General features: G+C 37.5%; 5 protein-coding genes across 5 annotated transcripts; 1 reads left to right on the top strand and 4 right to left on the bottom strand.

The window, feature by feature from the left end:
* Positions 1-14836: 14836 nt before the first annotated feature.
* On the top strand, positions 14837-20346 carry MRPS22 (mitochondrial ribosomal protein S22). The gene is made up of 8 exons (XM_032193233.1): positions 14837-14966; positions 15129-15283; positions 15927-16091; positions 17282-17425; positions 17910-17993; positions 18542-18687; positions 19844-19952; positions 20177-20346. The coding sequence occupies exons 1-8, from the start codon at positions 14837-14839 to the stop codon at positions 20267-20269; spliced, it is 1026 nt and encodes a 341-aa protein (XP_032049124.1). The 3' UTR covers positions 20270-20346.
* Positions 19145-34905, bottom strand: COPB2 (COPI coat complex subunit beta 2). The gene is made up of 22 exons (XM_032192952.1): positions 34865-34905; positions 34052-34189; positions 33317-33403; positions 31232-31358; positions 30131-30279; positions 29111-29257; positions 27927-28026; positions 27646-27788; positions 27223-27422; positions 26549-26659; positions 26187-26275; positions 25943-26049; positions 25515-25658; positions 24752-24882; positions 24247-24454; positions 23905-24015; positions 22898-23112; positions 22559-22651; positions 22299-22479; positions 22097-22165; positions 21328-21420; positions 19145-20890 (listed from the first exon to the last, which is right to left on the bottom strand). The coding sequence occupies exons 1-22, from the start codon at positions 34865-34867 to the stop codon at positions 20795-20797; spliced, it is 2742 nt and encodes a 913-aa protein (XP_032048843.1). The 5' UTR covers positions 34868-34905; the 3' UTR covers positions 19145-20794.
* An 18403-nt stretch (positions 34906-53308) lies between these two features.
* On the bottom strand, positions 53309-63166 carry RBP2 (retinol binding protein 2). The gene is made up of 4 exons (XM_032193575.1): positions 63094-63166; positions 59216-59394; positions 55055-55156; positions 53309-53362 (listed from the first exon to the last, which is right to left on the bottom strand). The coding sequence occupies exons 1-4, from the start codon at positions 63164-63166 to the stop codon at positions 53309-53311; spliced, it is 408 nt and encodes a 135-aa protein (XP_032049466.1).
* Positions 63167-81168: 18002 nt separating this feature from the next.
* Positions 81169-98556, bottom strand: RBP1 (retinol binding protein 1). Its single transcript, XM_032193556.1, has 4 exons — positions 98475-98556; positions 97687-97865; positions 84480-84581; positions 81169-81222 (listed from the first exon to the last, which is right to left on the bottom strand). Exons 1-4 carry the CDS (start codon positions 98545-98547, stop codon positions 81169-81171), a joined length of 408 nt encoding a protein of 135 aa, XP_032049447.1. The 5' UTR covers positions 98548-98556.
* A 2792-nt stretch (positions 98557-101348) lies between these two features.
* On the bottom strand, positions 101349-118514 carry NMNAT3 (nicotinamide nucleotide adenylyltransferase 3). The gene is made up of 4 exons (XM_032193566.1): positions 118400-118514; positions 108908-109091; positions 104615-104724; positions 101349-101758 (listed from the first exon to the last, which is right to left on the bottom strand). The coding sequence occupies exons 1-4, from the start codon at positions 118512-118514 to the stop codon at positions 101349-101351; spliced, it is 819 nt and encodes a 272-aa protein (XP_032049457.1).
* Between the last annotated feature and the right edge of the window lie 25665 nt (positions 118515-144179).

Here is a 144179-nt window from a genome sequence, read left to right as displayed (position 1 = left end):
CTGGCCCAAATGACAAGTACAGGGATTGGAGAACAGGGATAACTGCTGGGCTCTCTGGTATATTGTCTCTGGACTGTGTGGTATCTACAGACTCCTTAACAGATTTCATATGGGCTCCAAGGACACACTAACAAAAATGTTCTGGACATAATTTTTCTCTTTTAATGCATAGTAACTCTAAAAAGGTCAACAGTAAACAGATTTCAGACCCGAGGCATAAAACCAACAACTTTCTGATGTTTCCAGCATAAGTTCTATTGCTGATGGACACAGCATTGATCATAGAATCATAGAATCATAGAATATCCTGAGCTGGAAGGGCCCACTGGATCATGTAATAGTCTCTTCCACTAAAATGTCTGACTGCCATTTATTTTTCCAATTATTTTTTTTTCCTCTGGTGCTGTATACTCATCTTTATGAATATTCCCAGATAGTTGGTTTTTGTTTTGTTTTGTTTTGTTTTGCAGAATGTGGGATGCAAGTCAGTCAAATCTCTAAAAAAAAATCTCATAAGTAAAAGATTATGAAATATTTCTTCTGTATGTTATGCGTTTTATGTTTTTATTTTCTGTTTTCAAGAATTCAAATCCATCTATCTTTACACAAATATTATTCACATATATTTGTGTATTCTAGAACTAGCACTGTTACTTCTCCATTTTACTTTACTTCATTGTCTATGACACGCAATTTTATCCTACCTGTGGTTGGTCTTATTGGCCTACAATAAGTGGAATTTGTCCAATTTTATACCTGCTGGGCTTAGGGATTCAGGTTGATGTGGTGTACCACAGCGTCTCTCCTCAAGAGAGAACATTTCCTGCCCACATTTCACTGTCTTCCAGTTTGCACATATAAAATGAGAAAGACTTTTCACATCTTCATTTAAGAGAACAACAACAACAACAAAGTCTTTACTATAGTTTCAATAACAACACAAAAATTCTAAATCAAACATTCTTTCCAGTGCCGTCCTTTGTTAGCTTAAATCATTCTCTCTAAGGCGTCTTGGGAAGGCTTCTATACATTGTGAAGAAAAGGAACAATAGAAGAATCTGTCTTAATTATACTAGTAGTCAAATTTAGGACACATCTTTTTCAAATATATTTTTGTAAAACATACAGCACAGTGGGCCTCTACTTCTGACACAGATTTCTGTGAATATGGCACAAAAATGAAAAAACAGAGAGGATGAAGGTGCCACTGTGGTTATGACTGGGGTATTCAAAGCATGGACACAAACCTAAACTCATTCACAAGGGATTAGAAAGCCAGATTGTTTACTATATAAGTAAAAAATGCGAGAAGTTTTTAATAAATATTTTTCCATGCTGTTAGTGGATTTTGACAACAATATCATTATGTTAAAATATCATAAGAATAGTTTATTATCTCACAACATCCCTTGAAAAACCAAACTCTGTTGACTTCCACAGAGTTGTATCAGAAAATTGACATCAGAATATTGTCCATCTGCTGTCCATCCTAGAAAACTGACACCTCAGAAATAAACTAAAATCAATGATCATGAATGTGAAAAAAACAACAACAAAAACAACCAAACATACTATTGCTCTATGTGCAAATCTGATTCCTGGAATCCTCAGGACAACTATTTAGCAGTGCCTGTTTCTTATCTGATGTGTTCAACTCACAGTCTTTGTCTTTCATATTGATTTGGGGTGGGTATGGTTGCAGACTGACCTTAATATAAAGAAATGAGGTTTGGGTATACGGGGGTAGATTCTGGCCAAATTCCAGTTATGGTATTTACACTTTGCCTTTTTGGATTCTCTTCTCTTAACTGCAGTTGAACATAGGATTCTCTGACAAGGTTATGTGCAAAAGAAAAATTCCTGGGAGTCTACATAATAAACAGAGGAGACTTTATATATGTTTGTAAGGCATTCTGAAATACTACTAGGCAAAATAAAATGATTACACTTACCCTAAAAGGATCAAGAGATTCTGATCATGTCAACCTCGTATGTGTTAACAGTAATGCAAAATGAACGTGATAAACATGCTGATCTCATTGATATGATTTGCTTATTGGTGCTTTATTACTCTAAGCACTAAAACGAAGCCAGACCTGAGTAGGGTACTGTCAGTTTGACTTTGTTCCAATAAGAACTGGCATATATTAAGCATATGCGTGGGTGGATGAACAATGCTTAAACATCTTTCCTGTTTGACCTGATCTTAACAACATTTTTCTTTTCTTTAGTATTCACCTTTACCCGTTCCGAAAAACTTTATCCAGAGATGAACCATGATGAAATTCCTTACAATCAAAATTGAGTTACAGCAAAATATTGTGCACAGGGATGCGGCTGCCAATCACGTTGTCTCAGAGCCAGGTCAGTAACCAAAAGCCACACTCAACCAAAAGTGCTGACCCTAAAGGTTGCTGCTGAAGGTACTCAGTTTGAACTGTGACTACTCCATGTGAAACATGACATGGTCAGATTACCTGGAACTGTGTGAAGTATGGAATAAAAGAAATATTTCTTCTCTCTTTTTTTTTTTTTTTTTTCAATCCCTGAATGCTTTTAAGCTTCCGTGGCAATTACTAAAAGTCCTCTTTCTTATTAGCCTTTACCTTGTATATAAAAGGTGGTATGCATTGCCCTTAACATATTGCTGTCATTTACATTTATTCACTGAGTTGCACCATTTCTCTGATAAAAAAAAAAAAAAAAAAGAGAGAGAGACAGAGAGCTGAGGAAAGGTACTAGAATATATCATAACAAGTAGGCTAAGCACCGCTTTGATTCTCTAGTGACACAAGTCCAGATGCTCAGATGTGATGGTTGTTTCAGCAGCCCTACTTTTGCTACAAACGCTGACTAAATGGCCCAGGAAAGCTCACTTTTCTCAGCCACGGGGCTTTCTGACCTTCTATGGCAAAGAGAAGGCACAGCAGGCAAATGATGCCTGAGCTGAAACCCAGATATAAGACGCAAATAAAAACTGTTGAAAAGCTGCATTAATGAGTTGCCTTTCCCCCTTGCATTTCACAACGCATTGTTGTTGTGGGAAAAGTGGTGAGCTAAAGACAATCCAAACCAATTTATTTGACTTGATCAATATTTGGATAATATGCTTTCCCACTATTGGTGTCTAAATTGCAGTGTAGTCACTATCTTGCTTTATTAAATATGACTTTTCCCAAATATTTTAACTAGATAAAACTTTAAAAATATTTTTACCTTTTTCTTTATATTTATTATCATGAAACAGGCCTTCAGCCACATTAAATAACCGTATATCATAAGCTTCAAAAGAAGTTTGTCTTCTATCACTAGCTTCTTGCACTAACTATTTTTGCTATGTAATTATGAAACTTAAAAAAAAATAATCTTATCTGTTTCTTCTAGGAAGAGAGAAGGCTTAAGTATTCCTTTCTAATTATTACCTTTTGGCTTTCTCAGAATACTTATTTACTGTCAAGATTTGTTTACATTCACTAATACATTGGTTTGGTTAATTCTTCATTTATTTTAATGTTATACTCCAAGGATATATTACTAAAAACTTACTGTAAGACCTTCAACTGTGGCCACCCACAACCTGAATTTTTCCCCCTACCTAATCCTAACTTATGCCATAACAGAGCATATAACATTATTATTATTATTATTTAGTTTACAAAATACTTTTTTTTTTTCCAGCAAAATATGCACATCCCATAGTATAAGTTACTTCAAAAAGAATGTGTAGCATTTCACAGTATGAAATATAATAATATATTTCACTCAATCCCTACACATATACATAGAGCTATTGTTGAAAACTTTTGTTAAAATTTTGTAAAGGAAGTCCATCTGCCACAGCTCAGGATGTCCTGTTTCTGTGAAGGGCTTTGGATATTGCTTGGCCATTTTATCATTGAAAATATAGGTAGAAGACTGGAAAGCATTTAATCTTGGTACTTATTCCAAAACAATCTGATTTGGAAAGGGTGTTTTGAAGGTTTTTTCCCCAACAGCTGAGACTTCTGAGATATGGACACCTCCTCAGACACAGCACTTTTAGTTTAGGATCCTCTTTCCTGTTGCTGTCAATGAGAAACAATTAGTTCTGAAGGAAAGGATACATTCTGGTCATTGACGTAATCTGAAAATACATCTGCTGTTCCCAAGCAATATCTGAGTCCCTGGTTGTCTCAGTCCAAACCCTAATCCTGCCTAGCCAGGTTCTAGGGGTTCCTGTCAGTGTCATTCCAGCAGAGTGGATGGGCTGGAGTTCTGCCCCTGGCCTAGCCAGCTGCAGAAAGCAGTGGTGCTTCTGAGTGACCTGGTTGGTCAGAGCAGGTATCAGCTTCTGACCCAGCAAGGGATATGCATGCTGCTCTCCCCTCTCAGAGGGAAGAAACAGGGGTCCTTGGCTTCTAAAGTATAGAGACATCATTTGGGGTTAGCATCATCTTAAAATCTATATTTTCTTACTTTAAGAGATCGGTTGCTTTGTAAGAGGATGGAGGCAGCTCTCTGGCTCAATTGGACTTTAATTTTATTTTAAATTATTGAAAGGCAAACAATGAGTTCAAACTCTTTCATGATTGATTGGTAATATTTGTCTTAGCGCTGCTTTCCAAAATGTTCAGTTTAAATTTTACAGTTGATAAGCCTTCAAAGTGTAAAAAGTCCCATATCCCATTTCCACTGAGCAAAGGCTTTCCTTGTTTTTTGTTCCTTATTTGTAAATGAAGGATTATAGCCTCCAGAGGTAACAGTTCACACTTACACACAGTGCTTAAAATACTCAAAGAAATTATTCTCCATGGAGACAGGTGTTGACCCAACTGAACAACAAAACTAAATGCCCCAAGGGTATGCCATTCTACTAGGAAAAAAAAAAAAGGGGGGGGGGGGGGGGGGGGTGGGGGGGGGGGGGGGGGGGGGGGAGGAGGAGGGAGAGAGAGAAAGAGACATTGGGTGGAAAAAGGCATGCCCATGAGAAATCAAAAATGTCAAAATAAAGAACCAGTGGGGAACATGGAGAAGTGAATAGTGAAAAAGAAACCGTGAGTGGAGAAGGGTCATTAATATAATTCTGAAACACCTTATTCTTCCCATGCAGAATATCTTACTCTTCCCTCCTCAGTTAGACATGTTTCCAAAATGGAAAGGCTGTTGGTGTTTGTCATAAGACAGCATTGGATGCTCTAGTGGGATGGAAAAGGCAATAGGCAGGAACTGGAAAAAAGAAGCCTGGTCTGTTACACCTCTCCTTTTCAGTATGGAAAGCAGCATTGCTGATAGCAAGAGAAAGAATTAACGATGCATTCATCCAACTCTATGATCCAACAGAAACTACAAGCCACAGGCAGTTCTTCAATCAGATTCACTGAAAGAGGATATGGAACAGGCCCTAAGTTCCCTTACCCCAAGGGCCCAAGCAGATACACAACCTTCTTGCCCTACCAATAAAACACCAGTGGAGAGAGGGAATTGAACATTCTCTGCTGTTTTAGACATAATTTCCACCTATAATACTACTGAAGAATCCTCACCATTAAAAATCTCCCTCTTGTCTGTAGAGCAATAATAACCTGTGTGCCAAATCATACAGAGGCACATTAAAGTTCTGTCATCATCTCATTTATCTAAAGGTTATTTCTGCCTCCATCCCTGTAAGGTGAGATAATTAATTTTACAGGTATAGGACAGAATGATGCCAGATAGAGAGGAAGCATTTAAAAAAATAGGGCTGTTTGGAGAAAAATTAAAAGGGCACTGTGAGGTTAATAAAAGATTTTGCTAGAAATTATAATAATGCTTTGTCAAAAGTCTGCCTAACATGGCAGCGACTCATGAAACACTTGAATAATTTTTATGTTTATGTATTTTGTTAGTCCTAACTAAAATGACAGTAAGAGTAAACATAATGCTTATTTTTTCCTATCCATCCAATCAATCTGTATTTTAAAGCAAAAGGAATTAAGAAACACAAAATGGGAAAGTGACTGATTTAGAGTCACCAAGATATCTGTGGCAGTTAATAACAGTACACAGCTCCTAGCTAGGAATTGCTTTTATCTCGTTAAGAAATGACCCATGCAGACTGTGGAAGAGAGAAACCCAAAGCAGAGGGAGAAGTAGGATATGATACAGAAAATAACACACTACGGGCAACTTAACTACATCGCCACAACACACTCAATATTTTTTTCTTACAGACCCTAGCAGGATCAGGCTCTGAGTAATATGTTACTTTTGTAAGATAAGCTTTTTTAAAACTATTTATTTTGGAGTAACCCAAAACCAATTTAATACTGAAAAAGTAACAACTGTTACCCTGGTTGTCTACAAGATATTTCTTCAACTAAAAATAAAGATATAAGGTTGTTGTTGTTACCTAACACCTTCTGCTGTTACTTAAAAGGAAAAAAGTGCAATCTCATCAATGCCATGAGACGAGTTAAAGGTTATTAGAGGAGATAGAGAAGGGCAGCATGCTAACTACCCTTTCTTCTTTCCTGTTCTATAGTAAGGAGCCTGCTGATGATATCATGGACTGAAAATTCCTCCTTTTGATTTAAGTAATCAATTGGAGAACTTTACAGTAGTTTAAAAAAATGAGCAAATGTACTCACCAATCTAACATTAAGAAATGTTCCCCATAGTGCAGGAAAAAGAAGGCATGCAATGGTTTCAGAGTGCAAAAATCGAGAATTTGCACTTTTTAATTGTTTTCATAATAAAAGGACAAAATATTACAAATATTTTTGAAAGATGGAGATTCTTTCATGAGAGAGACTTTTGCTACTGTCATTGCTGTGTTTGACGCAAGGCCGCACAGTGCCATCTAGTGTTCCGTGGCCACACAGGGAATAACATGTTGAGGACTTCGACAGAATATTCCAAATTATTTCACAATAATAAACTCTGTTTAGTTTTTATTTTGAGAAATAAGGTACTACATGATAAAACAATAACATCTAATATTTCACAATGAAGATACTAATCTTTTTTTTTTTTCTTTTTTTTTTTTTCTTTTTTTCTGGGTATCAATGGGGAAATTATTAGGAGAAAGCAAAAGAATGTTTGACTGTAAAGTAAGCATCATTTTTTCTGTCATAATTGGGAGATATAATAATATTTAAAGCATGCATCAGATTTCACAGAACCACACATTGTTGTACCAGCATTTAGAAATTAGATCATAAAAAGAGACATGAGATGAGAGGGAGAAGTGAATAATTAATTAAAAAGATGCCTTCCTCTAATGGCAAATATTCCACCCTTAGCATTCAAAAATGCAAAGTAACTGCAAAGTTAATTTTGGACAGAATTTCCAAAACTATATTATACTGATCCCATACTGCTCTGTTACTCACAGGATCAGAACTAATTTTCTGTAGCCTCAGCACTCATATTGTCCTTTTTGGTTCTGGATCTAAACAAAACCATCCAAGCAATATCCTGCTTGATTTGTAAGCATCGATCAAGAATTCCACTGCTTACTTACAAATGAAATGGTACTGGGGTTGGAAGTAATTCTGCTGCATTGGAACAGACAGGAAAACAAAGTGATCTCAGTGCTGCAGCATTCTGTTATAAAATACCATGTGGACTGGCTGCATCTCACTAATACCTTCTAAGGTTTAGGAAAGATTCATACTGTTGCAGAGACACAATTGGAACAGATTCTGGTTTGCTTTATAATGCAGCATATAAGCTACCTTTCAGAGTCGGATCCTAAGTTTGTATGTGGTCCGAACTACTGTACTTTTATTCAAAATTCAGCAGAAAAAAACGTCAAGTCTGCTTTAGTGGCTGTCATGAAGAATAAAATGTTTCCAGCAAGGAAAACAACCCAAGTGAGGGCTTGAACAGAAGGTGTAGAATGGTCTCAGATCAGTTTTTGCCAGTTGTAAAACTGTATCTTGAGGCTATAGTTACCTGAAACACTGTGACACAATCTGGAGGCTTGCTGCTAATGAAATGAGAAGATCCCGCTTCTATTCTTTTCTCCTCAGAGGCTCTGGCATTCATTAGACCCCTCTGTGACTTCATTCAGCTCAATAACCTGAAAGAAAATTATTCATTGTTTCTACTTGTGTAATAAGCTAAAAGAGTTTATGAAAAAGCTATGAGTTGTGCTGGGGTGGTTGCAAAGAATAGAATCAGAATCAGGCAGCCCAGAATTGGCTAAATAGAAGGGAAGCCCAGGACATTCCCCTTTTGTTGTGCTGCTGGGGAAAAAAAGCACAAACCTAATTAGACACAAATATTTGAGCACTTTCAGTACTCTTAGTTTTTGATCTCAGTGCTTGCTTTAAGGTTGTTCTTTGTCCCTTCCCCAGTGAGGAAAAAAAATCCGTACTTTGTTTTGTACACTCATCCCTTTGACAAACAGGGGCTTGCTGCATACAGTGCGTGGGGCAGTTAGGTTGGTGTTTCGTATGTTTCTGCCACTAATATTTCTCCTAGCATGCTGGTTTTTGTTTGTTTGTTTTTGGTTTGTTTTTGTTTTTTCCTTTTTTTTTTTTTTTTTTTTTCCTTGAAACATTTTATAACGACACTACCAGATCTGTCCAGATTATTTAGATATGTAATATACACCTTCATGAAGATCTAAGCTATCTATTCCACTCCAAATGTACAAACATGGACATATGTTAATGATCATATCATGTACCGTAGAACGGCATGGATAAGCATACAAGGATTATGAATACATGGGAGAAGGAGCCATGGTAACTAATCAGTAAATGAACGGATTAGCCAAAAAAAGTGTACAAGTTTCTGCCCACATAAATACTTTCTGACCCCACTCCCTCCCCCCCCCCCCCCCCAAAAAAAAAAAAAAAAAAAAGTAATTTATTTACCAAACAGTTTTAAAACAGTCTGTAAAGAAAAGATATTTTTCCCCAGATTAAGCAGCTATAGCACCCACTGAATCCTTTTTCTCCGTGCTGCTCTAGAAATCAGCTAGTGACATCTGGTACCCTACTCTGAGTGTTTGTCCAAAAATGGATGTTAAGTCTTCCCTTTAATGTTAGTGGGCAACTTAATAAATGTCAAGAGGTTCACTTGGAAATAAATGGTGAAAACAGTCCAATAACTATTGGACTGTAATAATATTATGCCTATTTTTATTTTTTAGGAGTTTATTTATTTGCTTGGTTAGAAAGAAAGGATCAATAATAAACATAACTGGAAACTGGTCTTGTGAGATACATTCTTCACTAAGCAGCTAAATAACCATTTAATCCTGTGCCTAAAGACAACCTTCATATCAAACAGGTGGATGGAGTTGTTTGGCTGCCAAGTCGAAATACTTTTGCTTAAAAAAATGAGAAAATGATAGATTTTAACTGGCTAATGGAGAAATAGCTGAGATTTAAACTGATGCTAGGTTCTTTTAGATTTGCTGAAGATTTATTTTTTTTTATTTTTTATTTTTTTTATTCTGAGATAAAAATATCATTTACTTTCTGAGCCTTTTCTTTCATTTATTTGATCATGAAGAGAAGATACTGTAGATTTATGTGTTGTTTGTACTGGAGAGCACAGCTGTTTTAGCTTTTCTGTCAGACCCTCAGGATCCTGTCTCTATAATGACTTTCTTAACTTCACAGACTGCACGGTGGTTTTGCCTAAGCAAAGTTAATTTGTATTAAATTCTGAATCCAAAGGAAAGGAGGAAAAGAAAAAAGAAAAAAGAAAAAAAAAAAAAAAAAACCAGCAAAAGAACTCTCCAACAACACCTTTAAAAGACAGGGTGTTTTATGTTAAATAGTGTAATAGCCCGTTAATCTGCTGTGGTTAAAAGAAGCTGCTCCCATCATGGAGGCTATTTAAACATATAATAGTGAACCAAAGGCATATTTTGCTCCTAGAAACAACAAGAAGAAAATAAATTGAAAGTTGAATATTAATAAATAGTGAAGTACGGATGCTCATTTCCATGAACGATTAATTTTGGGAAATAGGAAGGAGAAAACAAGGTGACAAAACAAATCCTAAAAAAAATCCAGATGAACTCAAAGCAATATAAGATGAAAACAGGAAGATTTACGGCCAATATGAAGACCAATAAAGAGATTTAAAGAACAATAATTGCATACACCAGAAGAAGGCAACTTGTGAAAGAACTCCAGAGACAGATTGAGTGTCAGAGGTAAAAAGAACACAAAAAGGGAATGGCATGGAGTCAAGAGTATTTTTTTGGCATCAGTAAGCAGTAAGAAGGCCTGTTTTGAGAAAGCTGTTCTTTTAACTGGATTAAAATAAAAAAAGACAGAGAACAAATCAGTCTTGGGAAAAATCAATCTATTTAACAGTAACATGTCATCGGCAGAAAAAGGTATTCACCTACTTCTGAAAGAATTGAAGAATGAAGTGGTTGTGTCTGCTAATAAACTTTGCTGTTACTAGGAAAGGATGGAAGAAAAAAACACACTGCAGTTATTGTTGAAGAGGTACTAGAACAGCTTATAACCAGGAGAATACATAACAATTTGTGCTGGACACCAGCTTTAGTTCATGATGCCCTGCTTGGATTCAAATGAACAGAACTTTAAATAGAAATGGAATGAGAAAGAGGTTAAATATTGATTAAGAAGGTAGATAACAACAATTACTCAAATTCTTACTTTGAATAGTACTGAATATTTACTATTTCCCCCTCCCCCTGACAATATTTATTTTTAAAGATAAGTATTACAAGAGCAAAAAGAAAGAATAAGATTTATTGAAAAATATGGACTTAATTCTGAGCTCACTGAAGTCAGGGAAGGACTTCCAATGGTTTTAATGGGCTTTGGCTCAAGCCCTTATAGTGTAGCAAAGAAAACAATATAAACTGAAGTGGGATTTATATCCCTACTATAAATAATGTATGTAATCTCAATTACTGGAGGCGGAATTTGTGTATATCTAATTTATCATTATTAAAGTGAGATTATGGCAGCTTTATGTGAGACAGGCAAATCTGGGTCATTACTGAAAACAGTTCGTTTACATTATCCACTATAATTACTCGGGCACTGTCATTTTTGATGTTTAAAAACTCAATCTCGCCCCCTTGTGGCCCAGAAAAATATAGTGCATAAGGAGTAGTATAAATATATTTGCCTGAAACTAAACGAATTTAAAAATAAAGAGGATGTATAACCAAAGCTACTTTTTAGTTTTGTATTTTTTTCCTTCAAGTTGGAAGAGGCTGCCCAGGGAAGTGGTGGAGTCACCATCCCTGGAAGTCTTCAAAAGACGTTTAGATGTAGAGCTTAGGGATATGGTTTAGTGGGGACTGCTAGCGTTAGGTCAGAGGTTGGACTCGATGATCTTGAGGTCTCTTCCAACCTAGAAATTCTGTGATTCTGTGATTCTGTGAAATTTAAAATATAAATGGCAAATAAAGCACGGGATACTTGCTCTTCCACATATATACACTATCATAATTTTTTAAATTAACAGTACCGAAGAAAAAATCTTGGTAGACTTTTGCAGTCATAAAGTTTCCCCCACTGCCTCTCACTAAGAAGCCAGAAGTCAGCTGTTCATGTAGGATGATAATGGCTTCAGGTGAGCTCAGCTTCTGCGGGCATCTCAGTTGTTCCTTGTAAAGCTGTGCTCTGCCCAGCAGAACTACCACAGCCCTGCCCTTGGAGGTAGATTTGGCCCTGTGGCCCAGGACTGAGTTCTACAGCCACCGTCTTCTGTCCCTGCTGCCAAGTATCAAAATGAAATTTGAAAATAAAATGGTTTCACATATCTGTATGATATCTGTATGGTCTTTAAGATGAAAAATGACCACTTTGATGTATTAGCAAAGGCTCGTGCATCATCACCTTTATTGTCACCACCAAAATAATAGCATTGGATTCGGGTGGAAGTTGCAGGGGCAGCTACCAAGGGCTCTGGATGGCAACGCAAATCCATGGCTACAGAGCTTGAAAGACAATTCCAGAGAAAATAATACTTGGTACCTTAAAGAAAAGACACTGGCAAATAAGACGCTTACAGGTAGTATGCCTGAAAATAGACAACTGCAAACAACATTTTGAAATATTACACACAACAACCCCAACCACTTATAGGAAAAAAAAATAAAAATAAAATAAATAAAAAAAAGCGCCACTCCACCTAGGGATAGAAAACCAAAACCAACCATGTGTAATGTTATTCCTTTAATGATTTACCTAACAGTATAATAAGGTTTGTGTCATTTCTCTTGCTTCAGCACCCCCTGCTTTCTCTATTAAAAAAATATTTTCTCTTCAGTTTAATCCACGCAGATTTAGTGAAACCAGCTTCCAGCCCTGTCCATTGTGTCACTCAGAAAAATGTTCCAAAGGATTGCCAGATTCTTTCTTATTAGGAACAAGAGAGCCAACCATTAATTTTAAAAAGGTCATGTCATCAACTGTGGACATGCAGACAGGCTGACTGGGCTCAGGCTGTCTCTTCTTACTGCAACTGGGTGCACAGTTACCAAACCTTGCATTTTGTATTTTTCGTTGTATTTTTTTCCAAGAAAATTCTTTCTTCCTATCAATGTCCTACCACAATTTTGCTATATTTATTATTCGGAAAAGCTAGAAAACAGTCCCTTATTTTATTTATTAAATAGGCAAAGCAATGATGCAAGCTCCTAGGCTCCCCATTGCCTTCTTTTTCCCTGAGATCTTAACCAAACTGGTTCACTCTCATTTGCCATCTGATCCTTTTGCTCTCCTGAAACTACCAACAAAAAGGAAATTAATGCCAACTGTGGAGGTGATTTTGTATTGACACTTTTCCAATAGAATCCAGACTCAGACCACCAATGTGTTTCACAGGGGACATCCACCCGTCATCAGATGGTTGTAATTTTCTGACAGCAACTGTCCTGGGATGTATTCGAAATAGTAACTAAAGCTAAGAGATATCATTGTATCTTTATATCATTATACATTTTTACAACACTTATTCTTCAATCTGGTGTTGTATTTTTAAGTATACCAATATAAAAATATTAAAGTTGTTACTTCAGTAAAGCAATAAACTGTAAATAAAATATAACCAGTCTATCTAACATAAATTTATATTATTTGAGAAATTATATAAACCTGCTATACTTCTATCTACAGTACAGTTAGTTAATATTTCCTTTCATCCCCGCAGCCAAAAGGCTAATCCTCACAGCAGCTGTTACTACTCCAGTACAGAATGAATGTGAATTTAACCTCTCTTGGATATAGCCTAATAAATTCTCTTGTTTTTCTAAGCACTTCTGTGAATTAAAATGGACGTTGGCTTGCCATCCAAATTCATGAACAGGTCTGAAGTGGCTTTTAGGCAAGTCGCCAAATAACTTCCCAATTCCCTTATAGGGTATAGCTCTCACTCCAGAGATCTTCCAAGCAAGAACTGAAAAACAACATCTTCTCCATTACCTCAAAATTATTTTTAATTTTCTTGGCATTATTTAAATAAATTAAGCACAAAATTACATTAAAATAATGTTAGGGGTTCGTTTGCACTCTCAATGATTTCAACGTAATTATACCAATACAAATATGAGAAGAATATGCCCTCCTGCAGCCTTTCTGACAATGCAAAGGCCAGGATATTGAAAGATAAAACTTGAGTACAAAATTCAACTCAGCACATGTGTTTGTGTATTGAATAAGGCTAAGTAAAATAAGAATACTTCCCAATACAGTGAAGATCTATTATTATAAACAAATAAATATTTCAGCTGACGTTTAACCTCATTCTGACTAAAATCAACATATGCTTTAAAGTCTGCTTTTTCCCCAAAGACTTCAGTCTCCAGGATTTCAATTTCCATTTTCAAATGAAATAGAATTTAGATGTTGATTTGACACAGCAATGGGCAACCTACTAAGCTTTAAAACAAATGGAAATCTCCAGAATTTAAGCATATTACTCGTGTTTCCATATCTTCCCTCCTGGAGATGAAATACTTCCTATTTTGACAGGGAGTCACCAGACACTTGGCATCAACGTGTGGCTTTGAACATTTTAAAATCTGAAGCATTCAGGGCCTCTCAAGAGACGCTTGCCTTCTAGTGGTAGGTTTTCTTTCTGTTTCACACGCCCCTAACTGCTGTCCATAAGACTGAAGTACACAACAGAAGATAGAGATCAGCCAGCAAAAATAAACTCCAAGTAACACCTATTGCAACATGCTCCGTTACAGCATGTCAGCCATTGCGTTAATGAAATAATATGCTGGTTTCAATCGTGTGGCCCCTTCTTCACAGCCATTAGATCTTATCTGCTGTATCTATTGGATACAAAGCTTTATTTTGGTCTGATGCTTGAATATGGTTATTTATTTTCCCTTCTTTACCAGAACGGCAAAGCGAAGCCCGGACAGCGCCACCTCAGCGAGTGCTGGCGGACAGTAACGGGTTGCCCGCGGCGTCCCCGGGGCTACTACGGGTCTGAGGGAAAATCTGCCACCAGCCTGTCCTTCCCGGCACCCCGAAAGTGCCAAATCCGCAGAGACAGCCTCGGGGGGGTTATTTTGTGTCAGCCACCCGCAGGCCGCCCTGGCGCTGAGGCGGGTCGGGGCAGACCGCTGCTGACGGGACCGGAGCGCAGCCTCCTGCCAGAAGCGGGCTCCCGCCTCCGCCTCAGCGGCGTGCTCACGACACGAGCGCACCGGGAGCGCCTTTTGCTTTCTCCCCGGGCAGCTGGGCCAGGTGGGGACCGCACCTTTTTGTCACTGAGGCGGTAAATGGGGAAGGGGGGAGGTGGGGACAGCGTCTTTTTGCCACCCGGGCACAGCGGGCGGACTCCATTTCCCGGCGTGCCCCGGCGGTGACGCGGAGCGCCCAGAGGCGGGGCGAGGGGCGGGCACAAGATGGCGGCGCTGGGCGCGTGGGGCCGGGCGGCGCGGCGCGGGCGGCTGTGGGGCGCGGCGCGGGCGCTGTGGGGCTGGCGGCGGCCGCAGCCTCAGCGGGCGCTCGGCCAGGATGCGGGGACCGCGGGCGGTACGTGAGGGGAGCCCCGCTCCGCCTCTGGGGGCTGCCGAGGAGGAGGGAACGGGGCTGTGGGAGGCGGCGCGGAGGGTCCCTTCGCCACCCCCCCCCCCGTTGTCCCCGCGGCGCTGCCCCCTGCACCCGGCTAATGGCGTGTGTACAATCCTCCGGCAGAGAAAAAGGACGGCAAGCCTTCCTTCACGGACGAGGCGGTGCAGGACTTGCTCTACAGAATGACGGGGCTGGACTTGCAGAAGGTGTTCAGGCCGGTGAAGCAGGAGCTGAAGCCGCCCAAGTACAAGCTGCTGACGGAAAAGCAGCTGCAGGAGGTGGGGAAGGCGCCATTGACCCTGTTTTCCTTGGGCAATGGCACCAGATATATACATACACACACATATATACATATATATACACGTATATATACATATATATATATATATATATATATATATATGTATTTGAGTGACAGTATCTCTTTATCATCACTTCTTACATCACCTAAGTGCATTTATGTGAGGTTTAAATTGCAGTCATGGGAACACCCAGCTGCCCTTTGCTCCTGGGGCCTCACTCAAGTCAGGTTTACAGTAACCACAGCTACTGTATAAACACTTCACCGTTGTTTATACTTTGGTGGAAATTTACCGTGGAAAATGCCTGAAATGTGACTTGAAAAAATGACTTGGTGTCTGCAGTGGTATACGTGCATTTGAATTTTAGAACTTCTTCCAGCAGCGTGCCTAAGTGATGGTAATGGCACATCGGTTTGAGGTGATCCCTCTACACAGGGATTGAATCTGTGTCTTGCTTTTTCCATAACAGCAGGAAAACAAAACAAAACAAAACAAAAAAAAAACTTTAAATTTCTCTCTGAATGAAAACATTTGACCCAAAATTGTGTGTTACCTTTCCAATATAGTGATTTTCTTTTTTAAACTGTAAAATTAGTTAAACTACTTTTTTGTTTTATAGGCCACAAAAAAAGCTATCAAGGAAGCTAAAGAAAAGCTGACAATGCCCCCTGTTTTGGATGAACGAGAGCCAATTGATGATGTGTTAGCAGAAGACAAAATCCTCGAAGGAGTTGAAACTACAAAATATATATTTACAGATTTAACTTATTCGATTCCACATCGTGTAAGTAAAAATCCATTAACTTATTTTAAGAGCTTTTTCTTAATTTCAGAATTAGCTTTAGGTTTTATTAAAACATCTATAATGGTCTGCAAAAAGGACGAGGAGTTGTAAACTTGGTCTTTCATACAATGCAATACAAAGACACATATTCCAAAATGTGTACTTCTAACCAATGACAAATTACATTCCAGTACTCACAAACAGGTGTTCTGTTTGTTTGGTTGTTTTTGGAGGGGGGTGAAAAGCAGCTACTTACGATTTGCTGGGAGTGATGAGTGTATCCAAACTTCTTAGAAGCTTTCTGTGGACTTGAATTACTTAAGGTGTAAGCACATAGACCAAAAGACAGGGCTACTTCCAGATTGACAGGATCTGGTGGAAAACAAGAGAAAAGGTAAATGAATTCATGTGAAAGCTGTGAAGAAACAGTTGTAAAGTAGAACTGTGGAGTATGGCGATAAGGACAATTAGATTTCCTTTTATTTGGTTTGTATAATGAAACACCTACCTTCTCATAAGTAAGAAAAATCTGGATAGGTACTCAACAAATAGTTATGATTCTAGGAAGTCAGCCTATAAATTCTTGGAAATGAATTGCCAAGTGTCCTATCTATTATTCCATCTGAGAGCTCTCTCAAGAAACCTGCTGTTAATTCCTCTGCCTTAATGTATTGAAAACTTCATCCCAACAGACTCTTACTTGTTTGCAGTTCTAAATCAAATATAGTTGTGGATGGATCTGAGTATACTGTTTTATTTGGTGCATTATTTTTGTTTTGAAGTTGCCCTTACGTGATTCTGGCCTCTATTTCTGAAATGAAGTTGAAAAAGTACAAAAGCACTTGCATTATCAATTTAGTACAAGTTATTAAATATGTAAAATCAGGCCAGAAACAAAACTAACTCCTTTTTCTGACTATTAGTTATGTTGTCTGTTAAACTTTGCAGAGCTGTAGCTTTTAGTGTATATGCATACACAGTTGCTGTCATACAGTAAAGGTATAGATGTATAAGGTACAGAGGGGAAAAATGATAAATTTAACACATGCTAACAATCAAAAAGATGCTGTTATTACTGGTGTCATCTTGGTATTAAAGCACTTTGTCCAACAAGAATCTCACTTAAAATGGTTCTGATTATGCTGAGGACACTTTGGGAGAAATAACGTTCCTTTTTATCTTTCTTCAAGGAACGTTTCATTGTAGTTAGGGAACCAAATGGTGTATTACGCAAAGCAACCTGGGAAGAAAGAGACCGAATGATACAGATATTCTTCCCAAAAGAAGGGCGCAGAGTTATTCCCCCAGCGGTATTCAAGGATGAACACCTTGTGGTAAGGTCATCCTGGTTTTGAAAACTGAATCATTTTTATGTATTTGATTGTGCTGTGATAGTGATGCTGTGCTGTTTGAACAGAGTAGTAGCTCTGAATAAGTCAGTTGGTTTGTATGTTTCAAGGTGCTTGAATTATTGATGCTTGAACTAATCAGTGTAACTTGCTTAAAATACTTAAAATGGAATTCCAGGTCGCAACAAGATACATCAAGGGTAGTTGTAAATATTGTCATACTGGAAATCCACATTGTTGTGCATCGATGGAACTGAAATATGAAAATGTGAACTGGTGTTCCACAAAAAAAAATTAAGGAAAAATTTTATTCATGTCATCAAGGCAGTTACTGCACTTTCTGCTTTTTGTCATATGACTAAGGGGATGCTTGCTGTGTTTGTTGTCTGGAAATATTTTTTTTGCCATTTTAATTTTAGATGGAATGGTGTGATACAGAATCTATTCTGAACTTGAACTGTTGTTTTAGACTGTGTTTCAGCAAGACCGTCACGAGGATATCCTTAACATGTGCATTGCTCAGTTTGAGCCAGATTCAGCTGACTATATTAGAGTAAGTTCATATTTAATTTTTCTAATAAAATAACATTAGCAAAGGACTTACGTTGATTTTGTAAGCATGTTATCTGGGGATCAAAGTTGTTAAGGTGTGTGTTTTTTTTGTCCTCATAGGGATTACCCATTATCTTTGCGATGAGCTGTTCTTAACTCTCCCAGAATAGGGACCTGCTTAAATCATAATTAGAAGACCACAGTCTCTTTCCCTAAAGAATGGATTTGAGGGCAACTTGAGGGCAGTTGAATGAAGGTTCAGAGGTTATGTTCCTCCTCCTCTCCCCAGATTGCCAGTACATAGCTAATACTTAGCTTTCTGTCAACAAGTATCTATACAGGAGTACTAAGAACTGGGTTATCCCAGTGTTACTCCAAATTATTACATGCGTAAAGCTTTAAAGTAATGTGGTTGAGCATGTGGCTTACTACCACAGTTTAGAGAGGCCTGAAAATGAATTAAAAAGAAATACTCCTAAGAGGTATAAGGGAGAAACTGTCATTAAGCTCTGTGTATGGTATTGACACTGGAACCTTTTCTGTATATAGGTTCATCATCGGACATATGATGACATTGAGAAACATGCCAAATATGATCTGCTCCGTTCAACAAGGCACTTTGGAGGCATGGTTTGGTACCTAGTCAACAGAAAGAAAACAGATGGCTTACTAATAGATATGATCCACAAAGACTTGTAAGTGGTGTTTGTTAGTTATTAATTCTGCTTATCTAAACAAATAGAAAACACTAAGGTCCAGTGTTTGAAAAGAAAAACAGTATTTCTTCAAGATGTGTAAAAGTTGTATTTGCATGAAGTTCTAGGCTAGCTGTGATTTTATCTATATAGATTCTGAAACACCAACTATGGTATAAGCAAAGCTGTCAGTTTCTGCAGAAATCAGCCTTTTACAGTTGCCGTTTTTTTTCTTTTATTTCTGCTGTACACTTCCACTTCTGGCACTACCAGTCTTAAAATCTTATAACCACATGCTACTGCTATCACTTTTGGCTTTTAAGACTGACATAATTTGGATTTTGGAGCAATTTCTAAGTAGCTTTTCTTCTTGACTGCAACTGCTGGGTGAGACAAGAGTAGCCAGTAAACACACATTCATTTTAAATGGATGGTTTTCCGTAACAGCTGATAAGCTTAGTAAAACAAGTTTTATTTAGCAGTTCAAAAGGGCTCTAGGGCCAGGAGAAACTTCTAAAAGTATAACTCAAAATTGAGAAAGATCATAGCATTCATTTCCTACTGCTGAAGTTAGAAACTTCTAATGGTTAGATATTACTTTAAAACCTCAGGATATGAAGAAATAGAGGGAAGTTTCAGTTGAAATCGTAAAGAGAAAATTAAAATATCTGGACTTAAGCTACCAAACCTTGGAGCATCTTTATCTGCCATAATTTTTATATGAGCCATAACTTTTTAGGTTTATGCAAGTAAATCCCCTTTTCCAGTTTTAAATTAATCACAGGCTAGGTGTGACGAGATATCTAATACTGCAGTAATGCCAGTTACTGCACTGTTAAAAGACTTCTCTTTGGCAGAGTTGTTCTGCTAAACACCTGATACAAGTTTGTTCTGTTTTACATAAACAGCTTTATTACCACTGAACAGTGCATCAGGATGAATTAGTTTATGTACCTTACCTAGCACAGGTTAGTGTTCATGTGCTTCAGGTCTCCTCACGAACAGGTTGCTGTTACATTAAGTTATGGGGTACCTATTTAGCTCTGTATTCTAATGACTGTATGCTAGGTGAGTGTATGAACACCTGTGGGTGTGCAAACAAACTAAATGTATTTAAATGAAGTAATTGCTACAAACAAGCCTTTATTTGTTTTAGGCTAGATGATGCTACAAGTTTAATCACGCTATATCATATGCTTCATCCGGAATGTCAGTCAGCAAAAGAAGCTGAAGAAAGGAAGCTTCAGGGAGTTGATCTGATCAAGGTATGCTTTTCTACTTCAAACCTATTTAAGTACAGAAAAGGCTTTTAAACACCAGCAGCTTTGTGAGGTTATTTTTTCCCCCTTATTTAACTAGAACTATCCTGCTTTTAAAAAAAAGTGCACCATGATTTCAGTTAGAGCTGGTGGATGGAGTATGGGAATGATGAAGTCTGTGTGCATATATGCTCTTAACTGTACCTTAATCTGTTCTGTCCTGTTTCTAGGTCTTTGCGAAAACTGAATCACAAAAAGAAGGCTATATACAGTTGGCCCTCCAGGCTTATGAGGAAGCAATGGCTACTTCTACAGCTTCATGAAATAAAACATAGTTCATCACTTGAAACTGTTTACAAACCTCTGTACAGGACTCCACAATAAATACCTTAGAAAACTGTGTTTCAGAGAACTCTGTACCAAAACATAATGGGAATCATTACACAAGCTTGCTAGTTTCAAACATACAGTAAGTGAACTCACAACAGTCATTCTCTCAAACTTGGAATTAAACTGTGTTGGATTCCTTTAGTGATGTATCTTGAAGCTAAAACATTGGCCATAATTCATTTTACTTTTCAAAATACTGGGAAGTGGGAATAGAGTATTTAAAAGGGTTTATTAAATTGGTTTGTAAATGAAAATGTTTTGAATATGCACTAGAACAGGCCTACATCTTGAATTTCACCACCCTGAAAACTGATTTTTTGTACAGTTGCTAGGTCTTCCCCTCTCACTACATGGTCCATCTTGTGTATAAAAATCAAGTTAACATGGAGGATGCAGTCCGTAGAACTTCATTCCTTTATCTGGAGTAAGTAGTTGATTTGGTCATTTAAGAAGTGTATTCACTCATCTAAGATCTCTTCATCCAAATTGATATCTGTGGTATCAATATCCTCCAGGTCCAAGTTATCCAGGTCATCTTCCAAGTCCAGAAGTGTCTAGGAAGAAAGTCCAGGTTACAGGGATACTTACATGGTTGGGGGTTAGGCAGCTAATAGTAGGAGCTGCATTCTGTATGTTTCTATATGAAGTATTAGAACGTTCTGCAAAACATTAAGCCTGAGGCAATGCAGCTGATGCATAAATACTAAAATAACCTGTAGAAAAAAGCTGCCTTCTTTGGTAAGAAAGCAGCTTTCAGTGCTGCTACTTGTTACCGTGCTCTAACCAACTGTGTTTTGCATCCACTTGTTTGCTTGTAAGCCCACAAAGCTGTAGGGATGGGTCTACAGTGCTGTGTAGTTTCTGCACACAACAGGAACGGATCCACACCCTCTACTAGACCTCAGGAGTCTGCTTCATATCAAACCAGAAAGTGACATTATTACTCTTTAGGCCACAACATTCCTTCCCTTACTAAAACATAATACAGTACCTTTTGATCTTTTGTTGGAAGTAGATCGGAATTCTGCAGTACTGTATTCATCACTTCTGGTTTAGGAGATGGAACTGGTTCTTCAGCCTTTTTCTAATGAAAATGAGATCCTTTAAGTTCTTCTGAATTTAAATTCTTTTGACAAAAGCAGGTAAATAAATAACAGCAGACCCATAAGTACACATATGCACCTCCTCTAAGACTTAGTTATCTTCTAAAGTTTCCCTCTGTAATCCTGGACTCACATCTTGAGGCTACCAAGTGCTCTAGTCTTCACTTCGCTGGAACCTATGACTTTTTTTTCACCTCCATTACTTCAAAGCAGTAGATGACTTCAAAGCAGTAGATGATAGAACTGATATAATAAAAACAGCCTCCAGTGTCAGTTAATTTCAAGAACTGAAGCACAACTGAAGAACACTGGTGGCTGTGGTTTCAGCTTCTAATGCAAGATGATTTTAACTTAACATATTACAAATTACATTCAGAAATAACAGTGCAAGTTACCACAAAGTTCTAACAGAAGATAAACCAAGGTAAGCATACACACAGAATTCATCCTGTAACTACTGATGGCTTTTCTTAATCTACTTTTGTAGTCAAGTCTGAGGGAAAAGAACATGAACTGGGCTGCAGTGCTTGCAGTCCAGTTACCAAGAGCAATAGCTTGCCCATTGTGGTGAAATACGCTCCAGGGTAGATATTACTGTACAACACAGTTGCCTCTTAGACTTCATCATTTAATACATCATTTAATAGTAACACTGACCTGAGATGCCATTATTCCAGAAGGCTCAAAACCTTTTGCTTCTTCAAGTAAGTTTCTTTCTTCATTGGGCTAAAAGAAAGAAGCAAAAAAAAAACTAATGACGCATTCATGAAATTCAAGTGGTTTAACTGATTTGATTAAAGTTGAATTTATCTGAGATCAAGTATTTGTTTCTTGAGAAGAACTCCCACTTCTTACTTACAGTGACAAGGGGGTATTCTGTGGCCGGCCGCAGGTCAGCAAGACTTTGTTTAACATACTCTTCAGCAACAAAAGCTTCTTTTAATCCAGGGAAAAGATTTTCATATTCTGTAGGATCAGCAAGGGACTCAGCAGCTTTTTGGTTAACTTTAGAGAGATTCTCCCGCCACAATTTAACAACCCTGGAAATGCAAGTCATATTTTTTGTACACAGCTAGTTTTGACAATACTATTCACACTATGCACATGATTTCATGTTACCTTGAAACCTGGCTTGGCAAATATGTCCGTGCAAGAAATGCAGCTTCTGGGAGACGCCCAGTTTTAATCAGGAGTTCCAAACATGAGTCAAGCCTGTAAGAGTTTAAAATGTGATTTTAATCAGTAAGCTTAGAAGACTGACTTCTGCATTACATTAGATTTATTAATGTCATGGAATAAAACAGCTAATGTGCTTTCATTTCAGATTTTAAAAATAGGCATCATAAAATAGAATCAGCCCTTATCAAAAGGTACGTGCCACTATTTTGCACGTATAGTGAGTCGGCTGTAGTGAGGCATTTGGAGAAAGCCCAATGAGAACTCTCGCTTGCTACTTACTTTCCCTGGAGGAAGTAGCTCATAAACGCAACATTATTCTTGCCATCTTTTTCTGCTCCTTCAGCCAGCTTATTCACCATGTTAGCGTTTCCTGAAGCTGTGGCCAGGAGCAGTAGTCCTCCGTAGTCTTGTGCATGGTGGAGACACTCCTGGGCTAGGCCAAACTGGCATTTACTAATGGCAAGTTCAGCAAGTTGCTTCCATTTCTGTTCTGACTAATGGCAGAAAGGAGGGAGGGAGGTAAAGAAAAATAAAAGCTCACATTTTTGAACAGCATTTGAAGATTAAAGCAATCAAATTTACCTGTTAAGGTACCGTACTCTATCATTACACTTGTCTTCCCTTTAAAATACAATGAATACTGCACCTTCACAGCATGACACTGTTACATGCAGATCATTACACAACCATAACTTCCTACCTTCTCCCTCCATGTTTGATGACAAACATTAAATGTCGAGATTAGTCTGGAAAATTAGACAGTAATATTCCCTTAATGAAAGTTCCCAAATTAACCATCAATATGTATGAAAAGCATTGTGTCTGTAACTAATTCTTTATCATTTACTCCATTATTTTGCAAAAGGAATATTGAGATCATTTATCTTAATAATAGCTATAGGACAAATCACTGCCTTCAGCCTTCCTAGTACATCAGAAATTATCCAAGTTTGCTAAGGCTGGAACGAAGGCCCAGAGGCTTCAGTCATGACATTCCTCCTCTCTCTGTTCAACACTAAAGATTAAGGCTTTGTTCTTCTTGGGCAAGCATCTGAAGGCTCCAGGAGGAGTTTCTGTATCTCTCTGAGCAAACAACATTCTTCAACATCCCACAGCTCAGATGCCTTTGAATTACAGGCAGAACTCCAGGGAGAAAGTTGGGGACATACATACATGTACACTGTTCAGAGAGCTGTACTGTGTCCTCACATTGCTTTTTCTTACAGGGCCTCTTTGATTCACTCATATTCAGAATTAGTATGAACCACAAAAAATTGTATGCTTACCTCTGCTTCTACAGCAAGCTGATAAGCAATTTTTAATTCTCCAAGCTGAAGAGCAAGTTCAAAGCGGTGCTCTGGATCCATAGATACGGCAAGAGCTTGTTGTTTGAAGCCCTAAAATAAAAGTCCACAAGTAAAACCATGACCTGTCTGGTCAAATAACATCGTAAATGTTTTAACAAAAGCCCTCTGAATCAAAAATTAATAACAGTGTTATCAAATAAATATGGATGATTAACAAGAGTTTACAGAAAAAAATGCATTTGTTTTTGATTAAGAAATTCAAACAGAAATGTGAATAAGCTGATTACATTTTTGATGACAAAAAAAATACAGTTCTCTTGCCTGTTTTTCAAGAAAATGTGCAACTCTGGTTCTCTGTTCTTTTGGAATTGTGGGAAGAACTTTGTCAGCCATACCAAAGTCTCTTCTCATCACAGCAGTTTGATATTCAAGCACTGAGACCAGCAAAGAGTAGCTAACAATGTTCAGCTCTTTATCACCCAAATAAAGTCGGTTGTCCTTAGGTATATACCCCAAAAGATACATCGTCCTGAAACAAAACAAGGAATATTCATCTTGGATAGGTCTACTACCAAGTACAACACAAAAAAAAACAATAGGTCTTACAGTAACAAGAACATGAACATGAAAAATTTAACTTTTACTGTATTTCCACACTTTCACATAATACTGTTTATTTTCTGCCTTAGAACATACATTATTAGCATGATGTGTAATAAAAAGTAACACTTCAGGTCAAGTGGGAGATAAGGTTCACCTTGACCTACTTCTTCTGGAAAAAAAAAAAGATGTAAAAGGTTGCTTACAACCTACTGCAGTAACTTACCTGTCTAAATGGGCAATAGTGACAATTTCTCCTCCAACATAGTAGTTGAGTCTGTTCACAGAACTGGTGTAAATAAAGCAGTCGCCTACCCACAAGCCTGTTTTCACTATCTCCTGAATCTCACCAAGAACCTGCAAAGTAAAATTGATTTAATTAGATATATAAAAAACTGCTTTTACGTAAGTAAAACCATTGTGTTTTCAAATTAAAGGTAATATTCTATGGTTCAACAAATAGTTGGGCAAATTGCAAAGAACTCTGGCTACAGATTGGAATAATTGTAGTAATAGATCTAGTTTTCTAAAAAAATGTTGTGAGATAAATCTCTACCTCAATATTTAACTAAAACACAAATCCAGGAAAGAAGCACCAAACAAAGTGTTAAGTAAGATACTCCAAGTCAATTTTCCTCATGAAATTTGTTTCTGACATTTCACAGATAGTGGTGGTTGTGTTTTGTGTTTCTTTTTTTTGAACTTAATCTTCGATCACATTTCAAAACATAAAAATTGCAGAAAGAGTTTAAACTACATGAACATAATACTCAAGTGCGTGTTTTAAAAATAACTTCTATAATTATGCAAGTAGCAAACAAATGACTGAAGATAAATCTAGGCATGTGTCAACACTGCGTTTCAGACAGTTACTTTCCTCAGGGATAACCCAAAGCATCCCAAATAAAATGATTTAACAGTGATCTTCAGGGAAGAGTTGCTTCAGCAATCTCTAATCTCAGTCACATTAAGCTTTTAAATGGAGGTACCTCAAAAGCATCTTCAATTCCATCTTCAGTGACTCCTTCGTGTGTTTCTTGGGCTGCTGCAACTTTTTCTGATAGATATTTCAGGATGAAGAATGACTCTTCCGTAGCAATGCAGACAAGTTCACCCGAGTCGGACCAGAAAATCTGTATTCAAATCAGAAATCAGAATCAATAATGGCACTATTTGAGAGATGCCCAAGTTAAGAAGGGAAAAAGTACAAACTGTAATTTGTACAAACCCTCATAGCAGCTTTAGAAACTGATAAGCCAACTTATATATAGGATTTTTTTTTTCCCCTTTAGATACAAGACAGAGATAAACTTAAGAATTTATGATTGACAGCTTAGCTTCATTAAAGAAAATCAGTTCAGTCAACACTCAGTAAACACGGACACGGAAATATCTTCATTTCCCTCTCATAACTTACGTGTTTGGGCTGAATTTCAATTCTGCGAACCAATTCTGTGTTCTCCCAGTCATAGAATGCCAAACCATTAACAGATCTGACCCCCAACAGGAAGCCACCATAGATACCTGAAATATATATAATTATATCTATTATATATAATAGATACAAGAAAAGAAAGGTGGAACAAATTTGCATTGTGAAAAAAAAAAAAAAGCAAAAAAAAAAAAGCATTAACATGTGTATTCTGAAAGGAAATACTCACCTTCTGCTCCAAAATCAGGTTTGAATGATTTCTTCTCTTTGAAATTCTTAAATATCTTTACAACACTGTTGCTCTCCCTGATTGCGTATCTAAACAGAGATTGCATTGTAAAAAAAAATTATTCTCCTGTCAAAGTAGCAAACTACTAAAATACGCTGCTACAAAAAAAAAAAAAGCACCTTGCATCTTATTTTCAAAAGTCAGTGGAGTACGATGAACAGAAAAACTTTAAGTAGTACAGATACAAAGAGTTCATTAATCAAACTGATTTTTGGTCTCCAGCTCGACTTACTGTTTGTACTGATTGAAACCTAGCAGCAAGAAATATAAGTTAATAAAAAGGAAAAATTTCAAACACTTACTCTGAAGAATCGTGTGCCCATACAAACTCCTGGGCAGAACCAAAACTCTTGTTTCTCAAAGCCATCGCTGTGTAAATGATGTATTCACCATCACCACACACTACTACAAACCTAGAGCAAGAGAAAGATGTAAGTTGTCAGAGATGTGTTTGGTTCAACAGATGAAGCACACAAATTATCTGAAAAGGTATTAAGTCTCTTAACTAATGAAGATATGTGATAATACAATCACTGCAAATGCAGATAGAATAAAAAAGCTTGGTATATTCCAAAAATATCACATCCGGATTTCGCTGCTTCATGTTGCTAGCTACTTCCCATCATTTCTTGTTTCTAGTCTCCACTTTGCTGCTGTTCTTACCTTGTATCCCTTTAACTGTTAACAAAAAGTGATTCAAAATAGTGATAGAACAACATAGTTTCCTACTAGTTGTTTTTTTCCCTTTTTAATATTCCTTCTGTCTACAATGTCCAACTTTGCTATTTAGCTGTGAGCTCTTACAAGTGAGGGCCATCTACTACTCTGATTTCCAATGCCTAGCTCTGAGACACCTGATCTTCATATGCTCTCAGCTATAATCAGGACACATGCAAAGTTTTCCAGTATAAAAGAAAAAAAGTAATAAAAGGAGAAGTCAGAAACGTTTAAGTATTTTTTTCCTGAAGTTAATTACCGTCCGTTAGGGTTGTGCTGAATTGTTTGAGGATAGATTTCACAGCTCCCCATATCCTTTACAGCCAGCGGCAATCTTTCTCCATCTTTAATTTCAGCATCTCCCATAGCTTTCAAGTTAGCCTGTTGCACTTCTGAATGTTTAGCCCAAATAATTTTTCCATTTGCATCCATGGACATGGCAGGTTCTTCACGACCAAGCTAGGAAGTGTAGCATAACAACTTAGCAGATGGAGAAAATAGATTTTTTTTTTTCTTATCAGTTCAACATATCTAGTGAAATACCCTGTCTCTGTCTAAAAATGCCAATTAAAACGCTATGCGCTTAATATTTTAACTTATTCTCAAAGAATCAGAAAACAAGTTTCTCTGCACAAAGGACACTGATGAATCATCATTACTCATCTCAAATAATTAATGGTACCTTAACAATAATGCTGCCTTCATCATAGCCCAAAGCCACGTTATTGGATCCTCTTAAACTGGCCACACACCACACTCTCTCCATACCATAGTTGAGTGTGCTTTCCAGCCGGTAGGTGCTTGAATGCCAAATACGTACAGTTCCTAGAGAAAAAAGAAATACATGTACTTTATCTCTTCTCTCAATCCAATGGCAGGAGACGTGTAGCAACACCACACAAAAAAAAAAGTTTCCCACAAGTTCTTCCCCTTTCCTTCATATACCAGAAAATACCCAATTACCGTCTTCCGAGCCTGTGATAATGATTGGCAATTCAGGATGGAAGCTGACACACGACACATTCTGAGCATGTCCTTCCAGTGTCTGTACGCATGTTTTATTCTGCAAAAAGTCACAAGGACAGGTACAGATAATAAACACACTGCTACACTTAAGCATTCATTCGTTAAAGAAAAACATTCAAAATCTCCCTGAAAACATTTTTTCTGGAGTTCTTCCAGTAACATTTCCAAGATGGTAAAGCACCAGCATTAGACATATTACAAAACTACAATCATGCTGAGTTAACATCTCTTCTCCACAAGAAAGTATTTATTTCTCTTGACATTGTTGTTTCTCTCTATTTTCTGATGGGTTCTTTATTTTCTGATGGGTTTCTTCTTTAAAAAAAAAAATAAAAAAAAATCCCTTTCTCTGAGCTCAGTAGCACAATAGATCAAAGCAAGAAAGAGCTGAGTTCACTTAATCAGAGCAAAATATATATCTGATGTATAGATGAAGAAAGATCTTGTATCTTTGTTAAGGGTGTTCACTCACAGTTGTGAAAGAAAAGTCTCCTCTACTTGAGGCAATGAGGAGTATACAGCTGTACAGGGTGGCAAAATTTTGAGCACGGTTAGCTAACAGTCATTACTACAATGTGTAGTTTAATTAACACTGGTAGCTTTAACTTCTGAGCTTCAATTTACTCTAGGACACTACACTTCAAAAACGTGAGATTCCTATCTCACTTGCCCTTCTGGCCATTTATGCATTTGTACACAGGAAGTACTTATGAGCTCTAGGTTCCAGCAATTGTCCCTGGATTCAATCTGTTTCTTTCCTGTAGAGCATTCAAGTGAGGCAATAATGCAATGACTGACTTGATGATCCCTGTGAACTGTCAATACAAGCACGGGTGCATACAAAAAGAGGGAGGGGTACAAAGCTAACACTGATTACAACACGATAATGTCAAAATGTATTTAAAATAATCTCTAAATTAATTTGAAGAATTCACAGCATATTTTCTAATTGGTTAACAAGATCTGGAAAAGGTACTGTGAAATATTGCCCCCAATTCTTTCTTTGCAAGGAAGGATGAGAAAGATGTGTTGATGTTTTCAAGTCCACTTCCCTATTTCTTCATTACTGATTTTGCTATGGCAAAGTCTGTACAAGAGTTCATGGAAAGCTCAACACATACCTGGTAGTCCCAAATCTTAACCAACCGGTCATCTGCACCTGAGATGAGATACGGCTTGTCTCCTCCACTGTAATAGTCGATGCAGTTCACCCCTTTCTCATGGCCTTCCAGAGTAAAATTGGGTGAAGAAGAACCAAGCTGCCACACCTTCCCAGGGAGACAAAAAATAAAACCAAACACAACCATAAGAATTTATTGATCTTTTCTCATCAAGGTTCTCTCATCAACCTTGCCAAACAGAATATGTATTCTAATGTTTGGAATTTAGAATTCCAAAGATACGGTTGATGCCTTTAGGTGAAGAAGATGAACAAGAACAACTGCTTATCAAACTACCAATCCCTAAACAAAATAAACAGAAAAATCATGCTGAGTTGCACACTTGGTCTCACACCTGAAAGCAATGAAATTGGTTTCTTTCAGCATTTTCTTATAGGACATACAACCAAATAAGACAATGTTCATGAGCAGAAAAAGCTGTTCATGAAAACAACTAGAAGACCAAGAAAAAGCAATTTAATTTTTATGCATACAATAGTTCCGTGTTTGCGCCCAATTTTGCATTTTTCCAGTTACACTAAATGACAAATCTCTTTCTAAATGAGGACTCAAAATGAATCAAATCAAGTTGTAGATACACTTATATTTTCCCGTGAGTATCACATCAATGTTTATAAACATCTCATCTCAGCATCTGAAGATGTATGAAATCAAAATTGGCATATTTACAGCCAATATACTGATAATTTATGTATATTTATTATTTATATATAATTTTTGTAGTGATAATAAAGTTTAGAGAACCGTATTTCAGTGATTAGAGGTGACAGGTAAACTTGCAAATATACTGAATGACTTAGTACATGCATAGTAACTCGATCAATGTTCAGGTCTTTGCACAAAAAAAAAAAAAAAATCTATTATTGCACCTGCTTTTAAGAATTCTAACCCCACTTTCCAATTGTATTATCAGTTTGTGTGATCTGCCTGATAATTAATGAGTGAAAAAAAATTCTTTACCTTGATTGTCCTATCCAAAGAGGCACTGGCAAACTGATTATTGTCTTTTGGGTTTATGACAATCTGCATGACGTAATGTGTGTGTCCTTCAAACACCTGAGAACAAGACCATTTTTTATCCCAGTCCCAGAGTTTAATAAGCATGTCATCTACAAAAAAAAAAAAAAGCTTCAGTTAGTTTAACATATTCTGAAGTTTGTTCATCCCTTCTCCTTGAAAGGAGGCACTGGTAATACTCAAGATAAAACTCAAGATAAATATTTTAAAATCTGTAAATACAAGGGAATATAGGTTCACCTAAAAGATTCTCTGGTTATAAAACTAAAAAAGGAGTCTGCCTAGCTCATCTATATATCCTGTTCCTTTTCAGATCACATTGAAGAATTGGACCTGTGCTGCCTTCTGCAGCATCTGCTGTGATGATCATTAAGGAAAAAGCAACAGAAATGACCAACCTGGCTTTCTGGTATCTTTACTTCAAGTGTAGGTATGTTAGTTTCAACAGCAAAAGGCAGAGAAATAACTACAGTGCTTCTGACACAAAACACTCTTTATATTCTAGTAGAGCTCTGACTGCATTAGCAAGATTTCCAGGAGTGAAAAGGACTAAGGACCACAAAATAGTACATGTTCTTGGCAGGATTTTCTGGAATACTACTGTTTTTCACTCTGAATTAAAAGAGATCGTCTCGAATAACAGAACTTTGACGTACGATGGGAAAACAGATAAAAGTTATCTGTTGCTTCAATTCAGATTGCCAACTGAAAATATACTCCAAGCTGTTATACAAATATTTTTATGGAACTTAAGTGTGGCACTCTCAAATAGCAGGTAATTAGCAGGTACACAAACTTTACATTGAGCAGTTATTCAGCAACAAGGTTATTAGGTCTCCTCAGACAAGACCATAAGCTGTAATATTTAGAGAAAAAACAACTTGAACATATCTGGCAAAGAAATAACTTATGTGTTGGCTACTTGTTCAAGGATTCCTATTTCATCAGAAACTGGAAAAAAAGTGCAATTCCTCATTAGGCATAGAACAGAAGCCCAAAAACAGATGATTAAAAAAATATCAAAATATACCAAAGAAGTCTTACCACTGCTTGTCAGTATGAAAGGCTGCGTGGGATGCACCGCAATACAACGAATGTAATCTGAGTGCGCTTCAAACATGTGAACTCTTTCCAAGGTGTTGTAATTAAACACTCTAATTTGCATGTCATCCTGTGAAAGAGATGAAAAGCAACAATTAAAACAGGGCTCTTTGTATCATACATCTCATATTCAATGCAAGGTAGCTAGATGAAACACTCCACTATTAAAGAGTCTCCAATAACAATAAGTTTAAGAAAAAGTTTCTATACCTATTTCACAAGACAAATTAAAATTCGGTACAGAAGTCTATACATTACCCAATCCTATTCCAAGGCACTTAAAATAAAAAAAACTTCAGTTAAGATTCCATTTTAAAAAGAACAATTTTAAATGGCCTTTGATTTAAAATTAAGCTAAGTGGAAAAACACTTTGAAAATCAATGCAAATATGAAAATTAAAAGCAAGGTTCCCCAACATCAGTTTTACAGTAACGTTAATTTTGTTGGGCCAGAAGGAAATAAATTGTAACACTAAAGCAAATGGGAAAGTGAGTTCAACTTGCTTCTCAACTGAATGGCAGGGGTCAAAAATAAATATAAAAAAGAAAACTTGAGTTTTCAGATTCAGTATTCCTAAAAGCAATACTCCCAAACCCTTTTATAAAAAAACAATTCTGAAAAAACTGTCTGACAAGGAATAAGGCATGTTGTAGAACTTTCACTCGTGACTATGACATATAAGGTCATGAGTAAACGAAACTTTGCCATTTTGATAAATTCTGTATTACTTGCTTTATCCAAAGTATTTTCTTTTCCACCCTTCTCTTTCTCACACAAACATGTTTAAGAAACAACACCTACAGAAAACCTACAGAACGGCAGAAAAGAACAGGAGCTCCTTTGAAACAAGGCACTCAGCACAATGCACGTGCAACACAAACAATATGCAAGGACCCATGCCATATTTTCGTATCCACTCTGATGAAGACTTGACCCTGCTGCTAAAAGCAGCTGTCCTGATTTTTCCTCATCATTTCTTTGCCACTGCACTGTAGCCTCCCTTGTGAAAGGTAAGGCTGATACAGCTCCACAGTGAATCAGATTGAGGAATTGATCCAGGTGAAATTAAACTGATAAAAATAGATTTTAAATTTCATCAGTTCCTAATCCAGTTCCCATGCACGTCTGAACTCTTGTGCTGGCAAATGTTTTTCTTCTGGGGAAACAGCCCTGACTTCCAATCACTTAAACTAAATATGTCGTGGCAGCTTGAGACAGTAAAATGACTATACTAGAAAGAAAAAAATACGTGACAAAAAAATTCAGGCATTAGATATCAGTTTAGATTAAAAAAAAAAAAAACACAAAAAAAACAACACAGAGAAATCTGACTTTTCAACAGATTACCCATACTTTCCACATACAACTTTTTAATGTCTAAGCTGAAAGCTGATTCATAGACAGATAGAAGAGCCCTTCAGCAAGAGGTTACTGCATTAACACACGTTTCATGTTTTGACACCTATCTCCTACTTTAATTTGCTGTAATAATAATATGGCAATAATTTGGACACCAGATTAAGAACCAATCAATGTTCACTCCATCAAGAGCAAAACGTTAGCAAGATTAAAATAAAACAATTCCTCTCAAAGCAGACTGACTGAATAAAACCAGAGTATTTTTCCACAGGTGAACAAAACTTAGAAAATTGTGCTTTGAATAAAGCCAGGAACAAGGGCAGAAAGCAACTTTTACATCATCTTACCTTTAAAAACCATTAGTTTCAGCTTAGCTAAAGCAGCACTACAAGTTTAGTTGAAATCAGGTGCTGACGCACTCCAGTTGACAGTAAAAGTTGAATCCAGACCTACCTTGCACTAGCCACAATACTAGGTTACTTTCCTTTCAAATGAAAAGTTTGAGGTTCTAAATTTACTTAAAGGAGAAAGTTTTAGGGGAACTGTAATAAAGCATTATTCTGCAAATTCGTATCAAATCATATTTGTAGTTGATATACAAAGGAATGGCATGAAAATGAATTTGAGAACCTAGTACTGCATATGGAAAGCAAAAGATGACAGCTTACAGCTCCTGTAACAACCCAGTTCTTCCTCGCCACAAATTTGGCAGCTCTCACTGGCAGGTCACATACTTCAAAAGTCTTCACAAGGGTCTAAAAACAACAATAATAATAAATAAATAAATAAATAAAAACAAAAAACACAAACAAACATGTTTATAGCACTGGAGAGAATATCAGTTTTGAACTCAGCTTTTCTTAACGCCGTCCAAAAAGTTGTCTTTCAAACACTCCACAGAATCTTACAACACTACGTGCACACTTTTTTTAAAGCAGGATGCCTGGTTCAAGAAAGAAGGTATTTGCCTGTTTGTTCACCTTTACGTCTTCCTTCCATTCTCCCCAGACACCTCCCGCTCCTCACACATAATTTTTAAAGCTGCTGCCCAATTTCAACCATACTTGACAGAGAAGCAAAGGTCTAATGCTTCAATCTTCAAAAATACAAATGTTAAGTACAAGAGAGAATCCTCTCACGTCTCAGAAGGAAAGGCATTAGTGTGCAAGAAACGCAGAAAGGATTCATACTTAAAAATGTGTAGGAAATGAAGTGTCATTACGGCTACTGCTCAATATATTATTTATCTATTATTTAAAGGACTTTTGTATGCAAGTCAGGGGAGAGTACAGTCACCCAGTAGCAGTACTTCAAGATTTCTCTTGTATATATGGAGTTGAAACAGAATTAATATATCTGTCAGTTACAAAAAAATCACAGTAAAGGAAAACCAAAGTCATCACCTGTGTTTCATGGTTCCAAACGCAGACACTGCCATTGTAAAGGCTAGCCAACATCCATGGCTCTGTGGGATGCAAGTCTACGCTTTTCACCCGGTCAGACCGGGCTGTTAGCTTTCGCTTGATATCAAGTCGGAGAGGCTAGAGATGAAAAAAATTGAGAATGGTAAATTCATCAACATACAATTGCCTAAGAAAACAATGGAGGAAGGAAGCCTGAAATTAAACCTTGAAATAAATGGAGTCAATTCTGCTCTTCAGACAAACAGAGAACTACTCTTTTCTATCCATCTGCTTTTTTTCGTGTGTGTAGGGATTTCTGGTAACAGCACACCTCTACCAATGGCAGCAGGCTTGTTTAATCTACTTCAGTGAAATTAATGACATTTATATGCTTATATTTATAAACAGCATCCCCAGCACAGGCAGAGGAGAAGATGCGGTGCCCATCTCCACACACACTTCTCTGGTGCCCCGATCTACTAAAGTACAGTGAATTTCCACCCAAAGCAAACAACAGAAAATGACTCCTTTTACACAGCAAAGAGGACAGCTGTCACCACAGGAAACATCTGCGCGTCACACATTCATTTCCACTCACAATTCCAACGCCAAGTCCTGAACCCTGAGCTCTAAGGGCAGGCCCTGGGCCGCCACGGACCCGCTGCTGCTGCTGCCGCCGCCTGCCTGACGGGGCAGCGGCCTGGGAGCCCCCCGCAGCCCCCCGGGCCCCTCTCGGCCGCTCCCCGACCCCCTCGCCCCCACCACGGCCTCCCCCCCCCCCCCCGCCGTGCCCTCCCTCGCCCCCCCCCGCACCATGGCCCCGCGCGGCGCCGCCGAGTCCCGGCCCCGTCCCCGGCCCCGGCCCCGTCCCCGTCCCGGCCGCCCCGAGCCCTCCGACGTGGAGCTTCCGGGCCCGGCGCTCTCGCGAGAGGTGAGCCTCGCCCTGCCCGAGTCTCGCGAGAGCAGGGCGGAGGAGCGCGGGGGGCATGCCGGGACGTGTAGTCCGGGACGCGTCGTGCTGGGCGGCGCGGGGCACGCTGGGAGCTGTAGGCGGCCGGGGGAGGCAGCGCGCGCTGTTACCTCAGGGCGGCGGTAACGGCCGTAACGGCTGTAACGGTTGTAACGATTGTAACGGGGGCTGCTGGCACGGCCGCGCAGGAGCTGGAACAGGTCCCTCACCGCCCTCAGCGACGCCCTGCGGAGCCTGTGCCAGTGTCCGACCACCCTCTGGGTGCAGAACCTGTCCCTAACCCCCAGCCTGACCCTCCCCTGTCCCAGCTCCATGCCGTTCCCTCGGGTCTTGTCGCTGTCCCCAGAGAGCAGAGCTCAGCGCCTGCCCCTCCGCTCCCCGTGAGGGAGCTGCAGGCCGCCCTGAGGCATCCCCTCAGTTATACCTGAGCTGGACAAAGCAAGTGTCCTCAGCTTCTTAAAAGTTTCACCATCTTTGTTGTACTCCTTTGGAAAACATCCTATCTAACATCTTTATATCCCCTTATTTGTGGAGCTCAAAACTGTGCATCCTACTCAAGGTGAGGCTGCACCAGTGCTGAATATGTTGGGACAAACACTTCTTTCAATCAGTTGTGCTGCGCTTAATGCACCCCGGGCTACAGCTGTTCCTTTTGGCCACCAGGACACCTTGTTGGCTCATACAGAGCTGTCTACTAGAGTTTAGTAGAAACACCATGGTGAACATGAAATTTCAGGAAGCATCAGAGCACAAGCAGTCACTGTTGAGAAAACCTCCTGGCATTGCTGTCAGAAAAAAAGTCCCATCTTTAATTAAAAATTGCAACCCCAAATTTAATTCTACAAAGGAGAGAAATAGCACAAAGGATATTTATACTTATTGGGATTTGGATAAAGAAAATACTTCTTTTGATACAAGTGTTCACCTGGCAATTAGGAGCCCCTATCACAGAATCACAGAATCACAGAATTTCTAGGTTGGAAGAGACCTCAAGATCATCGAGTCCAACCTCTGACCTAACGCTAACAGTCCCCACTAAACCATATCCCTAAGCTCTACATCTAAACGTCTTTTGAAGACCTCCAGGGATGGTGACTCCACCACTTCCCTGGGCAGCCTGTTCCAATGTCTAAAAACCCTTTCGGTAAAGAAGTTCTTCCTAACATCCAACCTAAAACTCCCCTGGCTCAACTTAAGCCCATTCCCCCTCGTCCTGTCACCAGGCACGTGGGAGAACAGGCCAACCCCCACCTCGCTACAGCCTCCCTTGAGGTACCCATAGAGAGCGATAAGGTCGCCCCTGAGCCTCCTCTTCTCCAGGCTGAACAAGCCCAGCTCCCTCAGCCGCTCCTCGTAGGACTTGTTCTCCAGGCCCCTCACCAGCTTCGTCGCCCTTCTCTGCACCCGCTCAAGCACCTACGTAACAAAACAGTAAGAAGGATTACGTTGCCCTGGAGTGTTTACAGTTTGAAGGACATAAACAAACAAAAGGATGACAGATTGCTTCAACTCTTGTTACTTTCACTCCAAGAGAGCAAAGACAGACAGATACTTAAAATTAGAAAAACACAAGCCTAATGAAAATAAGTGAAAAGGGAAATGCCTGAAGCAAGAAGAGGGGCACAATGTTGTCAACTATTATGGGTGAATTTAGACTTTCAGCCTTCATTTAAGGCTTTCTTTTCACTTTAGTTTTGTTATACTAATGATTGTGGAATAATCCTTAAAACCTATGAGTACAGAACTCCAGGATGTAGAATCTGGATAAGCTTGCTTAAATGTAATGATTTGAGTGAAATTTAAGGTATGTGAATCTAATTCATGATTTTTATACAGCTGAGGTGTTTGAAACAAGTTGGAACACTGAGAGAAGAAAGGTAGGGTAAAGATATCCCTATTAGAGAATGCAGGTAGAGGGGGATGAACAACACATTGTGTATTTTTCCCTGAAAAACTCAACGAGGTCCTGCCCAAATAGAGATACAGGTATTACAGGGGAATGAGAGGTGACAAGGAAAATATGTGAAAGATGAAGAGCTAGTTAGTCAGGAAAACAACAGCAGGGAAAGGAAGAAATCAGTTTGCTGTTAGCATCCCCTGGGAAGTTGTAATAACATAAAAAGCAAAGTGCAGAAACGAGACATGAGGTATAAGCCAAGGCTGACCTTGCAGTAGGAGAGAAGCAATGAAATAAAACCCAAACAAACAAATAATTTGGTATATTAAGAATAAGAAATATATTTCACAGCTGTTAGACACAAGGGTACCACTTCTGAATCAAGAAGAAAATGATCCACAAATTGCTGGAAATTAAATGGGTATACAGAGAAAATACTGTCATGGATGTGTTTTCCTTTCCTATTCTTCGCTATATATCCCGTACCAAGCACTGTTTCAGTTAGATACACTGCGGCTGGAACCAGAGGATATCTTTAGAAAGATGTTCAATGCAAAGACATTAAATAACCCCCAAATCTCTTCATTGCGTTCTTTGATGCAACCCAACAACTATTTTGATTGCCAATTTACTGAGAGGGATCCCCATTCTGAAGTTCCTTGTTGCCCCTTTCATAGCTCTGCCTGCTTGCCTATGCAATAATACTGCAGTTTACTTGGAACAACACATACGTGTGCTGGGCACTTGGCTGTTTCCTCGCAGGCCTGAAAAAAATAATCCAGCATTTTCTTTATCTTGGAGGAAGGACACAAACTGGGGTTTATCTGCCTGCCGTTATTTTTGTGGCTATTTGGCATCTTTAACACCACGGACAGGGAAGGGGAGGAGGAATGATATATGGCAGATGACGAAATTGTTGCAGACCAGCAGAGTGCAATAATAAGCCTTGCTTCCTTAAGAAACCAGAATAAAGCTGTACAGGAATATTTACAATGCAGTGTCTAGTGCCATTCTACAACTGTCTTCTTGTTAGAAGCACAAAGAGCATTTCTGTGAAGTGCGGATATGTGCGGGTAATGAAGTGTGTAATAAAGGAACCGGTAAGATGGCATTGCAGGACACATTCTGTATTTGCAAAGCTACTTGGAAATTTCTTCACAGTCTCAGCACAAAGCATTAATTTTTTTGTTCGTTTGTTTCTGTTTTTTGGTTTAGTTTGGTTTTGTTTTGTTTGTTTGGTTGTTTTTTTTTTTTTTTAATATTTAAAGGAAAGATATTTTCTATACTACTGCCAGCCAAGTGCTGGTAGTTGGAGCAATTGCATACTGACACATTAAATTCTGTAAAATTAAAAAAATAAAAATGTGCTGGGGTTCTGTAGCAGTGGAATTGTCCCCAATTTTATTATAGATGATTTAGTTAAAAACACTGCAGTTATAATGGAATTTCAGCAGGAGATACAGCTGTTGTAAGAAGGAAGCCACTATGGTATTGTCTTGGCCTACTGGTAATTACTTCCGTAGAGGGCTCTTGCTGCTCAGAATACCCAGTCTGTTCAAGCTCACTTTTCTGATATCTCGGTTTATATCCTTTGGGCTATAAAATTATTGGCAAGCGTTGAATTCCTATGGTAAAGAAAAAAAAGTTTTCTGGGAACAGGATAGACTATTTGAAGAAATAAAATTTTGCATTATTGATCTTCCAAAGAAAAAGATCAAAGTATTTTGGAATACTGATCACAAACACCTATCCTTTATCCTCAGTGTACCAAATGTTTTTTAACATCATGGAAGGGGAAGACTAACAATAAAACACCAGTCCACTTTCTTTTTCTCTCAGATAAAGGCTAGAGGTCTGGAAATAGAGCCGTATGGCTCATTTTATAGGCTTGGAAATTCGTATGCAGGTGAAAATTTAACAAGTGTTCATAGTGAGATCCAAATGTGGCTTACCGAATAGAGTGTGTGCTGCTACTTGTCACAGGTGGCGGCTCTGTCCAGAGGAGGTTTTGATACATGTATTTCTTTGCCTTGATTGTTCTGCCCCAGGATACCACCCCACCACTGTTAGATAAATTCTCCTCTGTTTCACCAGATTTCAACCACTGCTTATTTTTCTCCATGGGGTTGTTTAGCATCTCCCAGAATCACTGCCCTTCACTTTACAACTCAGTTTTCTAGCATGCCTGAACTTGACTAATTCTGTTATCTTGAGGTATTCTTGATGGAACGTTTAGTAATTCTCTAAGTATTCTGTGAGTTATTTTGTAACCTAAATCACTGTATTATTCTGACTAGATCTTTTCTTTTCCAATATATAGAGGCTTTTATATATTTAGAGCAACTCCATCGTATTTTAAAGTGTCTATTTCATATACAAAATAAATGTGAAATTCCGTTCATTGCCAGGAGTTAATAGTTGCAGTGCAGTGAGCTGAAGTAAAACTCATTGCAGCCTTAACCGAGAAGGTAGTAAAGACTGATGGAACACAGTGGGTTTAAAGAAAAGGTGTTATTAACATGTAGGTGGCAGAGCTGTGAGACAAAGTCCACTGTAAATCTGAATTAAAAGCTTCCTAGAAACTATACTGCTTCAGTTTGTTGCAGGTCAAGGCTACATCATTGTGGAATGAGTTTGTCTCTTTCAGTCTAACGTGTCTAGCCTGTGTCTCTTCTCACTCTTGGAAACACGCTACCAGCGTATGCAGTCCTGTCTCATGTACAGGCATCAGATTAGTACATTCACTAAGGTAATGAGGAATTAAAATACTGTAAAGAAATCAGAACTTTTAGCAGAACTGTCATGAGTGTAGTATTCATGTTAGAAAAAAATTATCCTTTCCAAAACCTGCTGCCTCTCAGTAGCAGCCTTATGGTGCATAAACTGGTAGTTTCAAAAAATAGTCATTTCAAATGCAACAGTGTATGTGGTGTATGCAAAGAAAATAGATATTGCAGTATGTAAAGAAGGGATTGGAAGTTTTGTATCTGAAGTCTCCTAAATTAATATCACCTGACACTTTCATTACAGGCCTGCCTTTTCAATTTACAATTCTGCCAAAGTTCAGCCATGTGGGTTTAGATTTTTTTTTTTTTTTTTGTATTGGATATCTTCATCTGAACAAGGCACCTATGCCAGGTGTATTTTCAGGTTCCAGTAGAAACATTCAGTCATTTTAAAAAAGGTATTAAGGGAGCTCAAAATGTCATCTTCCTTAAATCAGCAACAGGATAGTCATCAATATTTTTAGCAGCATCTGATATTTAGGCAGAATTTGAGCATGCTAGAGTTTAAACAGAAAATATAATATAAGGAATTAATAGTGATAGCAAAGCTGCTCACATGGTAATAATGTGGAGAGAGATGTCCATAAACAAGGAGCACTGACAGAAATATAGGTTGTAACTGAGACTAAATGGAACCCTGGTACATAATAGAAAGACACAAGTGCCTACCCTCTTGTGCTACAGCTTCTTTGAGTGCATTTGATTCATTAGATAAATGCTATCTCTACGTCATTTATATAATCACTTAACGGGAATGATCTTGATTGACCTGCTAGTGCTTCTGATTTATTAACACTTGCTTCTTCACATTTTACATTGTGGAGGCCATAGTCACAATTTTGGCATGAGTCCACTTCCATTAAAATCAGTGGCAAAAGAGCAGGCCTTGAAATCACAGAAGCAGACTGCAGCAGTATATATCCTCCCAGGTATTCCAAGTTTAGAGCATATAATTTTTTTTTTTTTAAATCAGATTCATAATGCCACTATAGCTGAATGTTGGTATTAATGTTCTTCTATTGAGTTTTGAGGCTTCAGATAAACATATTCCATTTTCTCTGCTGTTCTTTACATCTATTTGTCAAACTGTTTCAAAGATCTGATTCAATGAGCAGTTTAGCTTGCCCTGAATATTGTCTTGAGATAACATAATGTAAAACAATGACAAAATTTTCTCCTTGGAGGAGTATCAGTCCAATAGCTACTTAGAAATTTCAGCCTACTCCAGCTTACTTTAAAATTTCAGTGATATTCATGAATTCAGGACAAAAATACCAATTTGTCCTCACTTTTAATTGCTATTATCTAGTATTACCTTATGACTGGTGACCACAGAGATGGAATGTGCTCAGGAAATGTTTCAGCATAGGGTTTTCCATAAGGTTGCACACAATATTTATTGAATATTACCAGTCATCAGAATGATCTGTTGCACCAGCCCTCTGGAAAGTGGAAAATAATCACATTTGCTTTCTCTTAAGGCTAGACAAGATTGACACAGAGTTGTATCTTATGCATATATAAAGCGTGAATAAAAGCAAGTTTAAGAACAGCACTATGGACACTTTGGTAATCGACTACAGCTTTTGAATGAACCAAGTTGTTTGCTTTCTCCACACCAGGCAGTTTTGTGTTTTCCAGTCACAGAGATAAGGTCTCAGTCCCTGATGTAACATTTGGTTATGCAATGTACATGATGTTACAAAATCAAACTCTCAGACCACATTTTTATTTGGCTAAAATGAACCAGACAGTATTAATGTCTTAAATATCCTACTTTATTATATACTTCAAAGGGATGGTAGTGATGTCAAACCACTTTGAAGGAACTGTGGTGATACACATGTAAAACAGCAAGAAATCTTTCAGCTCTGTATTGTCTCAACAAGCAAAGGGACGGAAATTGAGGTTAAAGAATAGCTGCCATTCTCACTGCTGAGATGAATGTAAAAATGTAGTTATATACACAAGTCCAACACAAGATCTGTTTCTTTTGTTTTCCCATTTGTGGTAGAACATGCATTGTTAAAGTTCTCCATGGACAGAGATACAGCCATGTATATACTTCAATAGCAGCAGTCTGTGCTATGTACCCTCTTCATCCACTCTGAGTAGTGCAAGCTATCACAACCATCCATGTCCGGTGTTTTTAAGTCAGACTGTATCAGTTCATGCCTTTAGCTTTTGCTCTTTTTCAGTCCTTTGGCAATATATTACATAAAAGGAACCTGGTATGTGGGATTTCCAGGCTTCAGATCTTCTGAACAAATTCTGATCTGGACAAATTCACTTGCAAAGATGAGGTATACAATCTGTTGAGGAATGAGGCTCAATATAAAGTCAATATAAAGTCTTAGTTCAGGCTAAGAAAGTTTAGGCTTTTAATTCTTTCCTTATGTTACTTTTGTTTGCTCTAATGCTGAGCAAAAACCTGTGACTCTTATGCTTCCCATGGCCAGTCATGGCTTTGCCTCATCTGCTGTTGAAAGAGTTTTCATACCGATTGCTTTTGCCTCAGCTTTGCTCCACCGCTAGTAGAAATGTTTGACGGTAAGCTGAAAATTGAGCTAAAGGAGGAAACAAAGTATATTATTCATGTCAAAGGTGGGCAACACTGTGAGTGGCTCGAGGTGATAGGAAAGCCTGCATTTGATTTTCTGTAAATAACTTTTTTTGGTGTTTCTAAAAAAAAGTAGTAGTTCAATCTACCTTTAAAACCTGTCATCTCAAGCATTGTTCTGCAATTTGGTTAGCAGTCAAAGCCACTAGCCTTGCTATCAATGAGAAATCTAGGTTTAAACAGGCAGAAGGATTGGAAGGTGTATGAAAGATGACTGATTAGGCTTTAGGCTTAAGAAGGACCTTGAATGCCAGTTGGAAAGATTTGCTAAAAATTATTAAATGAGTTCAGCTGAGCTGTCTCACAGATTCTGTTCCTTTCCTGCTAACCAGAGTTGTTTTTTGTTTGTTTGTTTGTTTGTTTTTGTTTTTTTTTTAAGTCATCATGGTTTTATGCAACATCCTAAGGTGTATGTAGTCGGAGTAAGGCTAGATGCTTATTAACACCAGGAGTTAGATGGTAAATACATCTGAACGAACATTTTGAAGAATGGAGGTTCAATGCAGTACTTCCATTTTGAGTGTAATAAAACATTTCTTTATGTTCATGGTATGTTGAAAACATGTCCCTTTTTAACCTTTAGTATCAAGAAATTCACTGACATGGAGTAAGTGAAATGAATTGGATCTCAAATATCCGTATAGCAATCCAATCACAAACCCTCTTGTGTTGTTCTTGTTATAAATTATCTTGAATATGCTGTATGGTAAAGAACATGCGGTAATACAAAACCCTTGGTAAAAATGAGAGTTTAAAAATAATGTAGATAATTTTAATCATTAAATTGGTAAACTGCTTTTATAAGACTTGTCTTCTAGCAGGCAAAAGATAACCATACGATGTCTGCTTTAATTTTCTGAATGATTTTTCTTTCCATTAGTCTTATAAGCATTGCTAATGATTAAATACTTTCAAATTCTTGAGTTGCTGGTTTCCAGACAGTTTATTACCGTAAGGAATGAATCATCTTGCAGCATAATCTTACTATTTCTTTTACCCTGTGGCAGTGATGCTTCTCTGATTGTGTAGTGAGTAGACGTAGGTAACAAAACCCAGAAACATTTTAATAGAGAACTGTTCATTTTTTTTTGACGAATTAATTTTAGCTCCCTGAATTATCTTTCTGTGGGTTAGATGAATACCTGCCATGACGTAGCACATAGGGTCAAGCTGTGAGATTTCAGGAAGAAGGGCCTAGAAGGAGCATCACGTAAGACTGGCATAAGCTGTCGTGGAACTGCATGTTATCCTCTTGAAGACGCAACGGTTCCCTAAGACATGCAGTCAACTCCCCCGGCCTGCAAATAGTAAGAGGAGCTACCACCTAGGCATGGTTTTATACCCTTCACTTTGTGAAGAGGCTACTTGAATTCTCCTATCCAAAATGGATATGGAATATATTTATATGGCCACCCGAATTAAAACTGATGTTTTTTAGCAATATGTAACTAATATGTAGCTGGAACTTAGTCCCCTCAAGGTGCACTTGCAAAGTCCCCTGCACTTGTAAAGCTGTGATGTGTTTTAGTGTACACACACTGCCTTAATAGTTCACAGAATCACAGAATCACAGAATTTCTAGGTTGGAAGAGACCTCAAGATCATCGAGTCCAACCTCTGACCTAACGCTAACAGTCCCCACTAAACCATATCCCTAAGCTCTACATCTAAACGTCTTTTGAAGACCTCCAGGGATGGTGACTCCACCACTTCCCTGGGCAGCCTGTTCCAATGTCTAAAAACCCTTTCGGTAAAGAAGTTCTTCCTAACATCCAACCTAAAACTCCCCTGGCTCAACTTAAGCCCATTCCCCCTCGTCCTGTCACCAGGCACGTGGGAGAACAGGCCAACCCCCACCTCGCTACAGCCTCCCTTGAGGTACCCATAGAGAGCGATAAGGTCGCCCCTGAGCCTCCTCTTCTCCAGGCTGAACAAGCCCAGCTCCCTCAGCCGCTCCTCGTAGGACTTGTTCTCCAGGCCCCTCACCAGCTTCGTCGCCCTTCTCTGCACCCGCTCAAGCACCTCGATGTCCTTCTTGTAGCGAGGGGCCCAAAACTGAACACAGTACTCGAGGTGCGGCCTCACCAGAGCCGAGTACAGGGGGACGATCACCTCCCTAGCCCTGCTGGTCACACTGTTCCTGATACAAGCCAGGATGCCGTTGGCCTTCTTGGCCACCTGAGCACACTGCTGGCTCATATTCAGCCGACTATCCACCATCACTCCCAGGTCCTTCTCTGCCTGGCAGCTCTCCAACCATTCCTCTCCCAGCCTGTAGCTCTGCTTGGGGTTATTGCGCCCCAGGTGCAGGACCCGGCACTTGGCCTTGTTGAACTTCATGCAGTTGACCTCAGCCCATCAGTGCAGCCTATCCAGATCCTCCTGCAGAGCTTTCCTACCCTCAAGCAGATCGACACACGCACCTAACTTGGTGTCATCTGTGAACTTACTGAGGGTGCACTCGATGCCCTCGTCCAGATCATCGATGAAGACATTAAAGAGGACCGGCCCCAGCACCGAGCCCTGGGGGACGCCACTAGTGACTGGCCTCCAACTGGACTTGGCTCCATTCACCACGACTCTTTGGGCCCGGCTATCCAGCCAGTTTCTAACCCAACGAAGCGTGCGCCAGTCCAAGCCAAGAGCAGCCAGTTTCTTGAGGAGAATGCTGTGGGAGACGGCGTCAAAAGCCTTGCTGAAGTCAAGGTAGACCACATCCACAGCCTTTCCCTCATCCACCCAGCGCGTCACTTTGTCATAGAAGGAGATCAGGTTCTGTTCTTAAAAAAGAAAAAAAAAAGAAGAAAAAAAGAAAAAAAAGAAAAAAACCCGTTGATTTTATATGATTTTATTTAATATATTATGGAGACATAAAATTGCGATTAAGACCGTGATTGCTGTTTCGAGTTCGGGAAGGGGCCTGTAAGCTCAGCCAACAGCCCTGCTGCCCCCTTAGCTGCGTGCTCAGGAGCGATGAGCCACGAGGTGGCGCCTGCACCCTGCTCAGCGCGCACTTCTCTCCCGGTGCTGCCTGCTCCTGGGCTCCTGAACCTGCTTCCTTAGTAAATCCTGCTGGGGAAGAATGCTTAAGAAGATGGTCGCTTATTTTTAAATGATAGTCTTTAAGGCCTTTTACTGAATTACATAAAATTATTTGAATATAGTATTCACTGCTGCTTTTAAATTCAGTATCATGTTTATTTGTTTGTCATCAGATTTTCTTATTCCATTTTAGTGGAATTTTTAATTGCTTTAAATTTAAATAATTGCTAGTGTAAATAACTATTTGTAATAATAATAATAATAATTATTATTATTAATCAAAAAGAATGTTGTAAGTAAGTTTTAATTTAAATAATTGCTTGTGTTGGACAAAAAAAAAAAAAAAAAAAAAAAAAGGCTAAAAAATAATTGCCTGTATATATGTGCTTCATTTGGTTCCGTTTTTTTTTTTCTTTTCTCCCTTCCCAGGAGGGCAGGGAGGGAATAAACCATAGATCTGCAACACATTTTAATGCAGGTGTAACTGTATCCATTTTTTGTTGAGTTCTCATACTTTTGTAAAAAAAAAAAATCACTCATCCTGGTATTGACATATTTATACCTATAAATAATTCCTGTGTAGAGCAGCCTAGAGAGTGACTGAAACCTTGTTTGATCACAGATCAGTCACTGTGGCAAGGCAAGTGTTGTAGCTCCTGTTCCTCATTCATCAGTCTCTGCACTAATTACCTTCAGGTCCAAAGTCTGTGGTACACAAACAAGTTACTGTAGTAGGAAAAATTACCATGGGTCAGTTGATGACAGTAAACTGTGCGCATGCTTCTGCCTGGCAGTTTCTGCCTAAGGAAAATCACAACAGCCTCCCTTTGAATGAAAGACAGGGATTTTATTTATTTATTTATTTATTTATTTATTTGTATTTCAATGTAGACATTTGCAGAGAAGCAGTTACTGCCACGAAGCTGACCATCAGGAACTATTTACTTTATAATATATATGGTGTGTGTGAAAGGGCTACATTGGGCCATACTTAAAAAAACCAACAACAAACAAACAAACAAAAAACCAAAACCTTCCTCTACCAGATCTTGTATGATATGACACTGCTATTAAACCATTTTGCTAATAAAAGCCAGCCTCATTAGATGACTTTGTGTCTGCAAGAGATATCCACCTGTAGCAATTAAAAGATACAGACCTGTTCTAATCTGTGATAATTTGGAAATTTTAAATTATTTGAATATCAACTTTAACAAAAATATTATCTGATTTTTATATGTAAACCATTTCATGGTAACTGAAGAATATTTTTATGTTAAATGTAACAGAACTGAGAGATGGAGATGTGTGAGAAGCTTCTCAGAGATGGAACTTGGAAGACTTAACTCTGCAAATAGAAGCTAGGAGCTTGTAGCTGCCAGGGTTATTGTATCAGTGGTGTTTTTATTGATGCCTGGGTGTTGGCTGAGAGAATTCTCTTGTTTGGGAAAGTAGATTTGGTTTGGACAAGACAAAAACCAGACTTTACTAGCTTACGTCAGATTTGTATGTATACCTTTAGTGATAAAAGGAAATATTTGGCAATAAGCCCTTGTAGTGTAAGCCGGTCTTCTGAGAAACTTACATGCTGAACATGACAGTATGGAAAAAAGTCATTGTATGGCTCATTTAAAAACAATCCAAAACACAAAACCAACACTAATTAATTTCTCCTCTATTATTAAAACATGTTTTATAACTCCCCCTTATTACCTTTCTTAAAGCATTGTTATTTATTAAATTACCATATTTGATGTCCTTGGAAGATAGTAAATCTTTAAGTGCTTTGAACAGAACATGTAGGAACAACCAACTCCAAAGTTTGTAATGCTTTCTGCTTTGTAACCAGAAATGGACAGAGTTACACGAGGCCTTGACCATGAAAGATGCAGAGGACACAATACACAGTTTTCACCCCTCATAACTTAGTCCTAAGAGTGCAAAAAAAAATCACTGAATTAAAACATTTGTCTTCAGAGTGGATGTTTCAGATTCTTCTGTGGCTTCACAAACCATTGACTTAATAGCCCCTGAAGGACCATGGAGCCTGTTAGTAATAAGTATTTAAGAAAACTTACCTATAGCAAGCACTAGGGCAGGCATACTATACTTTGCTGCTTATTTCAAGATAAGAAAGATGGCAAAATGTAATCTTACATTCAGGAGAGCTACCTAAAACAAGGGTCTTTTGTTTGGTTGCTTTTGGTTTTGTTTTCATTCTCTGTATGATTAAAACTGCCAGATAAGATGAACTGGCATTGAATTAGGTACAGAAGTTCACAGATTGAGTCTTCTCCTACCTAAAGATGCTCTTTAGCATCTTTTTAATGTGGGAGGGGAAAAAAAAATGTGGTAAAAACACCAGGCTACATTTATGCCTTTGGTCAGTAGAGATGAATTGCTGTTGCTGCAGCTATCAGGAAAGGATAGAAGCAGTAATGGTTTTCATTACCAAAACCTGTTGTCAGGGGAAGAAGGGTGAGTTGCAATCTTCTAAGAATCTGAGACCAATTGATTGAAAAATTTCCATATTTTGTTCTTCAGTCCAAGTCAAATCCAGAAAACAACTAAGTAACTAAAACATGCAGCCCAAGTGTTCTAGCATTGGTCTAATATTTAAGAAAGTCTTTTGGTTTGTATGCTGATTAAAGTGAACAAGACTGCTCTGTGTGAATCTGTACAAATACATGGCTGCAGAATACCAGATTCTTCAGTAAGTTGTGGCACTGTTGTTACATCTAGTACAGCAATAGTGATTTATACTACAAAAGAATTTTAATCAGTGTCCACTTGTATTAACAAACAAATTTGCAGTGAGAAGTGGATTATTTTGACCTTTTTTTAATCCCAATTCCAAGGTGTCAAATGTGTTCTGCTTTCCAGTAGAAACATATTCCTTATGTGTTCTATGTCTCCTACTACATTAATTTCTTGCACTAGGACAGCTACAGAGTTCTGTCAGATACACATATGTGAAGCTATTATAATGTATTCATGCATAGTCTAGTTTATGGTTTGTCTATATTGAGATCTAGAGTAAGCTGAACAGTTGTTGTTGTTGTTGTTGTTTGTTTGTTTTTTATGGCTTTGGATCAAAAAGCAAACCTAATCTGTATCAATAGAATAAACAGATTTTTTCCTTATGGGAAAAACAAAACAAAAACAGTTTATGAAGCATGGCCAAGTCTGAACTCAAGGCCATCTGAATCTTCATTGCCTTGCCCTTACTTCATGCTGTGCAAGTAGAGCATTACAGAGGGCTAAACTACTATACTAAAATATGTCCTGCAATTCCTTCGAGTTAACTTGTTCCATTCAAAAAATTAAGCCAGTTATAAGACCACCTACTGATACTTATTACCTTCTTGTAATTCTGCAGTGCCTCTGTGGAATTTCATAGTGCAGGGATGTTTCAGTATAACACAAGCTAATCAAGGTGAGTTGGGGGGAAGATGATGTCACTGCAGCAGGTTGTAAGCCTGCTGCTGTAATCGGGTGTTGTATCTGCAGTTCCAAACTGGGACAGGGACTGGAGCTGTCCAGACATTCTTTGGGGACCACACTGGATCCTGTGGCCTGGTGGACAACAGTTAATTTATTCCTACCATTGTGATTTGGTTGCAGTTAACACTCATTTTTCATGGCTGCAGAATGATTATGCAGTTATGGCAGTGGAAACTTTGGTTCTGCTTCCCATTTCAAATGGCACAAGTTCTCTGAAACAGAAATAGTTCAATTATGATCATACAAAGCCCTTCTCTGGAAAACACTTATTTTCCTTTAGTGACTTTTGATGTGCTAACATTTTAACTAAGTGTTCATGTTTGCTGTGTATTCAGTTTATGCCATCAAGGAAAGCAATTTGCTGTAATGCTACTCAAGGCACCCATTAGTAGCAAACAGCAATCTGTGTTTTTAGAGAAGCAAGGCTGTTTTTTCAGAAAGGGAGTCATTCAATTCTGCCTTAATCCCCTACCCAGTAAAGCTTATCTTCCAGGTGTTATTCCTGACTAGTTTACTGATATTGGCTTCTCAAAAATGTTTAGCAAAGGAGAGTCAAATTCAGAGCAAGTTGCTGGTAATATATTTAGAAAAATTCAGCACAGTATATATCCACATAAATGTCAGATCTCAAACATTTTTTTTGGACAGAAAAAAATATAGCATAACAGAAAAAAAAAAAAAAAAAAAAAAAAAACAACCACACACAAAACATGCTAATATTTTCTGTTGTGTGCTTTGAGCATCTTAGTGTAAAGAGAAATGTTTGGCTTAAAAACCTTGCTCCTAAAATCTCCATGAAGTTTATTGCAGTCTTTCCCTATTCAATCTTTGAAGCAGATACCATTGACAGTGAATGGTAATGCACATTTTCCTGACACTGATACTTTGAACTCCAAATGCATTAAATCCTGCAGCTTCAGAGTCTCTATAGTCTTTATTATCAGTAGATGTGCATGACCTGATTTCAGGACCTGATCTGACTGAATGGAATGAATGACTCCACAGAAGTGCTCTGACTCAAGTAGAACTGCTGGTGAAATGACACTCCAATCTACAGTTTGATGCCCGTATAATTATGCATAATAATGAAATGTAGATAGGAAAAGCATACAGAAAATATAAAATTAGATTTTATATACAAGAGTATACACTTGGCTTAGTTGTCACACCAACTGAATTTTACAAAGACTACCTGCTTTTGTGATTAAAGCTCAATAGACTTTCTCTGATCAATCTAGAATATGTTGTAAGTGGAGTAAAAATATTTTTCAGTTTGTTGAAAAGTTGTATTTAGGTATTCAGTTGGGTTTTAGAACAACAGCGTTGGAAGGTGTCTTGGAAGAACACTGCTTCAGTCTGGTCACGCTGCAAATTTAAGCAATCTTTAGCTTTAGGATACCTCCAGAAAAAAACATACTTATTCTTCAGTTGTTACAGTTCTTTTTCCCTGCACGTGTGGAAAGAGATGAGCAAATTTTGAAAAACAAAAACAAAAAACAACTGATCAGATACACAAAATTATTTTTTCTAATCTTCACCATCTGCAATATGTATAATCAGCAAGCTGAAATTAAAATATCTGCAACCTCTGCCCTTCCAATCAATCAGGAATGAAACCTGAAAAGAATGTGCTCTAGTGGAAAAAAATCTTCAGAATAAATCTGAATATCTGAATGCTTCCATCCTTTCTATTAATTTTTCCCCACTAAAGCAAAATATGCATGCCTGGTTAAAAAGAACACAAACAAATGTAATTAAACTTTTTTTTTTTTTTTTTTTTTTTTTGTGTGTGTGTGTGTGTGTGTGAAATTCTATTTGTCTTTGTCAGATGTTAAAGTAATGCTGATTTAGAAACCTCAGACTTTTCAACAGATGGCAGTGGAATAGATATATTTCACATGCAGCAAATGAGCAGAGTGGGTAGTTTATTCATGGAAAACTTGAAAACCATTCTGTGCACATGCTACCTACGTGAACTTTCAGAACTTAACAGAAAGATAGCATCTTACAGAGTAACCACAGAGCATTACTGGTGGGAGCACTTACAACATTATCCTACAACAGTACTGTCTTCTTTTAACCAGTTGGCTTTGAGGGAGCAAAATTGGCTCGATGCAGAGAATTTTTAGAAATCTCATCATAAACATTTCCTACACACACCTGTTTCATTGTCATTTGAAGAGTCCAGTGACAAGCAATGGTATTGACTCTTTGTCAGTACAGTACTCACTAGGAAGTGCTTTTGTTATAATACAGGCTTTTCTGCTCTCTGGATCAGAAGGACCCTGGTAAATTCCCTTTCTGTTAGCTACATTTGAGTAATATTCACTATGAGGAGAAGAATCAATGCAAATGGTAATCCTTCAAAGCAGCTGAGACAGTACTGCATGCCAGAGGGCTGAAAAAATGTGAATGAGTATTCTGTGATTCACCAGCGAGGTCTGTTCTTTCACTGCAAGTATTTAATCTGCTGACAAGGAGATAAGGGACTTTGTACGGCTTAGAGACCAACCTAACATCACAAATAAGATGCAATTTAGTGTACCTTTGGAAGTAACTATAATGCAACATAATGAATATTTCCTCTGTTTACTGTTTCCTCTAGTTCTGCGTGTACATTTATAAAGAATGCTGCAAGGTCTTACATATCAGTATGTGCAGGAAGAAAATTTTGTTTTGGAGCATAAACAACCTTTAACATTTCCCCCCTCCCTGTTAAAAAGTCTAGAATTTTCTTTTTCTAAGTTTGCGAAAGAATAAGGTCAGATGTAGTTTTCTCCCTAATCAAAGTCTACTCAAATGCCCAGTTGCCTACTTCATTTCCTTCCCATCCATATCCACTAGACAGAACTTGTAAATGCCATAACGAATGAAGAATGCTCATTTTCCATCTTCAAACTAAACATTTCTATATTTATGACAATTCTTCCTAATACACGAGAACTTTTCCTTTGTTTTGTGATTTGCAACCCTACACTGAAACCCTACACTGTGTGGTCTTTCTCCCGGTGAGAACCAAATGTGAGTAATATCACTGATTACATCATGCATATGTTTTTTTTGGTGGTAATTACTTAGTTGTGGTAACATTTTGAATGCTTAACTAACTGTGGTCCTCCTAAGCCTAGTAACTAGTAGAGACTTAGAAGTAGGAATTAAGTCTATTTCTATCAGAAAGTCCAGGTTAGGGCTGAAAGAGAAAAAAAATAAAAAAATAAAAAAATTTGCTAACTCCAAGGTTGGTATCCAATTTATTTCAGGAGAAGCAAGGTCTAGTTCATAAAAATGTCTCTACATACGTATTTACACATATGTATATGGCCATGTACGTATTAGTGAGGTATTAATCAGCTCTGGACTTTGCAAATGATTGATACAGTTGGAAAAAACAGATGGGCTTGGGGCAGATGAATCCTTCTTCAGTTCTGTGTATCGTGCATACACATTTTATTGAATAATTTCAGTTTCCATCTACTGAAGTAGTTCTCACCAACCATGGTTAATTTAAACTTGCCTATAGCAAAGAGCATGAAGTCTTTTGAAAACAAACAAACGAACAAAAAAAATAAAACTGAAGAGAGTAGGATGGAAATGACTTTTCTTTTTAGTCTTTAAAAGCTAGCTACAAGGTGAAGACTGCAGTATGCTGGGTACTCCTCATGCAGTCTGCGTAAACTCTGCAGTTTTCCTCTGACAGCCATATGTACACCTTAGTATTAACTTCATGGAGTAACTCTTGAAAAGAGAGTGTGCTTCAAACAGCCGACTTCTTAACTGGGATTATTAGTAGGATGCCAGTTCTAACTGGAGGTCAGCACTGTGTCAATGATCTGTTAGGACCAGATCACGTTTCGTGTTGGCCATGAGACATTTATGACGTCTAGCAGCCATAGATCTGGGCGAAATTGATATGAATAACCGTTATGTGGAAGGCTGTGTGTCTTGTTCAGTGCATCATCCTGTTGCCTGAAACTGTGGACTTAGAGATCCAGGACTAAATTAAATAAAAACAGTCCAATGAATGCCCAATTTTACTCAATTATCCAAATATATTGTGATGTTACAGCACGGTGGAGAGATATACCGTCGTTGAGAACATTGTGACTGTTAATTTTCAGCCTTGTTGTCAAAGGATGTTCTTCTGGAAAGAATCACAGGGATTGTAGAAAAGCATTGTTTGAAAGACAATTTTATTTAACTCCAGACTGATAAACAAAGAAAAAAGAAAAAGAAAAACAAAAACAAAAAAGAAAAAAAATGTTTATAACCATTTGATGTTATTTCCGTAAAAAGTGCTTCTCTCCATAAATGTGCACAAAAATGCATTCAAACAGCAGTGTCAAAGAATTATTGCAAATCTGGTTTGTTTGCATGTTTTTTAAACAAAACTTAACAGCACAATAGTGTGATGAAGATCTTTGTTGTTTCCTGGTCAGTTTTATTTTTTCCTCTTAAATATCTGATGGCAAACCTGGTCTTCACATGTCAATTCCTGTAGTATTAAAACAATTGGTAAGAACATAGTGGTACAAGTTGCATACCCAGCAGCTCTCCCCAGAAATTACTACAACTGTGCCACTGCATTACAAAGATATGCTTATGAAGAAGAGAACACAAGGAAAGAACGGTGAATTATATGTGACCAATCAGCAGGCATGCACCACATGTTGCAGTAATCAGATTTTGACATGTAAATTGAGCTCTACAAAAAAGAACTTGAAAAATGCATAAAAATTGCTCTTTAACGCAAGGCTTTTTCATGTTCAATTATTAAAACAACATACTGTAATAGTTTATATTTCACGTTACTTCATAATTCATGAGAAGTACTGAAACAGGAAAATTTAAACTAAACAAACAGAAAAAATGAGGATGCTTCAAAAGGATGGGGACATTTGCTTCAGAGATATGCCCAGCTGTATTTCAGTGGCTAGATCAATACAGGATTTTTGCCCGGTACTGCAGCTGATCTCTTGAAGTGTGGCACACAGTGCACACACCTGCACATTGCAATGCACTCAGCTGGGTTAGCCTTCTGACTGTGCCAGACACGACTTGGAGGTGAACTGAAGCTGGCCTTTTATCCAGCCCTGACCTGCCATGGAGTTTCTGAAGACTCCTGTGAGAATCTGCTTGGTCTCTCTGCTTCCCCCAGTCTTCGGCTGAATGCTGGAGCCAGCATGTAGCATCTTTGTTAGGTCAGCTTTTGAATATGTGAATATGTATTGAAATAGGGTTGAAAAAGTGCTCTGGACAGTTGACTTTCAGTTAGGTGACAGATGGTTTTTATAATTCATTGCCTCGACCTTTCAAGCATACAGACTTCAGGCAATGTGTCTAGCCATACCAACTACCTGTAGCGTAAACTTGTAAAGGCGTAGATATCTAGATGCATATAATGAGACAGAAATTAATACATTCTTTTCCATAATCTTTCTGCATCCACCTACTGCACCATCCAACATTGTATTGCCCATTTCTTGATTGTTCTCCCAAGAAACTCTGGAATCATATTCATTACATACTCTGTTATTTTGAATTTTTTTCCATGCTCCAGTGAGTGCTCATTTCCTGCATGGCCCTTCTGGCCTCTCTGGGGCTCACTGTATTTGTCTTTGAGCCCCAGTTTACCATCTCTGATGTTTGAATGTTTTATCTTTTTATTGTACTAACACCTAACACAAGATAATTGCAATGTAGGTTGCTTGCAGGATCCTCTTGAGTATCCAGAGAGTGATTTCTGATCTGGATCACTGCATAGTTCCTGCATAGTACTTTCATTCTTTCAGGACAAAAGTAACATTTTTCTTGCAATCTTTTTCCTATAGTTTTTTTTTTCTTTTTCTTTTTCTTTTCCTTTTTTTTTTTTTTTTCCTTTCCTACCAGTGATTAAAAGAGAATGAGAAGACATTAGAGGTGCAATGTAACAAGAAGGGTTAATAGCCAGAGGGCAACGGACTGGAGCAAAAAAGGCACTGCGGGATTTTGTCTTAATTGGGAGCAGTTGGAAAGAAATTGAGCATTCCTGAGATGTAGCAGAGGGGGGATTTCCTTAGAGTTCAGAGATCAGAGCTGTCTAAATAAAGACCTTTCTAACTAGAATAAGTAACAAAACCTTTGAAATGGAAGAAATGTACTTTCTTGCAGTCTGTTATGCACTATGTGTCTGTATATCAGCCCTTACCAGATGCAACTGGTCTCCTTCAATCCAGTGCTTCCAGCCTCGGTTTTTCTTATCGCCTTTCTGAACACATACCAGTTTGTCACCGTCCCAGGTCACTAGTGTCTGCATGAATCAAGTAATTAGTACAGATATGTTAACAAGAAACTTACAAATACATGAAAAAAAGTTCATTCAATCAAAGAATGAGAAGAAACAATTACAGTTTCTTCCTACCATTCCTCATTTTCCTCGTAAGGAAATAGAAATCAACCAGTCATCCAAAACTCTGAATGCTTTCAAGATGACATCACTGTTTTGATGTCAAGCTTTTACAGTATTTTGTAGTGAATTTCCATGTATTTTTTCACGTACACTAAGGTAGAATTCATATCACCTAGTGAATTGCTGAGCCTTTTTTTTTTTTTTTTTTTTTTAATGAAAGTGATTTTTTTTTTCTTGCTGTTTAAAGTCACTAATAAAAAGATCATAAGGTTTCATGAGTGAAGATCTGCGGGCTCATACCAGATAGTGCTGTGCTAGCACTTCTAGCTCTGCATAAAATAACAAGAGGAAGTATATGTTAATATAGTCCTGTACAATACATTTATTTACTTTATATCATCTTTCCTGCACTTTCACAAGAGGGCTTTAAACAGAGATATCATGACCCAAAGAGAGAAAGAAGCTTTTACAGAGGAATTTCAGTTGAGTCACTGATGCATCGAAGGTGAAGGACAGGGGTCTGGATGTGAGCTCCAGGTGGAACAGTGACAGATGCAGGAGTGACTGTGTGACTTAACCTCCATTCTAACCGTGCATGTGGATGGCACAGCACCGCTCAGCTGGTGAACATACTCATAAGAGGTCAGAAAGACATAACAGTATTAGTGCTCAGAAATGACAAATAACTAAAACAGGAGATTGGTATATTTGGAGACTAGTCCACAAGAATCTGGAGAATGTGATTTGCCAAAGTATACAGATTCATGAGATAGCTGCAGCTTTGTGGGCAACATGAAGTTGAAGGATTTAAACCTACAGTGAATAAAGTTTGAACTACTTCTTGCTCTGCGTTATAGTAGTCATACTTGAATTTCTCCCTTCAAAGAGGTCAACGGTAGCTTCCTCAAATATACTATCCCATACAAAGGCTTATTTGACCTGAAGGATCTTGTTAATGCTAGTGCCATCTATCAGAACAAACCCCAACTATTGGGAAAATACTCACTGGAAGTTCTGGTATCCAAAAATTCTAGAAGCACTATGAGGTTAATTCATCTTTTGATTATTCCTTTTTGAGGGCGTCTTATTTCCTTTATGGGGGATTATTTTCCCAATGGGGGAGTCTTTCTCAAAAACATCTTTTGTAAGAAGAGAGGCTGAGAGATCTGAGGGTGTTCAGCCTTGAGAAGAGATGGCTCAGAGCAGAATCTCATTAATGTGTGTAAATACCTAATTGAAGAGAATGAAGATCAGGGAGCCAGACTATTCTCAGTAGTTCCCACTGACAGGACACAAATTAAAAGACATGAAATCCCATCTGAACACAAGAGATTGCTTTTTAACTATGCGGGTGGTCAAACATTGGCAGGGGTTGCACAGGGAATTTCTGGAGTCTCCATCTGTAGAGGCAGTCAGATCTTGACTGGCCCCAGCACTGAGCTATGTGCCCCGGCTGACCCTGCTGGAGTGGATGGGTTGGACTACGCGACCCCAGGAAGTCCCTTCCATCCTTAACCATTCAGTGGTTCTGTGTGATTCAGAGTCTGTCACTAATAAACAGGGTATTGGACACACTGATTCTTGTCCAGGAGAAAGAGGATCATATCTGCAATGAAAAGTTCTCTTTACAGGATGAATTCTCTACTTAGATATGCTACAGTAAATTCAGAGGAACTTCTTTTAAATTGCTCTAGATTTGAACCATTGTAAATTAGGGAGACATTTAACCATGTATCGTAGGCAAATCCTCATCAGACCAGTTGCAGTCAGTGGAAGTTCAGTTATTAAAAATCTCCAAGAGTATTGGGAGCCTAATTCATATTCTGGTTCAGTGCTGGATGATTTATTTCTCTTATGAGAGAGATTTCTATTAATAACAAGACAAAACTCATTCCATTTCAGTTAACTTCTTTCATATTCACGGTATTTTTAAGCTACATGGTCTTTAAATTATCTATGCCCTCTTTACATTTAAATGTTGTCTAGCAGTTTTATTACCTTTATCTAACTTCAGTGTGTTTGAGGCATTGTTTTGTTAATAAAATGACCAGAAAATTATTTTAGAGCAGTCCAGAGATTAATGGCATGATGTGTTTCCTCTTTCTTCCTCCTCTTGTTAGAAACAAATAATATAATTTATTCAGAAAAGAATATTAGGCAAAAGTGATTAAACCAGGTAGGGTAACAATTGTACAAGCTGTGCTTCCTTCCTTCCAAATAATTGGTAATGAAGAGGAAATCAGTAAGTCTGCAAGTGAACTGATTTTGCACAGACAGAGAGAAAATGGCTTTAATAGTGGCAAAGATTTAAGGATTTAAGGAGTGGTGTAACTGATGATTCCTTAGATCCTTAGCAATGCCTTCAATTGATCTAAAGAGATGTGGGGGCAAAGGTTTAAAGCACAAACCCCATCACAGGAGTATGTCCCACCCAGTGCTCACTGGAGAAAGTGATAGGAAAAAAATAGACATAGAGATATTTGATACTGGAAAATGGGTCTTATTATTTGATGGCTTGCAGTACTGTGACTGAGAAATAATTTGGAAGAAGTCATAGAAGTCATAGGAATTACACTGCACAAAACTGATTTAAGAATGAAAAGCGATCCACAGTGAATAAGCAATGCACTCTGTTAAATCTGTGCCACTCCAGTGAAGGATTGTGCGAGTTCAAACATGAATGCGTTCTTTATGCTGCCACTTTCCTGTGGCAATTGCCGAAGCAAGATGGGCCTTGTTGGCAGTGAGTGTTGATCTGAGCTATTGAGAGTTTGGCAACAAGGTCTGAAACTTTGTTTATTGGGAAGATAATAGTGGTAATGGTGCAGAAGGCAGCCTGGAGAAGAACAGGAGAGCTGATTGCTGAGTGGAAGATGTGGTAATTGTCAGCAGAGTTGATAGGGGTAAATTCAGTGAATGATGGCCAAGACAGGCAGGTGGTGCAAGGAGATTTTCAAAACCCTGAAGGGGACAGTAAATGGAAATTTGAGATCTATCACCCTTTCTACCTTCAAAAATCTTGCTTAAGTATTTTAGGTGTGAGAACAGAAATTAAACAGAAGCATGGAGCTGAATTCAGTAAGTGAATTTAACTGACAATCATATCTATTCTCCTTACTGACTTCCCTGACATGGACTGGTTTGAAAGCCTCACAAGATTTACTAGCTGATTCTGCTGTAGCAGATAAGGGATGTGCTAACACACAATATGGTCCTTGATCCAAACATTCCTTGTCCACACAGCTCACTGAGAGGTGTCTGAAGATATGCTCCCCCCCCACCCCCCCCTCCCCAGTTTCCCTCAGGAACTCTGAGCCGGGTTACTCCTCCAGTCCTTGAAAGATCAAAGTGTGCATTGCGAGGCCTTCTTGCCTGTCACTGCCTGCAGGCCTGCATTTGCACCTGTACCAAGGGTAACGTTGGCTCACGTTTTCTTCTTGTCACTTCTCCAAACTAACCTATATTTAATAGCTGAGTGCACCTGATTTTAAAAAATGGCCAACTGTTAAACTCTCCAACTGAGGCTGAGCAGGCTCAGACTACAAGTCCCATATGAACCTAGCCATTCCGAGCTGAACATCTATATTGACACAGAGAGTATCCTAAAACCAAAATGATAAATTTACAATTTCCTTAAGGAAGATACATAGGTAATAATAAACTGTTTTTGTTATTTTCTAAATTAAGGCATATCATAGAAAAGCTGAAAAAATTTCCCATCAGAAAAATATTTTATTAATTATTGTCCTCATGTATCTGAGTATGCATCCTAATTTGTATTTAATATAAATGCTTGTAGCAGGAAAGAAAACTGTCTCAAAATGCAAATTATTTGTGCTTTATAAAAATTCACTAATGTCTGTAAAGTTCTGGCAATTAATTTTATCATTTATTCAGCTGCTTTTTGGAACTGCTGGTGCGGATTGTGGTATAAAGATGAATCAGATACTACATTTATACCTTAACCACTCGGTTATCGAGTCCTTTGGTATGTTCTTCAAACTCCACTCCCACAGTGTAGTTCAGTTCGTAGTTTCTGAGAGTACTGAGTGTTTTTGTTTTAAAGTTGTCTCCATCTTGAATAATCTCCTTTGTTTGTTTCAGGTGTTTTGCAACCTTACGAGTTGCAAAATCAATATCTGTCAAAAAACAGAAAAGAGAGTATCACACAAAATTCCAACATCTGTTACTAAAAATAAAAAAGTCACCAGTCATCATTTACATTTACACGTCATAAAAATGGCACTTTATTTAATGATAAATTAATTTCTCAAACAACCTCTTTACCTGCAATATTTCACAGAGAAAAAGATTTTTTAAAAACAACAACTTGTGTTTGCAAGGCTTTCAACTTGAAAATCTTCCACCGATTGTGCATTTTCTTATTATGTGGGTAGCTGTGGGAATATAATGAGCAGAGCTACAACATACAACCAGCAGTTAATACATGCTGGCTTCTTAAATTATCCGAATCTCCAGATTTTTTGGAAGTGAAATAACAAGACCTACATTTCTTTTTTGGCCTCACTCATGCATGAAGCTGTGGGATGCCAGGAGTGCTATTATCATCCTGTGCCTGAGAGCTTTTCCCTCTTCCAAGTGTGCAGTATAAATCAAGTAGCTCTTAGGCATATGAAGATACTGATATGTGTCCTGCAGGGTTACAAATGTTGGCCACTCCCAAAATGAGGTCCTCAGAATAATATTCCTTTTCAGAAAATAAGCATGTTAAAATGGCTATATAATCTATGTGATTTTGGCAAGTTACTTTTAAGTGGAACCTATAATCTGTGGGAGTATACAAGAAGTTAATTAATTAATTAAAAAATTGCAGAAGTTTAATAATGAATGAAAGAGAAACGATCACATAACTGATATCTATTATAGTTAAACAGCTGAGTCAGAAATAAATTGTAGATAGATGTTAAAGGAATAATGATTCAAAGTAAAAAATTGAAAAAGTATCAAACTACAGCATTTGGCAATTTGTCTTTAATGTTCTGTCTGCATTTTATGCAGTGCTCATCTCCTTGACATCCTTATTTTGTTCATGATGAAGGCTAACATCATAATGTAAACAACTGCTTGCAACTGAATACATTGAAAGTTATCGAAAGGAGAGTATACAGCACTATCATGACAGTTTGCCCCAGACAATCCACCTATTGCCAGCTGCATTGCCAGCTGCAATAAATATTTCTGAACAGCTGGCAATGAATCTTAATAAGGTGCTATATGCAAATGAAATAATCTCACATGTTTCTGCAAGAGACTGAAAAATGGTTGTGGCTTTTTAGCCATCCTTTAGTAGTTTTGCATATGAATTAATCATTGTCAGCTCAGCAATGCCACATACTAATGGAGTCCTTTCTGTTTTGGTAGATTCATTATACTACTTGTGAAGTACTAATCGAGTTGAATGAGAGCATTGGCTTGAGAAGAATTTTTTAACATGGGGAATAATGTTCTTGTTCAGTATTTATGTTCAAGACTTCTTGGGTATATTTTATCTTCTATGTTGGATTAAAAGTATCTCTGGGTCTGATTTATAACCAGGTAGGATAAAATTTAGGTCTCTCCGAGGAAAAAAAACCGTCTAGACTTCTAAAGAAATGCTATTTCTGACTTATTAGTCTTGTAGCTCCTGGAGAAAAATTGGGAGGTTTTATTAAAGCATGGTTTTCATAACTGCATGTTGAACAATACAAGCGATAAAGATGATATATTGTTCTATTATAGTAGATTAAAATACTTTGTAACATGTTTACGACAAAACCAAAGTTTCTGGCTTAAAGGGCAAAACTATTCTTTAATTAAAGTATAGAAATACATATTTATTAATTATAAGGATGGATGAATTTTAAAAAAATGCCTCAGAGTGCTTTGAACCTGAGGATTTTAATACTTAAATATCAACCACATGCAAATTTGGGAGAAACAAAGCAGAATAATATCTTTTCACCCTTTCCAATTCATTACCTTTCACTGATCACAAGCTAATGAAGAATGTAGTCTGCAAATAACCTATAGTCATATGCATCTTCTTTATTTTTTATTTTTTAATTTATTTTTATTTTTTAATTTTCCCTCACTAATTTAGTGGCAGTTTGTCACTACTATAACGTATAACTCATATATGCATGTATGCACAGAAAATCATGACGTACTAGTGCAAACAACTCCTTCATCCCAACCAGTTGTTGATGTTCTTATTGGGAAAGTAGTTTGAAAATGTCAGAAAGTTCAGTGAGTATGTCTCCATTAAAGTGTGCCCAGGGTAGGCAATGAATCAAAGTATTTCCCAGGAAGAATAAATCTATATTGCATTCCTTATTCTAACACATTCTTTCTCCTTTATCTTAGGCTATTGAGTAGGTCAAGTGCTATTATTCTTGTGAACTGTTACTTCTTTTTTTAAACAGCCTTCTCAGTATCAGATGTCTGTACTCCAGACTCCATTGTAGGCTGAATCCATCCATTTTTCTTCCAATTTCCATTGGGAAATACAAGATCAGAAGGGGATAAAAAATACACATTTTATTTAATTTAATAATTTATTTTATTTTATGTAATAACAAAAAGGTGATAATTTATCCTCTGACTGAAATGATTCTAAGGATGCTGTTAAGATGCATATCTTTACAAGTAACTGTCAAATCCCAGCTATCTCATATGACATCAATTAGTGTGTATCTTTCTCCTGAGATTCCTGATATTATCTTAACTATTATTATTTGTATATATATTCACATATATATATATATAAAAATATACCTCTAAGGTGTTTGTGTATAGTACTTACAGACTCTCCTGAAGTCATCAGGCTTTTCTCTGTAAATGTAAAAGCTAAAAACTCAGAAAAGGGAAACCTGCCTTTCTTTCTTATATGAGCTGAAGCTTTGAGGAAATAATAAATACTTTCAGTAGTTGTTGGTAAGTCCTGAGAGTTTATTTTTATGAATTTGCATGTATTTCTTCTCTGTCCATCTAAACAGATAAATAAATTAAGACATGGACTCTTTGATGGGACTAAAACTAGTAAAAATTCAGCTAAAGCATCATTTTTTTCATCTCAGTCAAGCATTTTCTGGTGTTTATCCCTAAGTCAATCACTAGTGTAGACATTCAGGATTGTTGGATTTAGATAGCATTACCTGATTACCTGATGTATTAGACTGTTCTTCCTAACAAATGCATTATCTTAGCTTGTGGAAGATGTCTACACAGTATATTACTGATTTTGAACCACTGAATTGTTTTTATAATCTACATAAGTAGCTGTTTTTGTATCTGAGCAAACAAGTTCTCTAGTAACTTGAATCAAAAACTTTTGGACAAAGCTCAAGGAAGCCACAAATCTGATCTTGACTTTGGATGAAAAGTACAATGTACTTTGACTTGAAAAAACTTTTTTTTTATCATTATAACTCTTACAGTGGCATCAGGTACAGTAAAAAGTCAGAACAAGAGGAAGATCAAATGCTCAACAGAAGATATATATCAATGACCATTAGATAGAAAACAAAGAGACAACAGCTGGGAATGAGAAATGCATAGGCACAACTGGGCCCATGAGGGCTGTCCACTGTAAGCATGAAAATAAAATATCTAAATATAGAGTAAAATATTTGGCTACAAATTTTCTCATGTTTTATACTTAGATCACTGTAATTGCAAGTACATTTCAATTACTTCATTTTTAATGTGATTGACAGAAACCCCTATGCCACAAGGCACAATACAGAAATAAAATAATTTCCATTAATTTTTAGAAAGATTTTACGTATAACAAAAACATGTTATCTATATCTCTATATAGTTAATATTTTTTATTTTACCTAAAGCAACCATGTAGCCTTCAAAGTTTTCATTGGATTCCATTTCCCACGTCCCATTGTAATCTGCAGGCATGGTGGCAAGAGCTTAAAACCAACTTCAGATCAAAAGGTGAAGCTGGAAACAGGACCTGTTAGGAGAGCATTTTATAAACCTTCTCATATCTTTTTTTTTTTTTTAAGCTTTATGGTTTTCTAGATAATACAGTTTAAGGGTCAGAGTGATAACCCTAGAAAACTTCGCCTTCATTAACAAAGTTCAGTTGAACAGCTGGCAGACAAGGATCACTTCTGAAATATGTAGTAATACAGGATATGATTTTATAGTGACCTTTGTAAAGAACTAGTAGCTATTATGGTATACCTTTGAGATATATTGAACACAGTGGCAAGTTGTACAGTACAGTTAAAGTTCCCAAGGTGAATTCTTTTTTTTCAGTTCCTTTCTAGGTGTGACATTTCCCTGTGAAGAACCAACCTTACAGAACTGACAGACCCAGAACTCCCATTTAAAATTGATGGAAGTCTTGAAAGTGTAGCAAATGCAAGATAGGACAGAAAAAGAAATATTTCTCTTGAAAATATATTTGCATTCCTTTGATTTTCATATATTTATATAGTAAGAGCTGCGCTTACACCAACTTTGATTTAACAAAATCTTTGACCACTCTGCAGCAAGTTGTACAATGTACAATTTGTAGCAAATGTACAATAAATCAAAGTAAATCATAATTAATCTCAATATTACCCTATATTAATCTCAATATTACCCTATAAATTGCTTTTAATTACCCTGAAACATAGCAGTTTGTATTAGGAAGGTATTTTTCATCCAGCAGCACTACATTATTGTGGGGAAAAGCACAGATGTAAGTTGTGCAAATAAGCACATTCAGAATGTGTCTGAATAGAGACTTTGAATGTGCAGTAGAACTTTATAGGAGATTACAGTAAGCACTAAAAGCAACTTAATATGAGCTAAGGCTTTAAATTCTTTGGCTTTAATTAATCAAGGTAATTTATAGACAGATGTACAAATGGAACAACTGGAAGTGATCAGGAGTGCTCCTTGCTTTTTTCTCTCTTTCTTCTCTCTTTTTTATTTATTTTTTAACAGGGATATTATTAAAATTATTGCTAGAAAAATATAAAGAACTAGAACTCCAACCCAGAAATAAGGAAATTCAAAAGTTACTGATCTTGCAATGTCTTTTGCTTTTACTTTGTTAAAATTTAATTATCCACAGAAGGCACTTTAGGACTCCACAGAGGCTGAAAATTTGTACAGAGGTTAAAAATTAAAAACTACAAAAGTTAAGAGTTGCTGGGAGTTCAATGCTTAAAATACCTTTGAGTGATACTTAAAGAGCTCATTTAAGAGAATAAGAAGTATCTTGATCCCTACTTACAGAAGATATTAAGAGGGCTTTCAATAAGACACAGGGTTAGGAAACTGCAGTGATTGAAAGCCGAAGATCAATGAATTCCTGCATGAATGCGTGTAGGACAATATCTGCATTCGTAACCGTGTAGTTTGTCTACAGACCAGTTTGCCCATGGAAATTGGTAAACTAATCACTGTTTGAGATCAGTGCAGAAGGTTACTTTCTAAAACATGCCTCGTTTCAAGCACAAGTTACTGCGCTGAACACATATGTATTTACTTCCATTGTAAGAATTTTGAGATGAGACACTATGAATGATATGCAGACAGTCAAATTTGAAATACTCTGTTTTTAAACATTGTTCTACCATGATGTTATGTAATACTTATGCAATAGCCTTGACTTTACCTATCTCTGTGTACTTTCTTTCTTAGTCTACACATTACATCAATATGCATAAATACATTGTCATTATTTATGCATTTTATGTAGATAGTAAAAGATTCTTTAACAACAAGGAAGAGAAAATGTTATTGCTCCCAAGTCAGCCACTCACAAACACTCAAAATCAGTTGTATAAGCAACATCACTTCAGTTGCCTTGTGCACACGCATAATAATCTCTAAGTGCATTATCACACTGTTTTTCCAGCTGGAAGTTATTCCCTCCTTCAGTACACTAAAGGGATAATCAATTTATAAGCAGGTACTCAGTATATCTCTGAATGCCTGGTGGTGGATGTATAAGAAGGAACGAATCAAACTGAATGTGTACATTCACCTTCTAAAATCTGAGCATATGCTAGAAGCTCATGGTGACAGTTTTTATATGCTCATTGATTTTAGCTCTGAGGTAGTTTGCTTCCTCTATAACAGTCGTTTTGACAAGATGTGGAAGTGACTGAAACTGTATCATGTGATGTGATGATCAATAATTAACATATATTATGAACTACAAAAGAAATAGATGGTTCCATTACATATGCAAAGCTAGCCACATTCAGAGAACACAAATTATGAGATAAGATCATCCTGTATATATCAGGCCTTAATTAATTAATAGCATATACATATAATTGTACAGGTTTCTCAATTCTGCTTTGCTTGCGTCCATCCCATTTTCTTTCTAAATAACTTTTTTTTTTTTTTTTTTTTTTTTTTTTTTATGCATGCATTTTGTAAACTCCCTATTAGGACCTCTCTAAGCACAGGTTTATTCACCAGAATGGAAATAGCTCTTGTGAGCCCATCAGGTAAATAAGTGACTGGCTTACAGACACTAAATTTAACCAATCAAAGAAACATCTAAGTAGGGAATTAATAAAACATGAATTATTGACTTGACAGAGTTCTGTGATGCTTCATGAGCTTTTAAAGAGCATTGTGTTACGATCCGCAAAGAGAATTTTTAGTTTACGAATCAATATCTTGATAAAACCTCTACCACATATAAATGCCTGCCTAAATCATACAGAGCTAATAGTGCAGATGTTGTTAACACAGATTTATAAAAGCCCCATGTGGATAACTTTAAGTCTGCAGATCACTGATCCACAGTATTGACAGTGTTCTTTTGCGGCCGTGCCATGCCAGATATACTGGGCAGCCTCTCGTTGCATTTTAGCTTTAAAATTCTGACTTATTATCAACTTCAAATCTTAAGAATTATTCTCTGTGTTTATTGCTTATGCAGCACATACATAGAGAAAAACTCACAAATAGCAAAACAGCGTTTCATTCCTAAGTCATGAGTACACATTTATGGAAATGAAGAAAAGGTGTTCTCTTTTACTTGTCACGATAATCATGTTCTCAGCACCCATTCCTTGAAAGATCACCAGTAAACTCAGGTGGCATGCCATGTATAGCATGTACAGAATCTTGGGAATGGGAGGAATTAGGTGTATTTTTTCATGTTTTCCAGTATGTATGTGAAAAACAAAAGCTCTAGGCTCATAGTTTGTGTGTCAGATTTCAACCAGAGATAAGTTTTATGGCTGAGTAATAAGAACTTGGAAATAAAACAATGTAATGAAGAGACAGAAGACTGTACATTGTTAAAGCCCAAGTAACTTTGACAGTCTTTAGTTGTGTGTGAAGAAGATCTGGATAGGCTGCACCGATGGGCTGAGGTCAACTGCATGAAGTTCAACAAGGGGCGCAATAACCCCAAGCAGAGCTACAGGCTGGGAGAGGAATGGTTGGAGAGCTGCCAGGCAGAGAAGGACCTGGGAGTGATGGTGGATAGTCGGCTGAATATGAGCCAGCAGTGTGCTCAGGTGGCCAAGAAGGCCAACGGCATCCTGGCTTGTATCAGGAACAGCGTGACCAGCAGGGCTAGGGAGGTGATCGTCCCCCTGTACTCGGCTCTGGTGAGGCCGCACCTCGAGTACTGTGTTCAGTTTTGGGCCCCTCGCTACAAGAAGGACATCGAGGTGCTTGAGCGGGTGCAGAGAAGGGCGACGAAGCTGGTGAGGGGCCTGGAGAACAAGTCCTACGAGGAGCGGCTGAGGGAGCTGGGCTTGTTCAGCCTGGAGAAGAGGAGGCTCAGGGGCGACCTTATCGCTCTCTATAGGTACCTCAAGGGAGGCTGTAGCGAGGTGGGGGTTGGCCTGTTCTCCCACGTGCCTGGTGACAGGACGAGGGGGAATGGGCTTAAGTTGCGCCAGGGGAGTTTTAGGTTAGATGTTAGGAAGAACTTCTTTACTGAAAGGGTTGTGAGGCATTGGAACAGGCTGCCCAGGGAAGTGGTGGAGTCACCATCCCTGGAGGTCTTTAAAAGACGTTTAGATGTAGAGCTTAGGGATATGGTTTAGTGGGGACTGCTAGCGTTAGGTCAGAGGTTGGACTCAATGATCTTGAGGTCTCTTCCAACCTAGAAATTCTGTGATTCTGTGAAATGAAGATGGCTTTTCTTGTTTTTGTCCTACGAGTCAATATTGATTAGTGGCAGTCTGAGACAGAACATCTCATAAAAAAGCCTGAACTGACAGGATTGAGATGTGAGGCCCAAACCTTGTTTCTGTGGAATGAGTCAGCAGTCATGAAAGCCACTTCAAACACTTGCCTTCAGTTCCTTTGATGGTATCCAAGTCCTGCCTGGATGAAAAATCCTATAATGGTGTCTGAAAGTGTTCAGCCGTCTTGCTAGCTGAAAGAGCTTGTGGCGCACTGTCCTTGAGAAAGCTTATGCAGCAAGACACTTTTAAGAGAACTGTGGAAGGAACAGAGGCTATTGGTAAAACAGATTTTTTTTCTGTCAACTTCTGGGCATGTCATTTTGAAGAGACAGTAGTATGCTTTCCACTCTGTCCTTACCTCACTTTCATTTTCCTTTAAAACTATCTAATATGTATATGTATCACAGGAGAAAGAATGCCTTGTACTCCACTGATCAGGCCCTATGCTCCTCATGCTTGACAGCAGAGACTTTTGCCTATGGTTATTTGGTTGCTCTATAGCACATAGAAATATGGCAAGCTGCTAAAGTTGTTCTCAGCAATTGAATTCCCCTGAAAGATTCAGACAGAAGGAGCATGGTCATAGACACCTATTATTATTTTAAACTTGCTACCACATGTGGACTCATGTTTATTTTCATTTTTATGAAAATTAATTGCTTGAAATGTATTCAGTGATGGCTGCCACTGCAAAAACTGTCAGAGGTGCTATCTCACCAGGCTTGGGGCTCTCTTTAGGACAAACACGAGTGGTCACATTATGACAACTAAAAGTAACTTGGAGGGAGGCAATCCTCTTCCTGGCAGCATGCAAAATGCCTAGCAGGCCTTTGGGATTCAGCTGGATTAAGACAGGCATGAGCTATGGGGCAGAAAATTTGCTAAGAAATGGCAGGAGCAGTAGGAGAGAGAAGTACAGCAGAAGAGGACCAAATTAAAGGCATCATCTGCAAAATGAGCTCAGCAAACAGCAACTGGTTGCCCAGTTATTAATGGTTGCTGTCACCCAATATCAAAGGTCACTAAACTACCTTGGATAATCCTAGCTCACAAGCTTTCTTACCAGGTCTGATACAACCAGGTATAATCAAGCCTGCCTCACTTTCTCAGGCTTAATTAGAGTCTTGGCTTCTACTTCTAAGTTTGCTTGTCTGTTCAGGTCTGGACCCTACAGAGAAGAATAGGAAGTTTGGCCAGTTGCACATATGGTTGTTGACTAAACACTTATTATTTAATGAAAATTCTTAGCTGATCATGCCAAAACAGAAATCTGAAGCAACAAAAGGTTTGTTGACACCAAAAAAAAAGGTAGGAGGAGCAGCATTCACATCTCAATAGAGGAACATGTCTGACGTCTGTTGACAAAGCAATAATGACTGGTTGCAAATGCTCTGGTAGGGTGAGGACATACACATAGCTTGCAATTATGCCATTTTGGTACATTTCACCAGTGTCTAGCTTCATTTTAAACAAAGAAGCACAGAAATCTGTTTCTAATCAATCTTCTAGAAATAAAATAATAGGCTTTCTGACATTGGATATTTTTTCTGGTTTTGATCAATGACTGTCTGTCTTCATTCAGCCTCTTCTCTTCTACTTCATCTGATCTTGTTAGTTTAAAATATAGGTATTATGCTCTTTATTAATTAGAAGCCTTCCTTCTTTCTTACTAATGGCTTTGGCTCAGTATTAGAGATTTCATAAAGTACTCATGAACTTGTCACTAAGTTTTATTTTAAGAAGAAATCATCTTGTGGATGCTACGGGATTGAAAACTTACTTTAATAAAAGTGGTTTGTATTTTGAAAAAGTATATTTAAGCTACATAATAGCTAATTATAAAACTGACCTTGATTTTTAATATAAATGGAAAATACTGAATTTATTATTTACTTAATTCTGCTTAGGAGTTTTTCTGTGCTGTCTACCCATAGATTTCAGGGAAGCAGGTAAAAAATTTAACTTCTGTAAAATTGGAAAAACTTAGGTTTTGTCAAGGTCATGAAATAAGCCACTAGTTAGAGCAAGCTGTAGAGCACAATCCTTTATTTTATCCATTAAAGCATACTTCTTTCTGGGCTGACTGTAATGTTGATTGAAAACCTGAGCCCAGTTTAAGTGCTTTGTCATTGACATTAAGGCTGCTTAAATCTTCTCTCCTAAGATTTCTTCAGGATCTGAATTCCACGCATGAGCTATGCATTAATATCTGTAACTGTAATCTATAACTTAATTGTATTTATTCTGTGGCAAAGTTTTGTAATTGCAACTGCCACTTCTTATCATCATCAGACAAAGGTTGTATTACTCAGACATTGAACCGGAATACTGATTGATAGTTTTTGAATTAAATAAATCTATAGAAAGCAGTGTGTTTTATTTTTCTTTGGTGCTTCTATGACAAGCACAATTTAGCTAAGAAAATGTGCATCTCCTTTATCATGTTCAATTTAATGCAGGGTCTCATCCATTAAAATAACATTTTAAAGAATCCATTTTGCCAAAGAGAAATAGTTCTTTTGCCTCATCTGGAGAACACTTTAAAAATATACTTTCAAATACCTTAGACATCAAGTTCTCATGGATCTCATAACTGGTATAATTTGATGATGGAACGATTTGTAGTATGTAATCCCATTTTGCTTAACATTCTAGAATCTAGATGAACAGATAAAGCCATATCATCTGCTGTAATTAATGTACAATTTTGAATTCACTGTAGCCATTTAAAAAAAGATTAAAACCATTCTTGTCATAATCATCAGGACATAAAGGCACTGTCCCAGAAGGACTGTAAATTAGGCTCAGGTATATTGATAAAATACACAATAAAATTCTTTCATTTTGTTTTCTTTCACTGTGGTACTACCAGAATAGGGCATTTACAGAACTGTTACACTAGTTCTAAAAAAAAGTACTAGATAGCTGAGTGTACCTGTTTCCTAAATATTTTCTGAAAGATCGTTGCCATAAATCAGTTTTAAAACTTCAGCTAGAAAACAAATTCTTGCCCAGTAACCCCAAAGGCAAAATATCTTCCAGGGAACTCAGTGTTTTTATGCTGTGTTGTTGCATCTCTCTGAGAACTTTGGCATGATTTTCTTTTTCCTGCTGATTAAGGGATATTCTGTGTTGTAAAGCTCTTTTTTTTATTATTATTATTTTTTTTTCTTCACAATGCTGTGTAGTTACTCTTTTCTGCCTGCATCTCTAGCTCCACAGCAGCACTCTTGCTGTGGTGCCAAAGGCTCTGGCTTCATTCTAACATATCCTGCTCAAAAAATGAAACCAGTGTTTAATTCCCTGATGAATACTGGAATTTATTTGAAAATAATCTTATGTAGTAGCAGAGGTGTTTAGATGTCTGCCTGTCCTTATGACTTTCCATCTTTATGTTTGCAGATATTTGATAGAAATAGCATTTAAGATGGAAATTTATAGTCATATGTAAAAATAATGTAATTTGAAAAATCCAAATATTGTCTGATGTAGTTAAATGAATCCATATACCCCATGTTACTAAAATGCAACTTGACACTGCAAATGGGTATGTAAGCATGTGTATAAGCAACTTAAGATCATTGGCGGTAAGCCACAGAATATAACTCAGGATACATTGCTGAAGTTAGGATTTGTCCCAGACATCTGACATGACGGAGCTGTAATAGCAGTGATGCCATGTAGTTCCAGGAACTGGATGCATATACGTGTCCGTGCATGTGAAGCAGGGGTAAGGTTCATTTGTATCCACATAGCTGTTGACATTGCCCCTGGACGTCTACATTGAAACAGGGAATTAATAAATATAGAGCTTTCAGACTTTGAGTGAAAAGTACCAAATACATTTCATGTAGAATGTGATACAAATGAAAATAAACTTTCTTAAAATGTGCATTTTAGAAGAAATTTTATAGAAAGAAAAGAAAGGAAAGAAAGGAAAGGAAGGAAGGAAGGAAGGAAGGAAGGAAGGAAGGAAGGAAGGAAGGAAGGAAGGAAGGAAGGAAGGAAGGAAGGAAGGAAGGAAGGAAGGAAGGAAGGAGTCCTTATTGATGGACACAGCAGTTTATTTTTATCTGACATTCATTATATAATAAGTATAACAGCTTGCCTAGAATGTTGCCAAAAAGATAGATTTAGGAAGCTGAGTGAAAAAGACAGAATAACCATATCTCCTTCTTTAAAGCAGATGAAAACTTTAAAGAGGTTAAAGCTTTTTTAACCTCTTCCCTGTCTTTAAAGATTTGACCCACTTGCACCTTTCAGACTGTATTTGCAGTTATCATTATTAGTTGTTTCACTTCACTCTTGTTCTATACCTAATGGGAATTTCCAGGTTTGAGCGGAGAAGTGCCACTACGGGAACAAGAATAGCTTTTTTATGATCACAGATGCAGAATGTGTGACAGTGGAGTAAGTGAAGTGTCAAGTTTTGGCCGCTGTGATGGCAACACAGAAATAAAAGAACATGAGCTGAGAAGTATTTCCTCAGGACCGTTACTCTCCTTCTGAGGAGTCTCTTTTCACAGCTATGAGAGAACAAAGTCCTTCGTTAAAATTAAATGTGTTACTTGTAAAAATGTATATCTGGTTAGGTTTTTGTAACTTGCTAAGCGTACATAAAAGACTTTCTGGTAAGCTATGTATCTGTCAAAAGATGTTTATCATTGCTTTTGTTGCTAGCAAAAGACAACCCTGCCAAGGAAAAGAGTGTGTTGGTTGTCAGGGGATTTTGCTCCATCAGTTCCCAATCAAAGGGTGAACATTCTGGGAGACAGGGCTGCTGCATGAATTAACTCTGCTATCTTAACTCTGCTACTACATTGCAAATAATTTAGGGCGGCATTTAGAAAACCAAATACCTGCTATAACAATATTGAGCTTGAAAGGAGAGAAAAAAAATCCCCTTTCCTCCTTGTTACTAATTATATAACTTCATCTTCAGCCAGCAATGCTAAGGATTCAAATAGCACAGTGCTGTACCAGAGATGGTGGCAAAGTACAAAGTGGTTGGAAGGCCCTACTAATGGGCAATTGTAAATTGCTTTATGCCTACCATTCTGCTGGAATATGCTCGTTGCCTTTGAAGGCTGATTTGCTATCTCTGTTCAACAACATATCCTTCACTCATGTGAGTAAAGGTTATATTACTGCGTGGCACTCTGAGATATCTGCAGTTTCAAACATACCATTGTTACAACCTTTTATATGGTGTCAGTTAAACAAACACTCATTAAATGGAGTCTGTAATAGGATTCTTTGAAAGTTCAGGTTTAACAAAAGCTGTCCGAAACTGTTCTTCTTCCCCCCATTGATACATTTTTCATTACTGTCTGACCATGCAGGCTGCTAAGCAATCTACCTTTTGTCTAGCTAACACATCTACGTAACTTTTTTCTTTTGGTCAGTAGGTAGCGTTGTGTTTTGTATCAAGGTAGAGAGCTCAGTACCTTGCAGAATCCCATTCAAGTGCATTTGTGATGTAGACAGTACATTGAATTTAGGTATCTAATTGAAGCAAGTGAAAGTATTTGCATTAAACATGAACATGCAGATATCTACTTTTGACAACGTCAGTGCAATTACAGGTAGCTTTTATTTGTCCTTTCAAGGAAAAAAGAATGGTGAAAAAAAAAAAAAAAAAGTTATTATTTCAGCAAGTACTTTCACTGCAAAGAAATAAAATTATCAGAAATAAGGACTGAAGTGGCCCATGGCTACAGTGTTACATGGTTCAATCTTCTAAAAATAGGGAACACTTCTACCAGAAAGGAAAGGGATATGAAGGAACCTTGCTAAAGGCTGCTTCTAAGTAACAACTGTCTCATGTTATAATCCCTCCTTGTTAGGCACATAATTCAGTGTCTTGAGCTGTTGTGCTTTGGAGGAGAACTGTAGAGAACCTTTGGTCAGCTCTGTCATTGAAAGCTATTCTAAAGAATGATAAAATTTTATTTTGCTATTCATTATTTTGTTGTGGTAGGGCTTTTTTCTTAATTATGAAGTGGGGGACCTGTTTCAGTTCAGGACATATTTTTCATATGCCTCCATAAAGATTTAGGCATTCCTCCTTCAAATCTTTAATGTCTGGTGACAGAATGCCTAATTCCAACAACATTTTTATTAATTTATTTTTTAAGCTGAAAACCATTCACTTACTTTGGGGGAATATGTGTATGAAAAGGCAGTTAGCTGCTGTTCCTGAAGTTATGGAAACACGAGTGGGAAGTGCTGCATGACACTGGGCCAGATATTCAGATATTCAAAGCATTTTTGTGACTGAAAAGGGAACAAGGTTGTCCTAAAAAGGCCACAAGATTTTCAAACAAATAGGTATTTATTCCCTGTTAACTTCAACTAATACTTAAGCACTTGGTAGGGTTTTTGAGTGACCTTCAGCAGGTTAAGCACCTTTCTGTTTCTTTAGTCACCAAAATACAGTTGGAAATACAGTAAAAAATGTCTACCACCAAGCTGGGAGCTGGAAACAGAAATGGAATGTTATGTAATGAGAGGCTTCTGATGTCTATGAGGCAAACTTGCTGTGTGAGAAAAATACATGATAAAGGATCATACTTGTGTTGCAGAAAAACATTCTGTGAAATAATCTTGTATGTGTGCTTTTGGGAGACATTTCCCTTGCTTTGCTTTGCCCAAAAGTTGACAAGGATAACTTTTTATTTATTTATTTATTTATTTATTTATTTTAATGATGATTAAAGAACTGCATCCACACAGTTTGGAGACTATTTTCCTAGAGAACTCTGATGTTCTTCTTATTTTCTGTTTTGATTGCTCGGGAATGAGTCATCTGTTTTTGCATCATTTAGGACAGTGTGAAATCTAGTTTACAGATCTTGTTTGTCTAGCTCCTGTCAGCCCCCATGTCTGAGATTAGTTGAAGCTGCTCTTCGCAGAGTTGGCATGATGTGCTACTGCTGCAGTGTTGTAGAAGTGTGTTCTGTGCTTTCTGCTATTTCTTAGGTATAATAGCTCTAAAACTTATCAGTTAGTCTTGCAGAATTCTTTCAGAACAATCTGTCAGTAGCTCTTAGAAGCTGAGAAATTCTCTGTGTTTATATCTAAAATAATGAAACATATGTGTTGGAATAGAGGACTAGAAATGACTGGCTTTCCAGCTAGTGGTATTTTACACCACATCTGTCCCTTAAGGATTGTCCTGAGTAATTAAGTGTTCCTAATGAACCAGGTATCATCAATACAGTGGAGAGGACTGACTACATTGCAGTGAGTTACATAGTTGTGCCTGAATATGGCGTCTCCAGGAGCTGCTTGGTAGTGTGTTTGAATACTAGCTGTGTTGCTGTAACATATATATAAGGTGCTTTTCTTCCCTTTTCTTCTCCAAAAATAAACTTGGAAATGTCAGCATCAAGAATGGCAGTGTGTTTCTTGACAGGATGAGTGGAAGATCACAGTCACTTCACAGAAGTATTACTGAAATGTGTTAACTTCTGCCTGCCCTTAACATGCCCAGCTGGAGAGAAGCGTTGGAAGTTGTAATGGTTATGGATAGTAAGCATCAGCGTCTTGATAAGAAAAGATTGAATTGAATCATGGTGATTTAAAATTAGAGAAGGGAAGCAATGAACTGCTGTGAGTCTTGTTGCACTTGATTTAATGTTAAATTTCAGTAGCTCATCCCATATGCATTGGCTCTGAACCCTAACAAACCCTGCATAGCATTATAAGTATCTCCTTTTTGCTATAAGAGCACTGAATCGCAATTGAGAAAAATGGGGTGGGAACATCAGGAGAGAGGGACCTTTCATTTTAAATTCTAGTACAATCTTGCATTACCTCTTTCTCCTTTTCTTGTATTTTATCTCTGCACTTCTGTAGTGTTGCTTTGTGTAGCTGAATGGGGGGGAGGGGGAGAGGGGAGGGGAAGAAAGGAAGTGAAACTGTTGCACAAAAGCTGTTAAAGTGGTTCCACAATGTAGATAAAAGCATTTTTTAAGAACTGCACCTACTGCTGATAATCATGATGTACGTATTTCTCACAGGCACAACAAGTCCTAAATGTTAGCTACTCCATAATGATTGTGCCCCCATAGCTGACTGCTTGTGCTTCTGCTCCAATCTTGAACTCCCAATTAGTTGAACATTTAAATAAAGTATTTTAAATTTGAAATGCTCTTATCACTATATTGACCTTTTAATTGGCTCAGCATTAGAACAGTGCTGTACCAATTGGCACAATGAGATAAATGGTCTCCAGTTATGTAAATTACTGTTGAGTCAATAACCACAGGCTTTTTTCTTCCTTCTTTCCTTCCCTCCTTTAATAAGAATGTGGCTCTTGAAAGAGGGAATTTCATCCTGCCTCTGTGGTGTAGAAACTTAATCTTCTAGCAGTCCTGTTGAAAGGACTGGCAAAGAACTGAAAAGCTGTTCTGCTTAAGTGTTCTGTGTGGATGCTTCTTATTAACTGCTAATATTGAGAAGAGTGTGGGTATTGGTAATAAGCTACAGGGTACTGAAGGGACTCTACTGTTGTGTGCATTTTTGCCAGACAGGAGTAAATTACTAAAATAAACATTTGCTTTGAGGTTGAAAATTTTCTTAAAATACAAACAGCAGTAGCATATAGGTACTATACCAAGATAAAATGTTTTACTAATAGAGAATGAATAGCCATGAATCTTTTATGTGGTTACAGATGAGACTGTCCAAGAAACAATACAATACAATATGATACATGCTAGCAAAGTTTTATGTTGTACTGAAGAACTGTTATGCTTTACTGACCACTTAGCACATTTAGTATAGTGGAGTCAATCAAACGTTAGGCATTGATTAAAGTAGATGTATCTACTGCAGCACATCATTCATGCCACGCTAGTAGACAGTGACCCTCTATGACTCAGTCTCATAAGAGACTCTTTAGGAATCTCATGCACTTTCTTATTATAGGGTATTTGCTCTTCAGCCAGCTCATGCTTATTAAAAAAATCAAAATCTTATATAGATCACACTAAGCAATTCCTTCCTATCTTTCACAGTTGCATAAATGTAGACTGCAGCCCTAACTCACATTTCTGTTTGGTTTTCCAGAGCTGCGTACATGGATTAGGCTGTAAGAGGTGCTCTTACATGTGTTTCCATGGAGTGTTTCAATGTTTTGGATTGAAATGGGAGCACTGTGGTCTTCTGGTGCTTTAAGCAAAAGCCTCTAGGAATAAAGCATTCAAGTTGAAACACTGGAATCAGCCTAGTGACTCTGATCTTTTTAGAACACTTATTTTAGCAAGATGCTTGGGGTAAAGAAAATCTGAGTGGCATGGAGAAAATAGGGAATGACTGTGTGATGTCTCTTGCAGTACAAGAATTAGGAGGAACTACATGGTAATGGAAGGCAGCAGGTTCAAGCAAACAAAACAAGACGTTTCTTCAACAGCTGACAGGATGTGGTGTTTGTTAAATGTTTACATTGATCCCCAAAATGACTTGAGATTTTTAGGAAAGAAAAATATGGTGAAGACTATTAAATACAGATAGCATCTTCTGGCTTGAGTCACAGATCAATAAAACCTAGCAAAACATTGTGGTATAATCTTACTCATAGCATGTGAAAATCACAGAAGTTGGTGTTCTGCATACATGTCACTAAAGAACATATCTGAAGATGAAATGCTGTAGGACATTAAAGGTATTTCACTATTAATTAATTAACAATTTCATAATACTTAATATTAAAAATACCTCTTTATATAACGGAATCTGATTCATATTCTTTTGTGCATGCAAAATATTTTGGTATCCAGCAAGAAATCCTGGATTTCTAGAATAAACAAACAAGAAATTAATAGTCCTTTCTTAGATATACATGTATTTTGCATACATCAGATTAGATTTGCACTCACATCAAATATCTAGTCTTCAAGTGCTGAGATAAATATTGTATACACTTATTTGCACCCACTAAAATTAATATGTATGTTTTGAATTATTCATATAAAAATCAATTCCCAAATGAAAATGTCTTCTATACAGATTACACTATTTGAGGCTATGTAATCAACATGTTCAAAAACATTAGTGGTGCTAATTTTTCTTCTCTTTTTCCCACCCTTCTCTCTCCTACTGTTAAAAGACCATCCAGTTCTCTCTACAGATCATGCCACTACAAAAGGTTTCAGCTCTGTACCCTGAAATCAAATCCTCTGCATCTGCAGATCCTTTATGCTTTTTGAATCCTACTGAACCTTCTTTGATGTTCTACTTTGTGCAAGTCTTATTCCTTAATCATTACATGGTCTAAGCACACAACTTGAATTAATCCTTTTCCTGTTTTTCTTATGTAATAGCATGGGTAGATCAGATGGTGAATAATCCCACAAACCATGAAAAAAAGTATCTGAAGGTCCCACTAAAAATTTATTGCTAAATTAAGTTGAAAATCCGGTGAAGATGAGAGGAAGCATAGGACTCAAGTGTCCCTTCTGCGAGGAGCCTCCTAAATCATTACTCATCTGCCCAATCTGCTGTGGGACAGTGGACAATTTAATTCTTAAACCTGTAAGAATGCTTAGTGTAAAGTATGTTTAAAACTTTCTAATGTCATTGCAACCTTGGATTAGTACAACAAAGGTTAAAATAAAACTATAACTGAATTTCTGTGGAAGACCAAGAAAATGAATATGAAGTTTGATTCCTGAGCAAGCCTGGATATGAATTCACTGTGAAGGCACTTGGCTTTCAAAGTAGCTTTGATAGTAAGCTTTGAAAGTAGGCTGATATTTGTCAAGTAGTTGAATGTTATGCATTTATTAAGCACGTATTTTATGGAGGCAATTTTAAATCCCAGTGTATGATAACATGTTGTTAAGGGTTTAAGGAAACAGCATGGCTAATATTATAGTAGTATTTGGAGGGCATCATCGTGGAAGCAATGAACAGACAGGATTTCCTTTTCCAGACGAGCTGGTTGCTGCAGTAGAGATAAGAGGTTACAATTATAATGACAAGTAATTTAGATGATTTGAAGAGAATATATTCCAAGTTCAATATTTCTGAAGTTTCTATATTTGATGTATGTGAACTACAGAAGTACTTCCAAGCCTGCCTCTTCTCTGTAATTAGAGGCAGGTTACATTGCTTCTGGTTGAGAAGCAACGAGTTACTAACTACAGCACTAAATTTGCCCTCGTACCAAATGGCCCAAAGGGGAATAAAGCTGTCTGTTTGACTACAATAATAATAGTTTTTAACAATTGGATTTACTTAGCTAGATGTTAATTGATCCACTTACAACCTTCTGCAAAAAGAGTTTATGAATGTTACACAAGATTGCAAGGAGCTGGAGGCAAAAATTAGAAGACATCTGGTGAATTAAGGGTTATGAACTGCCAAGTGCTATTGGAGGAAAACCACATTTAAAAAAGGGTCTGAGTCAGTACTGAACATAAAAAAGAATTATGCAAAGTTTAATTGTGGATAGTGGTGTGAATCATCTTTTTATTGTGTAGTTTCAAATTTCACATGAGAGGGAAATAAAGGTGGCCTTAACGAATTCAGTTCTGTTATAAATGAAGAGTTAGAGTTGATTCCTTATTTTCCATTATTCGCTATCTTTTCTTGGGGTTGAAGAGTGCAGATACATCTGGAGGGTGTGCATGATTATGAAATCAATAATTTAGAAACTCGAAGGAAAGAAGTTTTGGTGTCCTTTCAAGCAAAACAAATGACTGATGCACTGAGATTTGGCAATCGGGATATCCTCAACCTTGTGTAAGGTGATAAATAACACTTTAAATAGACAGCTTTTTGCAAGTTGACTTAAACAGAGCTGTATTTTTAACCTGAGATATACAGGTTTCTCACCCTTCTCCCTCCCCTAGACCCTTTCCATGGTATTTAACCATAACCAGTTCTGACCTTTCCCACTCTAAGTACAAGAGAACTTAATCACAATTAACTGCTGGTCTGTGTATCATTCAGGATAGATATCCATTTAACTGTAGGAACAGCTAGACAGCTAACACATGAGTAGCCTTTCCTTACATCTGGTTGACTAGGGCCAAGTGCAGTTCCCAGTGCTATACATGTATATTGCCAAGAAATAAGCTACAAGGGAACCTAAAGGAGACAATTGCATTACATATGTCTGTAATTCTAGGTTGTGTGAACATCTGTTGCAATAGTTACACAAGAATTTACCTGGGAGGGAGTATTTTTCACCTGTTTTGTTACACATCACATGGGGTTGTGTAAACCTTCATAGATAATATTGTCTGTGTACTTCCTTATGTAAAAGATAGAACTTTACAAAATTAAATTAGATGTATATTACAGTACATCTTGTGCCACATTTACAGTATATAGTACAGTTGAAATACCATAGCTCAGAAAGTTTATCACCTCCACTGTACTAAATTCTTAGTTTAAAACAAATGGTTCTGGACCTCCGTTTCTTCATTTGTTAGATCAGACTGGTAACATTTCTGAACAAGTTTAATAATACTGCATATTTTAGAGCTGTCTCTGGTTAGTAGAGAATGTCATAACTTGTTCACATTTATGCGATGAATGTCTAAAATTTCTCTCAAGTCTTAGCACTGGGCTCCCAAAGCAGGCCAAAGCAATACTATGTCCAGGGGTTGCAGCACTTCGGAACATCTTGGACACTGCCATAGCAACTTCCCCACTGATCAAGTCTTTGAAAATGTCTAATAACAGTTGTTGTAGGACACACTTTTAACAGTGTGACTTCTGCTAAAGGTCTGATCCATCAGGCATCCTGCATCCTTGAGTCTTTTTAAACGTGATGTGAGGTGCTGGTGCTAGCTGTATATCCAGTGTATTGACAGTCTGAAAATACAACTTTGGTTTATAAATCACTATGAATGTTTATAGTGACTAAGTCAGTGGTAGAAACTGCTAGGCCAATGCTTTGCTATACATATATGCTGCATAAGAACATGAACACAATGATGTGTCCTAATAAAATTTGCAAATGATACCATAGAAAGCAATGCTAGTCATACCTTTTGTTTGGCACATGTACAATTATATAGTTTCTAACAGTGATCTTACTATTTGTTTCTTCAGAATGGAAAAGTAAATAAATAAATTAAAAAAAAAAAAGAAAAAAAAAAAAAAAGAATGGACAGACATTGGCTAAAGCATTTAGAAAGCAATTGCCCCTTGGCCATGGTTCTTTAAGTGCTATTTTTCTAGACTGCTGATCCATATCTTTACTTAATTTGGGAAATCAGACCTTCATTTTTGGTAGAATACTTTCAGTGAAGTATTGTTCCAATGGAGCTGATGCTAAAATTCTCACTGACCTCAGTGAAATCAGGGTTTCCCATAAGCCACATACTGCACTTTTTTCACTTTCCTACAACAATTCATTACCTGAAAACAAGACTACCTTAAGGTCCCTTGCTAAAGCTACGGAAGGGTGATTTCCATTATGAGTAAAGCATGTGCTCACAAGTATCTTGCTGTATACCAAACAGCCTCCATTTTGGTGTCGTCAAGAATTACAGTGCACACCCATTTAAAACTTTCAAAAACTTTAATGGGTTTTATTTTCAATTACTTCTTTAAAATAATTTGTTAAAAATATTTTATTCCAACTATACTGTTCTAATGTAAGCTTCATCTCTGTGTTTACTCTCTTGTCATTGACGGTCATTACTTGTGCTTGGAAATTTGGTGGCAAGTCTGTAAATTCTACTGTTCTTCATTTCTGTATCAGCCGTAGGCTCACTGTACCTTCTTAAAGACCTGCTTACACTTGACTCCACACACTCTTATTTCCTAGGAAGAGAAAATAATTAAAAAAAAAACAAACACAACAACTTTTACATAGGACATGCATTATAAATTCACATATATGTCCAGCTTGAGTATGCAATTTCTTATCAAACTGGATTGTATAGCTTGTACATATTTTAGCCTATTTTTTAATCATAAAAGAAACTAGCAGGTTTGGGTTTACTTTCTGGAGAAAGGTGGAATAAGAAGTTATTTTGGGATCCCAGAATTTAAAGGGCCATATGTGTTCCTGGTGCATTATTCACTATTTGTGTGTGCAACTGCTTAAGTCTTTGAAATGAGCGTTCTGTATTTTAGACACATGAACAAGTTATTTGGGGATGGATTTGAATAACGAATTCTGTATGTTGATGATTGGTAGTTCAAACCTACAAAACTAGAGAACAGCTGAAAGCACAGTCTAGCAACAGGGCAGTCAAAGCTAGGAAAGGACGTGTAATTGTATACGTAAGAGTTGAGCTAGGTCTATAAATCCCAGCATGGCAGTGAGTTTTGACTGACCTTGGCCATACTAGATGCCTAATGCTTTCCACTTGTCTTTTGTGTTCCACAATAGGTTTTTAAAAAATCTCTACTTGCTAATCATCAGGTCATAGTTACTTGCACATAAGCAGATACATTGATGTTTGTGTCTTGGGCATTGATTTGCGAGGCTTACTGTTGTCCACCTAGCCTTGCTGAAGATGCAGTTTAATTTTCTGTATTACTGAAACTGTTGAAGTTAGACCTGAGAGTTGCACACAGTCTTTGTGGGGATTTGTGGAGGTGTTGACTGGTTTTGCTAGAAAAAGAAAATGGGTGGGGCTCCCTAAGGGACATAAAGACAAAGATTATGTGTGACCTAGAAGTAGGGTAGCGCTTCATATTTCAAGATAAGACTTTTAATTAAGCTGTCAGAATATTTTGAGGAAATGGGGAGCAAAGTTAACTGGAAAGTTATGCCCATTTTCTTATGGGGGACTTTGATAAAATGACTTATTAAGAAGAACTTACACTGGATCAATAACCTTATTGGCATATGTTGCTAGCCTGCAGCAAGAGAAGGCGCTTCATGGTGAATTGATGAAACAAGCAGACTGATGCAGTGATTTTAGCTGGGACCTGTTTTGTTCACTTTATATATAGGTAACCCAGAAGAAAGAGTGTGCTGTAAGTGCTAAGAGATCTGCTGACAGTGATAAAAACCTACAGAGCAGAAGCAATCAATACAATAGAAAATGGCAATAAAACTCAAAAGGAAATTGAGAATGGTCAAATAAGTCACTCACATAAAACAGAATCTAAAGAGGAAAAAGAACTACACAAAGTACAGACCATAGAATGAAATGGTGAAAATAGGAGGCGATAAACTACTAAAGGATGTGGTACTGCTTTCTACAGAACCATGGAAGGAATTAAATTAACACTTGGCTCGTTGTGTAAAGTTCAATAGGATCATAAAACTATCGAAGTATCAATTTTTTAGAGGTAACTGTCCATTGTACCAAAGTACTCTCAAGAGTACAGGACCTAGTAATCTTAGCTGGTCAAAAATAAGATACTAAACGGGACTCTTACTGAATGTTTAATGGACAAAGTTACACTAATGAGAATTCAGAGGAATAAAGAGGACATTTTTGAAGTTCATGAAACATAAAAAGTGATAACATTGAAATATTGGGAACTAGTCTCTAAAATACTTGGGTACTTCCCTTGCATGAAGGAACTTTGTACTGACTTCTGTGTACAGACAGATCATGGTAAATTGTACAAGTGCCAATTAGTGCAGTGATGCCCATGTAAGCTGGCAGGTATGAGACAGAATTCTCCACAGCCTTCTGAAGCAGCAGCCTCAGATCTGTCAGGTAACCTCAGGGTACCTCAGGGCACTAGACAACAATGTGTGAGCAATGGAATCTCATTTTATGACTTCTAAAATAACCCCCCTGACAGGTTCAGGCATAGAAAGGAGTCTGGCCTGGAGGTCCACGGCCAGGCTGCATGGCTAAAGCATGAATCAGAGTAAGGATACAGAAATCTGGGCGAAAGAAATTGGTGTTGGGGGCAGCGAGTGGGAAGAGAGAATGAGTGCAGAGCTGTCAAGGGACAGGGACTAGGATTTGCCAAAACGGAAGCCAAAAAAAAAAATCTAAGAGCAACTAGTGCCATCGCTTCATGTGAGTTGAGTGCTGCAGGGAGTAAGTTGAGCTTCAAGGCCAGACAGCGTGGGGCTAATTACAACCCCTGTGCCAACAGAGAACCTGGAAGGGCAGCTGCCTGCGGTCACAGCCCCGACTGTTGTGAGTTTGGGAGGCAGTGTGCAACTACTGTAGCCTGTTTGTGTGCAGACAAGAGGGAATGCATATACACAGAAAATTTTGGAGTCTCCTTTTCAGAGGTTCACCTCTGCTTTCATTGAGATCATGACTGCAGCTGTAAAGTTACTTCCCTATTTACCTGCATTATATCAGATGGCAAGGTCTATCACATACATTCATTTTCCAAACTGTTTTCTGGGACTTCCAGTACTTCCTGAAACTTGTGTGTAGTAATAAGGGGCTTTGGGAACTTTCACAAAGATTCATTTATAACTCCATTACTGATTTGAAAAAGAGAACATTCATTTTAAATGCTGTGTGCTAATAGTACTGATCAGTGGAATGAAATTGAAGTTGGATTTTATTATCTCAGCAGGAAGAGTTCATTTTACCCACACTGATGAGAGAGCGAGGATACTATGAAGAGCTGTGTAAGAAAAGAATAGACGTCTTCTTTCAAATCCTGATAACTTAGAAAAGATAGAAATGGTGATCTGAGAGAACATGACATGTTAGAAAACTTAATTGCTGTTTTAGTTCTCTAGGCTATAATACAGTCTAGCCTGTAATTATTTTAGAAGAACAGTGGTATATTTCCCCCTTATGGCTTACTGTTGGATGTGTACTTTCACAAGTTCCCATACTGTGTATTTTATAAAATGTACAATAAATGTCTTCCTCGGTGTAAACATTTCAAACTGCTCTGTTCAGACAGACAGTTAACACAGAAAGAGTACTACACTGAAATGAGGCAATCTCTGTAAGGAACATAGAAGAATAATGGTGCCAAATGAAACGATTGCTTTAGAAAGAAGTCAAATGCAGCAACAACTTAATTATGTCAAAAAAAGACAAGATAATATAGCACACAGCTTGCTGCATTACATCTAGCCATTTGAATAAATAATAGGATGGTGTTTGAAACCTATTACACGATCTTACCAGGTGCATTTCATCTCCTTCAATCCACTGAGTCCAGCCACGATCTTCTTTTTCTCCTTTCTGTACGCAGAGAAGCTTATCTCCCTCCCAGGATACTGTGGTCTAACAAAACAGGCATGTTCAGTGCTGCTGTAGCATTTCCTGATATTATGATTAGTTTGCTTAAAGAAAACCTACTCTACGTTATAATAAAAGATTAATGAATTTCATAAGAATAATTGCAGAGCATTATAATAATTAAGATAATTATAAAAGATATGAGCTTAAATGGCAAGTTGTTGTGCAACTGCCTGTCAAAACTCAGAAGGGTGAGATAAACTGTTTAACTGTAAGAAAAAAAACAAAAAAAAACAACCATAAAAATCATTGTGTGAAAGTGCACTCCTTTCTCCTTGCTAACAAACACAACATCAAAAGGGATGTGCAGCTGTATTTGTAAGAGGAGCTAAAAACCTGAGATTCAGTTTCTTTCCACCATACAAAGGATTGTCCAGCTGCCCTACCCAAACATAATTCCCACATACTGGCAGCTAGGGATGCACGTGAAAGGCTTTTACTGCGTTTTTTTGTTTTTCTTTAATATATGCATATATGCATATGTATATATACATATATTTTTATATATGTATGTGTATATATATATATACACACATATATACATATGTTTCCCCCCCCCCCCATGTCTAAATTTGTCATCCATGATAGAGCAGAGTGATTTGGAAGTATCAGTAAATTGATAACTTTGCCATCATCCTGCTTTGCCTAACAGTAGCTGGAGAACTACTTGAGCCAGGTTTGGCAGAATAAGAGTAAGGTGTTGCAGGATTCATCACAGCACTTTTGTGAACACCTGTGCTGCCCTGAGTTATTGATTAATAAAAATACTGGAATGTATGAGGGTGCATCTTTCAGCTTGTTGCTGCGGTTAGTACTTACTAATGATTTGATTTCACCCCTCCTTAAATTAAAGAGAACAATATTTTGTAATTTTTTTTTTTTTTTTTTTTTTTTTTTTTTAAGAAGTGAAGACAAGAGCAGTGGCAATTTGTAATGCAGTTCTGGTGCTGCAAAAGCTTAGGATAGTTGAGCATCAATATTAGCACACTGCTTTTAAATCAGCTTGTGTGAAGTGAATCTGAGGACTAACTACAGAATTACTGTCTACCTTGTTAAAGTCTTCAAGCCAGTACCTGTATAAGTAGTCAAATATGGAGACAAGATATCCTGTTTGATTTTTAAGAGAAGTCAGTCTACATTTGTTATTCTGGGAATTACAAGTTCAGCATTCAAGAACTGCACAATGCTATTTATTAAATTTGTGTATGTCACAAACAATTAATTCTTAAATGATAACCACGAGAGCCACCATCTATAAATGAGTACAGCCAGCAGTCCCCACCCATGGGAAGCTTTAGACTAAACAAGCATGGAAAATGAACCACTAGAAAGAGTGCCAGCATAGATGATCATAAGCAAGGCATTATTAGTACTCCTATACAGTCTGTTTGCACCACACGGGGTTTCTTAAAGACAGACTTTTTTGTCCTTGCTAAAAATCTCTCATTTGTAGAATGCATTGCCAAGTTGTTCTGTCTCTCCTGTAAAATAATGTATTTAAACCTAGTAGTAGATAGCATTTTTTTTTTAAAATGTTTTCTTTTAATGTTTAAAATGCTCACGCAGGAAGGGACAACACATTGTGGCAAAGCTGTATTTAAGAGAGTTATTGTGATCGCCATAGTTTATATCCTTTTCCATATCTGTTTTGATTTTATGCATGCCCATTTGGAAAGTGGAGGGGAACAAATAACACTAGTTAACATCTTAGACTTTCTGATGATTCTCAGCATCACTACTATATCAGAAAGTGAAGATTATTTCTTCCAGTGATCAGACAAAAGGGATACCGTGGAATAAATCAGTTGTATGTGTAGCTTTGCTTAGTACCAGTACTTATTTCTATCCCTTGAGTACTAGCTCAGCATAGCTGAGTCATTAGATTACCTGTAAAGTTTTATTTCATAGGTTTATACGTGAATTCACAGGCAATATACAATGATAAAATAAGAACTTTATTAACACTACTAACATGCAAAGTTAGCTCTGGAAGTTACTAGTCCTGATAATACTTCACTAGCTTAGTACACTTGGGGGCAATAGAGAAACGTTTGTAGCAACACAAAAAAATGTTAACTTTTTCAGCCTCTAAGGGCTTTAAAAATTGTTTCATCTCAGGAAACAACAATTTTTTTCTCTTGCATTTTGTTTTTTCAATCAAGATTAGATATCGCTTTTGGTGACTTGGTGACAGTCATGAAAAGTAAAATATCACAGACTGTTAACCAAGCTGTTTTATCAGAATTCCCAGTTGTCATCCTTTGCCCTCCCTTTCAGGCATATAAATACTGAAGGGATGTGAGTAAACCATACAGTTTCTGATTTTTGTATGTGGCTCTTTTGCTATGAAGGTTATAAAGGACAGAAAGTAGTGCTAGAGAACACAACATTTTCTCTTTGTTAGCAAAAACAACCGTTTTACGACAGTAAGATTAATCAGTAGTATTTTTATCTTTTCTTTCTTTAGATCAAACTCTGAAGTCGGAAATAACAAAAGACCCAAATAATACAAAAGACAGAAGTTCCACTTTTACCTCAAATCAAAGAGAACAATACGCTCTTCAATTCCAAATATCTCTACAGAGACACACAGAGGATGGAATTGTTACAGCTGGTGTATGTGCGGCCAATAGCCCACTCTTTACAAACAGCCAAGATACAACAAAGCTTGCCTTACAGCATTTCCAAATATTTGAGTCAGAACATAATAACAACATTCTAAAAATACCATTGTAGGGCAACTTTTGGTAAATATTGGCCCTTTTATTGTACGTAAGAGCAATGATTTAGAGTTTACCATTTGGTGTATAAACTCTCCTTTCCTTGTGAATACAGAATATCAGTTCAGTGACTACTGACTGGGAGAAATACTGTAGCTTCAAAAAATGTAGGATATTTTCTGGGTTTATACCCAGATGAACCCAGATACTCCATACCTTAAGTGAGAAAATGAACTATTTATGTCTTCCTCACCATTTTCCACTTTCTCCAGGAAGACCCCTTACATTTTTGTGTTAACCTAATGACAGTATATGGGCAACAAAGAAAAAAAAAATATGTCTGGAAGAGAAAAAAAATGGTGGGGAGATACTGTAGGCAATCAAAATCTCCCAACAGGGAGTGCTTGAATTCCCTTAGATATAACATCTGCCTTGAAGAACTGTACTGTGCTGATATATTTTTTAAAAGCTTTATTCTTCCAGACTGATCTTTTCCCTTGCATTTCCAAAAGATGGACAGTGTGAAAGAGAGTGTTAGAAATGTATCATGTGTCATTAGTCTGTGCATCATTTCACTGAGCTACATGAACACTAGCACCATGCAGTAATTAAAGGAGAATATTGATCAAGGGTTTCTTACGCATGTTCTTGAGTCTCTTACTGCCTGATCAAACTTAAAACTTAAGACGAATACACACTAAGTGAAATAGATGTAATTCTGTAGACAACTTCACCAGAAAATGGTGATTAATGTGATTAGTGGACAGTGTGATAAAAAGTACTGAAGGAACACAAGGAAAGTTAACAGGAGATAAAGTTAGCCTTGCCTCAATTTAACTTGTCTCAAAAATTCTAACCAACAATACTGCACCTCTTTGGGATTATGTACTTGGTTACATACTCTTGAGGTATAATAATGGGGCTTATCTGGGAGGTGAGGATGACAAACCAAGGCAATTATCTGATGAGGCTCCACTGGATTAAAAATTGTAGTTAAGTCTCTATTGGAAGAGGCCAATATCATACCAGTGGTCCCAAAGACTGATGGTTTTTCTGCCTAAGCACAGCTAGGTAGAGACAGATTACTTTACAAAAAAAAGAATTATACTTAATTCACTAATTATATTATCATCTTTGAAGCCTGAGAATACAGTAAATATTTAAATTTTCTTTAGTTTTATGATATGATTTATATGGTTTTACACTATTTTTGTGCACTTAGGTATTTTTCTTTTATTACCTGGCCCCTCACATACTTCTGTTAGTGATTTATGAAGATTTCAGTTACAACACTGTAGTCCTTGAAATAAAAAGTAGAATAAATGAAAATTAAAGTACTCTCATTACTGTTTTCAATTATGAGACAGAGATTTATTAAATGAAATATTTAGAAAAAATAAAACAAATCTATCAAGTATGTATTTGCATTTTCTCTAGTTGCAGTAACAGTAGTGAAGTCTTGCAGAATTACAGTAGATATTACTTTCAGCTTCTAGTGGTAAATCATATTGACCCACAGACAGAGATATTGACTCTTGTAATTTACTGAAATACTCATAAAACAAACTAATTTATCAGAAAACTCTGCACTTCCCAGTTAGGTCTAATTGCAAGAACATCTGATGCTGGCGCTGCACAATGTTTCTCATTCCCATGTTAGCTGTTCCTAACGTACTTGTTGGTGTTGTGCACTATACAGCTGAAGATACCTAATGCATTTTACAGATGAATGAACTATAATATTTTTATAAGTAGTCCACGAGCATATTTTTGCTGATGCTATATAGATTTTTGACACACTGCATTTACAAATATGAATTGCAGCTACCACCCTTCACCAAAGATGTGTTATTGATTTTCTATCTTCAGGAGAAACACAGCTGTACAAGTTCTATTTTTCTTCTACTTCCCTTCACAGTGCTGTCTCTATATTATGGTGCAGCAAATGACCGCAGTGCCCTACAACTGCATGACACAGGTCATTTTCCTTCTCAATCCAGTAATTCTGTGTTTATGAGAATAACTAGTCATTTACAACTGCAATTATGATTTAAGAAAGATCAAACAATGAAAAGAAGTTGTTTAGGTCAGATGACACAGGAAAATCCAGTTCAAGCTGTGCCCTGTAGTATGCTTTTAGATAACACCAAAGGAAATACTCTAGTATTTTTGGTCAAACATAGCTATGTATCCAACTAGATATTTATTAGATGCTCAAGATAAAGTATTTACATCTCAACTAAGTATCGAAGTGATATAAAAACATCTGATAAGTAGTTTTCAGGGGGAATTTTTCATCAACTGAAGTGCTGATGGAATAAAATGTTGGTAACACAAACAAAAAAATATAATGGTGAAAGTGCATTCAGTAAGGTCATAGTCGCTACCTGTTACTTTCTGTGTCAGAGGCATGCTGCACACTGCTAACGGGAGGGCTACAAACATGTTCAGTTTGTCATCTCTCCAGCCTGTAAGTCCTTTTATCACATCAAGTCTGTATCTGCAGCTTGTTGACAGATTGTTAAACTATTGAGAAAAGAGCAGATTCAAGCAAAAAAATACTTGATACACTAATATTTTTCTATTTCTCTTCCAATTCCATAATTGAAATTAGGTAAATAAGTTTATTTCTAAAAAAAAGTCAGATCCAGGAATACTGGGAACATGCAGAAAATCAAATGAGGGAATGAAAAATATAGGTAATTTTTCAATGAAACCTAAGTTAAACAAGATTATCTACCCAGAAAAGTTTAGACATTCCAGAGCTGAAAAAGTAAACTTACCATTAAGACATTCAGTCTACTTTGTAAGTCTATTTAAAGAAGCCCCCCGTTTTCTTTTAATTACTTTTTCAAAGTAGACTTTCTAATTTATGTTTACTTCAGCTGTTCATTGTTTTTACAAACTTTTGAAGCAAGTCTCCGTAAATTAGGTACTTTCTTTGCTCCCTACATGTGCTATGGTAACAGCTCTGTTAATGCGTGAGCTACCACACTACAGACCTTGAATGAAAAATCCTGGAAGATACATGGAAATGTATCAGGCACTGAAAAAATGAGAATCAATTAGGAAATTGATTAGGAATCCATTAGGAAAAGGCCTCTTCATCTTTCCTAGTAGCCCAGTAATGTTTGATGGTTTTATTTCTTGTATTTTTTTGAACTGTCCTGATTCTTGATAGTGTTTGGGCTCTGAGATACCGTATCTGAGAACAAGGTAGCGCTATACCGGAAAAAAATAAATGGCTTCCTATGAGGTCACTATCATAGTTAAGAACACAAATGGAAATACTGCTAATTTTCACAACACATTATCAATTTACATGGTCAATTGGTTGTAAAGTATAAATCCTTTGAAAATATATATGATCTTAAAATTTGATTCAAAAATATAAACGGCCTACATCTCACTACTTCTCAACTTATTTTAATTATATTAAGAAGGTATCAAATTTTCTTGTTAACATAAAAACAGCTTAGGATGATACAGATAAACAGCTAAAAAAGCAGCATTGCCATCTGAAAAAAATCACATACAAACTACAGAAGCATTTCTTATTAGCCATGGAATTTATTCTATTGAAAGAAACTTACTGATTGCTTATTCTGTTCATAACCATTCCACGCACTCCAGGCTCTTTTCAAAATTTAACAGAACCTATTCTAGTAGTATTGAAAATAGAGATATGAAGTTACCATAGTTTTAAAAGATCTAACAGAAGTAAGGGTTCAACGTGGTGTTTCCCAAAGAACCAAGTCTCTAAACAGAAAATCTGTGGACTAATTATGTCTCTTCTACAGGAAAATATCTAGCAAACATTCACCAACAGAAAAATTAGTGGTAGGATTCCTGCACATCATCTCAAGATATTGTTGGACAAAGGCTATACATATTTCGCTATCCTTTAGCTGGGGAGGATGGTAAAGACTGTCCAGATCTTTCCTTCCCATAACAACTTCAGTTCAACCCTGAAGAAGCACCTATAAATCTAACCTCCTATTTAATCCTTCCTGCTTTAAGCCAAGCAGCAACAGATCTCCTGAAGTTAGCTAACAGGAAAAGGATGGTGGCACAATACAACACATTTCTCATTACTTTGAGGGGCTGGTGCATGACATATCATAACGGGTACCTGTAGCTATAGGACTCTGAAATATGCCTGTGCCATTCTGAACCTGCTCAGATCATTACTGAAAGACAAGCTGGTTATACTGCGGGCATTCCGTACCTGACTGATAAGCTTACTGAAGTTCACTGTAGTCAAAAAAATCGGACTCTTGCATAAGCAGTGTTTTGCTTCTGTGATTGTCACCATCTCCATTGCTAGCAAACAGAATTGTAATGACAACTTTTAGATCAAAGAGTAAGCTGCTGTAGCACAGGGTCTTAAAATGTTGAACACTGTTGTTCTAAATGTTATTTTGAATTCTTGCTCATAAGAACAATGACGGAAGGCAATGACTGAAGACATATGCCAGGCTCCAGGCTACGCAGGTGACAACATGTGGGAGAAAGAGTAGAATAAGTATTCTGGGTAGTACATCAAGTTTTATTTCTTAGGAATGGTAATCTTTTTTCTTACTGAAATAAAACTGTAAGAATCCATACAAAAATGGGATGACTTGCTTATATCCTACATCAGAAGAAACTACAAAACAATAAATCCAATTCACTTTGTGCAAGGATCAGAATCAATTCTAAGACATTCACTGTTTAATTTGATGTGTATAATTGAATTACCCTCTGTAAATTTAGCAAGATGCAATTGTACATAACACTAATGGTTTGTCATTCAAAATCCAATTTGATAAGTTGGGTTCTCCAGTTTTCACCTGATTCTTTGTGATGGCACACACTGCATTCATCATTCTCTGAACTTTTCTGGATGCACACAAAGCTGAAATACTATGCCCATCCAAAACCTCCTTGCCCACAACACTTTCAGAACATTAGCCGTTGTTTTGTGAGTAACTAGCTCAAACTGTTGGTTAGCCTCAGGTATTCGGTATGAATCCCGGACTATAAGCTTTGAAGTTAACGATATCTTAATGCATACGACAAAATGTTCTAGAGATCTCATCTGACATCATTATGTAAATGTGCTGAACAGATCACTTACAGATAACAAGCAGTACTGCCAAAAGGCCAAGTAATGTGGGAAAAACAAAAACAAAACAAAAAAACACCACAAAAACACAATACCAACAAAACAAGACAGAAAAGAAAAATGGGAATAGCATCTCATTAATGAGCCTCAGGGAGTGAGAGAGGCAGAGTCAGATCCAAGAGTGGAACTTTGTTCTCTGGTTGACTGGAGAACCATTCTTCCTTACCTGGAGACAGTAGTTAGTAAAAGGTCAGGAGTATCAACACAAAACTACGTGAAGACTACTTCCTTTGAATTAAAATCACAAGAAGTCAGAGATTATTTCAAGAAGCAACTGGGGAATTTACATTTCTGCAGAGAGAGGGAGCAGTAGATTTGAGAGAAGAATAGTGTGTATATATATACACACATAAGTACAGCCAATCATAAACACATCTCCCAGCAATACTCATTCTAGAACAATGCTTCTTCCAATATAGTATATGAGAAAACACTTACAAACCCAAATCCATAAACTGAAGTAATTTTTAAAAAGAAAACGAAAACATTTGAAGATGTGAAGAAACCAAGGATTTGAATCAGAAGGATCAAGTAAAGACATACACTGCTGATCTTGCATCTTACTAGAAAGACAACTCATTTTGAGTCTTCTCATCCTGTTGAGGATCCCTAGTGAAATTCTAAGTATCACTGGTGATTGCTTTTTTGACAGCAAAGTAATCATTCCAATACCTATTCTAAACTAGATTAACAGCTGTGAATTCCATTTGTGGAATAGAGGAACCCTGCCTAAATAACAGTTAAAAAAGTTTAATGAGCCATGTAATTTTATAATAGGGCTTTATTCTGACCTTGCAGCAGTATAAATCAAATTATACCCAGAACAACTAAACTTTATTGTGTTTTCCCTGAATATAAACTAGACAGGAATCAGTTTCACATCAGGCATGTTTATTGTTTAAAACAGAGCCATGATCAACCTCAAAGACCCTGCCTCAAGTAAGACCTTTCACTAGGATATGGCACGTGCAACTGGCAGAATGGTTGCTCAGATGCCTGTGGACAATCCTTATGAGGCTGTCTAAACATTAAATGACTATATACTTTCAGGAAATTATTCCACATGGTAACAAGTATGATTGATCTGTTAAGTGAATTCCAAATCCCCCCACCTCCCATACACCCTACTTCTGACTGACATACCAAACAAATGTGCTGTGAAGGTGCATAAAGTTAACTTTTCTGTTTCATGTCAGATCCTACCCCATTCTTACATTTACTGTTAACATATTTTACATCGTAGGCATCTCCTCGGCTTCCCTGTTTATTACTGACTGTGAGAAAGGGAAATAAAATTATCTGAGGATGAACGGGACATGCTTTTAGAGACAGATATCAACTAATTATTGTTTCAATAAGCTTTTGCTTCTTTGGTGCACAACAAAATTTTTCCACAGTAAAGCTCACATGCTTGAAACAAGCTTTTATCATTAGTGTAATAGCTAAAATGCTTGCTAAATTAATTGTAACTAGAGACTATGGAATATATCTTTAAAATGAGGAAATTTCATGATGGGGCTGGATATTCCACTGAGAATGAAGATAGCACAGTGAAATACTCACTTCAGGCAATACCTAAGTCATAGTTACATATAAACTTCAAATTTCTGTCTTTGTACACTAACACCTAATGTATACTACCAGTTAAAACCAAAACCAAACTCTTGGAAGTAGTGGAAACTTTAGCACATGGTCCAATTCAAATATCACATCACACGAGAAATAATGTGATACAATGTGTAGAAAGAAGGCCAGAACATTAATATTGTAATTTGCACCTTGTAATGTCTGCAAAGAACATAAGATGCTCTTCAGTAAGCAAACTTCTATTTTATCTTTGTAGTTCAAATTGCCAAAAGTTTTAACAACCCTTAAGTATAACAAGTAAACTTGCAGAAACACATCTTTCATGAATGTGCCAAACAGAGAAACTCTAACTTCCACCTAGGAGATAAAATCTCTAGGGAAAAGCTCTGGGAGAAGTATGATAGCATCAGGATTGATACACCTTGTCTGCATTTCCTAAGAGACAAGGCTGTGCGGCAGCATGTCCCACGCACTACTGATAGTGCTCGGTACACGTGGAGTAACAACTGCCTTTAGGCAGCACCTTGTGCTGTCATTAGTGCTCTCTCCTGTATGGTCAACTATCCTAATCTTTGGTTTTACAAAACAAAGAAAATCTAAGTTCTAAAGAAGCAAATTTTCACTTCCCTAGAGAAATAAAACTGTAAAGGAGCTGGTATCACCAACTGATGTTATTTATATCCCTTAAGAAAACAGAATCACCTAAAAATGAGTGTCAGAAAAAAGTGACAGTTAAAGGTAAAAACAAAATAAAACAACTGAATCTGCTAAGGTTTATCCAGCTGAATTAACTCCCTGTTCCAAGTTCAGAGGTTTCCAGCAGTGACCAACTACAATAAGGAAAAAAAAAAATCCAAAGTGAAATCAAGGAGGAATCCCATACCATCACAGGAGTACTAATCCCTATTGTCATAACTTCAACTTTCTTCTAAAATTAGAATCAGCAAAAGTTTTTAGCCTTTACTCATCATAGACTATTGACGTGGAATTATTGTAATTATACTGTACCCTGACAGACTCAAAGGTGTATTTTACAACTGAAAGGTGAACAAAGTTTCAGTGAATTACAAACAAGATCCAACGTGTTCACTGTGCTAATATTATTTTTACTGATGTTAACTCTAGTTAGATGACTCTTAAAATATATTTTTCATTAAAAGAAACATGATCCATGAATGATTTCTAAGGTTATTTTTACTAGTCTCATGATGATTGCTCTGCTTTATAAAACTAATGTTTAATGTGTAATTTGTCTTATCCATGTTACTTTGTACTTCTAACGCGTTGAGCTTCTTGGAAGAACAGCAGGACAGCAAGGAGAGAACTTGCCCAGTGGTCTCCTCAGTTCATAATATAGATAAATGATTCATAATCTCTCCCATTAGACAGACTGAGTATTAATGATTAAGCCATTTATGGTGTGCAGTTTCACAAGCTATAGATGAAGAAACGAAACATTAAGAATCACATTCAACCTTTGTTTTTATGGTGGCTTTCCTCATAACACCAGTCAGGGAGTGTTCCAGTATCTCTTGCATCACCTCCATGACCCTTCCTTAACAAGGCTTCCAGCCCGTTGGAGTTATTTCATTGCAAACTGCAAGCCTGGCCTGACGGTACAGTTATCAGATTTGGACTGAAGTGGCTTCCAAAAAACAGCTCCTTGTACTGTTTTCCTTTGGAAAAGCTGTGGTTTCACCAAGAAAATAAATCTTTAGTCAGAAAATTGAACTATAAAGTATGATACATTGCTACAAGGCAACAGTCACAAAGAGTGACCTTAGTTTTAGGGCTGCAGTTGGTATCTACTTATGATGTGGGAGGTCAAGAAGAGATACTGAAGACTTCTGAAAGCTTTAGTGAAGTTGTATGTCTAAGCCATTCTCAACAAAGAAACAACCAGTTAGAGTTAGCATGACTTTTTTTTTTTTTTTTTTTTTGAAAAGGCAAGAAGATGAAGCTACCTCCTCTTTCCAAGGCTGAGTGATTTTGCACTAAAGAATCAATAGACAAATTGTTTAAGCAACACTTGAAATCAGGGTGATCTGGGTTCCACCCCAAATCTAATACCTGCTTTAGTGACTTGAATAGTCTCTATATTCTTCTTTCTGATTCAACACTTTGAATTCTTCCCCATCACTCAATTTAGCAAAATAGGGTAGCTAATATTGACCTGTTATAAATAGTGAAGTGTTAAGGATATTTTTCAGTGAACCAGAAGTTGTGCCGTATTTGTTCAGCATTTCAAAAGCATGGCTGGTCAAGGGCCACATTTTCATGTCTTCTGAATCAGCTTTTTCAGCACACCAGTTGCCTGACACAGTTTATGAGAACTCATTGCAGGTATATGCTAGCACAATTACTTCATTCTGACAAGCAGAGGATGTTTTAGTCTGGAGCTCAATGGTATTTAAGTATAGATAATGCTTAGCTGAAAACAGTTCTGTACTCACACAAACCAGCAGTTCACTGAATTAAACATGGAGTACTCAGACATTTTTAGCACTTCAGTAGATGACTTGAACATTGCTAACTATTGCTATCTTTGACAGTACTTTAGCCACCTAAATTTTTCCTTAGACTCATAACTGGTGGATCTGGACCACATCACCTTGGTGAAGAGCTTTCCAGTAATCAAAAATGCATTATGACATTATGCCACTTTCCTTTACACAAATATACTTTGATTCTCCCATTTGTGACTTTTGTATTCTGTACTCTATCGTGTTTCTACCTTCTCTAACAAGGAGTACAGAGGGGTTAGCTGAGGTCCTTGCTTGCTGATTAGTGGTTGTTTTTTTTTTTTTTTTCCTGGTCTTTGGGATCCTTCATTTCCTGCATTACTATTACCAGAGCAAAAGTAAATGTATATACCCTAACACTGGAGAACAGTACTTTGTAAATGGCAGTATCTATCTATGAATGGAAACCTATTAATTCCATTTTATATAATTACTCCTCTAGTCTCTCCTGAAATAATTCTTGTGCTTATCAACTTCTTCACCATGGGATATTGCAGGCATCATGCCCTTGAACTAACAGGAAAAAAAAAGTCCAGTCATATTCACCTAAAGAACTTTGTATTCTCAAGTTTTCTCTGTTAATTGGTATTTATAAGTCACAAGTTAGAAAACACCATCTTTCTGGCAAGCAAAAAGAGCTCATAAGGCAGAGTTCTTGGTGTTTGCTTATTGACTACAAAGATCTGTTCCAGAAGGCTAATTAACGCATCTGCTCTACCAAATACGCACAGAAAGGAAGGAGCACAAAAACAAGAATAAGAAAAGCAGCAGGTTTCTAAACACTTGGCCATTGTTGCACATGGGGAAGAGCACCTAGACCTGCAGCTGTTCTTGTACTGTAAAATATTAGTCTACCAAGAGATTCTGAAAACTCAAATGTAAATATCTTTCTGTCCAACAGATACCCCTGTGTAATTGAGTAACATTTAATTGAAATTACTATTAATTCATTGAAAAAAGTCACAGGAATAATTTTAGGAACAGACACATAAAATGGCTTATAGATGTTGTCTTTGCAAGGCCTTGGATTATTAATAGTCTTAATAGTCTTTTTTTTTTTTTTTTTGGTTAGTTGTTACAGTTCTAATGCTTACCATGCATTTGCGATCATCCACCCCAGCTAAATCCTCCTCAAACTCCTTCCCTACATCAAATTCCATGATGTAGTTTCTAAAAGTGCTTAGCGTTTTAATGATCATATGATCCCCATTCTGAAGGATTTCTTTGTCAGGTTTTAGCAAGTTTGCTATTTTTCTTACAGCAACATTTACATCTGAAAAAGAAAAAGAGTTATTTTAATCCAGAAAAAGTCTACCACAAAAGCAGGCTTGTAGCTCTTGGGAGGACTAAAATGAACATGGATAAATAAACATCCAGATCTTTCAGGCCAGATTGCTTAAAAGGAAAAATCCATAGCCTAATTCTTTTAGCTTAAATAAGTTTGTCTTGATTTGCTGATTATGTGGAACCCTAAAAAACACCACTTGTATTTCACAGTTACTAAGGGTATCAGTATTTCTATAGAACTATTAGCATTTTGCATGCTTCATCAAATGTAAACATGCAGAATTGCATCAAGTACATCATTGCCTCCTTAGCACACATGAAACTTTAAGATTATGGTTGGGTTTGAAATTTGAAATCCGCCACTTACCTCTTTCAGCTATGTAGTTTAATCACTGTAAAATTAATCATCAAGATGTTAAAAAGTAAAGACTGCTTAAGACAATTTTGCATACAGCAATTCTTACAGTGTATTCCCAAAATAAATATTTCTCGCAAAAATGATTTATGACTGTACAAAGAAAAATAGGTTCATGTCAGGACTAAGACAGGTAGCATTTATTGATTATTTATCAAAGAAACATGAAAGGAAGCATACCCAGTGCTTTCAGATACTCCTCAAAATTGTCATTGCTGATCATTTTCCAGTAACCATTAAAATCTGCAGGCATCCCTACTTTGGGTAATTGTTGAAATAAAAGACTCAGAACAGCGTGTTGATTCTGCACCTCACAGCTCACTGCCTTTCTTTGTGGCAAGTTTGAACTCTGGTTTCTTTTATCTGTTTTTTTAGACCATGTAGCTATGCAAGTCCTTCTAATCCGATTATTGTTGAAGTGTTGCCTTTAAATCCTTCCACAAAGCTGAACTTCTGAGATTTCTAATGACACCACGATAACTTGATATAAACAGAATGAAACATTCACTTTCCTTATAGCTTCTGGAAGGCCACTGATTATCTAGAGATCCATTTTAACCATATTAACTCTTCATTTTTCAAGCTACTCAAAAGTAAGATCTTTTAAATGGCTTTAGTTTAAGTTATTACCTAAACTCACAGAGGGTATGCACCAGTGTATTTTTGTTTTTTCTTTTTAGGCACATCCTACTTGCTTATGTTCCAGCTATTTTATGCTACCTTCTATTTGGAAAACAATCATAAGACCTTTTCAGTGGAAGCAATCTGTATCTGACATTAACTTGTTCCACAAGCTCCTTAATTCTACCCATAGAAGCTGTAGGGCCGGCTGAGGGCTCAAAACAGGCCAGTTAGGTGGAATCTTGCATTAAGAAGCTGTGGTTAACACCGTTCGTAATAAATGCTGCATCACAACACAGTGCATGCTCTCAGTTAATTTAAACACTGGAACACAGATTCACTTCTTACTTGCCTTTTTCAGCCAAATTTAGTTCCCTAATGTCACTGTTGTGTATGTTGTGTAAGCTGTGTATGCCCATGTTTCCACCCTCCCCCAGTACAGCACTATACTACGTGAGCGGAGTTCTTTATTTCAAAGGGATAACATCCAAACAATTCTAATGCACTAGACCAAAGGTCCTTGCAGTTCCAATCCCTGATTCTGGCAGTGCAAAAGAATAACTCTCCTACATTTTAGTAATTTGTAGAGCAGGAACCTTCCGAGTCAAACGTGTGCTTTTATGTCAAAAAATAATTTGCATGTTAGTGCCACTACAGTAAGTGTCAAATGCTAGCAATCACTCAGTGACAAGACGTAACGGTAATTTGCTTTCAGACAAGCCAGTAGCTAGTTTTCAACATAAAGTCCGTTGCAGTAGTGCGTATTCTACTACACCATGGTTTTATGCAGATCTGTTTAAGAAGTAAAAAAGGAACTACACCTTTCTAAAGCCTCAAGTCAGGTTTTTGGCTGTTTTCCTTCCTCTTCCTTGAGTACAGGAAAATCAAAGATACTGCAGTGCTTTTATAGCAACCTTCACATGCTCGTTGTTGCTCACAGAATAGCTATCCCCCTGATATTCTTTGAAGGTGTCTTCTGTTAAAAGTGAGCTAGATTGGATCAGAAAAATAGGCAATCAACATAAAAAGAATAGACTTGTCAAGCTAGCCTTAGTGCTCAAATACTGAGAAAGCCTCTTAGCTATTTTAATATATTTTCCCTCATGTCTTTTCAAATGGTACAGTTTAAACTCCATGCTGTTATCATCACAGTACTTCTCTATTTTGGCACAAAACCAGTATCTTTTCCATTTTATTTGTTCATCAATACAGAGGACTATGCTGAATTAATGGTTTTCTTTACAAACAGATGCACCTAGTCTAAGTAACAGTTCTGAAAAGAACAACTTATTGAAACTTTAGTGTGTTATATTCAAACTGCAATGAAGAGTGTTTGTTTTTTTTTCCTTCCTTGCTTATATGATACCACCTTTTCCTATCACTTACAAGTAAATACACCTGTAAAAAAAAAAGACAACATAACTTACATTTTTTATACAACGAAAATTTGAGCTCAGCTCTCTGGCCTAGTAAAGATTGGACATGTTTTAGTATTACTCATGAAAAAAGTTTTTTTTTTTAGGGTTCTCTGAAAAACAAAAATACATTTTTTTCCTTTTACATTGCTACCATGACAAAGGAACAAGAAAATACAAGGTTAATTAAGAAAATAAATTCACCCATGGAGAATATCAACTACATTTTGATTCGCTTTATGATATGACTGACAACATTAACTCACTTTTTCAACAGCAAAAAAGCTGCTAATGACCCAGTTCTTTTGGATATGTTATCTATTCCACAGCTTGGGCAATTACTTACTCTTGGAATTACTTATTCTGGATCACAGAGGCAAAGAAACACTTTACATTTGATGATAAGGACTGTCTTTCATTTGTAAATCAGGAGATTTACAACTGACATGAATTGTGCATGCATTTTTAAGCACTTGCATTAAAAAAGGCTCTACTCTATCTCTTGTCCTAACTGCCAAAACACCACTTGTACCCATCAGAAGCAAAAATTATTCAGGGGTCCAGAAAGTCATAAGCTTAGGAGTGTTTTTTTTATATATATACACAAACATTTTACTATATATACACATTTTTATATGTAAAAAGATATATATATAAGTAAGAAAAAGTTATGGCTCATTTAGTTTTGCTGTGTCAGAAATGTAAGGCATCTTCATTCTAAACTGCCTGTAGGATTAAAGAATTACAGTTCAGAAAAGTACGATATTTGACCTTTAAGTATTATTGGAGATTATTATTTATTGCTAAGATTTTATTTCTTCTATTTTTAATGTATTCAACTGAGTGTGCTGATTGGATAAAGCACTGCCACAAATGAAAACATCAATTTAAAACACCACATGAATTCAAGAAATTTTGGGCTGATGTATTTTCCCCTTATTAGGGGAAACATCTTTCCAAAATTTCACATGGAAAAAAAAAAAAAAGCAATGTCTGTCCTCTCCACACACTACAGGCATCAGTCATTTAGTGGGCTTACTGTTGTGTTATGCAACCGAAGAGGCTGAAGCAAGTCACCTTCATTCTTCCGCTCACTTTCTTCTGTGTAGATATTATGGTGTGCAATGTAGGATATGACAGAATCTGGGACGAGATATTTTACACTTAATCCTCTGCACAAAGCATAACGTATCTGTGTTGCACTTATTTCATTCTGAATCCATTCTTTCACCAGAAAGATATTGTGCTGAAATTTAGTTAAAAGTTCTGATTCACTGATAAACCGAGCAGGATCAGAGCCAGCACGGCTTATACAGACCAACCCAAACTTCTCCACGATTTCTTTGACATGCTCTTTCTTCCACAGATTGGGTGTCTGAAAGGTCTGTAGAAAATCAGCCCCACAAAGCAGCTTTAATTCTGGTAGAACTGTAGAGAGAAAAATAAATGAGAGATTCATTAAAAAAATCCATCTCCACACATCCCCAGATCTGCGCCAATAAGAAGCATGTGTCTTCAGCCCTTCAAGGACACTTTGCTAAGTAGTGATCTGCAGCTTCCACTAACTGTAATGGTATAATATCCAAATAATTAAAATAATCCAAACGTTACAGTGCTCCATTTTCTGATAAGTGCAATAACCCTTATTTCAGGCTATGGCATGTCTGAAGCAGGGAAATTGTTGCTTGTTTCTGATCAGCATAGCTCAATCAATAATCGGGCAAACAAATTCTAGTTTTTTGCAGTGTTGTGCAGAGAGAAAGGAGAGGGTAAGCTAAGGAGAAGTAATACAAAGGAAGTAGCTGGATTTAAGAATTAGCAAGGCCTAATGAAGGATGGCTGTCGCTGGATTACTCCAGGAAAAAAACACATTTTAAAGGTGACAGCAAAGCTGTTTGCGTAAGGCAATTAAGAGACCTGAAGTGCAGGGAATTCAATTCAAAGCGAAATGAAGACAATCAACTATCACTTGTAAGCAGGAAAAGAAACAGTGCATGTGAAGCTATACTTGGTGAATAACGGAAGGGACAGTAAATCCTAGCAGAACAGTATATGAGGGACTGAGAGGAGCTTTTAAGAAACATTAGATGTTAATGATTCTGGAAGTCCTTTCAAAGCCATCTGTAATACACTAGTTTTATCTGACTTGCTCTATTTTACACTGATCGGGATGCTACTTTTGAATAAAAATGTTGAACTCAGGTGTTAGGGCAGCTCCAGATTTTCATCTAACTTTTTCAATAAGACTACTTACAATTTATGCTACCATAATGACAAAATTTTCAGAACACAGGCAAAGAAGTATGAGCTATCCTGAGACTTTTCCAAGGTACTGTAAGCATTACAAGCTACCAAGTACAGAAAAATAACGAGTCTCTGAGAATAAGCTTGTTTTAGCTGTTTCTGATGCTTACAGTTTGGACACTAAAAACCAAATAAAAGGACCCACTAGTCTTTTCTTTTACATCCTAAATGGATAGCACAAATAAGTTATTCTAAGTTTAATAAAACCACAATCATTTGTCAATACCTTTCCTTAATGAACCTTTTTATTTGCAATGCATACTACAATGACCTGATTTTCGTATTTGAAACAATTTTATGACAGTCAGCAACAAAGGAATCTTACAGTTTAGTAGACATACATCTAATAGAAAAATAGTATGGAATTTTGTACCATTAAATCCAACTCAAACTTTGTGAAAGTTTCCATTACATGGAAGAGCCTTCCCTTAAACTTCACAGAAAATCCTGACTCAATAGTTTTAATCAGTTCCTCATTGGTTTTGTTGAAAGGCTGATGTGTTGGGAGGGAAAACTGAGTGTCAGTTGCCTCCTGTTAGAGAGTATGTGCTGACCAACACACATTTTTCAGAGAGGGAAGGAACTATATTCTGACGTTCTCAGTGGCACTCGATCTTTTCCCTGTGCTCCATTCCATTGCATGCTAGCGAACAAATGAAGGGGAAAAGCTGTTCAATTCCTTCCTGGTGGGCCATGTGCATATTTTTGCCCTGTCTGACAAAGTGCTCAAGGCTGAAAAAGTAAGTAGCAACAGGTTGCTAGACTTCTTCCTGTCCACACCGACAGGAAGTTCTTTGGGATTAGCTGTCCAATAGAATATGGATAGTAAAAATCCAGCCACCATGTCCTAGACAAGGAGTTCTGTTTCTTGCCAGTCCTTCTTTTCACCCACTTTTTGCTGTAGTTTGTTTTTGATTTTAGGGGAAACCTGTGCTGGTGACTGATTGATTCTATACTAAGAAACTTTAACAGGGAAGAAAGACTAGATCAAAAATTTGCTTTCTTGTCTTTTTTTTTTTTTTTTACAGAAAATGCCATAAAGCTTGAAAAAGCTAAAGAAAATAATACTCAACGGAGAAATTTTACATCAAGGAAAGCTGAAATAGTCTCACCTGCTTTTCCACTCATTTTCCTCAATGTGGTAATGAGAAAAACGTGACTTCTCACTTGTCAACAATGATAAACCCCATCAGACAAGATTCAACTGCAGTCCAAATACCAGATAATTTTATTCCTTTAGCTTATTCCTCTACCATTTCTAATGATAGAACAGCCCATACTTTGGAAGTCTTTGTGTAGCCATGAATAACTTACTGGATCGTTCATGTCCAAGCAGTGCTGCAACACCATAGGAAAAATGTAAAGTATCAGAAATCCACCAGTAGCCTAGCAAAACACAGAGCTAGAGAATATGATAAAATAGGAAACCAAAAGCTGACAGTGTTTCCAGAATCTGTCATACTTCTAATGCCAGTAGAGACTTTTCTATCCAGAAATGCAGTGAAACAAACCAACAGAACAATGCCTTAGCATTGTTTTAGTATATGGATTTGCCATCCATATACTTTGTTCATTGTATAACATAAGAATTACAATTATAGATAATCTCCATATTTATTGATATTCTTTCATAATATACTTTATACTTAGCAGAATCAGCAAGGCCACAGCATACATCTCTGACACAGCTAAACCGATGCTTATAAAACCAAAAATTAATACAATCCCGGAATAAGTCTCCTTATTGTAGAAGAGTTGTGGAAATCTCCTTATTGCGTGGAAATTACTACAAAGTAACTGCACCAGTAGTCACGCTGGCATTTGGCATGGCTTGTTTTTGGCAGGTAGCTCCAACCTGCAAAACTTAGCAGCTACTGTGTTCAACTTCATCAATTTGTTCAATCTGGTGAAGTTGTATGGTTTTTAATGCTGTTTTTATTGTTTTAACGAACAAAGTCACGCTGAGAGTTACGAACCAACCTGTGTAGTGGGAAGAAAGGGAATTCTCTGTAGATCCTTCTAAGGGCTGTTTGTTCTTTATGAATTCCTTCTTGTACTGCAGCAGTCTGAGCGATTCATTGTAATGGTGCCTGCATTTAAAAAATAAAGGCTTCTGTGTGAGATAATCCTCTCAGAGATGCACAAAGCGATTACCTGGTGCTTTCAGATTCAGGAACACAGTCTACTTTTATGCACTTTGGATTTGAATATAATTTGTTAAAAAAAACAAAAACAAAAACAAAAAAAAACCTCACAAAACAACAAAAAAACCACTATATTCCTTCTACCCCAAAATTAGCAGAAATGTAGTTAAATTTTGCACAACTGCAAGCAATCCGTGTAATGACATTGTTTTTCAATTCCTTTTTGAAATTCTACTATTAGGGAGAATTTTGTAGCAACATTAAATTTAAAACTTTATGGAGGTTTTTGCTAGGAAAAAAAAAAGCACACTTCAATCACACTTCAATCAGTATATTTAATTTCTTCATTAAATAGAATCCCTCAGACACAACGATGTTTCTATAATGCCTGCTTTTTAAAAGTTTTCACGAGCTTCCTCTCATCCTGTTCTCCACAAAAGCATGTTCCCTGAGCATTCACCTTGTGCTTTTCATTTTAATTAAAGTGATCACAATCCCAAGAAATTCAAGATACACATTTCTCGTATGATTTTGCACACCTGCTATGCCTCTAACTTTACTGATTTCAGATCCATGAGGACATGCAAGAATTATTTTGTCATTTTCTGGATTTTCAATTACTTTATTCTTTTGCTGCTCTGCATCACTGGTGCCCCACTGCACGCTGGTACTGCCTCCTCATGGTGGTGGCTCCTTCTTTGACTCTGAGGGCAAGTGGCAACGTTAGATCCATACACCTCAGCTTTCTTCCTTCAAGCACAGTCTTGCCTGTTTCGAACAGCCCCAGTCTTGCACCACCCTGAGCCATGATTATGCAATGCTTGTATTAATTGGCACAAGCCAACATCACGTCAGGAAGCAAGCATATTGCTAAACAGTGTGGTCACAGCTGAGTACGAAAGCCAGCACCTTATGTCTGTCCAGCAAATATATAAGCAAAATGACTGCGGGGTCTTATACAACTGTGTCAGAACAAAGATTATGGGTTACAAGGTAAAGTTTTACCCTTAACTCTGTCCAAATTCAGAATTTATACAAAGCCATAGATAACCTTTTGAACATCTGCCTAAGGAATGAATTTATAGTTTAGTGACTTAAATATACACTTTTCAAATCACGCTCAGTACTTCAAGCCACAGTAATAAGTTGCACAAGTGCCAAGAATATACACCTAGCCGGGCTGCATAATTATCTCCAGTCATTTTTGGTGCTCAGCCACTGTCTAAAGGAACTGTATAGACAAGGGGTGCGGGACATATGGCAGGAGAGAGTAGGTAGCAATAGCTTGGCCTGTGCCTTCCTACATTTCTATTTTTGATCCTGCCTTCTTGTAAACAGGCTGATGCTATGTATAGTCAAGTACACTAACTTCACATCATGGATTGACATTCTTGGGCCTCGATTCAAAAATAAGCTCTTTTGGCAAAGAACTCACTGCAGGACTAACAGCACAAGTAATGCAAAGTCTTAGCTGCCAAAAGGTCTGTTCAGCAGACGTTTCAGATGCTGGGGTAGGGAGGATTATGTTACTTTAAAGAGACACCAAAAAGGACAGATTGGCTTGTCAGTTTATCAAGCATTTTCTGAACTCTGTATGAAGCTTCAAGTATCTATATAATTAAAATCACAAGCAGAATTCAGAAAATCTTGTTGGGTAAGACATAACGTGATTTAATTTAGAATTGGTAAATTTCTACCTGCACTACAATTAAATCTACATTACAAGAGGAATGATGTAGTTCGTTGATTAGTAGTTCTTCTGACAATATTGTAAGAAAATAAACCACTCCAGCAAGCACTGGGACAGTCTTCAAAACTTCCATGCTCAATGTAAGAGGCAACTAATGGCATCACCACAAGTGGGATATCACCTCTGCTGCTCGAAGTTCTTTTATGCCGTATCTATTTGGAATCCTCTGCAAAATCCACAGCTTCTGATAAAATATAACAACATCAGCACACACAGGTAAAAGAAATACTGGAGGACAAGGCCATTCACGCCTCCCCTTCAGGGCACAATGTCCTATTACAGTTAAGCTTACAACTCAAAACACAGGAAGGAAGAGGTACATCTAGGTACAACAGGTTTTGTCTTTGACTTGCAGTAACAAAATCTCTTCCTACTGCTACTAACATTTCCTGCCTGAGGGGGCTTACAGTGCAGGTGGCAACGAGTTTAAGTTCTAACTAGGGGAGAACCTTAGTAAGGATCTAGCCCTAAAACCACCTCTTCTTTTTAAGACAGTTACTTTTTAAGACAGTGACAGTTACTGTGTAAAAACCAAAGCACTAACCTGTGCCATTTCATGAAGATGCTGCTTCCCCTTTCAAGGGACAGGGTTCAGCATTAAGTTATGGCATTGGTTCAAATCATTAATATAGGTCATTGTTTGGAAAAAAACCACTTCAAAGTAATTTCTCTCCTTCATAGGCATACATTTCAACATTTTGTCAATTTATTTATGAAGCTAGTGGCTTACTTTCTAGGCAGAAAGGCAATTTGGCTGCTCATGCCACGTCGATACTTATATTTCCTAAGGAAAACGTTATGCATAGAGGTTTTATTTACAGTACCTCTTATCCTAATTTTTATATGCAGTACATTTTATCCTAACTTTACAATCTACAAACCCAATCTTGCAAGTATTCAATTCAGTTGGAGCTGTGCAAGATCAAAGTCTTTGTAAGTAGGATCACCTGATCAGTAGGATTTGTGGCTCCTTCTCTGCAAGGATTTAGTTTTACAAAGCTAAAGTTTGGAGGAGAAATCCCATACCCAGCTAACGTTGCAGGACAGAACTGTTGGTGATTTCCTTCACTGGTGCATACCATTTACCAATGTGATTAGACAAAACAGCATAAGACATGCTAGCAGGGTGTCCTGAGTCCCCTCACCACACTTTACTCCTATTCTGCTGGCTAGAGGGAAGGGAAAGAAGCAACTGGATGTTTATGTTCACCCAGTGAACCAAGAAAAAGCTGAACTAAAAGGCTGCACTAGCTGTTTTGTGCACTGCATGTGTTTTGCAAGTACACAAGGTGTTCTTATGCATGCTTCTGTGAAATAACACGTCTTTTTTTTTTTTTTTTTTTTTTTTTTTTTTAAAATAATGGCTTTCACCTAAAGCCGTAAGAGCTTTCTGGGCAGTTGTTGGAAGGCACATGCTAAAGCCTTCAGCTATACAAACAACTGTTTTCAGTTAGGAAGTTAGAAAATCTGAGCAGGAATAAGAAATAATTAATACTTCTTACAGCACACTTTCTTTTTTGAAAGACATCCAAAAAGTCTTTCACTTTAACGGTGCCTGTAGACTTTTGTAGTCCCTATGTTTCCAGAAGGTGCTCAGCACAAGAAGTTTGTGTTTTTATACCTTGCACTGTACTGCATTTGTTATCAACGGCAAGCATATGGGGAAAAGTTGCATTTCTAGGCAGGCTTTAGACATTGTTTTATTTTTCCTTCTAGCACAATAACAGCAAACTCGGTGATTTTGTGGAGAACCTCAGCAATTATAGGCTTGGGTTTAACTTGCCATTAGAGTTAATACAAAAAAAGCTTTTCAAGGAAGCGCGAATAGATAAACCTGCAGGTATAATACTGCCAACATAGCTGATCTAGAATAAGTGTGCTCCTGACAAATAGAGCTGTTTTGAACTCTGTTAGTTTCTGATTGAGATCTCTCTATTACCTGCTTAGTGACTTAAAAACTAGAGAAATAACAAGAGAGCCAAGACCTTTGCTGCCCAACTCTTTCAATGACTATGGCTTTCCAGGGCGCATTGTTGTCAAAGAGGCTTTCCACATGGCACCTAGTGACTTACATGGCACAAGCACATCACTATGCAGCGCGGTACCAATACACAGGTTTGGGGGAAGCCTTTCTGCTTTGCACTGGGAAATGAAAGACTCCAGATATGGAAATGCTGATTACATAACATTTCTCAGAGGACAGCGACATGAATTTCTATCCTCACAGATATAATACTTTATCTTGTAGGAGAAGATGCCATAAACAGACATGCTTTGCTTGGGTGTTTTACCAGAGTGAGTTCTGCGCACTGATCCATCAGCCTGACAGATTTCTGGCAGTCAGTAACTTCATAAAGAAAGAAAAAGCAACGTAATTACCTTAACACTTTTACTGTCTCTGTCCACGTCTCCTGCTCGCTCTCCCACGGATCAACTCGAATCCAGTCAGATGTCTCCAGCGCTAGTTTTGCCATTGCTACCCGGTGCCTTGCTGGAACCAAGCCTTTCTTTCTGTAGTCATCATTGACAGGAGACATTATGCCTTCTATCACTTGGTATCTTCCTTTCAGAAGGAAAAAGAAAATAGTCATATTCATAGGATCTTCAAAATTTAAGTTAGATAGAATACTGGGAGCTCATCTAGTCCAGCCTCCTGCTAAAAGTACAGTAAACTTCAAAGTTATGGGAAGCCACAATCCACTTAGTAACACTTTCATCTAGGTAATATTTTTAACAATAATAATTTTAAAGAATTGAAAAGCAACCTTCCTGTTACTCTGAACCACTCATGAATACTATCAATATGTTTGTATCATTAGATGATTCAAAAGACAAGATCTGGATAAACATGCAATTTTCAAGATATTTATAATTTATGATGCAAGCTATCAAAATTGCTAGATATAATGAAATTTTATATTCCAATAATTGTATCAGTACAGCTTTTAGACAGCCAGAATAATGGATGACTTAACTGACCACTGGGTTGTTCTCAAGTGTCTCATGCTTGTTATTTATCAGAATCAGTGTGCTTCTTATTGTGCTAAAGCAAGAAATATAGCATGTTATTGTGGCTGTGATTAATGCAAGTCTGACAAATTAAGATGATTCAAGAACAAAGATGGGTAATGGAGTCTAAAATTAGACTTACGAAACTATGGTCAAAACATCAGCTGAGCTGCCATTAAGCACCCCTTCCTTCTATCTGCCTGATCACGTTAATTAAATTTGAAAAATATGCCCATATCTTTCTACTCTTGTAATGTTGACATTACATATGAGCTCTTTTTGTTAGAATTAGCAGTTTTGGTTTCATATCAGGAAACAGAACTAGATAAAAACGTAATACTCATTTTAATAAGTCTGAGAAATAAAGCACTGATATCAGTTGCATCCCTCAAACTGAGTGCAAAGGTGTTTCAAATAAACAAAAATGAAAAAAAAAATCTAGTCTAACACATGCATTTTAAATAACTATGATAAATATGATACTGATGACTAAAAAAATATATATTTTTTTAAATTCAATTGTTTCAACAAAAAAACTCACAGAATGCAGCAAGTTCCCTCCAGAGCTTTGTAATGAAAATTGAACTTGGACTCATAATTTCATAATTGGACAACTGGCCTTGGACTCATAATTTCTGATATTAGCACATGACAGTTTAATAATTTAAAATAGCAATTTAGTAATGTAACAATTATTTTGATATAACAGAAGTAAATTTTCAAAATTATGTAAGGGAGGTGAAGTTTAAAAAAACAGCATTAAATTTCAATGCTATTTACAGGCCTATCTCCCGTGCAAATGTCAACCCAACCTATCCTCTGTTTTTAAAACATTCTCAGCATAGGCAAAATGGTCAATAGCGCAAGATATGATTTCCCAGGAACATGCAAAGACGTGTATATAATTAAATCCATCTGTTGACCTGAAATTGGAAATATTTCCTCTTGACATATGAACAACCACCATTCTCTGACACTTTGATAAGATACAATGATATTGTAAATTCTCAGTTGACGGGGAAAGCAATTACACTATGAATTCATTAGTTACCCTCGTTAATGTTTTTTTCTTATACAACAACTTTCTCTTCTACATTTCAGTTCCTTACTGGTCAGTTTGTACATAGAAAAATTGTTCCCTTGTATTTCAAACAGATGTATTAAACGTAAAAACTAAAATTGCATCATCATGCTAGCTAAGAATGAGCAAGTTCTGCCATATTCTTGAGAGCTGTAAACATTTCAGTCTCAAGTTTGGCCTACAGCTGAATAAATTGGATGAGATGAAAGCCTCCAATGTCCTATCTTCCTGTTCTAAAGTAGAAATGAAATCAACTGAAAGAATCATTGCTAACACTGAAGATACGGAAAATCAAATGCCGTAACAGTTTGAGGTGATTCACAACCACTGGGCAACCTAGCACTACACAACCATAATGCACATAAGAAGCTACAACCTAAAAATATGAGTTTATAGCTCAAAATACAAGAGAATATTTTATTACTGGCTCTAAACAACTTCTGTCCTCTTCTGTAATTCAGAAGTTCACATGCTCAAATACATCCTTCAATCCTGGTAGGCAAGCAAAGAGGAAATCATTAAACTCCTTTTTCTTTTTAAATTATTGTTATTATTTAAAATTTATTTTAGATTTCCTCTGGTATTTTCTTTCTTACTCCATAAATTATAGGTAGTTTCAAGCCTTTCTTGCTTCAGAATTGCCTTCCCATTCTGCTTCTTTGGAATGCTGTTTGTTGTCATCATGAAATCTGTTGTTGCTTGTCCTGTTGGGTAACAACTCTAAACTATTTTTGAATTGTATTTTGTTTAAAATGTTGTTTTAACTACAAAAAACAAGCTAGACAAGAAGAATTTGTTTCTTATTCTAGGGTTCAATAACCTTAGTTCTTTGGGCTCTATATATCACTAGATTTTTTCCCCTTTTTTGTTCTTTCAAGGATGAGCTTGTAAAGACTTCAGATATTTTTGTTGTATATGTTTGTATTTCTTCTAATCCTTAAAGTACTTTTGGTCCTTTTTATCCTATTATCAGAGTTGAGCACATTTGTTATTTGCTTCCCATACATTTTTATTTGTTATTCTCTTTTTCAGAAGAGGTCATTTATGGATGTTTCTTTGCTAAATGGATATAGGTAAACATTTTTTTGAGGATGGACTACAAAACTGTATCATTATCCATCTTTCAGTGTCACAGGAAAATCCATGACAGACAGGGAATCTCTGCAGATGTAGCGTTATCCTACCCAGTGAGCAGGAATGACCCCAACACTGTTCTCCCTTCTGTCATCTCCAGAGCAGGTTGCAATAGGACTTCGTGCTTGAGTATTGTTTTAATTTATTCCTTCTTCCAGAATCCTATTTAATAAGTACTATGAGGCAGTACTATTTTAACAGTTTCCAGAAACTTTTACTCCCTGCTGAATACTGACTGAAAAACATTAGGCCTCTTTTGCATAAGCATTAGACCAATTTATTTATCTGCCTGATTTGTTACACCAAATTAACTACCCCAAGTTTTCTAGTTAAGAGTTTAGATTTACAGTATGACACTATAAACAGGCAGTACCAACATGTAACAATTGTAAGGAACAACACCAACAGAAGATGCATGTTCCATGCAAAGTTTATTACACGTTAAGACTTTATGCTTCCACATGAGTGAAGAGAACAGATGAACCAACACTCTTATTTTAATGTTCTTGTTAAAACTATAAAGCTTTAGAAGTTTTGCTGATGTAGGCTTACATAAAATTATTTCAACTAATGCCAATCTCATCTGTAGGTTACAATTAAATTCCTTATTGTTCAGTATTTGCCCCTCCCAGTTTACACTTTATAGTAAGTTGGGTTTTTTTGTTTGTTTGTTTGTTTTTGTTTTTTTTGTTTGTTTGTTTTTTTAAAAAAGACTTGCTGGTAGCTTCTATGACACTTTTAAAACACAATCACAAATTAAAGCCTAGAAACACATGCATTTTCCCTTCCTGTAGATAACAGATATTAAGGACCATATAGCTCTAAGTACAGGAAGAAAAAATAGTCTTAAGATAACAGCTTTTAATTCAGCTATCCAAGGCTTCTGTCCTGTATTCAAAGTCTGCAAGCATAAGCCAAACCAAATTCCCTGGGCTTTAACTTTTTATTTTCTTACCCCCACATTCCTTGGAAACTGCCCCAGTTTTCTCTTCAACACTGAAGAGACTGATCTGACTGGTGTTGTCCACTGGTGCAAAGGGCAGGACTCAGCCTGGGTGGGTGACAGAACCAATGCTCCTTGGTCACAGATCGTTACAGATACATCTGGAAAGGTGAGCAGCTGCATGGAGCTGACAAGCTCAGAAGAACCTGAGCATTCCCAGGCTCTACCAATTTCAAAATGCCTTGCCTGATGGAACGATGCAGTATTCTCTACCTCCTACCATTATTTAACAGCACATGTCGTGAAAGATGGTTTAGAACTGCCTGTATAAAGTTAGTAATGTGATTATTTGTACTGTAAATTCCCTTGGAATGAGGCCAACCATTCCCAGTTTTCACTAGAAAGTGGGTTTAGCCAATTCACTATGAAATCAATGGAGACTGATATTCAGAGAGATTGTGAACAATTGCAGGACACAGGGTTGCAAATCTTTGGACTGGGTTTTAGAAGGTTTGTCCAGGAACAAGCATTTTATCTGCTTCATTAATCCTATCTAAGGGCTTAAGGTTACCCACGTATCTAAGAACAAAATGAGTCTGATAAGCAGTTTGAATTTTACTGCACAGTACATACACAACATTAAATACACAAACAAAGAAAATCACTGATTACTAAATCAGTCCTGCTTTGTGACAAGAAGTGGCAGCTATTTCAAAACATTGTAAAAGGATGTAAAACTTGCTATCAGAAGTGAAGCATTGAAAATATTTACAATAGTCTCACATTTTAACTTTCCAAGATGCACCAATAGTTTACATTAAAATAAGCTTACATTTCTTTACTGAAAAAAAAAAAAAAAAAACTCTCACACTTGTGTTTCAAAATATGGTCCATTGGATTATTTCTTTAATCTGCCCTCTGTGACTACACATAAATTAAAATCACATAAAAAAATCTGAATGAAAGTAACAGGAATGGTTTCCCCTAAACCCACAAGAGATCAGCAGTTATCCTCCCAGAACTCTCAGCCTGTTAATGTTAGGAAAACAGATACAAGGCTTTTTTATTGTTCCATTTAAATCAAGATATTAACTTTATTTATAGATAACTGTTTTGAAGCCGTGAAGGGTAGGAAAACAAAAAGAAAGCACCATATGCCTAGATACAAGAAATCCCAAATACCTGAATTGTTCAAAACTGCTTACAAATAAGACATGGAAAGGACACCATCCTATGCTTACCTTCCCACGATACGTATGCAGAGATTGTAAAGCATGAAAAAAGAAAAGAAAATGGGCAAGACTTTTTACTTTATGTTCAGTCACCTCCTGTGAGGATTCAGCAGAAGGAAAACCAAAGGGTAAACAATTTAGCTGCCATTGCATTGAAAGTCAAAGCAAACAACAAATATATCAGAACAGTAATGGACAATCTTTTGCAATAGCTCTTCATAGGATGGATGGCTTTACCTTCACCACTTCAGAGTACTTGAAAGATGCATTCACTGAAATAGATGAGGTGTGCAAAGATTGTAGTGACAGATGCCATATAAGTACCTAGACAAACATAAATCATATCCACCTGGCTGAGCAAACTACAGGGCCTGAAGATGCAGATTTACCTCTGCAGTCAGACAGCCACCAGCCACTCTCAAATAAGTTGTGGCTTCAGTTACTCCTCTGCTGGAGAAGAGGTCTTGGGGATGCACAACGATCAGTCCTCAAACACTGTATGATCTCCACATATCACATCTAGAATAAACATTTCTTACTAAGACCTCAAAATATCACTTCTCTTAGAGTTCATTGGATTTGTCAAAAAAAAAAAAAAAAAAAACCAACAACAAAAAAAACCACCAACCCTATCTTGACAGCTATGCAAATGAGCATTTCCTACAGAAGGGAAGAAGAAAGCCAGCATCGTGAGAGTAACAGGATGAATATTAACGTGTTACAGTACTCTGCTCACAGGACACCCTATCCTGAATTTCCTAAACTCAGTAAAAGATTAGGAGCTAACTGTGTTCACTAATAAGGACTGAGAAAATTGAGTTTTATGTAATGGAAGCTTCTTATGTAGAGATGCAGTTTATCTTGAGATGTCTTAAGATTTATACTTTGATTTGCACCTCTGCAAAGTAGTTTTAATTCCTTCTGGATGCTAAGCCACGTGCACATCTCCCCATGTATCTTTCAAGGATACAGCCTAGTATAATTAAAGTACTGCTCTATTTAAGCAAGTACTGCTGTAAGCCTTTTAATGAAAACACAGAAAATTAAAGATTTGTTTCCTTTAATTCACATTCAGTTAATCCTAACTAATGTCTGCACGTACAATAAATATTGACAATGGGTAACTATTGCGGATCTGATCCTAGACCAATCATAGCTGTGTTGCTATACACACTACACAAGCAGCAGAATCAAAGCCTTTTTTGTGTTGTGTTAAAATTCTGGTTATCAGAATTGTTGCAAGAAAATAGCATGAACACATTGACTTCCAGTTGACATGCTGCAGTTATAATCTGATCTCATTCTTTTTTTGACAGTATCGGGTTGAACATAAGCTTCTGAATTCCCAGGACTTGCTGGTGACTCCTTGGATTTCTCAGTTGCATTGCCCAGAACTGCATCTGACAACCAATGTCTCACATTTTTTCCCCACCTTCTCATAAGATAGTAACTGATTTTCCTTCTCCTCCTCCTTGAATCTGTTTTGTCACAGCCAGAAACATCTTGTCTTTCACACCCTCTCCCTTGCCCTGCATCCCTTCTGGTCTTATCTTGGTGATGTAAGCATCCTCCGCTGGCAATATTTGGCAAACAACATTCTGAACATCTTACACAGGCTGATTCTATCACTTTGGACTTAATGGTCACATTTAAGAAACACCACCAAAGAAAAAAAACATCTGACATTAGGTATCATGAATGAAAAGGTATTTGGCAAAATCATTTCAAATTTCAAGAATATCTTAGAACAAGGAATCAAATCTGAGGAAGTTCTAGTTACGTGTGAGGACTCAAATTGATAGGACTTGAAACAAAATTCAGATAAACTAAGTTATTCTGTCACGTGTAGACATGTCTGTTGTATTTAGAAGGTGGCATTACAAGATTTGGTGACTGATATTAACAAAAGAAGGTTGAATTACTTGACTTGTGGCAATGAAACTGCAGATGCTGCTTGAAGTATCAAACTCCATAAAAGAAGAATCACAGAATTTTCTAGGTTGGAAGAGACCTCAAGATCATCGAGTCCAACCTCTGACCTAATGCTAGCAGTCCCCACTAAACCATTTCCCTAAGCTCTACATCTAAACGTCTTTTGAAGACTTCCAGGGATGGTGACTCCACCACTTCCCTGGGCAGCCTGTTCCAGTGCCTCACAACCCTTTCAGTAAAGAAGTTCTTCCTAACATCTAACCTAAAACTCCCCTGGCTCAACTTAAGCCCATTCCCCCTCGTCCTGAAGATTAGACAGCATTTGAAAATGAAATGATGGGCAAAAAGCTGGCAGAGAGAATGACTGGAGTTGTCAGTCAGGATGCACACTGGGGCAGTCATGTCATTTGTAACAGTAAAACTTGACTGGGAAGTCAAGTCCAGCCAAGCTATTGAACAACTCATCAATTCTGCCTGATTAGCAGTGCGATAGAAACACGGAACTAGGACCACCAGGAAGTAATTTCTCCAGCCTTGGCAACATTGCTTCTCATGCTAGATTATTTTGCACTCATGCTAGCTACTTTTTCAAGCATTCAGTATTTGTTGTGACTGAAGGGAGACAACACAAACATGGCAGACCACTGCCTCACTTCTACAAGCAAGCTCTAGAGGTATATAACCACTGCCTCCCAGCCCCACTATCAGCTTCCAGCCTGCAACTAGGGCTCCTTCTGAGCAAAAGCCTCCAGTTTCTTCTCTTCTTCCCTGGGTCACTACTGGCACAGAAACAAGACAGGAACCATGAGAGAATGATCAATGAAGTTTCTGGGCAGAAATGGTTCTACCATAACACAGGTATTTTTATAACACGTTGCAAACCTTTTCTGTTTGAAAAATTGCCCTCACCATAGCTAGCAAGACCACATGCATACACATATACCCACGTTTATAGTTACTTTATATGAAGTTACCTCTGCTTGAGATAACTAAAGCTCCCACAAGCTAATTGAGGATTCTTACTTTGCATACCTACTGGGTTAAACATTCAAAAGGTGCAAGGATTACACTGTAGGCAACCCAGATGTAATTAAATTTCACTTTCTTCACTGTAAGAAGTACTTATACCAGGAAATCCCTGTACACTGAACTAAGAAGTCAAAATGCAAGTCATACCCTATCCAGAACAAAGGACTGACGTTAGTCACGATGTAAGGCACAAATTTCATTTCAGCCATTCAAAATTTTATTTTTAATATGATTTTCACTAGACCTGTTTAAATAAATTGCTCTGAGTAAAGGTTGGAGCCTTGTTATAGAGACCCTGGCACAGATCAGGGCATAACTGCAATTTAGGCAGAATCATAATTCATTTCCCAAATCAACCCTTCTTTCAAGGTAAAGAAATAAGTTACTTGATCGTAACACATGATGTAAGAGAATTACCAGTTGGTCTCACATTGCCTTTCTACTCTTTGCACACCTAGGAACCCAAAGGAGTTAAAAATTACAATAAGAAAAGCTAATGCAAGTCCCTTAACCCTTTATTTCTAGTTCTCCAGGAGAAACAGTATCATTTTACTATGTCAGCAAAACACAAAACCATAAAAGCAGCTCTCAGAGCCAGTTGTACAATTCTTCTCATGAAAAAGCAAACAACTCTCACACTATATGGTGAGTACGTAGCTGCAGCTCTTACCGCACAGCTATACCAGACGGTTTACCAGATTCCCTCCTGCACCCACCCCATCCACATTTAAGAACCAAATAAATTTTTATGCTTGTTCCTATTGCACAACCCCCCTAGCAACATCCCTGTCAAGTTCCAGTAAGCTATGATTCCCTTCCAACCTCTTCCAGAGGTATGTGTACATTTTAGCAGCCAGAAGGAAGATAAAAGCCTCAGCAACTAAGCAGTTATCAAGCTTAGAGCACAATGCTCCTCCAAAGCTTTTCTCAGTCTTGCTTAAGTTTTTGGTATTACCCAGCTTTCTCCTTTGTTGCTGAAACTTTCTAGCCTGCTGACATCTCGCTTTTATGATCACTTTTCTGAAGAAGTTATTTTGCTGGGGGAGATAAGTTGTACCTCTTACTGAAGATGGATAATGAATAATTAACATTTCATCTTTTCTCCAGTTGTCAAAGCTGCTAGCTGTAACACTTCTTCATATTAAAATACAACGTATCATAAAGAATGAAATCTGAACATAAATGTTTCTTTTCAGTTTGAAAACTATTGAAGGTCTCTCACAAGATTCAGTCTATTCCATGCACAGGATTCTAAAACTGCTGATAAAGTTCTCAGTTCAGTTGCACAGACACTCGTGATACCTTTTTTAATGCAGTAAGTCAAAGGAAGAGGTAATGCTAGAATTTCTATATTGAACATTCCACAAAAGCTTCATATCAAGTCATCAAATAAAAAATAATAAAGTTAAGCCAACTGTGAAGTGACAGCTTAGCTATAACAAGTGTTAGAAGTGTCTTCCTTTTCCCAGGAAAACACCATGTATGTGTGGTCCTAACAAACCCTTACTGACCTGTTTGGTGCAGATGATCTCTAGCCAGCTCAAATAAACGCATATGCATATTTGTGATGGGGTTAAAGGAGCCACAAGCTAGAAGAATGAGAGGTATCCTGCTCTTCATTGACATCAAAACTACAATTCCAGCCTAAAGAAAAAAAAAAAAAAAAAGATGAAAAAAGACAAACTTGACAAAAGAGCAGTCTTCCCATTGTCCCTCAAAATGAAAGCGGTGCTGTTCTCAGAACCATGTATTCTTGAGGCATTGGGAAAGTATCAAAAGTTCAGTTTGCTGCATCATTACAACACACAAAGTATTAGCTCAGAAGCACACATTCTTTTATACTAGTTAGGAGATCATCAACAGGTTTTTTCCCTATATACATAAATAGCTAGAAACCGTTTCTAGAAATTCATGTAGTCATTTATACAAAACTGTCAGAGTTTTGAGTTTTTATTTTTAATCTGCTCTTACCAGAAAACATCTTCATGCTGTCTTTCTGTCAGCCCCCTATTAATAACTTTAGAACCTGCAGGCCTGTCAAAAGCACTTTTTTTTTCCTTTAATTAAGTTCTTAAATGGGACCTGTGCAGCATATGGCGAAAACCCACATGTAACACCAAAACCTACAGGTCTGGCTTCCTCAGAGGCAGGCAGGCAGTGGCTGGTGGCCAGGCAGCCAGTCTGCACATACTTTGAACACTGTCAGCAACTGCCTCCTCAGTTTCTTCATTGGATGGCAGAGCAAGTGATGGTGGATAGGGAACAGCACGGAAGAGAAACTATGGCTGTTACAAGAAAACACAGGGGACATTAAAAAGCTATGGATATAGGAATAACAGGTGGGGAGCGATGCTGTTAGGAGCCTTGCTGCAGTAGGAACTGGGTTGAGTTAGTTACTGTGCTTGGTGCTCCTTATTGGCATAACTCTTTTACCATTGGTCCAAAATATACCAGGCATGATTCAAACAGTTGTGTCCTACATATGTCTGTGATCAGGGTTTTTAGATGGGCTGTCTTCTTGGCACTTGAAATTATCCCGACAATGCTCACACCCATGTACAGCACAGAAAACTACTGCATGCCAAACATCAGAACCCAGCCCTGGCCCGAAACAGACCAAACCTGGTACGGACTCTGTGCCCTGCGCAGCACAGTTCTGTTCCAGAGCTGCAGCCTACCAAAGCACTGGAGCTCAGAGCCCACCACTCACTGGTCTGAGTCCTTATGTTCCCCCCTACGTATTTTTTCCCTTTACTTCCTTAGAACAATTTCACAATAATGGTTAAAATAAAGCCCAGTTTATGTTTCATATTTGCAAATTCCATCAGTTCATTTATAGAATTTACTGTAGGATTTAACTGTGAAGACTTGGACTGCACCATTTAACAGCATTTGGTGCACCCAGCAACAAGTTCTAATATTTCCACTTTTGAAATGTTGGCAGTTTGCAAACTTTTAATAGATAAAATTATTTGAAGCATACGTACTATGAGTTTGTTGTCTAGCATTGAATACACATAGTAAGATCCCCCCTCTAGCCTAAGGGAAATATACAGGGGTGTGAGAAGACTCACTGGCTGGAGATAACAATCGAAGTCAGCAGCAATTTTATGGTCTACAATTGCAGTAGCTGTGGAAAGCGCATTTCACAGCAATCTGTCCCTCCGTTTTGGTTCACTAACCCTGCAGAGACACTAACAAGCTCATACATGAGGGCTGTATACAAGCTTTACAGCTGCTTTATTCAGAACAAAAGCAAACTCAAGAATTTTCTTCAGTATCACGAATTCTGTAAGCAGATCTTCATTTTATTGGGAAACATCCTTCTGCCTTGAAAAAGGTAAAAAAAAAAATAAATAAATAAAAAATTGCTATCTGATGAACTGAAAACTAGATTGTTACCGTAATATTTAAGTGTTCTCCTACAGTTCCAGCTTTTTGCTGGGTGAATTCTGTTGCCTCATATTAGTCAATGTTGAACTCTCAATAAGAAATTAATTAGTTCTAGACTAAGAATTTCCTGGAAGCAGAAACTTTTTACAGTAATAACTATAATGATGTTGCTCAGCATCCAGCCCTGCAGGTAGGCTTGGACAGTATTACATGAGAAGTTAAAATCGGTAGTATTCATACAGCTCCATCCAGATTGTAGGCAGCACTCCTCTTACTCTCTTGTTCAGGGGGCCAATACATACTCAGTCTTCCCAGTTACATCTATCAACAGCAGCTCCAGCAAGGCCTCTGGCATCCTCTCTTCTGTTCTATTGAAATGTAGCTTATGCTTCCTTTGCTGTGCTTTCCTTTGCCATGTTGAAAGTTATAATTTATTTATTTTTTAAAGAAACTTTTAACTCTATACACGTTTAATTCTTCTTTATTTCTCACCTGAAAAAGATGCCTTGGATGGTTTGATTGCAGTTCTGACTCACTTATACCTCTAGGGAAGGACTTCAACCTGTAATTCCCAATGATAAGCAGAGCATACAGCTAATGGAAATTAAAAATAAGAAAAAAAAAAGGAAAAAGAAAGATCAAATAAAAATACACTAATGGCAAACAGGTAGTAAAGAGGCATTCTAGAAGATATTTATTTATATGTACACATCATATATATAAATATATAAAGAAAAATCAAAACAGCAGTACTTTTATTCCTCGTATCCCTATGTACTGTAACCTAAAGTTACTCAGCAGGTACAGTAAAGCTTTTAAGGTTCCAAAGAAAGCTTTCAAGAGAGAGTGCTCTCTCTTTCCTATTCAAAATAGGTAAATCTTTCTCTGCCACTTGGAAGTCCATCAGTTTGGGACCACCTTAAGCTGGGAAGGGTGGAAAACTGCATCCCCAGGGAAGTGTTTTGTGTGTGCCTCTCTTTTGGATTGAGAAGGAAGACTTCTGGTAAAGGACTCCAGCTGGAGTGAATGCTATTTAGATTCTGCATACTCCCTGAGTATATTTTAAGATACCAATTCCCCAAGCAAAATTAAGTATAGCATATTGTTAAAGAAGTGAAGAAAAGTTATTTCATTTCACACTTCCTCCATTTATTCTATTAGTATCTATTAGTATTAGAGGATTCTATTAGTAGAATCCTCAGTACGTTTTCTGGCTTCCTTATAGCTAGCAATGAGTGCTTCACACCAACTGATTTTTCAGCTAAGCTCCCTTGAGAAATCAATCAGAGAAGAAAACTCCAAACACCATAATGTTCTCCTGACCTGTTCATCTCATGAGATGTAGTGGCAGTTGCACTAAGTGCTGCAGCACCACTGTGCTCCTACAGTTACAAATGCCTCCAACCATTCAAATCAAAGTCACATGCATTTTACCTACACATGAAGCAACATGCCCTTAACTAATTTCACCATCTGAATACAAGCAACTACCAAGGAAGTAGGTGACTGTGCTGTTATCAGGCATTTACGGAGTGTGCACATCGTGCTAGGGGAATATATTTGTTCCATGTGTTCCATAAAAGTAAGCCATTAAACCAGCCCCGAATACTTTGATAAGTTGTCTTCCCTTGCCAAATGGCCTTCAGACCAAGAAAGCAGTAGTTAGTAAAAGCCTGCATCAATTTCAATATGCTAATCCCAATTTGCACCTATTAGTTGCTATATGTGTTTGCACAAAGTCACCCAGGTGTAACATCAATAACGTACTTAGTTAAATAAATAATCTCAGATGAATTTGTTCCCTAGCAATTGTCCCTGCATAATGCATCTTCCATTAATGGTGCCCCATAAAACTGAAGTGTTTTCTCCTGTTGCTGCTCCCAAGTCTAGCTGAAATACAAAGTACTTTTGAGGAAGGTGTATATGGGTAAATCAACTGCTTCATTTTCACGGCAAGGCTGTAAAAAGAAATTCCAATTAAGTCAAAATATGTACCTTGACCTCAAACAGAGTAGGAGAATTATGGAAAACGCACAACACCCTTAGATTGGGAGGGGAAGAAAGGACAGAGCACACCATCTTAAACAGGGCTGCAACATAGAAAGTAAGCTCTCTAGTACCTCCTAGGTAACCAAATTTTAGGAGTGCTGCAACATAGCAATGATATTAATCATTATTAAGCATGTTTTAGAAGTCAGGTCCTTATCTCTGTGCTTCCACTTCCACAACTGTGAAACAGGAAATAACATTCAACTATTTCTGTGGCTGGACTTGGCTTCATATATACCGAAACTGAAGCGACCTGATTTGTAGAGATCTACTGCACATCTTCTCCCTCATAGAGATTACTACTTCTGTGACAAACTACTGCTTTTGTTTACAAGCTACATACAGTTAAACATCTTCCACAAATCCGCATTTTAGAATTCTAAAAGAAAGTACTTAAAGTGCATTAGGAGATAAAGAGAAAAAAAAAAAAAAAAAAAGCTTTTACATCTCAGCCTTTCATCCGTATCTCTTGCTTTAACAAACTTTTCATTTTTTTTTCTTTTTGCTGATATGCCATTTTTTTTTTACTGCCTATGCCATTTCTACAGTAAGACCTCACCTATTTTCAAATCATTTTGAAGCATTCCATAGAAACCTTGGGGGCAAGTCATTTAACATTTCTGCCTCATCACTCTTATAAGTTAGTATACTAATTTGTATATTTGAGCTTAGTAATTCACTTCTTTTTAAAGCTTTTTTTTAGAAGAAACAACCACATTTGATTTTTGCATAAAATCAGTACATTTTATCAATACATCTTGTGACAATGCATGTTCCCTCCTGACATGAGGGCAAAATATAACACCTTTTCTCATCTTTGCTGTCTGTCCTCAAAATTCACAAATAACGACAACAAGTAAAAGCACACCTCTGAGCAGAGAGCATGAAGATACGCCACCTCAGAGCATTACAGCTTTTGTTTTTGATGACGAAATGGATGAGTTAAAGACTAGGGCTCGCAGGAGATAAATTGTAGCAGCAGGTTCACGTTTCATGCAACAAGTGCGCATGGCTCCCTCTGGTGAGCACTTCTGCAAAAGGGCTGGGCACGCTCGCTCCTGACAAGGTGCACCGGTAGCCTTGGCCAAGCAGCTGTCTTCTGGCTCAAAGCCAGTTACCTGATGTGCTTGGGGTACTGCCTGCAGCTCAGAAAGGCTCCATGCAGCCATACTTAAAAGGACAGATACCTTTAAATGAGGAAGCCATACTTGAGCAATATGATACAGGTTATGATGATGGAAAAAAAACCACACATAGTTTTCATTAGAAAATTAATGCAAGTTCTTCTCCTGCTGCTTACGTTCCTACAATACATCAATAATAGATGACATTACAGATGACCACAGTTAAGTTCTGCTGAAAGTCAGTAATTAGAGCCATATCTGATTAATTATCAGGAGCACAACGGAGTGCTGAGCAGTGCAGTCTGATTCATGAGCTGTTAAATTAGTAAACTGGAGGACAAGACACTCATACGTGCACACTGCGATGCAGACTCACCCTTGAGTACGATTTCTGAAAAGCGCAGAAAGAAATCAAATTCTAGCACAGGATAAAAATGTTATCTCCTCCCACGAGGGTAAATCTAGACTAGTTTATATGAAATTTAGATTCAAACAAGTTAAAGCTGCACAAATCCATTCTTTCACTAGGCCACCTCATTGCCTCATAGAAGTTTATTTAGCTGAGCCCAGTGAGTTCCACGAGGTGATGTCAAGGGTATTATGGTTGTAAGACACATTCTCAAGGTCAGAAAATAACAGCGTATTTTACTAGCTGACCCAAATCATAGCAAACCACAGCACACAAATATCCCTTAAAAATATGACCAGATACCAGAGATTCTCATGCTGTTACTAAAAGAAGCTGTTGCTCTAACAGAAGTTACTCCAGTCACTACATTCCCAATGTGTGCTTTTACTAAAAGCAATCCTCCACAGCAGTGACATATTTATGTTACGTTCATTATTCAAGTGGGAGGTGGGGATATACAGGTAAATATCTGGGTAAAAGAAAAGATGAAAAATGCACAACGTAGGGTGATATTTTATTTACTTATCAAAAAGTTACTCACTCAAGCCATGAAGAATTTCATAAGGTGGCTATAAATATTCTGCATAGCCTAATATGACACTCTAATCCTCTAAAATGGCTTTTTCAGGGCCACATGATGGATCATATTATTGTTATTTCCAATGACTCAGGTGCACTTGGTTTCTTCCTTCATTTCATGAAATCTTTCATAACTTGCATTGTAGAGCCATTAACAAAGTACATGATAGAACACATGATTTTCTATCATATTCAGCACATCAGAAAGATGAAGGTGCCTCTGTTTTTTTTTTTTTTTTAAAGCCCGACTTTCAGTTAGAAAATGCAAGTCTCACCACAGTTTCTAAATCAGATTAAAAAAATAAGCAACCCTAACCAACTTCAAGCCTGTTGCAGGCTCCACCAAAGCAACAGATTATACAGCCTCATAGAAATCAGCTTTTTCCCCTACACATACCTGTGAAAAGCGGCCCTAAGCATTTCAAATACTGTCTTTAGTAGTGCATTGGGCTCTTTTGCTTTAGATAGGCTTAATTTTGGGGTACTCGCCATTTTTCCTTCTGTTTTGTCCATGCAGTAATTTCTCCAGCAAATGGTAGTGACCAAAAAGCTATCCATGCACAGGAAACCTCACAGAAAACTGCAGGGAGTCCGTGTCCTGAATCCCAAATGCCTGGGGGGCTAATAGAGAAAGCAGCCACTGCCAAATTGTCTCTTCCTTTCCTGAGATTAGAATCCTCCACATCACAGTATGAGGCCTTCTTCTTGCAATCGCTTTATTTCAGGCTGTATCAGTGGGGAAATGCTCATTCCCAGAAAAGCCAACAAAACCTTTTAATACTGCCTTTTCTTTTTCTTTTTAAAACAAGTTTCTAAGTATAGATCTATACCTTTCTTAGCTCAGATTTTAGCTAGTAGCTCAGTTTGAAAGTGCAAATCATTAGTTTTTTTTGGTGCAGTTACATCTCTGAAATCACCTTAAATATGATTTACCCTCATTCTGCCCTTTTAATATTTTTTTCCAAAGAAAAAATTAGTTCTGTATTTAACTTCCATTCCCAATTTCCACTCCACTGATAAGAAGAAACTGGAACTGAATGGCACTAAAATTCAGTGAAAAGCACACGTGGACAAAACATGAAAAATAATCAAATGATCACAGGAATCACCCAGTTTAAAATATGTGCTAAAATTGAATCTGGTGACTGCTTAAATGGCTTTGAAGTGCAAATAACTGGGGCAGCAGAATTCCTTAGTATAGCCTTAAGAAAACAAACATTAATCTCAACACCCACAAGATGGTGCCAGGGAATTCAAATCAACCACAACATTAAAAAGTAAATACGCTTATCCAGGCAGTAATTTCCCCAGCAAATGGTAGTAACCCAAGAGCTAACCATGGACAAAAAAATAAAAGAAAACTGCAGTGTGTCTGTGACCCAAATTTAGAGAATAGAGAATAACTGAGAAGTTGTCCTTTTTTTTTTTTTTTTTTTTTTCCTAAAAAAAAACAAAAAGGCCTGTGAATTCTTGCAGGTTTATAACCATGAATACACTCAGGGATATGCAGCATTTGGTCCTCAGAATTTAGCCATTAAGATGTCTGTAAACGTGCTCCCACAATAGGATTCTGTAGGACACTTTCTTCTCTGTATTCTTAATTCAGACCCTCATACTGCACAGTTCATATTCATAGGTGCCCTATTTCCCAAACAGGAATATGGCCATAAAAAAGACCACTCGCACACATCAACAGCAAGCTCACGTATTGTTACAAGGCACATACAGTGCATTTTACCAAGTATTTTTTCGTAGTTAGATTTATCTACTCTTCTTTAAGCAGAAGAAAAAAAAAGTTTGTAAGGACAAACCACTGCATATTGCTATTACACTCTTTCTCTATATTCTCAGGGAACACTGCCCATTTGTTAAAGTTTGTTTTTTTTAAAAAAAGCATTTAATTGTAACTGCCCATACAATACACAACAATGCTTACACACGTAGCTCTGCAGTTGTTGCACCTGGTTGTACAATCACTTGACAAACCCGGTAGTACTACGCTAGCCCAGAACTACACAGAACAGAAGTAAAAAGAGAGCAGCTTTACCCACGACATCCACTCAGCCCTTGCTGGGTACTGCAGGATGCACTCATCTCAGCATGCACTGCACAGCAGCAGCACATCCTTTAAGCAGTGTTTCAACAAGCTCAAGAGACTGTGACTGAATCCAGGTGTCTTCCTGTACTCAGTACAGTGTGGGCTTTATAGTTACTTATCCAACAATCCCTAATGATCTCTCAACACCTAACATTCAACTGCTTTTCCATTCCTTGTCCTTACCACATTAGCCTATAAGTTTTGATTTTCCTCTTCTACAGCTGTTTTATGCAACCAACAGTCACCCTTCCATTTACATGTATGATTCAATTACCCACAAGAAACAATATATTAATTTCCAAAAAAGAGAATATATGCAGAACTGTGACCTGGAATGACTAATTTTAAGTGCATAAATTGCTGATTTAGATGAAGCACTGGCTTGTTTGTCACAACAAACTCTTATACGACTTCAACAATTCCCTTTGCAAAGCCAATGATTTCTTTCCTATCAACTCATTCTGGAGTTCTCTTACAGTTAGCAAAATACATTCATCAGGACCTAAGGCAAATTTAGTAACAAAAATACAAGCTGCACACAAATGGTAGACATTTAAGTGGCAAAGAAAGCATGTTCAATCACCAAAAGTGGGCTTTAAAAGGCAGGAAATAAATGGAGCCCCTAAATCCACTACTGTAAAACACTCAGCCATGAAATAATTGCTTATTGCGACTACAAGGTAATGCAGGATTTCCAGAACATCCAGCAAGACCAAAATTAAAACAACATCTATAATTGCACTGCTCACTTTCTTGTTCCAAAAAGGGATAACTATTCGCTGTCTAGTACATCAGAAGAAAGTAACTCACAGCACAGTTTGGGGAGTTATGAAAGAGCATTTCAGTGGCTCTACAGTTACGTGGAAGATATCTTCTATCAAAGTAAAGAATTAGAATAAAATGAAGAACTAAACTGAAGGCTCTCTACCTATACTTCGAAGTTTACCTTACCACCTGCGGGCAGCAAGAAGGAATCTTCCTGCAACACACAGAACTACTCGCTTTGTTAACAGCATGATACATTTTCTCATTTTGCAGTTAATACCAAGTACAGAAAGCTGCTGTTTGAAATGAAACGCTCCCATCCCACCCCACCTCCAATTCAGTAGCATTCAGGTGTCCCTAAGTGGAGCACAGCTGACAGTATGAAGGCGATCTGCAATCAACACTTAAGCCATCAAAATGAAACGCATTCCATACATTTCTTATGCTACCTTAGGAATTTGACTAGTAACATTGAGGATTTTGCATAGCAATAAGGCTGCTTAAGTAAATGGTTTCTAGGCACAGGAGATCACATAGCTTGTTGTCTTTGTATTAGGTAATCAACTTAGAATTTCTACTTGTTCTATCCTATACAATCAAAAATTCAAACAAATTAAACAAATATGAATGTGGCTTGCCTATTATCCAAAATGCTTTGCTTGCCCTTAAGAATATTTCATCTATACAGGGATTTCTATCTAGACAAAGAACAAAGTAAGATTCTGAAACAGCTTTATAGAAATGAGTTACCTACTTACTACTGATTTTCAAAATCCCCTTGCATAATAGCAATTATCACCCTATTTGTAAATTTTTAGAATCATTGAAGTCAGCGTTAATAACCATGCAGTTATATCCTCCTGAAAACATCCTGACCACATCTCTGTTTTTTAGTGGCAGCCAAAAAGCCAACAAATGCTGGGCATCATGAGGAAAGGTACTGAGACCATCACAGGGCATTGTTTTAGCACTAGGAAAACCTGGCCAGGCCCACATCTTGATTGCTAGGAGTGTTCTGGTCTGAGCTCACGAAGGGCAATTCAGATCAAGTGAGCGCGGCTGCAGCTGCTCCAGGGAGGCAAACTGATGCCTGCAGCTGCTTGGCTTGGAGAGGAGCTTGAGGGAGGACACAGTTGAGCATTACAAAGTTGAAAGCAGAACTTTTTCCTGCAATACTAGATCTAGGAAGCAGTCAATGAAAGCAACAAAAAACTTTAAGCCAGACAAAAGCGCAGAGGATACCTGCATATATGGCTTCTCTCATGAAATGGGGCTGGCAGCTGAGAATGCAAGTGGAAACAAGCAGCTGGGCCAGTTTCCCTAAATAGCCTCTGCTCTCTGACATCCAAGACAAACCACAGGCTGGACAGACAGTCTGACACTGCTTATGGTTTTTGAGCTCTCCATAATATTTGTTAGACACTGGAACAGGCTGCCCAGGGAAGTGGTGAAGTTACCAGCCCTGGAAGTCTTCAAAAGACGTTTAGATGTAGAGCTTAGGGATATGGTTTAGTGGGGACTGTTAGTGTTAGGTCAGAGGTTGGACTCGATGATCTTGAGGTCTCTTCCAACCTAGAAATTGTGATTCTGTGATTTGTAAGCTTAAAGGCTAATTTCTTAGTTTCTTTCTTTGAAAAACCTGGAATGTTTGATGAACAGAGAGACTTCTACAGCATTTTGCAGAGTGGTGCACTATACTAAACAACAGCATTAAAAAGGCAGAGCCTGCTATAGTTCAAACTCCCCTTTGACAGGACCCACCTCTTGTGTCCCCAGCACCCCTCGCACACCCCTGTGCCTTTCACAAACACTCGCAGATGAGCTGAGCGCTAACGAGTTTACTGAACCTAAGCTCAATTCTACAGCCTGCATTTCTGCAGTTACAGGCATACAGCTAATCCACTGCCAGAACGGCGCTCTGTAACTAGGCTTAAACAGCAAACTAACGGCTGAGGAATGAGCAAAGCACGGCCTGCACTGCTACTGCGCGTAAAGGAACAAACACAGCTGGGACACAGCCCTGCGCCTGCAGAAACCCCGGAATAACCCTGCACCAGGGATCATTATTAAACCAAACACCAGCTGCTGCACGAGAGGGGAAAACGACCTCTGAAACTGACGTGGAGGAGACAGATGAGCAGTTACACAGCAAAGCCAAAGCCTAAATATACACACACACATATATGGCACCACGGCCGGCCTCTTGTCCTAACGCTGACATTCTAGCAAGTGTTTAAAAAAAAAAAAGGAAAAAGGAAAAGAAAAGAACGAGAAAAGCCCAAACTCCCTGATTAGCTTGAAATAGCTCTATACATACAGAAACACAGACACGTGCGGTCCCGGTCCCGGGTACCTGCTTACCCCGCAGCACCCGCGGGCAACGCGCCCGCCTTCCCGGCCCCGCCTGCGGGGACCCACAGCGGCGGCGGCCCGAGACTGCCCCCACACGGCCCCGGACACAGCCCCAGCCCCAGCCCCAGCCCCAGCCCCAGCTCCTGCCCTTGCCCCAGTCCCAGCCCCAGTCCCAGCCCCAGCCACCGCCCCAGCCCCCTTAGCGCAGCGCGGCCAGGCGGGCTGGCGGAGGGGCGCGGGGCGCCCCGGGGGTGCCCCTGCTCCTCGGGCCGGGCCGGGCCGGGCTTCGGAGCTGTGGCGGCTTCTGAGTAACCGGGCTCGGCTTTCTCGGGTCGGGGGGGGGGGGCACCATACGGCCTCCTTCCTCGGCAGCGCCTGCTGAATGTCTGCAAAGTGCCCCGGCGGTGTAAAGCAGGCGTTAACGGGATCCTAGAGGAGAGGGGAGTCCGGAGAGTTTCAGGTCATTTGGATATTACATTTAATTCTCAGCAATGTGAAATCCAGCACCTCAAAGTGTCAGAATTACACCGGTCAGTTCTGTCATCTACCCCAAATCTCCTAGTTATCATAATGTTGAAACACAAGTATTCCTCTTACTTGACATTATACTCAATATATATATAGAGAGAGAATAGGATTGTGAATTTTAAGCTTTGCTGTGCGAAATGCACGTGTAAAAGATGCTGTTCGCTGTTGCAGCGAGGACAGGAGCTGTCCTTCAGACCTTTGGTTGGCCAAGGGATGGTTTCAGCATTTGGATCTTCGGCTTGTGACTGGAAGCAGGGTGTATTCGCTAGGCACAACTTGAGGAAGTCTGAAATCATAAATTAAATTCCCCAGGCAAGGCACAAGTTTAAAAAATGCAGATAAGTGCATAAAGTGTTTTGTCTTTTGCTTTAGAGTGTATATAAATATTAGTGTTTCCAGGCCTTTCTTCCTAATGCTAAATCTACAATGTTATAGGAACATTAATTCTCCCAACTTCCTTTGAGGGAGAAAAGACCATTTTTAAAAACTTCATAAAGCTGACATCCCAGACCAAAATGGATCATTTATTTTGTGCTGAGCAGGCTTACTAAGCATATAAAGCTTATTCTAAATAGCTAGAATTAAAACCTCCGCTTTATATATTTTAAATTACTGTCATGTGTTTTGGGAATAAATAAAATTTCCTATAAAAGGAAATATTGTGCTTTGTTTACAAAAGAAATAGAAAGAAAATAAATGGGGAAAAAAAAAAAAAAGAAAAGAAAAGAAAAGAGAAAGGAATAAAGATTAAATCCTGTGCATTAAGCTTGAACACTAAGGGCAAGCACCAGAGCTGACACAGTGCAGTTCCAGTGACTGCAGGGGGAACTACACTAGCTGAGGATCTGGCCTTCACCAGTTATGTTGTAAGCTGAATCATAGCTGTTGAAATACACATTTCTTGATTGTGGCCTTTAAATATAAGCTTTCCATTTCTAATTAAATTTTTAGAGACTGTTTAATAAATAAATGCTTTCAGAACTGAGTTGTATCTAGAATAATTTGCTGATGGTAAACACACAGAGCAGTAGATCTGATCCAAATCGTGTTCTCCATTCCCCTCTCCTGAAGTCAATGGAATCACAAGTTGTGCCGAAGCTCAGCCATGTAAAAGAGTTGATATGGGAAGGGGTGAGTATCAGGCAGAAAATGTGCACGACTGGAAGCGTTAAGATGCCACGTTGTAAGGGATGTACAAATGACCACAGAAAGTTCCAAGTCAATTATGAAAGATGAACCAATTACAACCTGTCTTCCAGCAATTAAATGAAGACAAAGTTACCAGTACGGAATCACGTAGTGTTCTTACAATTGCTCAAAGAGAATGGTATTCACCAGACCAGGTCCTGCTCTTTATTTTGCTGGTGTGTTTCCATGGGTTTCAACTCTGGGCCAGTTCCAGTGGGAGCTTGGAGCAACAATATCATTCTGTTACTATTCCATGACTTTAAGTGAAACACAATTTAGAATACCCACATCAGGGTATAAAACTGCAAGTATGAAATCCCAAGCCAAAGGTGCCCCAGATGCTCTGAATCAGCGGCTGTACCAAAATTCGTCATTAGCTGCAGCTCTTGAAACGCAAAGCTCCCAGGGTCTTACATGAGTTGTGCACGCATCAAGGCTGTAGGATTGGGCCTTGTAATTGTAAAATCTGCCAAAAGAACCACACGACAAGTCAGCATAATCTGTTAGTTCTTGGCACCTGGCCTTACGGTTGCATATTTCAGGTCTGAAAAAAAAAATCAGTTGGGAAGAGATAGAGAAGAGAAACATGAGAGAAATGTTCATTAACCTTTGCCCTCCATAACAGAATTGGAAAGCATTAGCTTGTATTCTTGGCTCGGGCAACAAGGCAATCATTCACTCAGCTTAGTCTATGAAGTAAATACTCGAGCTTTTATTTTTAAATTACTTAAATGCTGCAGTTACAGCTAGCTTGACCATTACATCAAATATTACAAACTGGGTGGATAAGAAAATGTTAACTTCCTCTAAATGAAAATCATTCAGTTACTTGATTGCTATTAGAATTAAAGGCAAACATTAGCAAATCCATTATTACTGAGGCAAACAGTAGAAATCAAAAGGCTAAAATGCAGTATAGAAACAAAGCAATGCAAACTCCCATGTACTATATTCCTCTGAAGCTGCAGAAGATAAATGAGCCGCAGTAGAGAACAGCACACAGTGCTTTATTTGAAAGCTAAGAAAAAAAAAAAAAAAAAAAAAAAAAAAAAAAAAAACCACTTAAAAGGGCTTGAAGAACAATCGTAAAACTTTTTACTTGGTTGCATGGAAGACTTATCTCAAAGACAAAATACAAATGCTGAAAAGCAGATAAATAAAAATTTCTCACTTGTTTTAGGCTCTATGACCATCAAAGTGTTCTTTTTTGTCACAGGTGAACTGAACAGAAAATTAATGTTTCGGTAATTTATTTCTTTCTTTTATTAGAGAATGCCATGCATTTTTTAATTGTTTTTCTCTCTCCCCCTAATCCTTCACTGTTTGTAAAATTCTGTCAGTATTCATCAGTATATCTTGATAGGGCATTGTCTTCCATTTGCTCTGTCTTTTGCTTTTGATCATTGATTTTGCATCCTTGTATTTTGAATTCTAGGGAAGTTGTAATAGCTCTTTGTGTTTTCATAATGCTTCAGATATCACTCCGAATTATCTTTCCAGCATACTGGTATTATTTGTTGATATAATCTCAGCATTGGGATTATGTTTGATAATATAATGACTCTTAAAAAAACTGTGCAGGATCATGTGTGGAAATAACACCATATATGCAGTCCAACAGAATTAGTGTCAGTTTTTCAATGTAAGTAACCTAGTGTTTCTTTGAAATGGATTTTATAAAGGTACTGGGGACCTTTGCTTTAATTTTACACATTGGACTATTGATGCTGAGCGTTAACATGCTACTGTTTACTTCCTCTGTAATCTACAGAGTTTTTCCAGCAGGTATTTTTAATTATTGTATTGGAAACCACAGCATCATTTTGTCAAATGTTGGCTTTTCAGTACATAAAGTTTCTGCATCATGGGAAGTTTGATATGTAATAGCTGTAATGTATCCACTGTGGTACAAGGGCAAACCAGCAGAGGAAAAGCTTCTCACCATGAAGTGGCCCATCTCTGGGTCGTGGTGCATGCATCTCTGCGTGCTGGTGTGGCCTGGCAGATGGCCCTGTGCTGAGAGGCGGCAGCCTCCGAGAAAGAGGAGGTGGGAGACTGCTGTGAGAATAACAGTAAATGGGGAGGTCTAAGTCATCCCAGTAGAGCGGGAACTCCAATAGTAAAAAAGGTTGTAAGGAGTATACAGCATAAACTTTAGGTCTGTTTATCAAGAATGAAATTGAATCCAAAAGAAGCATTCATTTCTATACTCATCAATGAGAGTAACTTGCGTCTTTGCCTTCTTGAGCAGAACCCTTCTAACTTTACACTGGTATATCTGGGAGGAATTACCAGGCTTTGGACATTAAGATTGTTTAAAGTGCAGGGAACAGTCCTGTAATGAATGGAGTAATTTTAATTTAGTTACTCTAAGTTAAAATACATCATCAGTCAAAATGGAATTCTATCATGGTGGCATATTTGTTCTGATAAAGTTTTGACTGTACAGTGCTCACTTGCACAGATAGGGCAGGGAGAAAAGAAAACAAGTCTATTACTAGAAAGCATGGGTTTTTGTAAAATTGGAACTCTGATGCAATTCCCTTTTACAATGATACCAAGAGGACTTTGTGTTCTTTCAATGCGGAACAAAGAATAATTTCAAAACCTGAAGATTTGTTGTGAGACAGAGCTGTCATCTTTTTGGGAGCTCTGTAATTTTTAGAATAGCTTTTCCATAACGCAGAGTCTTGTAACACAGAAAAATGGGTATAATATGTGGGTTTCACTATGGCTTATCTGAGAGGACTTGCTATGAAGGCTCATCATTTTCCCATTCTAAGTAATGGAGGTAATGCAGACTTTGGTTCCTGCTGCCATAGCCACACAGGTTTGCTGAAGCGCTCAAGTTCATTGCCATTTTCTGGGAGAAAACTCTAGAAAGTTTTTTTTTTTTTTCCCCAGGTGACCTCCCTTTGTTCTTCTCTCCTGTTTGTTACTGAACTTACAGTTAGTACTCCAGGATTTTTGTGGACAAACAAGGGGGAAACTTACAAAAGTGATCAGCAGTGTGTTTTTTTGTTTTGTTTTGTTTTTGTTTTGCATTTTGAGTATGCGTTACAGTATCATTCTTCTTGCAAGAACATCCTCTCTGTGCCTGCAGTGATGGCACCCATGCTGTTACAAAGTCATACGGTTTCATCAGAAGCAGAAGTCAGAAGCAGAAAGTGTTATGCAGGTGTTGGTCAGCTGCAACACCTTAATGCCAAACAGATGCCTTTCCTCTGTAGCTAATATTGCCATCCCTCTCATAGTCCCAATAGTCAGTGATACATAATATTGCTTAAATTAAAAAAAAAAAAAAAAAAAAATTGTATACTTTTTAAAAACACAGTGATGTGCCTTAAAACATAAACATTAAATGCAATACGAACATCACATTTTACCCATTTTTAAGCAAAGTTCTTTCTTTGTTTCTATTATCATTTTGCCAGCTAAGAGATTTCTCTCTCAGCCCTCACCAGTCTAGTTTTTAATGACTTGGCTAGAGGATTATTTAATCTGTTTTATACAAACTTAAAAATGATATGATGAGGCATAAATATAATGCTCAAAATCTTGATTTCAGAATAATTTAATATAAAAGATCTTCTAAAAAGCAGCACTGTGCAGTGCAAAGCATCAAGGCTTTCATCTATCTTTATTGTTTCTCATTTAAGCCCAGATCCACACTTATATGCCAGATGGCAACTGCAGAGGAGTTTCAAGTTATAGCTGCAATAGACGAGAAGATAACTGCCTCTTGAGAAAGGGAAAGCCAGATTGCATATTCCTTTCAATTGCACCTGATGACTTATTGCTAGTCACTAATTGGCTTGTCCATACACAAGCAATTAAAAATCTGATGGCAGTGCCTAACTTCATCTGTAGCTCTGCTCTTCCTGCAGAGATCACTGGTGAAATAAACCCTTACAGTGAAGAATATTTTATATGAAGCTATGCAAAAAGGAGACCTAATGTTTTTTTTTTGTTTTGTTTTGTTTTGTTTTGTTTTTTTCCTTTTCAGTACTGCCATGTCCATATTTTTTTCTTCAGGAGAGACATAAAATTTTGTGTTACTGTCATTGTTAGTTATTACTGCAAAATAGAGTAGCTGCCTGTGATCTGCTAACATTGAATTGACAATATATGAATGCTAAGAAAGAGACAAAACTACAAGCAATAGATCTTGGTCTAATTTTCTTTAAATATAGGAATGTTTTAATAGCTGCATTCCTTTCCAACAGATTTTATGGGTGTATTTTCATTTTAGTCCTGGGTGGAACATTTGACAAATTATTTAGACTACAGACAAAGAACCAAGAGAGCCAAAAATGAAAAGCATAAAATTATTCAGGAATGAGAAACTGCTGTTTTATTTTCACTACTTAGAAGCCATCAGCAGCTGAAATGTCTCTAGAGCTTTAGAACAGTATTGTTGCTTTTCATTGTTGTTGATGACAGACAAAATCTGGGTAATGGTAGAGTGTATAGCCAACATTGTAATGAGCCCTTTAAAAGGTGAAGTATCCACTTAAAAAACAGCATCCCTCATACAATGAAGTGTCAGTAATTTTCTAGCTAATGCAGAGCCTGCATTATCTCCCAAAGTCTTCAATTCAAAGCATTTTCCCTTGATACATTTGGCTAAATGCAGTGACAGTTATTTGCAAACAGAAGAAAAACAGCTTTCTGTTTTATAAATGACTAACAATTGTTCGGGAGGGAGGGACAAAAAAGAAATCAGACCATGTAGTTAATATCTTAATGTGCAGTATCTTTGTTTCTTATACATATGTAGTCATAGTCCCAACAGCAATGCGAGTACAGGTGTGAAAGAGTGCAACATGTTAGGGCTGTAGTGTCACAGGAGTAGGTAATGAACATCAAGTTTATTGTTAAATAAAGATAAACCACTTGGAATCAATGGTACTTCTTAAAGGTACTCTCATCAAAGGTGGGAAAGAACACAAATATTCTTAAGTACAACTGGGCCATATTAAACATTTAGAAAGATGAGTGGAGAGATTCCTGACGCTTTAACTGGAACATGAATCAAGACATGTAACTAACTGTTTGCCAAATCATCTTTCCCTGTTGAAGGCTCCACCAGTAACAGATGGGGCACAATCACAAATAATCAAGAAAGAAGCTGTTTAATGCTGGGATAACTGCATAATCAAACCAGTAGTCCTTAAGGAAATGAAATTTAGGCACCTCAAGTGTATTATAAGTCAGTGAAAGTAGATTCCTAAAAATGCTGACTCAGATCATTCTTCTATATGGGATCCACACTCAAAACATAACATAGAGTACCCCAAGAGTACCCCTAGAGTTAGAGTTAGCCACAGCTAACGTAGCATTTTGGCAGCTGGTAAGACTTTAAATCCTTTGCCCATCAGCAGCCACATGTGGGTGAAATACAACACTTATTGAACAGAACACCGCCACTTTACATTGGTGGCTTAATGGCAGAGTTGAGAAGTCATTGTTCCAACTGAGCAAGTGGGACATCTGTAGGTAGCCCCAAAATGGACTTAAAAAAAAATGCATGAAAGTGTGTATGCCTTAAATTTGTAAATGTGGACTGTTGCCAGAATAGTGTGCTCCTCTGAGTGTGGTTTCTGAAGAGGTGATCCAGTTGCTCACTCAAGGGCTTTAGAGAGTAACTACGATAGTGATTTCTGTAATAACCTTGGCAAAACTTTGATCCACCTTAATACAATGCCTCTCAAGATACATCTATAGATTAGTGGATAAAAATGTTCACAACATCCTTTTCATCTTTCAAAAAATCTTTCATCTTCCTAGTCTGTAGCATTCCATAAACCCTCAGAGGGAAAGCAAATAACTGCAGAGTAAGGGAAGAAAGTCTGTTATGTTTTAAGCAAACACCTCACAAGGCTAAAAGTAAAGCATCGGGATGAATGCATGGAGAAACAGCAAGAATTATGGCAAGCTCACCAAGAGGTGTTTGAAATGGTAGTATGCTTTGCAGTTATCCAAGAGTAAATAGCTGCTAATAATAATGATAAAGCAATAGCACATTCTGTAACTGACATTGCATTAAATGTTTTTTTTTTCTAAATTAACTATTACCATTTGTGTAGTATATAGGATGATATATGTCAGTCTGAATATATTATAAGATAGTGTTCGTGTAACAGATACAATTATTAGATATAAACAGGCTGATGGAATACTGATATACTAATGGAATGAAAACAACAAAGTGTTCACTGATTACTTCTTCATCTTTCTCTACCTAGGGACCAGAGGTGACCCAAGATGAAACTCAAGATGACCAAATGTGAAATAAGTAAGTGAAAGTAGTAAGACTTCCTATAGTCCGCAGTCATCCATAGTATATCACTGGCCTATCACTGTGTTTGGGGGGAGACAGGAAGGTTCTTTTAAGAACTGGGTAAAGGGCTGATAGATGTAACATTAGTGATTTTACAGGCCAGGATAAAAGTAACTGTCTTACTTCAGGATGTAATTTCAGTTTTGCCAAGGAATAGTATGAAACTTACTTCCCATTAATTCTGCCCAAGGTTTTACTTTTGAAGCATTTGGTATTGGTTATAGTTGGAGGAAATTCAAAGGCAACAAAGGACCAATAGGTCAATTATGACAACAAAGTGACGTGAATAGTTTTTATGTGAATTTATTGCTTTTAAAGGTGCTGGCTTGACTGACATACTATGGACCAACTTACTTTTAGAAATACAGCTTCCAGAGATGAAAGGGCAGCTTGGTTATGGTATAGCTAAGAGAGAATTTTTCCCAATAGAGAAAAATTACTGTTTTTTCTCCTTAAGATTAAATGTCACTCATTGGAAATTGTAGAGGTTGTTTTATTCAGTCTTATTTTCCTTTCTCATATAACTCTATGACTGAATTCAGTGGGGGTTGTGTGACCTAGATCAGTAACTTTGTGCTGATAACTACCAAGGCTGGTTGACCTTGATTGGCAATGGTCAGGGAGAACAGGGGTGATGAAGGATGCTTACTTTTCAGTGAGACAGAACATCCTATATTTGTAAGTAAGCACTTTGTTACAAACCTTTTTTTTTTTTTTTGAGTTTGTACCGGTGGGATAACAGGTCTGCAAAGAACAGCGGGGACTTGCTTAATGCTTCCTCTTTCACAGAGATATTCATATGTATGAGTAATAGCAATTTCCTCTGCACTTTTTTTTTTTTTAAACTTGATGTTTTGAATACTGTAACTACTGTTTTTATTTGTTGATATGTCATGGCTTACATATCTCAGCAAATACAGCAAAGTGTAATTCCATTTTTCGAGGTCAGGCCTGTTACACGAGGTGCTGTTTTCCAGATAAAGGTTCAAGGTGCTTTTCAATGAATCACTGCTCTAATAAATCATTTTGTATCTATACTAGCATATACAAGCTAGGATATTAATTTCCAAGTGTTGCCTGTCATGAATATGCAGTTTAAAAAACCTGAGATGAATAAAGCATATGGCCTTTATGACATTTCAAGACCATATCTGTAATTCAGTGTACATTCCTGCTGATACACAGACAAAGGTGAATTAGTTCCAGACAAAAACACATCAATGCTCTATTGAATAGTCAATTATTAAACACATAGTGGAATCTGAGGTTATCAAGGCATGCTCAGAATGTACATAGGATGCATAATTTGCACCAGAATGGGACAGAATCAGACTATTAGTTAAAAAAAAACAGGCAAAATTATACTAATATGGGTTTAGAATGGGTTATTGCTACTGCGTTATAATGGATGGGCTCCCTTTCCTTCATTTACCCTCCCAAGGAGCTAATTTCAGAGTCTTATTATATGTACAAACCTAGAAAAATAGCAGTAAGCAACATTATTTTCTTTCCCTTCAAGAAATAATCTGATTTCCAATGTTCCATTCTGTGGAGAAATAATGTTTTTGAGAACTGCACATGAAGGGAAATGTTACAACATAAGTGTCCTGGCAACTGCTCTGGTAGCAATTTGGTTGAATAAAATTAAGAAATAAGTGAATAAATTCTTGCTGAATGATGAGAAAAATATCTCAAGAATGTCACCTGCGTGAGATTTTAAGTGTTGTTCGTTCACCTAAATCTATAGTAAAGATTTTATTCAGGGAAAGAAAAGTGTATTTAACAGCTGACTGCAAAAGCATTGTCAACAAACTATAAAAATTATTCAAGCTGTGGCTGTTTATTATTTTACTGCAATTATATACCATGTTTAATGCTTTGGATCATTGGTCTAGTGCTTATTTTTGATTAACATTAGGCAAGTTGCAGATTTATTGCTGTATGCTGAAAGGCACTATTTAAATCAACACAGAGATGTCAGGCTCTCTGTATCACTTCAAGTGGGTTATAATAGAACTTTATTCTCAGTTGCATTACATGTAATTTTATGTATAGTTAATTGAGATGTTACTGTATGTATTTTCAGGGTTTATAAAAAAAATTGCATTTCATTTCCTTATCTGTGACTTTCAAAACCACTTCTTACTTCTTAGAACTTAACATTTTCGCAGCATAACTAATTATACTTATTTGCATGTTCCAATAAAAATTGCAAAATCTATCCAACATGATTCCACAGGTTGCTGTTAGTTCATTTTCCTAAAAAGACCTGGGCAGTATGTGAGCCAATATTCACTATTACTGACCTTTTGTGTACATTAAACAGAAAATTTGTGTGATATTAAACAAAAACATGTGTGATGGGGGGCGTTATACATGTAAATTGGCATATCCAACAGAAACACAAAGTAGAAATTGCTTAACTGTTTGTATGACATTGCAAGAATTTCCTGGCCAATGAGATTACAAATGCTAATTTATGTTTATGAGCATAGATAAATTCAGAGACAGAAGCTCAGAAGTGGAAACTATCTATATATTGCTTTCCTAGATACTTTTTCTTCCAGACATTTCTGCTAGAAATTGAACACAAAAATTTTTGCTTGATTCTGCAATCTGTAATTCATTGGGATATTTTCATAAAGATACCGACTCTCACTGCATGATTGTTGTTCTGTTCAATATGTTTAAAACCACAGTGATTTACACAGTTATGTGCAAAAAAAAATGATCTTAGCTGAGTTACTTGAGATGTAAGAATAGAAGCAAAGCTTACAAAAAATGTAGGATAACTTTCCTCCATTTCTGCATAAGGTGTTTAAATGCATCTCCAAGCGAACAGTGCAAGTGTGAGCTTTTACTGCAGTAAAGTACACAGACAACACACCGTAGCCATATAGCAAACTGATATATCATGTTTCTCTGTGCTATAAAATCTCCCACAGTCATCATAATGGATTAAAACTATCTGAAATACCAAATCTTGTGATAACTTCTTGAAGTTAACTCCCGTGGTATAGATTTTAACAAAAGATTTTAACAAAAACTCAGCAAATGAGCATAGTTAAAATTACCAGTCCAAATCCTCAACATATAATGCAGCATTAAATCCTAACCCTCAAAGCATCAATGTTGTGATGAAGCTCTGAGAAGAAATATTTTTGTCACCAACCATTCGTTCCACTGGGGATCCTTTAACTGAGGCCACCAGGCACGACCCTGCCATTACTATTAATGAACTTCAAGCACCTTTAGTCAAGGCATTTGCTCTAGCTGTCAGTCAGCTTGGCCTTCACTGAGAAACTCATTTATCCTTCTGCTCCAGTCATTGATCAAGCAACTTCTGATGCCATTTTTTGAGTACCTTCTTGATACCACAGCAGATATAATTGCCTGCTATTATTATTCATGCTGTTATTTCTATTGAACTTTCATTATTGTTTTGTTCTTCCCAAAGAGGAGGCTATTTTGTTGGCCATGGGGCCTTTATGATTAATGATGTGATCAGAGTATGGTGAGAACTGTATGGAATAGAAAACTATCCTGGTGTGAGGGTAGGGTTCCTTTATGTGAATGGGATTTTTGCTCATAATTTTGTAGCTGCTGGTGTAAACCTCAGAATGTGTCTGTATCTACCTAGCAGAACTTCAGGCAGTAATTATATCTTGTATTAAAAGCCATTCAGAAGGGGAATACTGTTCCAAAAGCTTTCTCAACAGATAATTCTATCATGTCCTCTGAAAGAAAAGATTCATTTTCACTCAGAAATACCTGAAGTCCTGGAGATAGGTCAGATGTTTGGAGGCAGTGTGTCCTCATGTTAGCTATAGCTCCGTCACCCCTATTTAGAGAGGAGAGGAAGAAGTAATGAGCTACTTCCCTCCACCTTCACGTGAACTCTGTGTGTTTGATGATGACTGATTTGAGTCTTGGGGAAGTTTGATATTTGAGATACAACAGTTCTGCCCCTCAGCAAAATTTTGTTCCAGGGGAACAAGAGAGTCTAAAAAGATACTGCGGTATCTCCTGCTTAAGCAGCACAATATTCCACGTGGTGGCTCCAGTTACTAAGTACTACTCTTATTCCTCAGCTTGACAGTCGTTTTGTTTGCAACTTGACCAAGTGTGTTCGCTTAGCTTTATACTTTTGCCTGTCTACTTTAGAATCATTACCTTACCTACATACCTGTTCTTTGCAGGTTCACTTTCTTCCTTCTTTACTGAGGAACGTTTCCTCAGGTGACTGCTTGTGCTAATCTATAAGGTGTTTGTAAGAACAGTCCTTCAACCGTAAAATCTTAATGATGTGATTTGTTTAATGTATCAAAAGAGACAAAAAAATAAAAATCAGGGTGTGCATACTTTGTCAAAATTCTAAGCCAAGCCCTGTGTACTCTAGTAACTGTTTCAGCAGTAAGGGAAGGAAATTCAGCCCATTTCAAAGGATATTTCCCCCGTGCTGTTTAGATTAGAAAAGGAGAGGAGGGTGAAGGAAAACAATCCTGCTGAAAATATTCTTAATGATGTGCAGAACAGACTAGTTAACTTGCTTGATTTCGCCCCTCTGGACATCAGGAATACAAACAAAGAAACAAAAATCCCAGACCAGTAATTCCATTTGGGCCAGCATCCCTTCAGCTTTTTTAGGCTGCAGTATCTTTACCTTAGCAGAGCTTAAATCCTGTTGCTGGTCCCATGTGGTCCCTTTTACAAATGCAAGGGCCACATGTGTCTCTGGGTTGCCTGCATGGTCAAAGATTAATACTATAAAATGTAGAGCAATGTAACATTACCAGAGTGGCATTTAATGGCCTTTTCTTCATGCTGCCTGTGTTATGGAAAAAGAGGAGAAAATAATGTATTAAAATAGTTCCCCTCATGTATCACCAACATTTGGCATTTCAGTCTTTCCTGTGTTCAGTTTCTCTGCATGCATCCCAGAACAGTATTTGTTGGTAGCAGAATATGATGCCAGCCCAGAGCCCTAACAATTGTGTAAGTGACCAACTTCAATGCCGGCTGCAGGACTATTGGTCTTTTGGAATCTAGTACTTTAAACCCCAGTGGAAACAAGGACAGATTTCTACGTAGGATAGAAGTTATGAAGCTTCAAGATAAAGTATGACGTTGAATAAAGAACTAGTTAAAAATAGATCTGTGATTATGCATGAGATGAGCAGCGTCTCTTTAGAGGAAATATTATTTGCATACGCAAAAAGGTTAAAAACATTTGTGTCTTTACACTCTAATTTTTGTTTATGCGTATTATATAGACAGCCAAACAACTACAGCAGTGGCAGGCCTCCACAGAAGAAAATAACAGTAAAGAGAAGGGAAAAGAAACCCCTGAACTTTAATGTATGTCAAAATTGAAATGCAGTGAGTTGAGGAGTGCTATATTTAGAACACCATTTCTTTGCAATTTGCAAGGAATGGCACAGTGAGGTGAACTGCATTAAAGAAGAAAAGGTATGCCTGATGTTCTTACAAAAATAGTGGAATTTCCTTAAGAGAAGTCTAAAATTCCAACAAACCTCCTAGAAAAAATAAATAAAGAATGGATGTCTAGGGAATGTAATACGTGATTTAAATCATTTCACATCTAAAATAAAGCATCATAACCCGAGAACAGTTCAGCCATCCACAGATATGATATCCCTAGAAGCTGGTATATTAAAGGAGAGTTAGTTTAAAGGGAACACAATTAATGTTTAATTTATTCCCCTCCAGAGTTTCTTGAGCCCATACATAGTAACTCTGAATTGTAAGCTAGGCAATAAAGGGCTCCTCTTATAAAAATCTTCTGCAGTGAGGATGCAGGTGCTCATTATCTCTGAAGTTGCTTTATGGGACTGAATTCACATTTCCTACTAATTTGGCTTTCTTTAAATATGAATAATTTGAATTAAAGCAGTAGTAGGAAAGGTGTTTTCTTGCCAGGACTTGCAGTTCAGTGAGGTTAATAACAGTGGTACTGCTTTATTCAAGAAATGAATTTGCCCTTAAGTTAGAATAAGAATTCTTCAAATGAGGTGCTTAAAAAACCTAGGTAACTTTTCCTCCTATCAATCATTGGGACTTTTTACAGAGGAACTGATGATCCTTAAAACATTTATTATCTTAACAGCCATATCTGGCAAGGGTGTATGCTGTCTACATTTTAAAGGTAAAACATGGCTACACATTCCTAAAACTGCTTAGGTAGATAACCCCAAATTTATCTATAGGATCTAGATAACCTTTGAAGGCTTGGGTTTGTGTGACTTGGCCAAAGTTAAAATAGAAGATCTGTGAGATAGTGGAAATCCAAATCTGAGTCTCTGGCCAACACTGAGCAATGGACTTTGGGCATCCTTGCACTGCAGAACTCAACTCCTACAGCTATCCAGTAACAGATGTCTCTGAGACTCACTAAGAAATATTTTTTTTTCACACTTTGCTCTGAAGCATTTATTTAGTAAAC

This window comes from Aythya fuligula, chromosome 9, assembly GCF_009819795.1.
Source record: "Aythya fuligula isolate bAytFul2 chromosome 9, bAytFul2.pri, whole genome shotgun sequence".
Taxonomy (NCBI): Eukaryota; Metazoa; Chordata; class Aves; order Anseriformes; family Anatidae; genus Aythya; species Aythya fuligula.
Note: the sequence above shows the minus strand (reverse complement) of the source record. Positions and strands in the feature narration are given on the sequence as shown.

What these genes read in the sequence shown, in the direction of transcription:
- MRPS22 (XM_032193233.1), top strand. Translation starts at nt 14,837, where the DNA reads ATGGCGGCGCTGGGCGCGTGGGGCCGGGCGGCGCGGCGCGGGCGGCTG. An exon ending in GGATGCGGGGACCGCGGGCG is followed by an intron (nt 14,967 to 15,128) that starts GTACGTGAGGGG and finishes ATCCTCCGGCAG; the next exon opens with AGAAAAAGGACGGCAAGCCT. An exon ending in TCAAGGATGAACACCTTGTG is followed by an intron (nt 17,426 to 17,909) that starts GTAAGGTCATCC and finishes CTGTTGTTTTAG; the next exon opens with ACTGTGTTTCAGCAAGACCG.
- COPB2 (XM_032192952.1), bottom strand. An exon ending in CTTTGGATAGGACAATCAAG is followed by an intron (nt 29,258 to 30,130) that starts GTAAAGAATTTT and finishes CTCCCTGGGAAG; the next exon opens with GTGTGGCAGCTTGGTTCTTC. An exon ending in CACATTTTCTTGAAAAACAG is followed by an intron (nt 24,016 to 24,246) that starts GCAAGAGAACTG and finishes CTTTTATTTTAG; the next exon opens with GGCTTCAAACAACAAGCTCT.
- RBP2 (XM_032193575.1), bottom strand. Translation starts at nt 63,166, where the DNA reads ATGCCTGCAGATTACAATGGGACGTGGGAAATGGAATCCAATGAAAAC. An exon ending in AGGCTACATGGTTGCTTTAG is followed by an intron (nt 59,395 to 63,093) that starts GTAAAATAAAAA and finishes GTTTTTTGACAG; the next exon opens with ATATTGATTTTGCAACTCGT. An exon ending in TCGATAACCGAGTGGTTAAG is followed by an intron (nt 55,157 to 59,215) that starts GTATAAATGTAG and finishes TGATTCATGCAG; the next exon opens with ACACTAGTGACCTGGGACGG.
- RBP1 (XM_032193556.1), bottom strand. Translation starts at nt 98,547, where the DNA reads ATGCCTGCAGATTTTAATGGTTACTGGAAAATGATCAGCAATGACAAT. An exon ending in GGAGTATCTGAAAGCACTGG is followed by an intron (nt 97,866 to 98,474) that starts GTATGCTTCCTT and finishes TTTCTTTTTCAG; the next exon opens with ATGTAAATGTTGCTGTAAGA. An exon ending in AAGGAGATGAAATGCACCTG is followed by an intron (nt 81,223 to 84,479) that starts GTAAGATCGTGT and finishes TTCTCTTCCTAG; the next exon opens with GAAATAAGAGTGTGTGGAGT.
- NMNAT3 (XM_032193566.1), bottom strand. Translation starts at nt 118,514, where the DNA reads ATGTCAATGAAGAGCAGGATACCTCTCATTCTTCTAGCTTGTGGCTCC. An exon ending in AGATCATCTGCACCAAACAG is followed by an intron (nt 109,092 to 118,399) that starts GTCAGTAAGGGT and finishes TCCTTCTGAAAG; the next exon opens with GAAGATACCAAGTGATAGAA. An exon ending in GAGACAGTAAAAGTGTTAAG is followed by an intron (nt 104,725 to 108,907) that starts GTAATTACGTTG and finishes TTTTAAATGCAG; the next exon opens with GCACCATTACAATGAATCGC.